Genomic DNA, 122,912 nt, shown 5'->3' with positions numbered 1-122,912 from the left:
AATTAGGGCTTTAAATGTTTAGCTCAGTGTGGTGTTTTCCCCTTTTTGCAACAGCAATCCACTAGGCCTTGAGAAAGAACCTCCTTAATGAAGCTTAACGACCCATTCTCATTTCCTCCAATTGCCCTTTGTGTTGAGTTCTAGTGCATTGCTCCTATGAAAAGGTTTAAACCTTCATTTCAGTGTTAGATTATGTTTCACATTGTCTCATTTGTGTTGAGTTTGCCTTGTATACCATCGTTTTTTCATTCTGGTGGTTTGAAGATTTATGTGTTATGTAAATTGTAGGTGGCATGTCTTCTTTGGAGCTAATGGTTTATAAATTAGGAATCATCGCCATTGCATGGGATGTTCGGGTCTCTCGCCTTTCCCTTGGAAGCTCCCTTTGGTTTTATTCTTATGACAAATATTATCAAGGTTAGGCAACATCTTAATTGAAGACAAGTTGGCTCAATTGACGAGAACAGGAACCCAAGGGCATGTGTCATACAAAGGAATGGGTATCTTGATTGAATATTGCAAGTGGCACAATTTGCTACCTCTAGAGAAGAAATAATGTTGTGAACGACTAGTGTTTAAAGTAAAAATCCTGCATGGAGACCATTGAATGTCTCCAACATGCAACTATCTCAAGCACATGTTGTGAGAACTGAAAGGATAGCAAGTGCAACAACTTGTTACCGCTTGAAAAGAAATGATATTGCACTGTAATTGACTACTAAGTGTCGCAAGTGAAATTTCATGGAGATCTTGGGTTTACACATCCTCCTTTACTAGCCTATAGCTCCTACAAGTAATTTTTCACATGAAATAACCTCACTTCAAATGGTTTTCAATGTGGAACTCATTCCTTAATTGTACATTTTACATATTTCCATGTTATTCATTGTGAGCACATGATTTTTTAGGAGCTTGTTCTGCCTGGTGGTAATATAGGGGTATTGTTTGGTTGTATGTGAAGGGTGTCACTTATATGCGATAATCCTTAGTAGTAGCATTTATAACACGAGGTAACTAGGTTTAAAATCATGTCTCCAATTGTACATTTTACATATTTTCATGTGATTCGTTGCAAGCACAAAATTAAATAATGTCTCCAATTGTATATTTTACATATTTTCATGTGATTCGTTGCAAGCACATAATTTTTTAGCAGCTTGTTGTGCATGATGGTACTATAGTAGTATTGTTTGGTTGTATGTGTGTGGGGTGTCACTTATATGCGATAATCCTTAGTAGTAGGATGCTCCCAATCCTGCTTGGAGTGTTTTTCATTCTAATACCATGAAACTAGTTACGTTTAAAATCATGCCTCCATCTACTACTAAGTCTCGGCCACATTTTATTGTATTTGTTTCTCCTTATTTTCTTTCCTTTACATGCCTCTAGGGTCGAAACCTCTTCATTGTAAAATTCTTCTAGTCCATGCCATATCTGATGGACCTCATCTTCTCTTTTGTTGCTTGTATGACGAGCCTTGTTAGGACCTGTTAGTATACGTAATACTAATTCTCCTTAGTACACTAAGAACATTTAGTCTTAAGTTGGGCCATATATTGGCTACTCTTGTACTTTCTTCATTATCCATTTGCAAGTACACTCTGTGAGCTTCCTCACTCCATTCAATAGTGGTACTGGGGTAGAGTGCTTGATCCAGCCAGCCTCCCTTGCTTGCGCATCTGTCCCTCTGCCCAATGTCATTTCTACCCAGCTTGGCTCAAGTTGCAGCTCGCCCCCGACAGCTCCGGGTAGTCCGGCGACTGTATGTGTAGCAATTTTTGCTCCAACTCACCTTTGTATAGTCACCACCAGCACCTCCAACTCACGTCTACAGTCTCGCGACTGTTTCACTCAGATTTGGGGCTGCGTTTCAGCCAGTAGTTCTGCCAAAAACTGTCGAAACTGTCTATACCTTGCTCGTACAGCTCATAGTCCCTTCTAGAACATCCATACACTCAGATCCCTCCGTCCGTACAGAGTTAGCTAGCAGAATCTGCCCAAAACAGTCGAAACTGTTTGTACCCAGATTCCTCTGCCCGTACAAACTGTATGGACATCCATACAGTGCGTACGGACATTCATACAATGTGTAGACTTTATGGAATACTTGCCAGGAGCCAGTCCATACTGCAAATTTCCATTTTCTGTCAATTCCACTCTTCTGTACAACTTTACGGATTTTTTGAAGACTACTATTTCGCAGCTACTCGAGTTAGTTCCACATCTGCAGTTTCTATCTCTCAGTTGTAGTCCAATCAACTTACTTGATTTTGACTTTTGGGTTCAGTGATAGCACATTGTAGTTTCATTGGTCTGGTATATGTGACACTTCCAGATTTCCTGCATTTGCCCTCTTTTTGCTCAGGTGCCCTCTTCACAAATTTGGGGCTTTTGACACCTCTATAGCCTATTGCCTTTGGAGTACCTGGTAAGGCCTTGTTCATTTTTCACACATTTGGCTTGCCGAAAATTGGGGATTTTGCTCCCGTTGCTTTGAAAGCCTTTGTGCCATGGGGAGTCTCCTTTCCAAGTACTACAAGTAGGACTCGAGAGCAAATTTGTCCTTGGATTCCTGACGAGATTTTCCTTGGCTAGAGTGCTCTTGGACAAAGTTTTGAGTTTTCTTGGCTAGCGTTTTCTTGGATGGAATTTTGCAAGACATACTTTTGCAACCAGCTATTGTAGGCCAATCTTTGTACTCAGTCTTCATGGGCAAATTTTTGCATTTGGCTAAGATTTGAGTAAACATTTTGGGCAATCACTTTTGCATGCATTTGCTATCTTTTTTGCCTGACATTTTGCAGACAATTGTAGTCAGATTTTGTGGGCAGCAAGCTCATTTGCAGTGACAGCCTAGCGGCCTTGGCAATTGCATTTGTGCAGAGAATATTTCTTTATCTTGGGGATTTTGCAATGCCAAGAAATGTTTTTCTTGGAATGATTTTAGTTGAGGATAAGCTTGCGGGTACCAACTATCCCATGTGGTCGTACATGGTGCGCCACCTGTTGATTGCCAAAAACCTTTGGGGTATTGTTGTAGAAACTGTTGTGAGACTAGAGTCTCAAGTTAAGCATTATATTTGATGGGATACCTGTTGGTTGCCAAAAACCTTTGGGGTATTGTTGTAGAAACTGTTGTGAGACTAGAGTCTCAAGTTAAGGATTATATTTGATGGGATGGGAAGATGCACATGCACATGCCTTGATTGCCTTATTATTGAAGAGGTTTATTGTCCCCCATATTCGGTCTTGCAGGGCTGCATGGGATCAATTTGCATCTCTTTATCAGTTCAGGAATGAGGCTAGAGTTTCCTTTTAACGCAAGTAGTTAGATGGTAAGAGAGATGCAACTATTGTAGGAAGCATGGACATGACATTTCAGAGTGTAGAAAATGCATTGCTTTGGAGAAAACGAAGCAGAAGAAAGGACTTGCAGTTACAGATGCTCTTGTTGCAAGTGGGCAGAGCCATGAGGCAACAAATATTACTCATGATGAGTGGGAATTTGTATTTGTTGTCTCATGCCACTACAAACCTTTGAAGCATGTTCATGATGAGTGGGCATTTGTTGTCACATGCCACTACAATCCTTGTAAGCATGATGCAGCTTTATCTATGGTGGCTGATTTGATGTCTGGGTACTTTGATAGTGGCGCTAAGCACATTTCAATCCTTGGATGATGCACCTAAGGGGGTCATAGTTATATGTGCCAATATTAGAGGGATTGGTCAAGTGGAGGTCACTTTTAGTCTCAGGAGATGCAGCCACTCTTTTAGAAGGTTTATACGTTCCTAGTATAAAGAAAAATCTTCTCTCTATTTCATCCATTTCCACAAATGGCTATCGAGTCATTTTAAATAAAATTTATCGTTGTTCCATGTACTCTGACATGATAACAACATGCTACTTACTGGAACATTCAGTCTTGTATCATCTTGACTTAAATGCCAAAGGAGTTGTTATTGACGCAAATGCAGTAGCTGAATCTGTTATTTCTGATACACTTGCCTATGGCATGAGAGACTTGGACTTCTCAACTATGGAAGTTTGGTGAAAATGCATTCACGGGACATGGTAGTAGACCTTCTCAAATGCATGCACGTTAAAAGCGCATCTGTGAGGGCTACTTGTTGGGGACGATGCACAGGTTCTCCTTTCCCAAGGATGGGACTGTTGGTGCGTCTAGTAAGTTGCACTAGGTTCATAGTGATGTATGTGGACCGATGCATCCTCTTGCCATGGCTGAAAATGAAAGCAGACACAAGCTCCTAACCCTCCACACTAACAAGGGGAGTGAATACACATCTCGTGAATTTCTTGATTTTTTAGCAACCAAGGGCATCATACATCAATGCGCAATAGTCTTTGCCCAACGAGTTTTTGTTGGTTGCCAACTATCAGCTGAATAAAACACCCACACCGGCATTGAAATGATAATTTCCTATGAGGCATGGACCAGTCGTGAGTGCTTTCCTATATGAGAGTCTTTGCCTGTTGGCATATGCACATGTTCCTTCTCAATTGAGCCACAAATTGGAGGATAATCCAGTCAAGTGCATTTTAATTGGTACAGCTCACAAGTAAAGGCTATTCATTGTACTAGCCTAGCACTGGGAAGGTTATTGTTAGCAGAGATGTTGTTTTGCTAAGCATGTGGCTTTTACTTGGACGGACTGTAAAAATAGCCTTCTGTCAATGCCTCAGATGTATTTGATTCCTTGCTTCCTCTCTTTCAGTTTGGTATAGATTCATATCAACAATTGCAAGGTTCAAATCTCCCAGCTGCTAGTACTTCTTGATGTCTATGTTCAGCCTAATTTCCCTAAGCTTGATGATTATGCTATTGAGAAGGCAGTGCAGACGAAAGGGTTGTCATTAGATAGCACAAAGCAGTCCCTAGATGGCTGTAGGATACGCTTACGGATAGCAAGCAAGCTGAACCATTGGCTGCTAACTTTGAGGAAGCCTTTGCCCCCACGTCATGCATCACTACCATTCGGTGTGTCAGCCCAACCGGTTAGAAAGGCCTGCTTCAAGACATACGCCATCATGTTCACAGGGGCTGGGAAAACTCGTCCATCTGTTAACCGATCCAACCACCCCGACCGAGTACGCGTTTCGGTAACACTAGCAGGTCCGACTGTCGGAGTCACTCGGCCCAGACCTGCATCTGGCAAGCCTTTAAGGCGTAGTCACGAGGGCGGCCACTGTTCAATGCGGCAGTGCCCCTGGTTATTACGGTGCTGTCCGCACGGCCGTAGCCATTTCAGGATACTACAGTTAGTCCAAACCCCACAATACTTTACAGTGACCGTTGACGGGATGTAGACTTTATAAGGGGCACCTTGCCCCTCGTTGTAAGTTGTTGATTCCAGACTATTCTTCAAGTTCTGCATTTTGGCTTCCAACCTTGTCTTTGTTTGTTCTTGTCATGTTTCTTTTAGTATTGTATCTGATAGAACTTCACGTGATGACATCGTGCACGTATTTATTGCAAGCACCACCCTGTATCACATGGAGGGAGGTTGAGCATTCAAAGATTGCACAAGCCTGCTGCCTAAATCATAGGCGATGATTGAGAGATCAAGCTCTATAAGAGCATGTATACATTCTACGTAAAATATGAAAAACTGTGAACTCTATCTTTCGTATTCTGGTTTATGCTGTGAATTGTATCATTGGTATCAGAGCAAGGTTGCTCATCTATTCAGTCATGTCGTCCTCTACGTCTAGCTCCCTCCATCGCCTAGTTCCTGTCTTCGATGGAACAAGCTTTCATGCTTGGAAACGCATGATGATGTTATACCTCAAGGGTGAAGGATACTTCGCCATTGTGAGTGGAACTGAGTTGAAGCCTAACGCTAACGGAGAAGCCAAGTTGTGGCAGGCCAGAGAAGATAAAGCTTTAGCTGCAATTGGGCTAAGCTTGAAAAAGGAGATCATTCTGGAGGCTTCATGCGACACAAGCAAGATCCTCTGGGATTGGCTCATTCAGAGGTATGAGAAACACTCTGAGGTTGAAATATTGCATATATTTCATAAGCTTGATAATCTGCATTATGAAGATGGCAAGGATTTGCGTACCCACATACGCATGATGAAAGAACTCTTTAATCAGCTAGCTTGTTCAGGAGATGATTACAAAGTACCCCTTGAGCAACAGAAGCTCAAGTTGTATAAGTCACTTCCTAGTTCGTGGCATAATTTCAGAAGTTCCTTGATGACTAACAAGAATCTTAGCTGGGAGCAAACGGCAGATGCTCTCTATGAGGAAGAGACTATGAGGATCGATTTGGGTATTATAAAGACAGCCAATTCAAGCAACGATCATGCATTGATCTCTAACACAGTACCGAGAAGCAACGATCATGCAATGATCTCCCATACAGCACCGAGAACATCTATGAATCCCAGGCCCATGAGACGCAAGGGTAAGTGTCATTATTGCAACATAGATGGTCATTTTGAATTTGAATGCAGAAAGAAACTGGCAGATCTAGAGAAGGAGGTTAAAGAACTCAAATCTGGAGGTTTCAATCAATCTCATGAAAAGGCACGTATGCACAATGTACATACAAAGGAAGATCATCATTATGATATTCATCTTGTCAACAATCTCATTCTTGACTCCGGTGCTAATCAACATATGACTTTCCATTATGATTGGTTTGTTTCCTATAAACCATGCATGTTTCAACGCACAGTACAAATGGGAGATGACTCTGAACATGTGATCGTTGGAGTAGGTGATATACAGTTTCGACTTTCTACTGGTGATACATTTCGACTATCAGGAGTATTATATGTTCCCAACCTCAAGCGAGATCTGATCTCAATAGCACGGTTGACAGATATGGGCATGACAGTGGAGTTTACTGCAAATTCTTGCCTCATTCGTCAAGAAGAAAGTGGCAGCATCATTGCCAAAGGTATGAGAAGACAATCACTCTATTATCTTACAGAAGCAATTGAAATCAAGCATGTAGTTCTTATTGCCACTAGCAATAGCAATGCGGATCTCTGGCATAAACGCCTTGGGCATGCCAATTTCAGACTAATCAAGCAAGTCCATTCTGAAGGGCTGGTTGATGGTCTCAGCTTGGATAACAGTCCCACCATGAGCACTTGTGAAGCTTGCATCTTTGGCAAGCATCAGAGACGTTCTTTTCACCGCAGTGTACCTCGATCTAAGGAATTATTGGCATTAGTACACTCAGATCTCTGTGGGCCGATACCAGTAATGTCCAAGGGAGGAAGCCACTATTATATGACTTTCATTGATGATGCCAGTAGATGGACAGAGATATACTTCCTCAAGAAAAAGTCTGAAGCATTCCAATGTTTTCTTCAATACAAGAGCATGGCAGAATTACATACTGGAAACAAAATGAAAGTTTTTCGCTCTGATAATGGTGGAGAATATTTGAGCTCTGAATTTCAAAGTTTTTGCAAGCAATCTGGAATCAAACGTGAGTTGACGATACCTTATACGCCACAACTCAATGGATTGGCAGAAAGAAAGAATCAAACCACAAATAATTCAGCACGAACAATGCTTACTGAGAGTAGTCTTGATGCAAGCTTCTGGGCAGAAGCTGTCCATACTGCAGTTTACATACAAAATCGTCTTCCTTCAACATCTATGCCTCACTCTACTCCATATGAGTTATGGATGGGACATCGACCAAATGTATCATCTCTTAAAGTGTTTGGATGTCAGGCCTTTGCTAAGGTAATATCTCCACAAGTGTCCAAGTTTGATCCACGAAGTCGAAGGTGTATTTTTGTTGGATATCTTATTGATAGATGTGGGTACAAGCTATGGGATCCAATACAATCATGCATGATTCTCAGCACTGATGTGATTTTTTCAGAAGAAATTTTTCCTAGCACACTTAATGATCCTCATTCGACTTCCAGTTATGATTTTTTGGATAATACAACAGATCGACTTCTTCCTTCATCAGAAGATCTTGTTGATATACATGCTGTAATGAATTCTGAGGACTCCGTTACAATGGGAGATATGAGCACTTCGTCATCTTCTCAATTGTCATCTTCTACTCAGTCATCCGAAAACTCATTGCCATCAGCTTCTTCATCGCTTCCTCTCTCGGATTCCTCAAATGATGATGCGAATGCAGAATTTAATGATGTTTATCGTGAGCTGGAAGAGTCAGCATCAGAATCTGACCGACGAACTCTGCCACCTCGATCTCGAAGGCCCTCTGCAAAGATCATTGACAATGCAAGCAATTACTATGCAGCTGAATGTCCTTGGTTTCAAGCTCAAGTACATTACAGCATTGATAACATTGATAATGCACCCGATCCTGTCAATCATCAGGAAGCTCTTAATGGACCAGAATCTCATTGGTGGAAGCAAGCTATGGACGAGGAGTATGCATCTCTCATTCGAAATTCCACATGGGTCTTGACTGAATTACCTCATGATCGGAATGCCATTCCATGCAAATGGATATTCAAGAAAAAGTTTCATGCAGATGGATCTTTGTCCAAGTACAAAGCTCGGTTGGTTGCAAAGGGATATTCACAAGTGGCTGGTCTTGATTACTTTGAGACATTCTCCCCTGTAGTGAAGCTTACAACTATACGGATTCTACTCGCATATGCTGCTCAGACAAATCTCGACATCCATCAAATGGATGTCGACTGCATTCCTCCATGGAGAGCTACGTGAAGAAGTGTATATGCTCCAACCTCCAGCATATGAAAGTTCTACATCCCCACATCAAGTCTGTCGACTTCAGAAATCCATTTATGGACTCAAACAAGCGTCCTGGTCTTGGTTTGAAAAGATTGATTCTTTCTTGCATGGTCTAGGTTTTGTGTCTTCATCTGCAGATTCCAACCTCTATCTATTCAGACAGTCATCACACATGCTCTTCCTAGCTTTATATGTTGATGATATCATCTTGTTTAGCAATCATACCTTTACCATGTCACGAGTTAAGCAGCAGCTTCATTCTCACTTTGATATGGTTGACCTAGGAGAACTAGGATATTGCCTAGGAATGCAGATAAGTCGAGATCGTTCTAATGGTCGCATTCATTTGTCTCAAGGTAAATACATTCAAGATCTGTTATCTAAGTACCGAATGCTTGATTGCAATCCAGCTGTTATTCCCATGGATCCTAGTGCTCTTTCGCATTTGCACTCATCTTCACCTACATTGAATCCTTCAGTACCATTTCCTTATCGAAGTTTGGTCGGTAGTCTTCTCTATACTATGGTGTGCTGTAGGCCAGATATTGCCTTTGCTGTCATCACTCTCTCTCAATTCAATTCATCTCCTACCACTATTCACTGGCAACTCCTTAAACGTATCATCAGATATCTTCATGGCACACGCAGTTTTGGGCTTCTGTTTCAACGTCAGAGTTTATTTGATTTTGCTGCCTATTCCGATGCTAATTGAGAGCACAGGTAGATCCATTACAGGATGTTGTTTTTTGATTAATGGTACTGCTGTCAGCTGGATCAGCAAAGCTCAGAAGGTTGTTGCACTCTCCTCTACTGAAGCTGAGTATATTTCAGCTTCTACTGCTTCTCGTGAGATCTTGTGGATTAGACGACTGCTGGAAGACATCCTTGGTTCTCTATCTACTCCCACAATTTTGTGGTGTGATAATCAGAGCACTATTGCCCTTACCAAGAATCCAATTCTTCATTCAAGAACCAAGCATTTTGCTCTCTATTTTCATTATATTAGGGATCTTGTGAAGGACAATCTTCTTCAAGTTCAATATCTTCCCACAGCTAATATGCCAGCAGATGTATTAACCAAACCACTCCCTCGTCCACGATTTCAGATGTTGAGATCTCTTCTTGGATTGCATCCATCCTCTTCTGAAGGCATCACATAAACGAATCACATATAAGGTGGTGGTGCTTGAGGGGGGGGATGATAGAACTTCACGTGATGACATCGTGCACGTATTTATTGCAAGCACCACCCTGTATCACATGGAGGGAGGTTGAGCATTCAAAGATTGCACAAGCCTGCTGCCTAAATCATAGGCGATGATTGAGAGATCAAGCTCTATAAGAGCATGTATACATTCTACGTAAAATATGAAAAACTCTGAACTCTATATTTCGTATTCTGGTTTATGCTGTGAATTGTATCAGTATCAACCTGTGTGATTCAAGCAATCCGATTCGATTCTGTACCGATTAATGCGTGTATGTCTATCCCGGAACCTTGATATAGAAACCACGAACTATGTCGCTCATGATTTCGTCGAGTCAGTGGACTTCGAGGAAGCCAGTAGCAGTGCTCTCGGAGTTGACGAGCATTCTGAGGATTCTAGCTCTCTTCCCCGTGTTTTCCTGCAACCACGTCAGGTTGTATCCCCATTGCACCTCCGTACCCTTCGCCAATCGTCTTTCATCAGTTACCCGTCATGTTAACACTCGTCACCCAATGATGACGGTCAAGTGCCCCAAGTTCTCTGACTTCCCCGAAGAGGATGCCGATGTGCACATGATGTTGTTTGAAAGTGCGTGGTAGGCTAATATTCCAGTGGTGCAGCAAACAAGACCCGTCAAAATGGTGACATTCCTAGCTTCGCTCTGCAAAAGAGCTATGATTTGGACTGCGCAGTACGCCATCACCCTGTTCCCAGACTTTGATACCCTTCGTGCGGCCTTTCTACTTGGCTACCGCATAGAAAAGACAGCGGTCCAGGACGCATGGGCCACCGAGATCTGACATTGGACAACTACGTTGCCAAGTTTTGCGCCCTTGATAGTCGCCTACCACAAGCACAATGCCCCACCCCGAAAGTCTTAAATTCATACTTCTTGCATGAAAATTGAAACAAGCAATTGCCTCTTCAGATATGGCACCATTGAACTTCGACCAACTTGTCAAACGATGCTTGCCGTGCCGAACGAATGCTGATCCACACAAAGCATGAACCATCAACCCAACGAGCTAACCACAGCTGCGGTATAGACTCTAATGATAGTAGCAGAGAAGAGAGAGCCTGTGAACGTCATGAGAGCAGAAGATTTCTCAAGCCAGATCATTTGTTATTATTGTGATGTGCTTGGCCATTGAAAGAGCGAGTGCGAGCTGTTCAAGAGACACCAGGTCGAAAGAGCCGTGTTGCTTGCCCACATTCCCACGGCTGCGCCTGTGACACCACACATTCACAAAGTACATATTGTTGAGCTTGATGATCTGGAAGCTCCAACTGTTGACACTGGTGTCGTCACCATTGTGGTGACAAGGGCGATGAAGATTGTATCGGGTCCCGCATTGTAGTCTAGCCGACTAGACAAGAAAAGCGAGGAGCCAATAAATTGGCAAGAATAAGCAAATGCTCATGACACGGTGACGGAGTCCAGTGGGTCCAATGGCTGGTGTGAAGGTTCGGACGGAAACAATTTTGGAAGTGAACGATAAACTCCCCCAGATCGGGTTGAGTATGCCCCAAAAAGTGCCGAAAATTCCCAGTAAGGTTGAGCAAGTGTTGTTCGAGGATGAATTCGACATATGGAGTGTGTTGAAGGACATGCAAATCAATATGTCCGTAAACCGACAATTGGATCTGGTTCCAACTTTCGCCAGCTCGGTGTTCCGACCGATCCAGTGGTACCAGTTCAGCCAGTATACATCATAGGACCATCCATAACCAGTCCGATGGTCCGTGCGGCCTAAGCCAGATGGGATAATTATATCTTGGGAATGCAAGCTTTCATCTCTTCCTAATGTTTGAGTTGTACTTTGTAATGCTCCTTGTGAATGGAATCCCGCTTTATGACAATTCCACAACCAGAACCACCGATTTATGACGAGAATGTGGCAGAGATCACAGTGACGCTGAAGGGCCACGCAATTCTGGGTGCATTGCTCGATGGCGTTTCAGGAGTTGTCAGCACATGTCATTGGATATAATATTGACTAGGATTTTCTCCATATGGGAGCTAGCGCCATGTGCAGTAAGGATGGTGGATCAATGGCATGTACATCCGATGGGCCTCCTTCGCACTGTTCCGGTGAACCTCATATTTATGGTTGCCATTGTCATCCTTTGTTTGGAAAACATCAATAGTGCCTACCCCATATTGCTTACAACCGAACCACGATCCGGTAGGGCAAGAAAAAGGTAAATGTATCCATAAAAGCTTGGAGGCCGATTCACACACGTGTCCACCCACAAGTACTTGAAGAAGTCAACATGACGGAAGGACTTGATGATGACTAAGAGAAGGAATTACTTCGGAACAACCCTGATCTTGTGACTCTTCGAGGTGGATGTAGTCTCCATCCTTGACAAGTACCATTTTCCTCAGGATTAGTGCTAGACGATGATCTGCTAATCGAGGATGATCTGGACCCTTTACCGAAAGCAACCAACGATACCCTGGCCATATCCTACAGCTCATTTAGGCATAACAAGATTTTGAAAGGGAGATGCAACACTCGAAACGAGTGACGCCGCACACAAAGAATGACTAGTGGATGTCCACGTTAGCAATAGACTCAGTTCAGGGTTCCATATGAAACTAAAAGTGTTAACCGATCCAACCACTGCAATTGGGTAGTGTTCCGGTGACACCGATAGGTCTAACCATTGGAGTCACTTGATCCAAACCCACCTTTACGGTGCAGTCAAGAGGGCGGTCTTTGTTCAATACGGCAGCGCCCCTAGTTATTATAGTCGTTTCAAGATAGGGCAGTTAGTTCAAACCCCACGGCACCTTACGGTGGGTAGTAGACTTTATAAGGGGTACCTTGCCCCTCTTTGTAAGTTGTTGATTCCACACTTTTGAAATACAAGTGACCTTGCTCAATCAGACCCATCAATTGAGTCGTAGCACTCCACGAGTTGCTTTGAGCACTGTTTTCTTCAACTTCTCCATTTTGGCTTCCAACCTTGTCTTTATTTTTTTTACTTTTTTTTTCAAAGAAAGGAGCCTTCTATTAATGCTTGAAAGAAAACCTCATACAAAACGAAGGTGCTGAGTATGGAAAAAACTGAAAAAGGTTGAAAGAAGAAACCAGCCTATTCTAGAGAAACCTAGCTCACTGCCTAGGGAATCTCTAGTACAAGGGCTAACAGCCAAGTAGGGGGGCTATACAACCAGCGAATCCCTCACGGAGTGAATGTTTAAAAAACTCCTACAGGCCAAGCCTTGCACAAACGTACATGCCTCTCGATAGTCGCCCTAGAGCTTGGAGTCCCACGCTCCCAGGTGGACCGTAGAGTGTAAATGATATCATGCCAGATGACAACTAGGGTAGCCGAGGGTGGAACCGGGTGATCACCCATCACGAGACGACAACGAGCCACTTAAATGTTCCAAGCCGTGATGCTAGCTACCACCTCCCAAACACTGTCCTCCCTAGGAGAAGGAGGAGCTAGGCTGTCAAGAGGGACTGCCTCATGGAGTGCTATCCTCTGGATGCTCTGACCCTGTATCCAGTAGGCTGGGGAGATCTCATCAATCTGAAACGCTCTTTTGTCAACCAAGCCACCATCCTCTAGGTGTAATCTCTCTGAAGACTCTGCATACATGTCATGATCCTGAGGGCTCCCATCCAAATCCTCACTGTGCTATGACAGCTCCACAGGCAATGTGCGATAGTCTCTAGGACACCATCGGAGCAACAATGGCACTGCCCCTCCACTTGCATCTGTTCCAACCATGGTCCGATGGGCAAGCCTCCGTGGGTGGCTAGCCAGAAGAAGTATGAAATCTTCCTCGGTCACAAACTGGACCACAACCACGTCCAAAACCTGGAGTGAACATCCCGAGGTACTCTCTAGGTCACCCAATGCCTCTCCCTCGAGGGGGTCCACCTCGACGAGTCCACCATCTAAAGCCTCCTGCCAATCCATGTGGTGTAGGAAAAGAAGGGAACCTCATCCACCTGCTCGGCTAGGCCACCTCTGGAGGGCCAAAACCACTCTCCCAGATCCCATTGGACCTCCCTCAGGGGTCTACCCTCCCATAGCCAAAGGCGCCATCTAGGGGCGTCCTGCTCTGAGATATTGGGAGGGTCACTGTGCCACTCGTTCCCCAAACGTCCCACCACTATGATCATCTACCAGTGAATCCCATCAAGACTCCCATCCATCTTGGGGTCGCTTCTAGTGAGGGGCTGAAGGAGGCCTCCAGGTCCTACATGGAAGAAGCCGGGGTGCATGCTGTCGTGCTGCATCAATATCATCAAGGGAACACCAGTACGGGAAAACTACTCCAACCATTTGCTGTCTCTCCAAATGCGAAGTCCTTCCCACCAAGACTCAGGAATGGCTAAGTCAATCTCATCCATCCGCTGCCGTGCCCCTCGCAGATGCGCTAGGGCGTCAAGCCTCGCCTCTGCCTCCATGGGTAATCTACTCCAATGGCCAAAGGACCCTGCTGGACCACTGTGTCCCACTAAGCCCAACCAATGTGAGTCCACTGTCCTAGCATACGTCCCTCCTGATCTCTAATCTCTGGGTGCTACATGAGGGGCTGGCGCTCAAACTCCTCTCTACATCTGGACGGAGCACGAATGAGACCCCCTGCTAGTCTCTGCCAGACCCTGTGAAGGCTCCTCATGAAGAGGGAACCCTTCCCCATAGGGGGGGCCTCTGAGAAGATCCATCTATGTGAAGGCTGCCACTATCTCCAAGTGCGTGGGGTGTTCCTTAGAAGCCCTTGCTATAAGAGGAGCTTCCAAGGCTCTGCGGGGTGAGGCCACGAACCACCAACTTGCCCAAAAAGGCTCTGCTCTGCATCTCCGGATCAATGATACCCAAGCCTCCCAGTGCTTGTGGCATGATCACCGTCTGCCAAGCTACTCAAGCTCTAGTGTTCCTTGTACTGTCTGAACCTGCCCAAAGGAAGTTCCGTACCAACCGTTGGAGCTGCCCAATGCATCCTCTGTGAAAGCACCAACAGGAGGCGATATACTAGGCCGTGGCAAGAAGGACCTGGTTTACCACTAAGGCGCGACTTGCTAGGGAGAGTTTGGCCGAGCTCTAGTAGAGAAGCTTTCGCCGAACACTCTCAAGGACCGAGGCAATTTGTTGCTCTGCTGTAATGTCAATACCAACTTGGCATCCGAGGTATCTTTGCTGTCAGGCCCCGCGGTATCCATCTAAAGCCAAAGTCACTCATGGATCTCCTATGTCTCCTCAAGGCGTGTGAAGCTCTCTATGGATTTTGTCTAGTTGATCCGTGCACTCGAGGCCTCACAATAAATAGCCAGGGCACCCTGGCTCTCTCTAGACTCGCTGTGGTGCCCTCAACATACAAGGCTGTGTAGTTTGCAAACTTCGAGTCAAGTACCTCCTCCTTCTGTCTGATTGGGAGCCTCAGCACTGTGAGACCCGCCCCATCTATGATCTGAAGTAGTAGCCCAAAGCCTCTACCACAAACAGGAAGAAGAAGGGAGCGAGTGGGTAGCCCTAGCGGACCAAGCGAGAGAGAGGAAAGGCCTTGCCCGTGTGTCCTCCTATAAGCATTTGACTAGACCTCCCTACATATAGCGCTGAAACTCCTCCGACCCATCTGTCTGAGAAACCCAATCTCCGCATAGTGCTCTCCAGGAAGGACCACGCCACCTTGTAGTAGACCTTCTCAAAGTCCAAGAGACGGCCAGCGGCTGTGACTCCTCCTTGGACCAATCCACTGCCTCCCAAAATGTGAAGATGTTGTCCAAGATGCTACACTCCTGGACGAACTTAGTCTATGTGTCATGGATGATGTCGGTAAGATGGGGCCATAACCACAAACTCAAGACCTTGGCTATGTAGTATCAACTAGAGTGATCGGTCTCCATTGTCGGATGTTTGACCTATCTCCTCATTTCGGGATCAAACAAATCCACCCCCTGCTCAAGGATTGAGGGAGAAAGCCTGTGTCAAATATCTCCTAGCAAGCTAAATGGAAATGGGTGGAGATAATCTCCTAGAAGTTCTAGAAGAAGGCTAGAGTCAAGCCATCCTCACTCAGGCACTTCTGGGTCGGGAGAGCTTCCCAGAGCTGCTCATCTATGAAAGGCTCCTCAAGTCTGTTGCATAAATCCTACGAGACTACTATCAAAACGTGATCCCAGACTACATCCTGGGCCACAAGACCAGCTTGGGTCATCCTCTCCGTCAGGTCTAGAATCTCCTGCGGGTCAATGTGCACGATGCCCTGCAAATCTCGGAGACGCTGCAGCAACTGTGTGCTTGCCGATCGGGGCCGAGTGGTATGAAAGAACTGCTTCCTGCCATACCCACTAGGCCCAGGAGGAGTGGTAGGAGAACTCAGCCCACTGAATCTCCATGTCCTGAAGCTCCAGGTGAGCCCTCTTGAATTTGTTGCTAAGCCACTAAGAACCTGGGTCCTACTCCCTGAGCCACTCGATGGAGGCAAGGTCTCTCCTGAAAGCCCACTCACACTCCTGAAGGGTCCTCCTCCGCCTAAGGGCGTGAGCCTACAGCTCCTTGTTGCTCCTCTGAATCGCATCAGCCACCCATTCAGCCCAGCCCTCGCACGGTGTCATCTCTGACTACTCCCAAATCCCTGCCATGACCTGCTGGATCTCCTCGTCCTATAGGAGGTCCTCTGGAATGCGGACCCCCTTCTGGGGGAGACCCTTGTGGGCTAATCCAAGTGAAGTACTACTGGAGAGTGGTCTAACATCGTACCTGCCAGAATCTCGATAGAGTTGCCTCTGTGTAGTGCCTAGTCCCCAACAAAGTTTTGATCTAGTCTCTCAAGCAATCCATCATGTCTCCTCTGTCCAAAAGAGAAGAGGAGGCTGCCAGGTGTCCTACTGAAATCTGGCTCTCGCCATGGGTCTTTGCCACCACTGATCATGAAAATGAACTGCTCCCAGGTGCTACGCTCTGCTGTTGGCATCTCAGAGAAAGAGGCGCCACCCTGCTTGTCTTCCCCGAAATCCAAGTTGTTGAAGTCCTCTCCAACAATCCAGAGTCAACATCCGGAAGACACTCTGACAGCCTCCTCCAAAAGGCTGGGTAGTGTTGTCTGCACGCTGGGGCATACACGTTCAGGATCCCAATCTTGAACTCTCCCGTCCGAACTCCCATCCAAACTACCCGTCCTGGAATGAGCTCGCCTTGATCGTAAACCTCTGGAGCCAAAGACTGTGAGATTGAGATGCAGACCCCCCCACTCCGTCCTACTACAGGGGACCACTCCTTTGGACCTCTCCCTGGGAGAAGGTGATGGTGTCGTCTGATGTCTGCGGCTGAAAACATGTGCACTTGAATCAAAAGGATGCCCACTACCTGCCCTACCATTGCCCTCTGCAACTCTTGCTGGAGTATCAGGTACTGTGGCTGGCTACGAACATGGTCGTGGAGCCCCTGCACGTTCTAACTCACAATGGTCCAGCTCATGAGGATGGGGTTGTCGAGAACAAGGCTCTCCTGTGAGTGGGTGCGTGTTCCAGAAAGATTACCTTGTGTGAATTTGTTAGGGGTTTGGAGGGCGAATAGTCCGTGTCTGTGCGGCGACGTACTAGGGTGGATACCAGTTTGATACCGATCTTCCATGCCCACTTCGTCATGAAGGAGACCCTCACCCCGAATAGCTCCGCACACTTCTGGAGGGGCCAGAAGTATGCCTGCTCCACCTTTGCCTCCAGCGGCAATCTGATAACTCCTACCACCAAACCTCACACCGGCTCCTCACACGTGAAGCACAGCTGAAAGTTCACCTCCGCACCATGGGTGTGCCAAAGGTCCAGTCCCTTTGGCCCCATCCACTCATCCATCATGTGTGATATCTGATCTCCTATAATAGCATCGAACACCTCTAGGGACCACTTCTCCAACCTTGTGGAGGCAAACTCGAATCTCCAAATGGGGTGTGTCTGAGATCCCACTTCATTGATCAAACCCCCCTTTCGGGGCTGCAGGACCATGAGCGTTACCTCCAATGGTAGAGGATATGAGTTTAGAATCTCCAGAAGTCCTGCGGTAAGGGACGCCCAAGCTCGAGGTTGGGAGCTACTGACCGGGAGGACAAGCCCTGTTCCTCAGGATCTCTCCCTGAATGGACCGGCTGCTATGATGAGGACGCGGAAGGGGGCATCATCTTTCCCTTGCCTGCTAGGAGGGGTGTCAAGGCGGAAGAACCTGTTGCGAAGGTGGAGAGGGGGGCGGTAGGGGAGGGGGGGTATGGACGCGGGGGGCGGAGGGGGGGGTAGGTGGTGAGAGTGATTAGAGTAGGGGGGCTGGGGGGGGGGAGGGGCCGGGGGGAACCCTAGAGGGGGAGGGGGAGGGGGAGGTGGAGAGGAAGAGGAGGAGGGGCTTGGAGGGGGAGGGGGAGGGAGAGGGGAAGGGGGAGGAGGAGGGATAAGGATGACCTCATACCTCCCCTGCTGAGATTAGCCTCGCTGGGGTTCTAGATCCGCTCCTTCACAGTTGCTGTCAGGCTAACGTCCGCGGATTTCGCCAGCGTTGCATCTGGAGTGCATGGGGCATCAACTGTGGGAGGGACTTTGGGCTCTCAACCACCAGTTTGATCTTGGGGACTCATCTGCTACCACCGCTGTGGAGGAATCTGGCGGAGACTCGAGCATCGTGCCAAATGCCCGACCAATGGAGGGGAGGATGGCTCTGTACTCCTTTGGGAGCCCTGGGAAGCGAGGAACATGGTGTGTCCATGTCCTCCATTGTAAAGCCATGAAGCCATGGTACCACAGAAAGAGGTACACCAGATGCGAGCCAAGTAGGATGGGGCTCTGCTCCGCCAGTGTTAAGGCTGTATCGGGGGAGCTCAGCTAGATGAGGAAAACACCTCTCCCATAGATGGTGACCTGCTAAATGTGGTTGCCCTCTAGTGCTAAGCTCGCCTGGATCCACTCTCGCACCTGTCGCCTTGTGGGTGTGAGGCCCACAGTTCTGCCCACAATCGCCTTGTCTTGAAGAGATTGAAGTTCTTGCTGAACTTGTTTTTTGTTGGCTAGAGAAAGAAGGACTTTAACGGTTGTGGGATTCGAGGGTGCTACCATAGAGCCCCTTTGGCCAGACCAAAGGTCGCCATCAAGATCCTCTTCCTTCTGACAAACACGAATGCTCCTACTACTGGTGAAGAAAGGAGGGAAAGGGGGAGGTGGGGCAACGGGGAGGGGGGGAATGGACAATGCGGGTGGGCGGAGGTGAAGAAGGTGGAAGAAAGGGAGAAGCGGAGGGGGGGGGATAATGAAGAAGCAGCGGGGGGTTAGGAAGAGGGGGAAGGGGAAGAAAGCCTGAGGGGGCAGAGAGGAGGCGGGAGGGGGTGAAAAAAGGGGGGGAGGCGGGGGTGAAGGAGTGAAGGGGCGGGAGGGCGAAGAAGAGAAGGCGGGGGAGAGGAGGAGATGAGCAGGGAGCGAGGGCGGAAGGGGAGGTGAGTGGGGAAGCGGAGGGCGGAAGGGGAGGCAAGGCAAGAGAGGCATCGGGAGGGGAGCGGAGAGGCAGCTGATTATACCACCCACCTAGTGTCTATTCCACCTCCCCGGGTGACCACAACTGTGATGACTAGTGCAAGGCTGATCCCCAAGCTTAGTAACCCCATCAAGGCACTATTTAGACATCATCATGACGTCCGCCACCATTGCCAGGTCGGACAAGAATCAAGAGGCGTAGTTGCCATCACTATGCCTCCACTCACTTGGCCATACTAGTGGAGTTCCCCTGTCTTCCCCTAATCAAAAACGCTGAGGTGGCTCGCTACTGTGGCAAGTAGGACCTCACAAAATACCTGGGAATCTACCAGACAGAGCGTCTTGTCCAGGAGCTTGCACAGGCCAACAGCATGCTGCAATGGTAGGAGCAAGAGATGGCAGGACTATGATAGGATTTCAGCACCAAGGTCTCCTAGCTATCACAGGAGGTGGAAAGCCTCAAGCACACACAGTAGGAGGCCAAGGAGGAGCACGTTCGAATGATGGAAAGTCTTCGCCAGCAACATGCAGACATGATAACTCGAGTCCTGCTTTGGGATGCGCAGCTCCGCACCGCCTAGAACTAGATCAAAAGCGCAATCCCCATGGACGATGATACACTGACGGAGCAAATCTCTACACAAAGGCTCAACCACCACCAATTTTTGAAGCTTTTTAGAAAAAATTACACTTGGTACCTTTTGTTATGTGATTATGATGTCCCTGTACTATCGTACATTGCTATATTCAGCACAAATGAGCATGTGCAACCTTGATTTAGGGGCTTAGCACATGGGAAGAAATAGGATGGGAATGGGAAAAGGTGATCCCAAGTGGTCTCATGCATATTTCTATCCTATTACCATCCCACCATGTGCTAACAAAAAAAGAACTAGGGAGAGGATTAGGAGGAAGAGGACACATGGCATCATATCATGTGTTTAATAGGTGGGGACCTTGTGGGGACAAGGACACATGTCATCCTTCCATGTTTTTGAATCCCTAAAAAAGGGGAACCCATTTTGGCTGCCAGGTCTAGAGGCCATGGTTTAGGATGGGAGAAAAAGTGGCTACTCCCATTCTAAATCCATCCTAGACCACTTGGTGTAGGATGGGAGTAATGATGACAAAAAAATTCCCATCCTAAACCCATGCTACCCCATCCATGTGCTAAGGCCCTTAGCTTCTAGATATTTGTGTGACATTTCCAAGATATGAAAGATGATTTGTTGCCACATTCCATTGTTTGAGCATTTGAAGGCAAGCACTCGTCACGGCAGAGTAGGACCAGCAGTGGAGACAACACAACGAGCACCTACAACTCATCCTGGCATCCGGCTCAAACAGATGGCTGTCCTCAGGCAAGACAAGTCGGAGCTAGATGTCAATGCACCCGGTGCTTCCCCTCTCCAACCACAAGGGCAAATAGCCATAATCGGGTTCGCCGACCAGTCTTCTGCACACGGCCAAGAGACAATGCCTATGCCAGAAGCAGGCCGCCCTAAGGGAAAAGCCCCCCTAACGATAGAGCCTCCGCGAATGGATGGCCTTCTCCAACTTGCTCGATTGGCTGAAGAAGTAGAGTCCCTTGACTTTGGCGCCTGCAGGAAGACATCATGGCCTAGTCCCCTTGACGCCTGCAGGAAGACATCATGGCCCTGCAATGCAACTGGGAGGACGCCAAGGACCAACTCAAGGAAGTCAACCTGCATGTCAATCTCAAATGTAAGAGTTGGACGGAGCACGAGTATGAGCTCAAGCAACAGATCAAAAGATCAAACGCTCCAGTAAAGCGTAGAAGAAGAGAGCATAGATGCGGAGCCAAGGGAACCCGGATCCTCCAAGAGAGATATCGACACATGAGTTGCCTCTGGAGTCTGGCTAGCAAGAACCACAGAAGCGAGTGTAGCAGATTCCTCCCTCCAAGTCGGTTTCGTAGCAAGTGAAAAAGGAGCATAGTAGAATGGCAGCGATGGTCCGCATCGTGCGGCGAACAGACAACAACGACCTCCTGCTCGAGAAGCAACAACTCCAGCAGAACCTTAGCATTGCTTGGGAGCAATTGATATTCAATCGGTAGATTTTTTATGATGCCTACATCGGCATCCAGTGACTTGCTCAGTTGGTGGCCAACTCGTAGACTTTTGAACCCCCATGGTATCCGGTGCTCTCTAGATTCTCCTTTTGATACACACGTGCAATCGAGCCGCTCTTCCCCAGCTCGCGCCATCGCCTCCACGAGCAGCACCGAATCCTCTAGCTGTTGCGCCTTGCCAGTAGGTGCCTCCACCACATGATCAGCAGCCTGCTGCACCGGCAGCCCAACCAACTGCGGAGATTACTGGATGATACGCAGTCTTTGACGCAGCGGGTGTTGCAGTTTCTCCAGCTACATGTAGCTTATATTGTTCGCCCCGTTAAAGATTCAAGTGTTCTTGTTTCATCTTTGGATGCTAGCTTGAGTACTAGTTAGGGCCCCCTTAGGTTGCCTTGCTGCTCGGCAAGCTCCGGAGTAGTGCGAAGGAGCATGCCATGGTAGTGCAATGTGGAAACGGCCTTATAATAGTATGCAGGAATGGTGCGACGGAGCATCACCTTCTGAGTCATTAGGAGAACGATGAGAGGGCCTTCTTGAGAGGGTCTTCTTCTGAGTCATTAGGAGAACGATTATCTTAGTTTGAAGAACATGTGTTGGCTTGGGAAAGTGGATTGCCCTTTTCTTTGCCCAAATCGTCTCTTTGATTCACACTACTCTTCATTGGTGGCTTTGGCTTCACTTCTCGTTATTGAAACCCTTCGTTCAAAAGGTTCACATCATTGTGGGAAGGGGTTTCTATGCTAGGAGTGTGTTTTGTTATGACATTGAATTATATTCAGTAGACCTATAATAGTGTGTGGACCTTGTAGTCCTAATCATTTCAGTTTTTTTCATATTTTTGTGAAGGAACTTTTTTGAGCATCTTATTTGTTGCTTTGTCTTGACGATTAGTATGTTTTCAATTTATTATGGTAGATTAGGAGTTCCTTAATCATGATTTCAATCACCACTTTATGAATTGAATCCCTTGTCTGACATGATGATTGGTTGCAGCTACTTCCACATCAACGTCTTTGATTTTTGATTGTTTGACACGATGTGCTAATGCATTCTAAGATTCTTTCAAGGTGTTATGCTTTGATGGCACAAACATTTGTGATGTTCAGCATAAGTCAACATAGCACACAACCTCGACATGTTCTTTTGCTTGATCAATCGCATGCTCCTTATGTCATAGCGCCATTGCTTTCATCAAGCAAGAGTAAACTTACAATCATTGGAGAATAAATAGTTGCAGCATCACCTTATCTAGTAGCTAGAGAAATTTTGCAATCATCTATGACTCCCAATACCCACACAAGAAGTACAACCTCTAATCTATCATAAGGAAGGTCTATAGGATGAGAAAAGAAAATACAAAAGAAGGCAACATATAGAAAAATGCCTCCTTTGGTCCTAGTCAAGCAAGATGCAACACCAACAATGCTTCTAATGGTCGATGACAATTAACAAATGATGGCGTGCAACAAAACAAACCAAGACAAAAGTCTGTCAATCTGTTTCAAGCCTTGTACCCAAAAAGAATAGAAGATTGCTCTAGATTCGCATGTGCTTGTTGTGGCACTCTCACTTTCTAAATGTTATAATGAAGTACTTCTTGGTCCAGAACAAATTAACAACTCATAGCATGCCATTGAACCATAAAGTACTGTGCTCTTTGTGCTTAAAATAATCGTGCAAGAACAAGCTCATTGTTTTTTGTTCTAAGAACATGTCCCTTTTGCCAACATGCACATTCAAATGCATGCTAAATGCAATTGAGGCTCAATTGGTCTCAATTAGAATACCTTTCATAAAAACTGTGAACTATCTATCCTTTGATGGACAGTGTAGGCTATGAGGTAGTGTCATTAACTTTTTTGTCGATGTTGACAGTGCACAACAAGTTCTTCCTTGCTCGTTGAGTGATAATGCAACAGTTATGGGTGCATCAAAAGAAGACTTCGATGCATGCACAATTACATGAGCGACCTTGTGTAGCTAACTTTGACACTCCATGCTTTTAAGGAATTGTTACAAAGTCCAATGCACAAAGAAAACAATGTGAGGTTGGACCCACTTTGGTCATAGCACATAGCAATGTCGCAGGCATCACTAGACACACAACATCTCGAAGAACTACAACATTAGGAATATGACCCGAAGATGAGCTACCAACTGATAGTCTATGGTATGGCATTTACAGCAGCCAACAAGTTATTGACTTTGAAGACAAGACAATTGTGCTTGCTCCTTCTGATAGACTCTCACCCCTCAGTATTGACAAATTTTGTGAAGATCTTGCATTTACCACTCTGATTTTTGGGCACAAAAGTGTGCACAACATACCAGAACACACCCCCTACCAAGATGTTGCAAGATGGGAGATCACAAACAAAGACAATTGATTTGCTCTATCCATAGAGAATTTTTTTTCAAGACAATGAAAACATTAGTTCGCGAAGTCCTGTCATCAAGTTGGGTCTGCAAGACAAAATAACAATTGAAAGGCGAACCCTAGAAGCCAAAGATGCTTTGGCTGACACAAACATCGAAAAACTCTTGCAGTCAAACATTGGTTTCTATGACTTCATGTGCCTCTAAACGTCATCAAACTACAAGACAAGCTGAAAAGGAATCTTTTCGCCATGGTTAGACAATTAGGGCCACCTTCTTTGTTTGTTACATTCTTAGCAATAGAGAAACTCTGGGAGCCTTTACTAAAGTGCTTATTGAAGTTTGTTCCACATTTGTTGTTCTTGTTTGTTGTGTTAGTCCAAATATGGTCAAGGGTTGATCTATGGATTGTGGTGGGCATGTTAATGAGTTGTTGCATGTTGTGATGACACATGACTTCATGCAATTGTGACATGCCTGGGATTGTCTTGCGCCTAAAATGCAAGTTTGAGTGCTTGGTACTATTGAGTAGTTTTGTGCTTGCCCTTGGTGATTTGTATACCTTAAGAATTGCGTGGTTAAGGATTCAAATATCATTAGCAAGCACTCAATGCCTTCGATGAAGTTGCATCATGTGGTACTAAGTTGAAGCTCTTTTTTGTAATATATGGCGAGGCCTTATCCTTAGTTGCCTGAAATGTAGGTGAACTCAAGATGATTCATTAGTTTCTTAGAGGAAAGTATTATTGCTACTAGGATGCTTTTGCTTGAGAGTATGTTTAGCCAATGGAAGTGGAATGACCTTGTATTTAGCGACTACAATGTCGTTGCATGGGCGAAGTCAATTTGATCTAGTTTCCCAATGCATGTGGATCAAAGGCGGGTTGTTCCTTCAAGAACTATTGGGTCCACTTTAATTCGAGTGTGTTGAGGATAAAAGCGGAGTGGGGTCATGGACTCAAGAGACTGCTATGTAAATAAGGCCATTCGACTTGATGTTGATGGGTTCGAAAGCTAAGGAATCCATAAATAGCCCTTGTGCTCTGCGAATTGTTTGTGCTGCGGCTAGTTGAATATGGAACTGGGTGTGTGTTCTGGTGTTGAGGTGATTTTTACCTAAGTGGAATTCTTTGATATTTGTTGGCTTGCCCCTAGGGTAGGACTTAGTAGAGGCTTGGGGTTGAAAGGGAAAAATGTCCCTCAAATTTTGATGAAAATTCAATAAAATAGATTTTTTTTTTGGCATCCATTGATTGGAAGAGCATGTGAGAATCCCCTGAAATTCTCCACCTTTCTCTCTCTCTCTCTCTCTTCTTCATCCCAATCCTCCACTTTTTGCTCCCTCCTCTCTCTCTCTCTCTCTCTCTCTCTTCATCTTCTTCTCCTTCTCTCTCTCCCCCGTCTTCTTCTCTTTCTCTCTCTTCCCCTCTTAACTTCCAATTCATCCCCTTTTCCGCTCACCATCTAGGGCAGGCCACATGAATGAAATTCACCTTGTTAAGATTGGGATCCATGTGGGCACAATTTCTTGATCATAGAGGAATGTGTTTGTTGTGCAAGTTGCTGCGCCTGTTTTAGCATTGTAAAATTCAATCCATACGGCAACACTATAATGAGACAGGGAGGCCTTATGAATAAAGTTCATCTTGTAATCGGAATGGTTGGGGGGGGCTGGAAAGTGCCAAGAATCCAAGAGTGGTTGGCGGTTGTCGCTAGCCAGGTTTCGGGTACGTTCCAGCCCGAAACCCCTGACTCCGAATTATTCCCCACATGGAGGGCTAGAGCGAGGCGGGTGACATGGCACGGCACATCCATGACATGGCAAAAATAATTGCCACATGGCGGAGCTGACTCGCCAAGTAGTGACGTGGAGGTGGAAATCTACGTGGCGCACCACCTCATTTTCTTTTCTTCACGACTTTTCGATCGTCTACGAAGCTTCAGCATTTTCTTTCTGCCTCGAGGTCGCATCTTCATCGCCATGGTAAGTGATCCCTTCACAATCCTTTCAAGGGAATTAGATATAGAACCTCACGATCGTTTGGGGTGCCATTTCAATTTGCTCCGCCTCTTCCCCAGTTTCCCGTCCAATGCTGCCAAAATGTGACAAGCCAGTTAACTTTGTTATCAGCGTTCTCCGTTCCTCTACAATCTACATTAGTGAATGAAGCTGTGCAATGAGCCGTGCAGTCTCTTGCGATCCTTCCATTGCATATGTTTTGTGTCATTTGTTGGAAATTTTTGTAGATTCATCTGCTGCGATTAATTGCACATAGGATTCATATTGAAAGTCGATTTTGATATGTCACAAAGTTTTCACAAACCTCATAAAAGATTGATAATAAAATTTGGCACCTGCACTTTATATATGAGTGTTGAAACACTGTTTTTTCCCTTTCTTTATCAAGCATATGTTTCTTGAAATAATGTTGATGCTCTGTTTACAGATCCATTTTGTATTGCTGATCAGCCGGCAAGGCAAAGTGCGTCTAACCAAGTGGTACTCTCCATACACCCAGAAGGAGAGGAATAAGGTATGACATACACAACATTTCCCGGTATGTACTGGAGCTTTTTAAAGCAGCCCTATATAGATCTCTGTGAGTCCTATGGGCAGTTGGTAGCCCTTGATAACCATATATGGAGCGTAATTCCAGGTGCTTATTCATAAATACGCACTAATGCTGCTTCTGTAGGTGATACGAGAGCTTAGCGGATTGATTCTATCAAGGGGCCCAAAGCTTTGCAACTTTGTGGAATGGCAAGGTTTCAAGGTTGTATATAAACGGTAAGGGTTAGGCCGCTGTTCGGAAACCTTATCCTTTTCAGAAGTCAAGTGTGGCAGGCCTAAGTGTATTTCATGCTGTTTTAACTTCTTCATTTTGTGTTCTTCAAATGGAGAGGCCTACTTACCACTGACCACTGCGACTAGGTGTGTTTCTTGGCTAGTAAAAGGGGAAATTGCAGCGGCACTGTTATCTCTAGAAAGATTGACAGATTTTAATGAATCTATGAGTTCTAAAGTCAAAGATGCATAATCTACAGCTGAATTTAAATTTGTCTCCCGCTCAAACCTCGCTCAGATGGCATAATTGGCATATCTGTTCCTCCGTGTTTATCTAATCGCTGTGCGGCCTAGAGGTCTTCCAGTCTCAATTGGAAGCTGGGGGGGGGAGGGGGGGAGATGCTACTGCCCAAGGCAAATGTGTGGAGCATGTGATGGTTTCTGAGGGATCTTGGTTGCATGATATGGCCATTGGGACTCCCCAAAGATGGGTGAGTCCATTTTGTCATTTCTAGCAGCAAGAGAACCTCTTTGAACAATGGTTCATATTATGTTTGGAAAGCTTTGTGGCCCCTGGCCTATCCAGACCGTACTGAAATGTAATATCCTCGATCATGAGGCCAACAGTCCCAAACCATGCATCTACTGGGCATACCAATAACCAGATCTCCCCTCCGTGTGCAGATCATGTGAGGAATCAAGTGACAGCCAAGCAAGCTGGGATCTTCTTGAAGTGGAGCTCCCTCTATATATCGCTCTTTGCAAAAGATTGTCATCCAGGAAATTACATTTACCTTATGGGGGTGGCAGCAAAATCTTCTAAACTCACCTGATGTGGCACTGAGTGCGTACTTTTAAGAAGCCTAGAGAACACAAGAACCTGGAGCTCTCAAATTGTGACGAACCTGTGACTTCATCCTGGTTGAAACATTGCCTCTCCAAATAGATAAGGCTTCATATCCCTTACCCAACGACATGCTCTCAGCTGAACTCCTGCTCATTGGAGGCCTCTGAAACTCCTATCTAAACGTAGGTATAAAATGTGACTATCTCTACCACTTTCCATCAAAGGAGAAGAGAAAACCTTTCAATCCTGCATAGGAGGTGTTTAAAACCATTCAGACTTGGACAAGCTCAGTGAGAGTTTTTGTTGCAAGGACTTGCCTCCTTGCTCATCAAAAGCCATGCCTGCCCAACTGCATTTATGCAGGACAGCAGGGCTGCTGAGAAGACTTTGTAAGTACATCATTTTTTGCAACAAAACGGCGATTTCAGAATCAAGAGCATGGGCAGGAACTTACCTGACGTGTAACGATTCTACTTGTGCGTGTTGTTGCAGATGCCTGCCTTGGCTGTACTTTGGCCTTTGAAGCAAGTTCAGGTTAAGGGCGGTGGGCTAATCTTTTGGCTGGCACCACTGCTTCTTTGTCTGGAATTTGGAAAGTGACATTATGCAGTTGACTCTTTCATATAATTATTTTATATCTAAGATGACAGGTTCAACTTGGCAAAGATACAATACGATCCATACTATAGGTATGGAAAAAGAGGTAAGGCAAGAGTTTCAACAAACAGTGCTAAGAGGGATCTGCACATGCCAGTTCAGAAGGGTACACATAGCCTAGCCTAGCTGCCGCATGAGAGCCATCAGTGTCAGTAGGCCAGTTACAGTGTGGGAATCTTTGTATGTTGTCTGGAGGATCCGTCGGTTGCTTGAGGATATAGGATATGTTACGTCCATGACTGGACTAACAAGGGTCTAGGCTTAACTAAAGCCAAGACGAAACTAACCTGGGATTTAGGATTAGATCTAAGGTTAGAGTGAGGTCTAACCGGGGTTTAGGAATAACCTAGGGTTGTGACCAGAGCTAGCATGGATGATGTCTAGATCCTTTGAATTGAGCTGGCTTGCTAAAGGTGTGGCATAGCTGAGCTAAACTTGGCAGAGCGTGGCTGCAAAGTAAAGTATCATTAACATGGGTCCAAGAAGTGCGCTCCTCTGGACGTAGACCTGCTGGCCTGGGAGCAACAGCTAGAGGAAGGGGCATGCGGTAATGGGACACATGTCTGGTCTTCAAGGTTCCCTAGCTCTCTACGGTCGTCTAGACCTCAAGCTCGGGAGTGGCTCAACTTACTGAGCCTACAGTTGGGAGGTGAGCTGCTATGTCCAACCCTTATGGGGTTGTTTACGGGTGCATCCCGTGGTTTGTTTGGACTCTAGCTTGAAGTTGTACCCTACCATAGTTTTATGTTTATTAGACGTGGTTTGGGGTTGTTTCAGAATATGATATTTGCCGACAGTGGCTATGGTGAGGGCTGGTGTCGTCGAGAAGGGAAGTCAGAGTGATAGGACACTATTGGTGCTCAACCTGGTTAGCTTGTCTTAGCCCCTTTCTCCTTCTCTGTGGTCTCTAACAGGTAGCTTGTCACCTAGCAAGTGCCAATCACTCCAAGGGTCTGCCTCCCCAAGTCAGAGTAAGGGGATATCTGCAGTTTGCATGTGTGGTCAACGCGAGGGCGAGTTTGTCCTGTCATGTCCCCTGCGGCCCCGTTTGGTCCAGATCTCCTATGTGGAAGAAGTCTTTGATTTGGTCTCGGTTTTGCACTCAAAGGAGTCGATTTGTATGTCATTGGGCCTCGAGTAAGAAGGTTGCCATGCGCCAGTGATCAAAATGGGCCAAAAAATCTGAGTGTCCAAATCTGCTCTTGAATAGGCATCGGTGCCATCCATTCATTTCATAGTACACAAGGCATCTGAATGCAAAGTGCTCCTGTGACTCAACCTCTTGCATGTCGCATAAAGTGCCCGTCTCAACACGTAGTTGGTGAGAGGACAGTTGGAATTGCCTAATCGAGATCCTCAAGGCATGTGGGAGTATAGCTAAGGGGATCGATAAAACCCTTCTCCAAGATTTGCAAGTGTAGAAAGGTCTTGTACGGGGGAAGCTGTAGGAGCTCTCCTCTCTCATGACATGGTTCACCTCGTGATAGGGGTGTAGAATGGACGGGGCATCACGGTTATACTTTGTATCGGGCATGAGGCCTAAGAGTCTCTTTCACTAAGCTAAGCTCACCTTGGCCGAGTGCAAAGTGTGGAAATGCTAACCGAAAGAGAAAGAGAGAAAGAAACTAAAGCATAATGAGATAGACATGAACAGTGGGTTTATGCTAAGCTACTATCTTCCTTCTTTATGCTTTGGTCTTGGTAATTTCCCGATACCCTTTTACAACTGTTTTTCCTCAATGAACAGGGATGAGGCTACATTTTGAGTTCCATTGAGGGGACAGAGCTGATGGCTGAAGGCTGTGTGTGAGCTGAGGTTAACTGAGGGGAGTCTTTGCCATGGAAGGGAGAAGCTGCTATGGAGACTATTCAGACCAATCTCAAGGCTGATGTATTGCTAGAAAGGTCTATGTAAGGCAGCTGGAGCTTTTGTTGGTTACATTATTGTCCCGATTGTCCTTTTTCCTCCACTACTAGAAGGAGATAGGGAGAGAACACTATCACCTCCTCCCAAAGAGGATAATGTAGATGAGAGTTACACACATATTGAGTGTGATAATCCACATTAAGAATTACCTTCATCTCTCCTTCAAGAATCTCTTGATAGGGAGTTTTCCTTTAGAAACGAAGGGAGAAATGAGTCCATCCAAGAGCAAGGCGCTGAGTTTACGCCTTTGACTCAAAATCCCATACACATGGATTATAATCCAAGTGCAAGAGGGAGAGAGGAGTCCGCCGTTGATAAGCTGGTTTCTCAGCTTAGCCATATGATTGAAGATTCCATTATGACAAAATTAGGGACTTATTTCTTGGGGTCTAGCCCATGTGCAAGCCTAAAAACTCATGCCCTTGTGACATACCCCTCTCTTGAGAAATGGCAAACAACCTCGATTGCATCCAAGTACAATACCTATAGAAAGTGAACTAATAGCAAAGGCATCTACTGCCATCACAAGCATGCGTCAACATAAAATTCCAAACTGTGTTGCATATATGATTCTCAGAACCTAGGATAGCAAACCATAAACACTGCAACAACTCTCTCATAGTGACTAGTACACTGATCATAGAAGTCCGAAGGTAGATATTGTGTCAGCAAGCAGTACCTCGGGTGAAACATACAATGTCACCAAGCGACTTGTAGACATCAAGTTTGTTTGTACTAAAACGGAGGAGGTACTACCGCCCCCTTGAGCATCAGGCAATGCTCCAGACCTACGCTCTGCTGAGCCTGAAGGAGCCACAACCAACGTTGGCTCAAGCTGAAAAGCTTCCAGGTAAAGTTGCAACCACTGGGGTGTATCTGCTAGATCACCTTTTCCAGCCACTTCGTATGCAATGATAAATAATTCCAAAACTTCACCAGATAGTGATGGGAAACTTTACCTTTGACTTTCCTTTCCTTATGTGCCACTATATACAATGGAACTCGGATCTCATCCAGCTCCTCAACCTCTAGTTGCATCTCATAAGGCATATCCTCTAGAACATCTCCATGGAAAGGTTTGAGAAGACACATTTCAAGCATTATGAATCCTCCAAAGATCTAGTAGCTTCAATAAGTAAGCTACATCAGTGACATTCTGACATATGATGCAAATTCCTTACAAGGGCATCCATCCCTTGTCACAAAGCTGGCTAAAGAAAGGCTCAATTGCTTTCACTAAAGTGTCAGTACATCGATGCCTTAACGCTAGGCCTAAACTGCTTGTAACACTTACGTATTTGTTTAAAAATTTTGATCTTTGCTGCCTTGTCACTTATGTAAACTTGTATATGTGTCCCCCTTTGCTGGATATTCCAGACAGCATCTGGATCCCATACTACTTGTGGGATCTTCTCTTTGACGTAGTCGATTTCGTCTTCTATGTATATCCTTGTGACTTGGCAGCCATCTGGTACCCCCACACGTAAGATCAGCTTGTTAGCCTCTTTGGTTTCCTGCTCTTTCACTTAATTGTAGAGGTCAGCTTTGTTGACTTTGCTGTTCACATCTGCTGTCATCTCTTGTTTCATGGATTTTACTCGAGTGGAGAGAGAGAGAGAGAGAGAGAGAGAGAGAGAGAGAGAGAGAGTAATGTCCTCGCGAGGCCTCACGGCCTATGGGACAAAGTACACCAAGAGAAAGCCTCAATGGGCTGAAGCCAGGCGCGCTAGGGCCCTTGGTAAGTGCTATGCTAAGCTAAAGAGCCCAAGCAAAAACTCAAATGCCAACTGAAAGCTGAAATTCAAAAGCCGAAACCTGGCACTGTGGTGGCTCTCCAGTGGGATGTGAAGATTTCCTGGATCTGCGTCTGTCGAGCTGTCTTGTGCAGTGGCGGAGGACTGGTCTCCTTAGTCTCAGGATCTGATGGGCCATGTCAAGGCTCAAGAGTGACGCCTCGTCTCTGGCGGTCTCGTCTAAGGAGAGCTGAGATAGGCTGGACCTTGATCATGTGTGCTATGGTCCCTCTCCGTGTCCTGTGTTCTCTTTGCGTCCCTCATTCGGCAAGTAGAAGGAAGGAGGAGGGAGAGTAGATAGGATTAGATGTCACATCAAAAGTAGTACAATGAGTGGGGGATGTGGACTTATATAGTCCCTCCACATTTCCCTCTAACTCCCACTAGGGTACCTCTAAATTAGCCCCTTTTGTCCCCTTCCATTACAGTACAATGAGTGTGGGATGTGGACTTATATAGTCCCTCCTATTTCCCTCTAACTCCCACTAGGGTACCACTAAATTAGGCCCCTTTCCCCCTTTCATTACAGCCATCCCTTCCCATAGAAAATTTCCCTCAAAACTACATGTTACGGCTGTCACACAACGGTGCTGAGACAGCAAAATGATGCTGAGAAAGATAGGGGTACTCTTGGACAATGCTCTTTGGGTGTCATGATTGTTGATCCTCAGGTAGTCCTTTCCATTTGATGAGGCACTCAGTGTATACCTTGTTGCGATGTACTCTAGCAGCAAACATATCAGCAAAATCTGAGAGCAGCTGCTGCATTTCCATATCCTTCACTTGGGGATATGAGTCAATGGCACATTCAATGCATAAATGGCACTGCTTTCTTGAGTTCTCAGGCCAATTGCCTCACCGAGATGGTCCGCAATTTTGGGGATGTCAAAACCTTGCAATACCACTATTTTTCCCTTATGTGCAAAGTCAACTCTCACCCCATGGTCTATCTCTGTGGGGCAACAAGCCCCACCTTCTGCAAGGTCTTGGTGTTGATGAAACTGTGTGTGCTCCCACTATCCACAAGCATACCTTTGCTTGTCCTTTTCCTTCACGTGCACCAATTCATGTTTCTCTCCTTGTCCTTTTCCTTCACTTTTATCAAGCTTGGAAGCTAGTCCTTCTCCTTCTTTCAAGCCTTCATCTTCCCTTCAAGTTCCTTTACTTCCTGAATCCTTAATTTAATCCATTGCATATGACTTGTCTTATAAGTCATTTTGAACTTGATCAAAGATGTATCTTTCAAGTTTTTGTAATATTTTCATTAATGATAATATAAGCATGTATAATATATATACTTTATTAACCTTGAAAACCGAGCCTCCATTTCCAATGTTTTTTCCGGTGGCGAAACTCCGAAACACCATTTCCCTCCGTTCTTCGTATCACGTTTTTGAAACTCCTAGGAACTATGAAGGGGAAGTAGTCTTCTAGCTTTGTGAGCCATTCTTCCAGCTCATTGGGATTGCACGTGTCCCTTTCAAATGTGTGCACAATAAGCTTATCCTTGACATCTTTTGCTGCATAATCCCGGCTCTAGCCACCCTGACGCTTAAAGGTCAAATGGTGGAATGGCATCTTACCATCAACCTCGGGTTGCTATCCATAGCCAACACTCTGATGAAATGTAGAGGCACCCATCTAAAGCACGGGTTGTGTATGGATGTAAGTAATCATCTGCGGCGCAATGGGAGCATGAACAGCCAGCTGCGGTTTCCCGCCAAATGCATCTCGATCAAGGATTTGCATACCAAAAGGCTGAGGGGCGGATTGCCCTCTTTCGCACTACTTTGGATGGTCATGCGGACAAAAACTCCACGCATGCTGGCTGGTGTGGTGAAAAGACTAATTGTGCCTCCTAGGAGCATCCATCGAATGCACACTAGTGGGTTGGCCCAAGATAGATGCAAAGGTGCAGAGAGCTCCAAAATGTAGGATGGCCTCATGTTCGATAAGAGGGTCGGGGTGCAAAGAATTCGTCCTCAACGCCAAGATAATCCCAAACATGGGAGAAGGCTGCTCCAACTGAAACGGTATGAAGGTTGAAATCCCTTGGTGCGACAAACATCTGCTAACATGGTTTCGGGAATGCATCCTGGCTGGCCGACTGATCCCCATGCTGGGGTATAGGCCATAGTTACTAGGGAATGGCGTTCCGACATGGAATGTCTGGAACGCCGTTCCAGGAAGAAGTCCGTTCTAGGAACGCCGTTTCAGGAAGAAGTCCAGATCCAGAACGGCCCCGGAACGTCCCCAATTTTATTTATTTTTGCTCTTTGAAAGTTTCAAGTTACATGTAGAGTATCTTTCTGAAAGGAGACACCTGTGGATCTAGGCCTCAAAAAGTGTGGTCTCATTTGTGTACACTAGTCCATGTAGTCCCTACATGGAGATGGAAAACTTCCTTTAGAAAGTCACAACCTGGTTTGTGTTCAAGCCTTGGCTTTGTGACTTGTATACTACATTTTGGTGAGAAATTTCCTGTTGTAGTTGTGTAGGGGTTTTGCTCTAACTATATGGTATTGATCCAGTAAACATAGTACTTGATCGGCATGTTTCATGTCTGGATGAGGCGGTTGGCATTTTTGGTTGGCATGCTTCTAGTCCCTATTTTTTCCTTCACGGCAATTTCAAAAGAAAAAAAACTTTTCGAGGGCCTGAGTCTTCCCAATAGACTAGATGTTAAGCTACCTTTTTGCTTTTTAAAGTTTGCCTTGCTTTTGATCGGCAAGTGCTTAGTTTTGGCGTGTCTGATGTCAATGTGTTTCTGCAGGTATGCTAGCCTATATTTTTGTATGTGCACTGATGCGGAAGATAATGAACTCGAATGCCTTGAGATCATCCATCACTTTGTCGAAATTCTTGATCGCTACTTTGGCAATGTCAGTTTGAGTGCCTATTTTGATATTTAAATAAACTTTTTTTGTTGCAGCTTTTTTGAATCCAAAAAAAAAAATCAAACATGTGAACTACTCTTTGCAGGTTTGTGAATTGGATCTAATTTTTAATTTCCACAAGGTGAGAACTTTTTATCTTAGCTCTTGAGTGCTTTTGACTATGTGTTCTACTACCATGCAAGCATGCTCTTGTAGTCCTCGTCCTCAAATGTGCAACATTCAATTCTGTAGGCTTCCTTTCATCCCCTTCGCCCTTGGAGGGTCAATGACGTGATTTTTTCTTCTGTTTTTCAGGCTTATTATATTTTGGATGAGGTATTGATTGCTGGAGAATTGCAAGAAAGTAGTAAAAAGTCAGTAGCACGGGTAATTGCAGCTCAGGTAAAGTTTTAAACTTTGAATTTTCCTCATAGAGGTTTTGGTGTTAAGATGTTTGAAGCATGACTTATTGATTTCAGCAAATGACATTAGACATATTCATATTTTCTAAGGCAGTGGCCAATGTTATGTAATAAGTGGCTAGGGGCACTTTTTGTTTTATTAAGGTTTTTGTCCCCTAATCTCAGTTAGAGGTTGAGTTTGTGGGTGGGTTAGTCACCACACATGTTTTGACCCTAGTTACTGTCCATCCTAGGGTTTTGGCTCTATGACCAGCCTAGTCTCGTACTTCATTCTTGTTGCTGCAATTTCAGTTGAGCGTTCTTCAGCTTCATCCTCTTGTATTGTCTTGCTTCCATTTCCAACATTTGGTATTAGAGCTGGTTCCCCTTGCTCCCTGGCACCTATGGAGCATTTCTGTCGCACAAACCTTGCATTTCATTGTGAAGAAAGTCTGTAGAAATTTCATTTTTCAGCAGCCACCTTCATTTTTCACCTCAAGAGAGCTCCAGGAGCTTCTCCTAGGGTAGGTGACTGCTCCTACAGGGATTTTGCTTGTTCCAGGTGCGGTTTTGTGCTGGTCGAGGTGTTTTTGGGCTGTTTTGATCACCTGCAAGGCTCTCTAGTATTGGCAACTGATTTGCAGCAGATTTCGACTGTTTTTGGAGCTGTTTTGGAGAATGCCCTCTTTACACACTGAAAATTACCACCTGCTGCATTTCGTCTGTTTGTGGAGTCTTCAAGAGCTGTTTTGGAGTTGTTTGTTTAACTGGCGAAATTGTTTTGGCTGTTTTCAAGTGATCTCTGCAGATTTCAACCCATTTTTTTGCATTCTTCAGCTCCTGTTGCAACCGCCTCACTTATGGAAGAGATTTGCTACAAGGCTCCTTTGTTCTGGAGGAGATAGAGCTGTTTCTTCAGTGGTTGAACCGCTTTCTGGAAGCTTTTGTGCAGATTTGAAGCTGCACCAGTAGTTTTGAGGCCATTTTCAGCCCAGTTTTGACCTCAGCCTGCTGGTTGGCCATCTGTGAGCAGATAATTGGTGCTGGTCTGTAATTTCTTGAGCTCTGTTGGTTATTTTTGTCACTTTCAGAAGAAGCTTTGTTGCTATTTTTGCTTGAGCTAGTACAGCTCTGTACCTTGCTGTTCCAAATTTAAGTAGCATCCTAGACAATATCTTCACGTTCTGGGAGGCAGTAGATTGGTCTAGGGAGGAGGCACAGCCGCTGGCCGTCCTTCTCTTGGACTTTGAGAAGGCCTACGACAAGGTGGAGTGGTCTTTCCTGGAGGGCACTATGAGGAGATTGGGCTTCTTAGACAGATGGGTAAGAGGAGTTTCAACGCTTTACGCAGGGAGCTCTAGTCAAATGCTTATCGAAGGGCACGCAGGCGAGGCCTTTCCTCTCTCTCGCCCGGTCCGCCAGGGCTGCCCACTAGCTCCCTTCCTCTTCTTATTTGTAGTGGAGGCTCTGGGCTACTATTTGAGATCACAGGTGGTGGGTCTCACAGGGTTGAGGCTCCCAATCAGACAGGAGGAGGAGCTCCTTGACTCGGAGTTTGCAGATGACACGGCCTTGTATGTTGAGGACACCACAGCGAGTCTAGAGAGAGTCAGAGGAGCCCTGGCTATATACTGTGAGGCGTCGGGGGCACGGATTAATTGGACGAAATCCATAGGCTTCTTCACGGGCTTTGAGGAGACACAAGAGATCTGTGAGTGGGGGAGTGACTTTGGTTTCAGATGGATACTGCGGGGCCAGACAGCGAGATACCTCGGATGCCAAGTGGGTATTGACATCACAGCAGAGCAGTAGATTGTCCCGGTCCTTGCTCCGGTCCTTGAGAGTGTTCGGCGCAAGCTTCTCTATTGGAGCTCGGTCAAACTCTCCCTCGCAGGTTGCGCCTTAGTGGAAAACCAAGTCCTTCTTGCTACAGCCTGGTATATAGCCTCCTGCTAGTGCTTTCACAGAGGATGCATTCGGTAGCTCCGACGGTTGGTACGGAACTTCCTCTGGGTAGGTTCAGATGGCACGAGGAACACTAGGGCCTGAGTAGCTTGGCAGACGGTGATCATGCCGCAGGCACTGGGAGGCTTGGGTATCATTGATCCGGAGATGCAGAGCAGGGCCCTTCTGGGCAAGTTGGTGGCTCGTGGCCTCATCCAAGGTGCAGAGCCTTGGAAGCTCCTCTTACAGCGAGGGCTTCTGAGGAACACCCCACGCACTGGGGGGCAGTTGCAGCCTTTACATAGATGGATCTTCTCAGAGGCCCCCCTCACGGGGAAGGGCTCCCCCCTGATGAGGAGTCTTCACAGGGTTTGGCAGAGACTAGCAGGGGGTCTCATCCGTGCTCCGCCCAGATGCAGAGAGGAGTTTGAGCGCTAGCTCCTTATGTGGCACCCAGAGGTCAGAGATTAGGAGGGACGTATGCTCGGGCTGCGGACTCACATTGGTTGGGCACAGTAGGACAGTGGTCCAGCAGGGTCTTTTGGTCGTTGGAGCAGACTACCTATGGAGGCAGAGGCGAGGCTTGACGCCCTAGCGCATCTGCGAGGGGCAGGGCAGCAGATGGGCGAGATTGACTTAGCCATTCCTGAGTCTTGGTGGGAAGGACTTCACATTTAGAGAGACAGTAGATGGTTGGGGCAGTTTTCCCGTACTGGTGTTCCCTTGAGGATATTGATGCAGCGCGGCAGCATGCACCCCGGCTTCTTCCGTGTAGGACCTGGAGGCCTACTTCAGCCCCTCATTGGGAGCGACCCTGAGATGGATGGGAGTCTTGATGGGATACACTGGCATATGATCAGAGTGGTAGGACGCTTGGGGAAGGAGTGGCACATTGACCCTCCCAGTATATCAAAGCAGGATGCCTCTAGATGGCCCCTTTGCTTATGGGAGGGTAGACCCCTGAGGGAGGTCCAGTGGGATCCGGGGGAGTGGTTTTGGCCCTCCAGGGGCGGCCTAGTTGAGACGGTGGATGAGGTGCCCTTCTTTTCCTACACCACACGGATTGGCAGGAGACTTCAGATGGACTCATCGAGGTGGACCCCTTTGAGGGAGAGACACTGGGTGACCCAAAGAGTGCCCTGGGATGTTCGCTCCATGTTTTGGACGCAGTTGTGGTCCAGCTTGCGGCCGAGGAAGATCTCATACTTCTTCTGACTAGCAGCCCACAGAGGATTGCCCATCGGCCCGTGGTTGGAGCAGATGCGAGTGGAGGGACAATGCCATTGTTGCTCCGATGGTGTCCTGGAGACTATCCTACACTGCCTATGGAGCTGTCATAGCACAGCAAGGAGCTGGATGAGAGCCCTCAGTATCATGACACGTATACAGAGTTTGCACACAGACTACACCTGGGGGATTGTGGCTTGGTTGACAGAGGGAGGACATGCATGTTGGGGTAAAGGCACATTGCCACCCCTTTATTAAAGTTAAGACATCTATGACTGTCTTAAGACAGTCATAGGATAAAACCTAATCCTAATAAAACTAATGAGTTTTGTCGTGTGGCTCATCACTTCACACCCGCACATTTGGAGTCCTCTCTTTTTCTCACTCTCTCCCTCTTGCTCTTCTTCCCCCTTCGGGCCCTTCAACTGGTATCAGAGCCTACCTCTCCTACTCTCCCTACTCCACTCCCTACCCTAGCCTAACCACCCCCTCAACGAACTCCTCAACCTAGCATCTGCAGCAGGGCCAGGCGGCGCTGAACAGCACCAGCAGCTGCAACAGCAGCTGCTAGCCGCTACAGCTGCGAGCAGGCAGGGCGGCAGCGCATCGAGCAGGCAGGGCGGCGGCGCATCGCGCAGGGCAGGGCGGCGCAGCAGCGCGCCAGCATCGCGCAGGCGCAGGCTCCTTTTGCGCGGTACATCTGTACGGCCGTACATCCGTACGTTGTCCGTACATCCGTACATCCGTACGGACGGCCCTGTGCCGTACAGTACAGACTACCGTACTGTACGCTGACAGGCCCTTCAACTGAGCAGGGAGCTACTTTCGATTTTTGCAGCAGGGAGGTACATTTTTTTTTTTCGGGATCTGTGTCAGAGGATACTTTTCTCCTTGGATCTGGCTTTTGCACAGGTACAGCAAGTACGAAAGTACAACAGGTACATTTTTGTTTGGGGAAGAAAGAGAGGAGAAAGATCACTCTGCTCTTCATTCCTCTTGATTCAGGATCATCTTTCAGTTCACAAAACTGTGTTTTCTTGAAAGTACAGCAAGTACCTTCATTTACCTCGTGCTTGAGGAAAAGAGAACCATAGTGTGTGGTTGATTGCACAGTTATTTTGTTCTGGGAAGGTAATGCCTTGATTTTGCAAGAGGACATATGCTTTTACTGGGTTTGAATCTCAGTTTACAGGTGAGCAGATCATAGGGCTTTTGCCCGGCAGGTGATGCTTTGTATGCCTTGAGGCAGTGTGGTGCCAGAGAGCACACATTTGTCTTGATTTCCGCAGTGTCGAGGTGACATTTTCTTGCAGGTCACATTTCTTGTGCAAAACTCAGAGAACCTCAGTTGAGCCACGCTTGGCCAGGGCGCATCGAGTTTACTCGGTCCCTAACTGTCCATCGTTGACAGTGCTCAAAAGGTTCCTCATTGAGTGTTTGTACGTTGGGATCTGTGTATGTTATTTTTACACAGGACAGTATATGCATTACACTGTTGGTTGATTTTGTCAGAGAGACTTTCATATTGCATACTACCTCAGTGTTGAGGTGTTTTTCACTTGGTTCAGGTGTCAGATCAAGGGGCTTTTGCCGAGATTTTGTTTGATAGCACTTGGGTCACCGACAGAGATCTTCAGATGCATTTTATCCCCTTGGCAGAAGGGTGATTGCTTGGGATTTATCCCATTTTCTGTTGCAGGTTTTGTGACAGGCTGAAGTGTCATTTTTTTTTTGGGTGTTTGCCAAGTGGTTTATGCATATTAACTCAGTGCAATACCTCATCTGAGGTGGGAGAAGTGATCAGTACAGCCAGTACAGCAGTGTTTACAGCAGTGTTTGTGCCTTGTCAGCTGATTATGCACTGTTAAGCACTTGTTGAGCAGCTGCAGCATTCTGAAATTACTGTTTATGCCTCTTTGAGCACGGTACAGTGTGTCAGAAGGTACAGTATTTGCAGGGTCATTTACTGTTTTGCTGCAGATTTTCCTGACAGTAAAAAACAGCACTATTGTGAGTGCTCCTGGCTCTTAATAGAGCAGGTTTTTTCTGAGAAATCAGAATTTTTATTCAGTCTTTTTACTTCCAGTGAGTCAGATACTTTCCTTATCTGATATGGCATCAGGGGGAAGTGATTCTTCAATTCTGAACATAAAGAAACTGGAAGGAGCACACAATTATGCATTATGGGCAGAACAGTGCTTGAATGTACTTCTATTAAAGAAGATTTCTAAGCCCATAAGGGTGAAGGGTGTCAAGCCATCTGACATGGCAGCTGATGACTGGGAAGAGCTTGATTTGTCCGCAAGGGCAGCTATCATGCTCACTATTTCTGACACTCTTGTGTTCAATGTTCAGGCTGAAAAGACCTCTTATGGTCTATGGCAAAGGCTAGAAGAATTGTATGCCCAAAAGAGCTCAGCCAGTAAGGTTTATTGGTTGAAGAAGCTGGTTGATCTTCGCATGAAGGAAGGTACAGCTATGACCTCACACTTGAGTGAGTTCAATGCCATCTTTACACAGCTGATTGCACAGGGATTGAATCTTGATGAGGAGTTCAAGGCTACTTTCTTGCTGTGTACCCTCCCTGAGAGTTGGGACACTTTCAAGACCACCCTGTCAAATTCGAATGTCACTCTTATTTATGCTGATGTAGAGAGCTCTCTCCTTATGGAGGAAATGAGCAGGAAGAATAATGCGAGCAGCAAGTCTTCAAATGCCTTGCAGGTACAGGATAGAGGCAGGACTCAGCAGAAGGGGAGATCTGCTAGTAAGTCCAAATCCCGCAGTCAGTCCCGTGGCAAAAAGGATATTGAATGCTTTTATTGTGGCAAGAAGGGACATGTGAAGTCTAAGTGCTTCAAGTTCATACAGGATCAGAAAGCCAAGAAGGCTGAAACAAAGGATGCAGGCAATGGAAGCAAAGGCAAAGGCAAGGCCAAGGCAGATGACTTGGATGCCGTGAATGTTGCAGCAGAGGACAGTGACAGTGACATACATGATGTTTTATGCTCTTCTGCTGTAATAGCACATGCCTTGGTTATTGATGGCCATGACATGCACACCTGGCTCTTGGATTCAGGTGCTTCTTTTCATGTTACTCCTCATAGGGAGTGGTTTACTTCCTACACAGGTACTCATGGAGTTGTTCATCTTGGGAACAACTATGCATGTCAGATTGCAGGGATTGGCAGTATACAGATAGTATTTCCTGATGGACGCATATTCATGCTTGATGGTGTCCGCCATGTGCCGCAAATCAAGAAAAATCTGATTAGCACTGGCTTATTGGATGACAGTGGTTACCACACCACATTTGGGGATTCCAAATGGGTGAAAACTGATGGCCAGGCTGTAGTGGCTGAGGGTTTTAAGAGTGATACCTTGTACCCTCTTTATGTTTCCAGTGTGGGTAATCATGTTGTTGCCATAACCGAGCTGCCAAAGGTTTCATTGTGGCATAGCCGGTTGGGACACATGTCTGTTAAAGGAATGCAAGAACTGTCACGTTTGGGTTATCTGCCGTCTCTTTCTTTTTCAGATTTGCCTACTTGTGATCATTGCATATTTGGCAAGCATTCTGTGACTCCTCATAAGAGGAGAACTCCCCAGAATAGAGCACCACTTGATCTAGTGCACACTGATTTGTGTGAGATGCCACAGTTATCACTAGGGGGTGCAAAATATTTTATTACTTTCATTGATGATGCCACACGCAAAGTGTGGGTCTATTTCTTGAAGCATAAGGGCGATGCCTTAGATGCTTTCAAGAAGTTTGTCGCTCAGGTTGAGAATCGGACAGGTCGCAGGCTGAAATGCCTCAGATCCGATAATGGGGGTGAGTATGTGTCACATGCTTTTGTGCAGTTTTGCCAAGCTAAGGGCATCAAACAGGAACTCACAGCTCCTCATAATGCATCTCAAAATGGTGCAAGTGAGCGGATGAATCGAACTATTCAGGAGAAGGTTCGATGTATGTTGTCTTATGCTGCATTACCCCATGGCTTTTGGGCGGAAGCCGTGCAAACAGCAGTTCACATTATTAACAGGTCGCCAAACAAGGCTTTGGAGTTGAAAGTGCCAGAGGAGGTGTGGTCTGGCAAGCCACCTTCATATAAGCACTTACGTGTATTTGGCTGCGAGTGCTTTGCTCATGTACGCAAAGAACTGCGCACCAAACTGGATCCAAAGTCTATCAGATGCATCTTTATGGGTTATGGTGACGAAGGTGAAATGGGGTACAGGTTATGGGATCCCGTTAAAGGGAAGATTATACGCAGCAATGATGTCATCTTTAAAGAGGATAGTGTACACAAGGAACCCGTGCAACTTGTGGAATACAGGAGGGTTATTTATGATGATGTTGGACAGCAAAGAATGCCCATTTATATGCAGCAGCAGGCTGCTGCAGATAACCCTGTTCAAGAGGGTATACAGGCTGAAAATCAGCCAGATAATTTTGCCAATGATGCACCACTAGATATGCCAGCAGATGGGGCTGTAGAACAGCCAGATATGGTGGTACAGCCACCCGTCATGCATGAAGAACAGGCTGGACAGCAGCCTAATCCGGAACATTTTGTTAGGAGGAGCACCCGTGTACAACGGCCTCCTGCCAGGTTTGTTCCAGGAGCCAATAATGTGGCTGATTGTATCATGCTGACAGATTGTGGTGAGCCTTCCAGCTTCAAGGAAGCTATGGAAAGAACAGAGAAAAAGAAGTGGGAGAAAGCCATGCAGTCAGAAATGGACTCCCTACTTCAAAATGATACATGGGACTTGGTGCAGTTACCTGCAGGCAGAAAGGTTTTGCCATGCAAGTGGGTTTACAAAATCAAAGTGGATTCAAATGCTTTACCGAGGTATAAGGCCAGATTGGTTGCCAAGGGATTTAAGCAGGAGAAGGGCATTGACTTTGATGAGATCTTTTCCCCTGTAGTCAAGATGACTACTTTGAGAGCAGTGTTAGCTCTTGTTGCTCATGACGACATGGATTTATGTCAGATGGATGTGAAGACAGCTTTTCTTCACGGAGATCTCCATGATGAGATCTATATGAGTCAGCCAGAGGGATATGCTGTTAAAGGGAAAGAGCAGCTTGTGTGTAAGCTCAAGAGGAGCTTGTATGGACTCAAGCAGGCGCCAAGAGAATGGTACAAGAAGTTTGATGCCTTCATGCAGTCCCAAGGGTATCATAGGTGTGAAACCGATCATTGCTTGTACACCAAACGGGCAAAGGATGGCAGTTTGATGCTACTCATTCTATATGTGGATGACATGCTTATTGCCAGTAAATCTCAGCATGAGATTAGTGCTTTGAAGAAACAACTGCATAAGTCTTTTGACATGAAAGACTTGGGTGATGCAAATCATATTCTTGGCATGCGGATTACTCGTGACAGGTCCAAGGGACTTTTGTTTCTGTCACAGAAAGAGTACATTGACAAAGTACTGCAGCGCTTTAAAATGGAGGGGGGGAAGTCTATTAGTACCCCGTTGCCTCCACATTTAAAACTCAGTAGTAAGGACAGCCCCAGATCAGATGATGATAAGGCTGAAACGGCCAAGGTTCCGTATGCATCTGCAGTTGGATCTTTGATGTATGCCATGGTTGCCACTCGTCCGGATATTGCTTTTGCGGTGGGAGTCATCAGCAGGTATATGGCAAATCCAGGCAAGAGGCACTGGGAAGCAGTGAAAGGTGTCTTGAGGTATCTCAAGGGTACCAAAGACTTGTGCATATGCTATGGTAGGCAGGATGCATTGGTGCATGGTTTTACAGATTCAGACTATGCAGGGAATGCAGATAACCGGAAGTCTACTACCGGTTATATTTTCACATTTGCAGGAGGTGCTATATCATGGGTGTCTCGGTTGCAGAAATGCATTGCAGTGTCAACTACTGAAGCCGAATATGTTGCAGCCACTGAGGCTTGCAAGGAAGCAATATGGCTTACTCGGCTGGTGGGAGACTTGGGCATTACAGGAGATATGCCGGTTTTGCATTGTGATAGTCAGAGTGCTATCATGTTGGCAAAAAATCCGGTCTTTCATCAGAAGACCAAGCACATAGATGTGAAATATCATTTCATCAGGGAGGTACTGGAAGACAAGCGACTTGAGCTTGTGAAAGTGCATACTGATGATAATCCTGCAGATTTGCTCACTAAGAGCTTGCCTACTGAGCGGTTTGCACATTGCCGCCACATCATGGGATTAGGATAAGACCATTCTTATTTTATGGTCCTGTATACAGTAACTGTATATTGCTGTAATTTTTATTCTTTTCTCCCCTTTAGGCACATTGGCCTTTAGGTGGGAGGTTGTTGGGGTAAAGGCACATTGCCACCCCTTTATTAAAGTTAAGACATCTATGACTGTCTTAAGACAGTCATAGGATAAAACCTAATCCTAATAAAACTAATGAGTTTTGTGGTGTGGCTCATCACTTCACACCCGCACATTTGGAGTCCTCTCTTTTTCTCTCTCTCTCCCTCTTGCTCTTCTTCCCCCTTCGGGCCCTTCAATGCATTCCAGATCGATGAGATCTCCCGAGCCTACCGGATACAGGGTCAGAGCATTCAGTGGATTGCACTCCACGAGGCAGTCCCCCTTGACACCCTAGCTCCTCCTTCTCCTAGGGAGGACAGTGTTTAGGAGGTGGTAGCCAGCATCACGGCTTGGAACATTTGGGTGGCTCGTTGCAGTCTTGTGATGGGAGAGCACCTGGTTCCACCCTCGGCTACCTTAGTTGCCATTTGGCAAGATATCATCTACACTCTACGGTCCACGTGGGAGCGTGGGACTCCAGGCTCCAGGGCGACTATTGAGAGGCGTGCTTGTTTCGGCAAGGCTTGGCCTGCAGGTGTTTTCTACATCTTCACTCCGCGAGGGATTCACTGGCTGTATAGGCCTGCCACTTGGCTGTTAGCCCTAGTTCCAGAGATCCCCTAGGCAGTGAGCTGGGTTTCTCTGGAACAGGCCGGTTTCTTTCTTTCAGTCTTTTCCGTTTTTTTTTCCATACTCAGCACCTTCGAGGCTGTTGTCTTGTATGAAATCTTTCAAGCATTAATAGAAGGTTCCTTTCTTTGAAAAAAAGAAAAAAGAAAAAGATAGTTGTAGAGAAAATTGCTGGTAGCTACTCCTCAAGCACAGCTCTCCTCTCGGAAAGAAGCAATTTCTGCAGGAAGGGTGGAACAAAGATACACTAATGTAAGAATCCTCCTCCGCCAGACAAAACCCGAAGAACAAAGCCGGATTTCATAGCGCTACAAAAGAAGCTAGCAACAGCTCAAATTTTAGGCCAACTCCCACAAATTCCTGGACTCATCTAGGTGTATGAACTCCCACAAATTCACGATTCTTGCCACAAGGCTCAGAACCCATCACCACCTCACGAAACAATCAGTCCCCCAAGTTTTGACGAATTGAAAAGATAAGATGAGCTGCACAGGTGATCATTTGAGAAGGAAGACATCGTCAAGTGGAGGTCTGGGGGATAGAAAGGACGAGATGATGGTGATCAAGGGTTGCCCACGCTGCTTGATGTATGTGCTTGTGGCGGCTATTTTGCAGCGTTCAATGACTCGTAGAAATATTGGAAGAGCCTAAGGTACACGAATGGTTGAAACTTGAAGGCAACAATTGATTGGCGCAAACAAAGAGAGCAGTGTCGAAGGAAATGAGGTCTTTGATCAGCGAAATAAGGTCCTTGAGTTTACCAGCCTCACTGGGAAGAAGGATTCTCCAATTATAACCTACTTAGCTCCCTATGGTTCGATGCCTACTTGGTTAAATGATTCAGTATGTCGTCTTTACTTTGGGTCCCCAAAATCCCTTGTAGAGATGCTCGTGATTTCATCCCTATGAAGCGCCAAAGATGGTGCATCAGAGAATTCTAAATATTGGCGATAGGGATTGTGGAGACTCCAGAGCCGAACTGCTGTTGTGGGTAGAAGCTGTTTGCAGACTCGCGAGAAACTATTTGTGCTGTGAAGACTAAAGGCTAAAGCTCTTTCTATAGTTTTGAAAAAACTTAAGGTTGTTCTACAGAACTGTGCAGCAAAGATGGGCTGTTGGCCAGCCTCAGAGGCAGAACGTCATAAAACTGTAGGTGACTGCACAGAGAGTAGGAGGCTACTAAGGCTACAGAGTAGAGAGGCTGATCTTGAATTTACATGGACCCTCTAAAGAGAAATCGTCTAGCTAAGGGGCGGCTGTAATTTAAGCTTTTCCCTCCATGGGCCATGGTCTTGTGCAGGATGCTAATCGCACAAAAGCTGCCAGAGAGATGTCTGATGAGACCACTCAGAGAGACTCCTGAGGTCAATCTCTTGGAGACCACCTCCCCTCATGGAGCATACCAGTGATTTGATACCACTGTTACGAAAACTGAAATTAGACATGTTGACAAATTCATTATTTACCAAAACCATAGAAACCAAGAAGAGGGAAACAAGGAAGAAAGAAGAGAGAGCGACGCTTCATGGGGTCCAGTCTACCCCCTCTAGATGGTGGCTCTTGCTTCCCATCTAGAGTATTTATAATTGCATATCCCAAATGCAAAGAGCCAAAAAATAGGACATCCAAAAGCATCCCTTATCCACAATTGGAGGGATTGCTCAATATAGCTTCACTAGCTCAAAATATCACAAGGCTTAATATGCCCTCATCCACAATTAATAGCCCACGGCTTAGTATTCATTATTTTTACAACATCGGCTCTTGGCCATATAATTTAAGCTTTCCCTCCATGGGCCATGGTCTTGTGCAGGATGCTAATCGCACAAAGCTGCCAGAGAGATGTCTGATGAGACCACTCAGAGAGACTCCTGAGGTCAATCTCTTGGAGACCATCTCCCCTCATGGAGCATACCAGTGCTCTGATACCACTGTTACGAAAACTGAAATTAGACATGCTGACAAATTCATTATTTACCAAAACCATAGAAACCAAGAAGAGGGAAACAAGGAAGAAAGAAGAGAGAGCGACGCTTCATGGGGTGCAGTTTGTCCCCTCTAGATGGTAGCTCTTGCTTCCTATCTAGAGTATTTATAAGTGCATATTCCAAACGCAAAGAGCCAAAAAATAGTACATCCAAAAGCATCCCTTGTCCACAATTGGAGGGATTGCTCAATATAGCTTCACTAGCTCAAAATATCACAAGGCTTAATATGCCCTCATCCACAATTAAAAGCCCATGGCTTAGTAATCATTATTTCACAACATCGGCTCTTGGCCATATACCATGCACGGTGCGACACCTTGATTGTTACCCTCGCACTAACTCCATGCCTCATCATTAGTTCCATCACCTGTACTCAAGCCGCCAATTACATTAGTTGTTAACGATCAATTGAGCGAATCACCGAATCAATCGATTCGAATATAATTGCGCTCAAAGTACAATAATCAAACATAACACCAACAACACTAGCGACATTCATATTAACATGGAATCACCCATAATACCGATCATCTAGAATGGCAAATCATAGGCTAGTTAGGCGTCCCCAACTCAGAGCTGTAGTTTATTCTTACTGGTATATTTTGACATAAATATAAGGGGAACGCTTGCTGTAGCCATATGCTTGCAACAGCGGATCTGTAGGGCAATGTGTGGAAGCATAGGGCTGCCCTGTAGGTTCGCAGATGACCAGACCAAGGCCATCTGGCCGACCTAAACTAGGCTGATTAGGTCCATATGGCTGACCTAAACTAGGCTGACTAGGTCCATATGCACCCCGGGCCCCTAAATGGTTTGTCAGCACCTGGTCTGGGCTATTGTAGCTCCCATAGGACTTAAAATGCCTCCACTGCTTGTCCATTAGATGGGCTTTGCAGAGCATGGGTGTGAAGTTCCTTTGTTGCCCATATGGTTTCTGGACTGGTCCAGATCTGCTGTCCACATGGCAGCCATACATGCTGCCTACTTGGCCGAAAAGTACTGCGATCTGACCATGTGACTTGCTCATCTTCTGCTCCCCCTGGCAGTCCTTTCATGTCCTATGATGAGCAACTCTTGTGGCACACCAAATTCTGACATTTTGCAGGTGTCAAAGTGTGAAGTCCTTCCCAATGTAGGGGTTCACAAGTGGGGCATTGACCAATCTTTTCCAACACCCTGTTATTAGTACACCCATTGTCGAGTGAGATGCTCAATCTGCACTAGCAACCAACTAAAAATCCACAGAAGCATGTTAGGCGCAACTAATACATGCCCACCTTTTTACCAACTAGCACCATCGATCTTCACTCTCGTGGGGTCATGCACAAACTCTCCTTCCTCCACTTTGGTTGCAAATATTTGATGCTAGAGCTTAAGAATCCTCGCTGAATCATTCACCTCGTGCAGATCCTTCGAGATGTCCATGCCTCCAACACAGTGTCCGCTAAGAATTACTTTATTTGAGGTAGTTCCAGTAATCATAATCAGCACTTTGGGATCTTTGTCCTCCTATGCTTCCACCTTAACCGGGTCTAAAGGTGTAACCATCTTACACATGGAGTTCATTTTGCCCTCGGGCTTCTTAATATGGCTTCCAGTCTTCACCTTCCACAACAGGTAATCGCTCCCTTTCAAGTTGCCCTCCTTCCCAAAGTTGGGAATAAGCATCTACAATCAATACTTGACAAATGACACACCTGTGGAAGTCAGAGTCACCTTCTTTCTTATGATAGTCCTCCTCAAGTTTTTGGAGTAGATCGCTTTACCGTTCCTTAAACATTGTATTGAAATAGGTGCCCCAACATACGAAAAAACCATAAAAGTCTCGCGCGGGGCGTGGGTGGTATAAAAGGGACAAAAATTAAGTAAGGTTGATTCGTACGCCAATGTTTCGCCACGTGTCCCCGTTCCAGATTGTTCTACTCTCTCGTCTCCCTCTGTCAACCTCCCAATCTAAGGCTACGAAAATTTTTTCTCAAAAATTAGGAGTGCGATGCAGTTGATCCGACATGAAGATTCTGTGTAGTTCGTTCTGTATAGATTTCTGAATTCCGGAGGGTGAATAGAGGGTGATTAGACGTGGTCCTGAAGGCTAGCCTTTTTCATCTGTGTGATTTTTCCCTCACCCAAAAGGAGATGGATTTATATTATTTTTTGTCTGCATACATAACATGTGAATACGAAATTTACATACATATATTTGATGCATGTGGCATGCACAAATTATACTTTTGGGTTCTTACCATGTATTTCACACTTGTAAGTGGTTTCTCAGGAAGTTCAGGCATGTTCTGATTGTGTTATGAGCATAAACCCGATCTTTTTGTTCATATATATAGAAGCTGACTTCTCAGAGCAATATGTGTTGGACATTTTTGTTTTGAAAGAAGGATATTGTTTGGTTGTAAACCATTATTATTGTATTGGACTTTGGTTTACTGTCTTGATATGGAGGTAATAAACTAAGTTCAAGTTACAAAATTGCAGGATACACTGGTTGAAACTGCCAAGGAGCAAGCTAATTCGCTCTCCAACATCATAGCCCAAGCCACGAAGTAGCAGAATTATTGAAGAAAAGACTAGCATAAATGAAGTTTTAGATGAGCTGAGTCAAGTTCTTACCGTCCTGCTGTAATATAGGGCAAGCTTTTATATTGATACACTTGCTTTAATGTAAATGCAAAAATAATTCCTTGGTTGTGCTAATTTTTTTGTAAGGGGCTTAAAATGAAAACTATTTGATCTGTGTTCAGGCAGGCTTATTCATTGCATATATTTCGCATATAAAAGATCTGCATATATATGTCCAATCACATAAGCTACAGCATAGGGCATGTAGCTTGCATGCTTATCTTTAAATATCTTGCCTTATTGGGTGGCATAAATTTGTAAATGAAATGCATTCTTTTTTTTTTTGACGCTTATGTTCCATTTACAGCTATGTATGTGCTCAATGGTTTGCTTGGCAAATTTGTATATGGTTTGTATTGAGTTTCAGCAGGTTTTACTCAAGTAACAAGCTGACAATTATTGCATTAGAAAGCTGCATTTTAATGAGAGGCTATAGAGAGAAGGACTAGTCCTTGATACATGTTTTGGCTAGAAATAGAAAATCCTTAATATATGTTTTGGTTAGAGATAGAAAATCCTTGATACATGTTTTTGTCTAGAAATGGAAAATATAAATGTTTTGTCTAGAGATAGAAAGTCCTTGATATATGTTTTGGCAAGAGTAAGGAATGCATAAATATATGATAATGGAAAGCATTCCACTCCTTGGTTAGTGTGGTCACTCCACACTTGTGTTCTTGTGCACTCTTTTAGTAGATTCACATCTACATTCAATATTGTACTTTTTAGTTTGTTCATTTCGTTTTTGTACTACCTTGGATGAGATACCATTGTAACACATAGGTCTCACAAGCCAATTTGGTCTTTTGAAGACGGTAAATGTTTCCCCTCTCCCGGTCTTTCACAAACTCCAAACAAAGTGCTAGCTGTTTGACACTCATATATGCCACATCAGCTATGTATGGGGCAGCCTTCTATGGGCCAGACCTCGGAAAGATACATGGAGGACATAGAGATACTACAAGTGATGATGCTCTCATGCATGGTTAGGAGTAAGCATTAGACATGCAAAGTCCGAGTCATAGGTGCAACCTTTCTTATTGTCACATATATACGACATGTCTACTCTCTTGACAAAGATTGCCTCTCATGCTTGGCATTGGAACCTTCCATGCAGCTACACCAAGAAAGAGAGGGAATAGATCAAACGGAATGGACTAATGTCTTCCATTGTTGTATTCTTGTGCACTCTCAATTTTAGCATCTGTGCTTCCTCATCACTATCAATGCATGGTCTAACCCTACAACTCCTAAATCTATCCTTGCAACCCTTAACTCCTAAATCTACCCTTGCAACCCTTAACTCCTCCACCTACAATCTAACCTTGCAACTCTTAACGCTTAAATTACACTTCTCAGCCCCTAGCTCCCTTGATCTATGGATGGAGAAAAGCTCTCCTCCTCAATTTTTGAACCGTACCTTCTCTTCTTCAACCCAAGGCGAAAAACTTCACCAACCATAAATCTTCTTCAAGAAAGCTAATGCGAGAACTACTTTTCATACTTCAAGCCTAACTTAAACATCGAATCATGGTTGATAGGCTCATTCATTTATATAGACATGCTATTGTAATTTGCACTCATTCTAGGTGATTGTTGTTTCCAAACTGCTAGGCATGAGATGGAAAGCAAGTGCTATGCACGTTGCAACGAATGGATGAAGTGTTAAATGGAAGACAAATTGATTCGAATGAAGCTGATAGTTGAATAGAAGCACTCAAGAGTTGAACGAAATAGTCTTTGTATTACAAAAGTCTTTTGTGCCATGGTAGTATAACCGGCTCTTCTATTGAACCCACACACCCTTATATGCATTCCCTTTTGACAAGGTGTGGCAGGTATTGATGACTTCTCGCCATGATGCCATCACTTGGAATTGTGTGCCCTAGCAAGAACTTTGAGAACACTGAGAATACACATTTGTATGGATTGAGGGAGATTTGGATCTTTTGACATTTTTGAAACCTGTTTTGCAGGCATTCTAAGTGTGTGCGCCTCATAGTGTAGATAGAAAGTTATCTAGGAATATTGTTGAGAATTCATCGATGTATTCCTAAAAGGTTTCCACCATGAAGCGTTGTAATGTGGCTGGTGCATTCTTCAACCCGAATGGCATTGTTGAAGTATGCTCCCCATTCGATCATAGAGGTAGAATTTTTCTCTTGACCTTCTTGAACAAATGTGATTTGGTTGTACCCACTCTATCCATCCATGAATGAATATATCGGATGCCCCTTTACCGTGTCTAGGATGTGGTTCATGAATGGCAAAAGGAATGGATCTTTCATTGTTTGTTTGTTGAGCTTTTGTAGTCTACACAAACTCTTAATTTGCTTTTTTAATTGGCACAAGTTGGTTCACTAGAATAAGTTTTACTACTTTTTCTTTGCATTGGTAAAATCTATAAAAGAAAGGCCCTTGGCCTCCCAGATTCATTCAAGTTTGTACTCACACTAATGCTCTTTCATGAGCCAGTTGTACAAAGATTATTCTATTGCAATAAAGACCTTCGGGGGGTCCAACCCTTATTTCAAGGCCTTAGTGTGGTGTGTTGTATCCTCTCTTTCTCTCGGACCCCTCTTTCTATTGCTGCGATTCACTTCTACTCCTCCCAGGTTGAGTCATGATTCATTCCAACATCATATCTTCGACTCTCTAATCCGTACAAGTGCTCGGAAAGAGTCCAACTGCAGTGATCCAATTCCCATCCCTTCTGGAGGATTGTCTACTTGTTGAAATTAGGGTTTCCAGCCCTACCTTGTGCCTAGAGATGCTGCGAATTGAATCCAAAGCACCCAGACCTACTGCAAATTGATTCCAAGGAGCCTAGCACTGTTGCGATTTGGTCTAAGTGTGCCCAGGATCCTCTACAAGCTATTCCAGGGAGTAGAGCCATATTGCGATTTGTTCCAGAAGTTGTTTTGTGTGTTAATGTCTGTAGATACACTCAGAGAAGTTTCCCTTCCAGTACTTATAATGTCCTTCATTCTTGGCAAATCCATGCCCCTTTCACTTGGTGTTGACTGCTTCTTCTTTGACTTTCACAAGCTGGACTAGAGAGTTTTGAAATGATTGCTTCTTCCAAGGGCTCTGTATTCCCTCGGCTTCTTTGGCTGCAACTCCATCTTTGAATCTGAATAAAAAGGAAGCAATAAATCACATGGCCAATATTTGGGCATATCACACTCATTGACTTCTCATTCATGAGAGGTGTCTTCCTGAAACAAGTTCAAGAAAACAGTTCACTTTTCTCCTAGTATTGCCATACAAGGGTTAGATCTTCATAAGGCAAACTTTATCAGCATAAAGAACATACTTAGCCTTAATAAAATTGTTTCTTGGAATCTTTCCATATCCTCTTTTCTTTGAGAATCCTCTCAAATCTTTCTAAATGAAGTGGTAATCTCCATACCGATGATACTCATGCTGGTCAGACATAAACTTGGAGGGTTCTCAAACTTTCCAAAAGGACATATAACTAATAGATGAACTGTAAAATTCTTCGCTTTGGCCATAATAATCCATGAGAAACCATAAGAGTTCTTGTATAAAACAAATCCCACTGGAAACTATTGAATAATAGAATCCTGAAGGAAATACTAGGTCAATAGTGACCATAAAATACTGCCATATTGAGGTCTCGGACTTGAGTCTTGAGCATGTCATGCTCCATAACAAGAAAAAAACAAAACTGAATATCATAACTGAAACTCCTTTGGAACTGAGATAGTATAACTTGAAACTGAAATACTTGGTCAATAATGACCACATGGAATTCCGCCATAAAGGATCGGATACTTGATCAACTGAGATAATATAACTTGAAACTGAAATACTTGGTCAATAATGACCACATGGAATTCCACCATAAAGGATTGGATACTTGATCATCTCATCATCCATAAGAACATAACTGATGATCATGACTTGTTATCATAACTCAATTCCCTAATTGAAGATCATAAAATCAGGCGCATGACCATCAACTTGCCAACTTTGAACATACTATCCTCAAATAGGGTTTGATCTTGAATCTATCATGAATCTAACTCTTCAATTCATAAAATATATACAAGTAGTCTCTAACACTTCTCCTCTTTGGCATAAGTTGCTCAAAACCATAAACTAGATGTAATAACTTTGAGATTCTTTTGGCATGGTACTATGTGTACAAAAGTTTGATGAGACCAAATAAATAGTCCATAGCCTTGACCACATAAGTCACAAAAAACTGGTTTCATAATAGATAATATATCACTTGTGTACAATAACTTGGAATCCTCCAAAACTATAACTCAGAATAACTAGCTTGTCCCATCAAGGAATACTTTAGGACCACATATGTATGTATAAGAAATCTTGTGTGGTTGGCTTTTGATTCCTGAAACAATACACTTCTTTCCTCGTAATAAGATACAAGGGTTAGATCTTTAAATTAAAATAAGGCAAGCTTAATAAACATGAAAGAAATACTTATCTTTAGATGTCCCATAACATCTCTAAAGCCACTTTTTCCAAGGACAACAAGCTTCAACTAAGAAGTGGTTATCTCTTGCTTTTGCCACTCCAGCCAATAGTTCTCTATAGGAATCCTCATCCTAGGACCTTCTCCTCTTCATCTTGCAATCTTGCTTAGGCGCTTCTACTTGTGAGGGCTAAGAGGCCACATCCATGATGAGAAAAACAAAATAGCAACTTTTGCTCTTCGTTGCTTTTTGCTGCTTTTATTGCTAGGCTTTTCATGCCGCTTTGGAGAAAATAAGGTCGCATATCGCACAAAAAGCGGTTGCTTTTTGTGAAAAGCGGGTGTTTTTTTAAAGAGAAGCAGATGCTTTTCGTGAAAAGCAAGTGCTTTTTTCTGCAAGAATTTTGAGCAAGAGATTGGAAGCACACATCACCAAGGATAACGACAGGATGAAACGTCTTTCCCACTTGATAGATTACAGAGAAGAGAAGAAACTAGCCCCAAGAGATAGGGTGATAGAGAGAGAACAAACGTCTCGCCAAGACAAATTTATGCCTCCTGAAAGATGCACCTCAACTCCTAGTGCCGAGCCTCCAAACAAGAGTGCCCTACCTTCTTGGATGTGTATTAGTTCACAAACAGAAGTGCCCCACCTTCTCAAGCAAGAATCATGTCACAGTCAGTGCGCCTCACCCTTGAGCACTTGAACTGATACAAAAACAGGTGTGCCTCACCTTGATTCACTGCTGCATGCTAAACTTGGACTTTTTCCACCAAGGAAAGTGGAAATCCTATGCTTTGATACCATTGTAACCAAACCTTAAGATACTTGAAAATACTTTAGTAATAAAATCATCAAGAGCTTTGTTATTCCAAGGAATTTGGACCAATATGATCGAGAATGGCACCAAATCGAAAGGACTCAGGTGGGTTGATCATAGCAAGAGGATTATTGCATAGTAGTGGCATGGAAAATGCATGGATGGAATAATCAATCTAGAATCAGAAAGAAGGGCCTATGGTTAACCAAAGCTCTTAAAGAGCAAGAAACGCCAAGAAAAAAAAAGGGCCTATGGTTGCCCAGTGCTCTTAAAGAGCAAGAAACGCCAAGAAAAAGAAGAGTCTATGGCTGCTCAGTGCTCTTAAAGAGCAAGAAATGCCAAAGAAAAGCAAGAATCTCCACCTGAAAAGCAAGTTTTTAAGATGTAGAAAGAGGGGCGTGTGGCTGCCTAGTACCCTGGAAGGCCAGTCAACCAAAAGGAGCAGAGAATGCCACAAGACTGATCAATGATCGGAAGTTACCAGATTCCAAGATCCACTTTAGGTAGAAGAGATGGAGGAGACTCTCCGACAAGAACAGACTATGTACCACACAAAGAAGAAAAGTACCCACAGGAAAGTTTATCTGCAGATATCTTGCCAGGTACCTGAACTATTAGGCAATTGATGCCAAGAGAGGAGGTATCCCCAAGTTTTACAACTATATCAAGAAGCTTTTTAGTTGAGAAATACTAATTACAAGCTGAGGGGATGTCACCAATTGGTATTTCTCCCAAGAAATAAAGAAGAGTCTTTATCAGATTGACTATGGTAAAAGAAAACTGACTTTGGTTCACTAGAATAAGTTTTACTACTTTTGATTTGCAGAACTGTGGGGATTCCCACAAGGGACTAGGATTAGTCCAAGACCTAGGAATGCCTGCATTTTGCAAACCTTTAACGAGTTAAAGTGTTGGAATTTGTTTGTGCCATGTGTAGGACCTAAGAGAGTGCAAAAAGGACCCAAGAGTGGGGAGAAAAGTATAAAAAGCAAGTCCCACAAGGCTCAAAAAGTAAAGGCAAAGGGGTTGCCTCATTAAAAAGAGGGTCCACAAGATTAAAAGGCACCTAAAAGCTCCAAAGCACCAGATTTAAAAGGGAAAATACTAAAAGCTTGGCTTTTTGTAAAAGTAGCTTTTAGAAAGTAGGCCCTAGCTTTTTGCTAGGCCTAGTCTATAAAAGAAGGCCCTTGGCCTCCCAGATTCATTCACAATTGTACTCATACTAATGCTCTTTCATGAGCCAGTTGTACAAAGATTATTCTATTGTAATAAAGACCTTTTGGGCCCTAGTGTGGTGTGTTGTATTCTCTCTTTCTCCCAGACCCCTCTTTCTATTGCTGCGATTCACTTCTACTCCTCCCAGGTTGAGTTGTGATTCATTCCAGCATCATATCTTTGACTCTCTGATATCCCTGATCAGATGAACTTTCAATATCACTCATCCAACTCAAAAAGGGAAAGTATATAAATGCCCTATTATAGGGCCACGTAGCAGTACCCATGTGGCACCAAGTCGGGTATGGGGGGTCCCAAGCCCCGCCCCCTAGCCATGCAAAGAGGCTCCCTCTCCTCCCAAAAATCCTCAAGAGGTATGAGAGAGAGAGGGAAAATGAGGCCTTTATATCCAAGGCCCCTCACACATTTGATTATGGGATTAGTCCCAGACACTTCTCCACATGTTAAATGCATGCGAGACCCTTCATTAATCGACAAGGGGGTTTGCCCATATTCCAATACCCCGCATGGGCCAAGCACCTACTAAAAACAAGCATTGACCAAATTAAAGGCCCAGTGCATACAACCAAGGGTGCCCTTGGACAAACTGCATGGGGTAGGTCAAATCAAAGACCTCCCAAAGTGCCTTCAAAGTCCATGTTACTCCACAACATCCAATAAAGCCACTAGTGCAAGCAACCATTGTTGAAAATCATGCCACACTAAACTTCGCATGTAGATCGTGACACCTCTGTATGCTGTTGCACTTAATGTCTGCGTGACACCTCTGCATGCTGTTGCACTTAATGTCTACCACAAAATCGCGGTGCCTCTACAACGCATAGTCCACAGTAGTTGCATCATTGCCACGTGTCATGCATGCACCAACAATGATGCGCAATCCACATAATCTTCCTGCTTTGATACTACTATAGGGCCACACATTAGTCACCACATGGCACCAAGAGTGCACCGGGTACAGGGGTTCCTAAGCCCCACCCCCTAGCCATGCAAAGAGCCCCTCTCTACTCCCAAAAAATCCTGGGAGGGATGAGAGAGAGAGAGGGAAAATGAGGCCTTTATATCTAAGGCCCCTCAATACACACATTTGATTATGGGATTAGTCCCACACAATTGTCCACATGTCAAATGTGTGCAAAACTCTTCATCAATCCAGTTGGCCCCTATTCCAACAATATTCTAGCCATAAGCAAACTCTCTATGGAGCAACATGAGTTATTGAGCTACAAGAACCACATTATCAACCTCACCAAAGAGTTCAAGGGAGACACTTGAGAGGACACTTATAAAGCCAAGTTGGAGGTTCCAATTTTATGGCCTCACACAAGGCAAGAAAAAATTCTTGTAGCAGATGAAATAGGGCATCCAAAGTCAAAGATGAGGGATTTGGTGTCCCCCATTTTGCCCACATCTAGCATAGAACATTCCCTAGCAGGATGACCAAAATGCTAGCTATAGATAGCTGCTAACATGTGAATTTGTTTGCTTAGACATCCATGTAGTCTATCTATGTTGTGGACTCCACAAGGGCAGTATGCCTTTTCCAAAACACCTAATGAAAGTGTTTGTTCATTGCTAGATGGACTCGATATGTTCCCAAACCCATATATAGAATTCTCATTACTTAGTTGGTAGTTCATTGGATGAATATGAACTAGAATGTGATGGCATGATGCAATAATTGCTCAAGGACTTTCACTTTGTATTGGAGAAAATGGGATGTTCCATTCATTACCTCATTTTTTCTCAAGGAACTATAAATAACTTCTAGATGCACTCAACATACCCTTGGTTTTTCCTCATTCACATCCACTCACAACCCATATGATTATCAATCACAACAGCTAACTTCCTACTCATACCAATAGTTGAGTCCTTAGTACATCATTTGATACCTCAAGGTACTCCTCTCAAATCGAGTTCCATTCTAACATGTCCAATTGTCATATCATACATTCTTGCATTCTCATGTATATCTTATACTTGCATTTAAACATATATAAAATACTTTACTTTCTCATAGCAAAACACCGTGAAAAAAAGGGTATATATTACATTTTATTATGAAAAAGCCTCATGATCAAGAAAAAGAGAGACATTTACTTACCCATCAAACTCTTCCCCCATCTTTTCAAGAGAGAGATTTCCCACTACTACAACTCTACCTAGCATGACTTAGTTAAAGTCTCATCTTTTAGGTAAAGGCTTCAGAGGTAGATTGTCATATTTTATTTCCTTAATTAAGATCTTCCTTTTCCATTTCTCGTCTAAGTTCTATAAGAGTAGCATAAATGAGATCCCATAATTCTCCACTATGAAAAGAAAATTGGAACACTCCCTCCACACTCTATAGCTATCACTTGGCCTTTTAAATCCTTTATAGTTGTGGAAACCCTTGTCTCATTTGGCAAAGACATATGGAACTCTCGTAATGTTAGATCAATTCTCTTTGACAATTATAAACAAACTTGGTATGAAACATAGTCCTTTTATCCTCAACATTGACTTTATGATAGTCAGTGACATTGTTGTGGTCAAAGGCCAACAACTTTGCCTCCTTATCACTCAAACTTGCATACATAGTACAATTACAATGATTGCATGCTCGGAAACTGTGCACATCCCATACCATGGAGGGGGGTTTGTACGCTATCTCATGGGATATTCATAGATGCCACTTATACCTTGGTATGAGCCTTGTAGGCCTAGTTATAGTCAGTTAGGACTATTGGTATAGTTAGTTTATGTACCATCTAGTTCACTTAGGACACTTAGTCCAGTTAGGGCAGTTAGCCCTAGGGTTTTGTTATGTTGGCTCTCCCTTGAGCCTCCACACTTCAATTTTGGAGCAATCTATTACAGCATCTCGTTTTTCTCCATTGTGCTTCCATTTTTTAGCTTTCATTACTTCCAACACCCAACACTTCTCAAGTGCTATGTTTCGGATCATCAATCGAAATGGGAGAAATGTTTCATAAAGTATCTCCTAAAGCATCTTTCTATTCATCAACATGTGCAGTAGTTCAGTAAGAAGAAAGGATATGTTTTAGTTGAAGCATTCCTACTCCAAGTGCTATAATCTTGAGAAGTAAACCCATGTCAGATTCATTGTAATATTTAGTATAGATCTCAAATAGCCTGCTAGCCACAGCCTAGAACTTGTCTTTAATACTTGCCTATATTTTGTTGTCCATGCTGGACTAGTTCTTCCTACATATCTTGCAACTCTTGATTGGAGATACAAATAATGTCAAACTCACCATAGATGCATTAATCATTCCATCATCAATTGTTTTAATTTGGAGAGGGCATTTAACTATTCAGTGAGAAAAATAGTTGTTGTTTATGGTTCTATGTTTTTCTCTACAAGAATATCCACACTATGAACAAATTCATCTTGGATTTCTTTAAACCAAGATTGTATCAAGGTATAGGATTTTGATGTGTTGTTAATTTTGTGGCTACCTCATTAACCTAGCAACCATGCTACTCTGTTGTAGTGGCTAGAGTGTGTTGTAGTTATTGTACCTATTCTTGTAGTTGATTGATGGTCTAGTTTTGCTATTGCATTTTCTTCCTACTGCTTTTTGTTTTTACCTTTTTATGTAATTATTGTTCAACAAAACTACTTAATGTATCCAAGGCATTGGGGACATTCTTCATTATCAACTCCTCCATCTCATCTTTGGATCGCTTTGTTCATATTTCTAGAGGAGATGTTGCTTTGCAAAAGAGGGGTTTTAAAATTCAACTTTAGAAAAAAACTACTTAGTTCATAAGTAAAGAGGGGTGTTTTTATTGGGGTGAACTTTTAGTCGAGGGGTTTTTCCAATACCCCTTGAACCCACGAGATACATAGGGTTTCTTAGTGGTGCACCCCCCAGGAGGTACCTCCTTGTTGGTCTCTTTGAGTTTTTTAAATTTGTTCTTTGACTCTGAGTCTGATCATTCTAGTCAATTGAATGCTTCTTGTCTTCCTTTTGTAGTAATGTATCTGTTCTTTTGGAACTACTGATGACCATAAGATGAGTAGTATGGCTTTCCTCTACTTGAATGCATGCAGAAGAGTCACAATAAGTAACCTCTAGGATAGTTCTAGGACAAGTCAAATAGTTTAGAAATCTACCTAGAAATGTGGCTTTGGATAATCTCTAAAACCTTCATCTATATAACACTCTCTCTTTGAGGAATATTATAGTTTATTTTTGCTCAAGCTTGGAATTCTCTCTCTCTCTCTCTCTATACAAGAGATTGAGTCAGAGGAGCATTTCATCTTCAAGTGTCTAGTATACTATCAGATCTGTGGTCACTCCTAATTCCTCTTTAGAGACAACTTCAAGCTACATTTCTGCTTCCTCGCCTTTTCAAACTAGAGATGCTTAGCTGTTTTCATCCTTGAGAACTTATACATTGAGAGAGCTTACTCAAATCATAGAGATAGGGACAAGGTGCATTGGCAAACTCCTTTTAGAGCATGATCACAGAGTTCTTCCAGGTAGAATGCATAGGTTACCACCAATGAGTCCAAGATCCAGTGACACATCATACTCGACAGAGGATGGACACACATATTACACTTGGAGACATCCCCTCCATGTTTAGAATAGGGATATGACCGAATGGGGTCACTATAGCCTTGGTATGACATAGAGCTTTTGCCAGGAGATGACATTAGGTAGCGCCCACGACTGACAGTTAATTACCAACCCCCACAGTGACCCGCAATTACTCACCTACCAGTTACCAGGGATACTTCCAAAATTCCATTTTTCCTCCCTATTCACATCTCCTACTTTAACCTCCCAGAAAACACAGGTGCAATTTTTATGTTTTGAAGGATATCAAGCTTCAGACCCCTTTGAAATCTTGGCCCTATCATAAGTGACTACATCAGCAACACACTTTGTAAATAGCTCCATCTGGCTTCAATTATTTGTGTGTCAATGTTCTCTTCACCAAATCATGTTCTCCCTTGCCGTTTCCTGATGCTAAGAAAAATGGCTCATTTCTAACCCAGTCAAACTAGCATATCTAGCCTTGAGCTGTTGTGAAGCAGCGCTATCTGACCACACCTAATGTTGTTTAATTACCATAACTTGTTCCTTCAACCATTGCAAGTGTAACATGAAACAATGTTGCCTCTCGTGTAGCTAGACATTTTGAGGTCCACATTCATGTTGAGGGGGAAGAGGGAGCACTCAGGAAGGGATAAGAGACACTGTATATGGTGGAGCAAAAGCTACTCCAGCTTATTCCTCTATCATATATATATGAGTATACATGGGCACTGTACAAGTGGGTGGGCACACTGCCCTTTACCCCAACAACCTCCCACTTAAAGGCAGTGTGCCTTTAAGGGAGTATAGTACACATATAATACAATAAGCCATAGGCTGAAAAACAAGATGACCAGACCGTCATCCTATGCCCATCGGCACTTTACAATGTGCAAAGTGCATAGAGGAATAAGCTGGAGTAGCTTTTGCTCCACCATATACGGTGTCTCTTATCCCTTCTTGAGTGCTCCCTCTTCCCCCACAACTGGTATCAGAGCCAAGGAGAGCTTGGTGAGAGCATGGTGAGAGCTTGGTGAGTGTGGCTAGCAAGGTTAGAGAGGAGCAACCCGGTGGGAGCTTCATCGATCGAATTGGAACTGTAGTGAAGGCGAAGAAGCGAACGATCTAATAGAGAGCTCTTGCAAGAACTAAAGCAAGCTTGGGCTTGGTAGCTCATAAGAAGAAGGGGAAGGTCTGATAGAGAGCTCTTGCAAGAACCTTGAGCTACCTCTGTGATGGTAGATCAAAACAACATATCAGCAAACTGGTCCGATCTACCGGATTGCTGGCTGTGGGCTCCAGATTGGTGTTGACGGGATTGCTGGTTGTGCTCTTGATCGTGATGACCGTGCTTACTTGGGTCTTCACTTCCACTAATGTACAAACATCTGTGAAATCCATCACTGCTCAATTCCATCACGAATTGACGAATTGCTGAGCTATCCATGGAAGAAGAAAGCTACTTCGAAGATTGCTACTACAAGAATTGTTGCCTACGAAAGAAAGGGGACATTTGTTGCAAAGAAAGGATGCTGTTGTAAGTTGCTGCTCAACATCCTCGACAGATGGCAGCAATAAATCATCGCTAGGAGCTGTGCCAGAATGAGATTGTCCCTCAACGCTGCTTGCTATGGGATTCGATTTATCCTACACGGCTGAAGGCTTATCATCTACGAGGGTTAGTTACAAATCGTCTTCAAGGTGGAGATTGACACTACCATGATCGATTTGTAATTTGTTTTGAGCCTGATGCAGTGCAAGGGTGTTAGGACTAGCAATAGCAAGTGGCTTATCCCACGACCTGCACTTGAAATAGATTTAAAGTCTGAGGCAAGGGCTGATGGAGCCGTGGACACTGGGGAGGTACCCTTGAGAGGATGGCAAGAAACAGGCTTGGGTGAGCAAGGTCGTAGAGATTGTAGTTCTATGTGGAGTGCTTGTAGGAGTCACTTGTATGGCAGAGCAGTAAGGAGCTGGCCATCAGAGGCTGTAGTTGTCACCCGACACGGAGGCCCTTGATCAGATGCTTGAAAGTTCACACATGCTTTGACAGTGGTACATGCCTGGTTGAGATGCATTGACAGTTCATTGGATGCATGGTTATTTGCCTATGTTGGATACATATACGGTGGTATGGTGATGTATTGAGATCCTGTCAGATTAGCATTGTTTGGAGCTGTTTCAGGGCTGGTTTGTCAGCATTTTGGGGCTGATTTGTTACCGTATTTGGGGCTGATTTTATGGCATTGTGTTTGCCATTGGTCAGGACATTACAATTGCTACTGTTGCTGGTTTTTATGACAAAATAGTCATTTTCAGGACTGAATATCTCTTTCTTGGTGCGAAATTGCGCTTTGTGCCAAACTGGAAAGTTGTAGTTCACAGAACATACTACAACTTTTATTTTGGAAGCAATTTGATCCAGTATAAGCTGTAGGAGTTACAGCCTCTGCAAAACCACAAAAAGTTGCAGTCTACTGTCTATTTGTGACCAATATGCAGAAAGCTATTTTTCAGGTGAGAATATCTGAGATCCACAAGGATTTGGATCTTGATGTTAACTGACAAGTTGTAGATCTTTCTACAAGCTACAACTTTGTAGTTTACAGCTTTGGCATCCGGTCTTTCGGTGAAAAGATATCAATGTTCAAAAATAAGGATAGCATGTTATCTTGCCCAAAGTGGATGTGATTTCTCTTGCACAACAGAATCACAAAAAGTGATTGGGATCTCACTTCAGTCCAAGGGCATTATTGGCATTTTGGCAAGTCAATTTGGCACATTTGGCAAGTGGTGAATGCTCGATTTTGTTGCCAAAGGATTGCACACTTGAGGTGATGCATTGGTGATGCAGTAAATGCCATTTTCGATGCATTATGGATTTGCATTGGTGGATGCCGCACTGATATTTATGGATAGTTGAGTTGGGCTCCTATTGCCATTGGTTGAGTAGGCATTTCTCATTTGGTTCAGTGCATTTCTTACTTGGATTGCCAGGCATTGGCAGGTTACTGGGCTGCATATATTATTGTTTATGCCTCTTTATGGCTGAGTGCTTTTGAGCATTAGATCAACCAATTTATTTGGAGACCTGATTGGTCTGGACAACACTATATTTTTTGGTCATTTGGGTTGCCTATTGCACTATACTGCTCTTTGGTTGTGACCTATTGTGCCACAAATATGGCATCTACAGCTGGTAGTGCCCTCTTTGATATTGAGAGGTTGGATGGATCAAACTTTCAGTATTGGAAAGAGCAGATTTATGATGTGTTAGTGCAGAAGAGGCAGCATAAGCCCATTCAATGCAAAGGTGTCAAGCCTAATAGCATTAAACAGAGTGATTGGGATGACATGGATGAGCAAGCATGCTCTATCATTCAGTCATCACTCTCGAAGTCAGTCTACTTGCAGGTACGGAATGGTGTACAGGGTGTAGACTACCATGCATATGAGTTCTATACTCATATATGCCGGATGTATGACCATGATAGTGTTATGTTACAGCATGATGGGCTGAAATGTCCTGATGGGCTGAAATACAGCCTTGATATGCACTCCAAAGGTCGATCAATTGGTAGAAATAGGTCATGTTCAAGGGGGAATTCCAAGAGCAAGTCTAGCTCTCGGACTTGTGTTAGATGCTTCTATTGTGAAAAGTATGGCCACATGAAAAAGTACTGCTGGAAATGGCTAAGAAAATGCAAGAAGAAGAGCAAGGTTAAGAATGACCAGAAGAAGGAGAAGAAACATGTTGAGCTTCAAGGCGTGGATGCCAAGGTTTCCATTGATAGTAGCAATGATGAAGGCATTCTTTTATCTATGTCTGACACCTCCTTCTTGGCCACTGATGTACCCATTCTTGGTGATTGGATGTTAGATCCATGTGCTTCATGTCATATGACCCCTCATAGGTCATGGTTCAGTGCATATCAGGAATGCATTGTGGAGAGTGGTTTGATGGGCATTGATCATTCTATGGATGTCTATGGTTATGGGGATATCCACCTTGTTATGCCTAGTGGCTCTATTCTTGTTCTACAGAGGGTTAGACATATACCAAGACTTGCTACGAGTAAGATCAGTATTGGACAGTTGGTTGAGGCAGGTTATCATGTCTCTTTGGGTGATCATGCGTGGAAGATTGCTAGAGGCAATCTGGTTATGGCTAGGGGATCACAGGTTGGATTCTCTTATGCATTGCATGTATCAAGTGTCCAGGATAAGATGCTTATGATTAGTAAGCAGCTATCAGTTAGTTTATGGTATGCCAGACTTGGACATATGTCTACTGTAGGTATGGAAGCCCTTACAACATTGAGATACATGTTGAGAGTTGTGGTGCCATGAGCACATGTAGAGCAAAGGTATGAGCAAAGGGTAAGCTGCCACATGGCATGGAGGAGATATCCCACATGTGAGCAAGCAAAATGGATGTAAGTACCCTCACCTATAAAAGGGAGGTTCATTTGAAGTAATATCAATCAAGCACTTTGCACTATCTCAAGATTCTCTTTATGAGTCCAAGCTAATCTATCTTGGAACCTAATTGACTTAAGATACATGTCATGAGCACTCTCTTCATCATGTTTCCACACAAGTTTCATCCACCTTAGAGCGCTCCATAGATCCTGAGGCACACATGTTTTGTCATGGTATCAGAGCTTAGGTCTAGTCTTCTAGATTAGTTGTAGGCATGTCTTAGGAGCTCATGTTTTTTTCTCCTAGGTTAGTTTTAGTTGTAGAAGGAGAGTTCTTATGAAACTTCCGTCTTCCCATTCTGAAAGAGAGCAATTCCTTCATAATCTTCTGTGAGAGAGAGAGAGATAGAGAGTTCCTTTTAAAGATCTATTTTGTGAGATAGATCTCTGAGGAGATTTTTGAGCCTCAGAGGGTGTCCCAGCAAATAGACAATCATGAAGGCAGCATGAGTAGAAGCAATAGAAGAGCAGCGGGCTACAAAAGCAAGCTCCCACGACTGAGCCAAGTAGAGTTTGAGAGTTGAGCAAGAAAGCTTGCAGGGAAGCATGGGCTTGTGGAGAATGCAAGAATAGCCACAAGTCCATAAAGACACACATGCAAAACAAGGCTTGACTGGGAACAACTAAATAGAAGAAGCCTCAAACAACGATGGACAAGAAGATCTGAAGCACTGAAGTAGAAAGATCCGAATGATAGCAGCGACCACGCAGTAGAAGTGCCTCCACAACCAAGCATACTGAAGCTACATAGCCGCGGTCATCCAATGAATGCCCTGGCTCGAACAAGCTCCTACGACATAGCTCTACCTCAAAGCAGCCTCCCGCTAGCTGACAATTCCAATCAGACGATGCCACAGCGACCAAGATCGTGAAAGCCAACAGTGGCTCTATCATTACCTCCCCAAATTTTGAACTCAGGACTGGCTTCCCTACGTGTGTAGCGAGTAGGCGAAGCTGTTAAGCTACCAATATCCTCATCCTTGTTTTCAGAGTTCAAGCTAGGACTCTCTAGTAGCAGGTGCTGTCCGCCAGAAGATAGCCTACGACCATCGGAATTGTACGTCGACAGACTGTTGCGAGTCTTTTGGGTAGCGCATCCAGCCGAAGAGAGAGCACGGTGATGATGGACATGTAGCATCTCCATCAAAGAGCTTCTCCACAGCTTTCAACCACAAGCTTCAACGTCAACGAGCTGGCTCAGCAACCTCTACACAGAGGGGTCTCCAATGACAATCAGCCATCCAGACGAGCAAAATGACTTGCAAGGGACCCCTAAGCTCCTCTCCAACGAGCATGCGCTCAGCCCAAGTTCTCCGTTGCCATGCCCACGCCTCCGACATCGATGCAGAGAAGCAAGATTTTCTTCTTCTCTAAGGTTCACCACATTTTGACACATGGCAGATAAGTTTTGACCTGGGTTAGCTCCAAGCAACCATGGGTTAATTGGTTTGGTCAGTGCTCTAGTTTATGCCACGTGGCAGATAAGGTTTGGTGTGGTTAAATTAAACCATGGTTAAGGCACATGGTTAGGGGTAGGATTAGTTAAGTGCCACCTAAGCACAGAGCCCCTTGTTAAGCACAGTATGGAATTCAACATGTGAATCCCTGTGCCACATCATCAAAGGCCCTTCTTCTTCACAAAAGCATCAACAAGCTATAACTTGCAATCCAAGAAGAATTTGCACACGCTCCAAAAAGGAAAAGTGATCGTCTTTTCAAGCTCCACACGCCTGTCATGTCAAAATAATTGTATGCAATTAGACTATGCAATTAGACACTGCCAATATTGAAAGAAATCAATTGGTAAGACCTTTGCAACAAATGACAAATCAAAGCATGTATGCACACTTCGTTGTCATAAGTATGCCAAAAGCACAAGTGCATGAGATGACCATAGCAGAAAGCATGGCATCCACACACAAAGCATCAAGGCACATGGAAGAACAAAGCATCATGCATGAAGCTACACCAAGCAAAGAAGAGAATGCCATTGTCATCAAGCTATGAGCCAAAAGGTGACATCAATGGAATGTATTGAAAAGCAACCTTGCCTATGTTTTGTAATCAAGCCTGACCACCTGAGAGTAGCTATGAAAGCACCCAGGGGAGGTATTGACATGTAAAAACCACACTTGACCACCTTAAGTAGCAATGCATGCACTAAGGGGAGGTGATGGATTTGTAACTCACATCTGACCACCTTGCAGTAGCCAAAGGATTATGGCACCAAGGGGAGGTGTTGAGAGTTGTGGTGCCATGAGCACATGTAGAGCAAAGGTATGAGCAAAGGGTAAGCTGCCACATGGCATGGAGGAGATATCCCACATGTGAGCAAGCAAAATGGATGTAAGTACCCTCACCTATAAAAGGGAGGTTCATTTGAAGTAATATCAATCAAGCACTTTGCACTATCTCAAGATTCTCTTTATGAGTCCAAGCTAATCTATCTTGGAACCTAATTGACTTGAGATACATGTCATGAGCACTCTCTTCATCATGTTTCCACACAGGTTTCATCCACCTTAGAGCGCTCCATAGATCCTGAGGCACACATGTTTTGTCAATACATTCCTATTATGGATGTCTCTCAAATTTTATGTCATGATTGTGATGATGGTCAGCAGTCAGGATCCTCTTTTGTGAGGAAGACAGTCAGTGAGAGGTATGTTGAGCCATTGCAGTTGGTTCATAGTGTAGTTTGTGGGCCTATGCCTACCGTTTCACTGGGTGGCGCCTCTTACTTTGTGACATTTATTGATGCTGCTACAAAGTACATATGGGTATATCCGATTCGGCAGAAGCATGATGTATATGATACATTTCAGCGCTTCTTGGGTAATGCTGAAAATCAGTCAGGAAAGAAGCTATTGAGCTTGATGACTGATGGTGATGTAGAGTTTACCTCTTCTAGATTTCAGCATCTATGTGATACACTTGGTATCAGGAGGGTGTTGACCACTCCTCCTCTTTTTGCTCATGATGCCTTGGCAGAAGGCATAAATCAGATTCTATTGGACAGGATTGGTAGCATGCTCCGATATGCAGGTCTTACCGAATGCTATTGGTATTGGGCTGAGGCATGTAAGCTAGCTGCATACTTGCTTAACAGGTCACCCAGGAGATCTTTGAATGGTAGAGTGCCATTTGACTTCTTGATAGGCAAGGCACCATGTTATGAGCATTTACGTGTGTTTGGATGTGAGGCTTATGCTCATGGTTCCCGATCGAGGAGGTGTATCTTCCTTGGATACAGTGAGTCCAGTAGGGACTACAGGTTATGGGATTCTTCAACTAGAGAGTTGATACGCAGCCATAATGTCTATTTCAGAGAGGATGCTATGTTTAGATAGCCCAGGACTACGAATAGCAGGAGAGTGGTGTTCCAGGAGGGTGTAAGTGCACTGATACGTCCGAATTCTTTGCAGGGGCAGCCCATATCCCTTGGAGTGGGAGGTTTTTCCCACGGTGAGTAGGTTATAAAGTTGGGACAGCCATGATTACTTCCTGATTTTAATCAGAGACGGTCAGATGTCTTGAGTATTCCACAGGTATAATTATACTCCTATGAAGATTGTTGATGCATCTTCTATGGACAGTTACAGTTTACTCCCAGGATGCGGAGTGCCTCTAGCAGATGAGGATGAGGCTATGCATGGTGAGGAGGATACCTTGGCTAATGATGCCCGGTATGATCCATTGGCTGGTTATGCCAGGATAGATGTGGTTTCTGCAGTTATTGACTCGAGTCATATTGCGCATGGGTAGGAATCATTGATATGTTTGCTTCGTAAGTGCCTCCATGGCCAGAAGCAATCCCCTCGAGCTTGGCTTCATAGGTTTGATACCGTTATGAGAGCTCAAGATGTGATGCGCTGTGAGACAGGTTATGGTCTCAGTATTCAGGAGGTTGCTATCCTTCTGAGGTTACTTGCCATATGGTTCCTTATGGACAGGGATGCTTTGCAGTGGGAGCTGCATGGTCTTGATGATGTTTGTCAGATACTTGGTTGTTTCAGTATAGAGAGGGGGAAGTTACTGAGTACTCCATTGCCTGTATTGGCTCCATACTTGAAACACAGCAAGTTTGATGATCATAGATCAATTGAGCAGCAAGTTATGGTTGATATGGCAGCCATAGTACTTCATGCATCCATGACTGTGTTGAGACTTGGTTCTCACATGTTTGCCATTGGGGCTACACTTCCGGTTCTTGCTTCCGTTGCAGTGGGAGTTGGTAGCATGATTATGGAAAATTTTGGCAGTAGGGAAGCGGTTGTGGACATCAGGTCCTTATGCTTCCAGGAGCAGCATGCAGGTGATGTAGGTTGGGTAGACTAGCAGAGGTCTATTGTAGGCCATGTGCTTATGGTCACAAGTGGTACAGAGACATTTTTTTTGCACAGTGACAGTTCGGGTGCTATGGACTTAGCACAGGAGCACATGGTGGTGAGAGTTCACTCTCCCAGTGAGATCTAGCGTGAGATCTTGGTTGACAGGCATCTACAACTTGTCATTTTCTATCCTGCAAACCTAATGTCTGCTAGCAGCTTATCCTCTATGCACTTTGTACATTGTGAAATGTCGATGGGCATAGGATGACGGTCTGGTCATCTTGTTTTTTAGCCTATGGCTTATTGTATTATATGTGTACTATACTCCCTTAAAGGCACACTGCCTTTAAGTGGGAGGTTGTTGGGGTAAAGGGCAGTGTGCCCACCCACTTGTACAGTGCCCATGTATACTCATATATATATGATAGAGGAATAAGCTGGAGTAGCTTTTGCTCCACCATATACGGTGTCTCTTATCCCTTCCTAAGTGCTCCCTCTTCCCCCTCAATTTATTGGTCTTCCCTTTAGTCTCTCCTCAATAGATGAGATTGAATTCCGCTTCCCCTTTTGTGATAGTAGCCGAGACAGTCGTTGAGATCCATCTAGATTAGATGTCCCTTGTAAGAAATAATTTCTAGCTCCAAAAACAAAACAAAGAGAGCCATTGAATAAACTTGGACATGAACACATACCTGATAACACTTATTGACATCTTGTGCTTGCTTTGACAACTATTATTTCATTCTCTTCAATGGGAATATCAGGTCCATAGATTTGAGCATTTCTATGTCCACCATCATGCTTAGGTGAAGGAGTAGGAGATACATCCAAGGTGGCAAAAGAGGTTCCACCACTAGTACAAGATACATCCAATGTAGCAAAGGAAGCGCCCTTGGAACTATGAGAAGAAGAAATTGAGATAGACGTAGTATCGAACAAACCTCCCATGCAGAACTTTGGAAAGCTTCAAAGGGGACGCCCCAAAAGTGCCATGCAATAAGGAAAGGTGGAAATTATATGCGTGACCATGAAAAACTAAAGCGCACAACCATGGCACCCATTAAAGGTTAGCGCCTTGCATGCAAATAATGATATGTGGACTAATCCTAGTCATTGTGGGCATCCCCACCAAGCAAACATGTGAACAAAACATAGAACTAATTCTTAGTTGACCGAGGTCAACCCTCTTGGTCATAATTAAGGGGCTTGACCATCAGTCATAGCGCCTTAATTATGGCCAAGTCTCTCCAACCAAAGTTGGTGCACCTTGGTTAACGAGGTTAACCCTCTTGGCATGAGCCAAGTTTCATTGACCAAAGTCAGTACTCTCTAACCGAAGTCAGCGCTTTGGTTCCTTGGTTAACCGCAGTTAATCATCTTGGTCGAAGCCAGATTTTCCTAATCGGAGTTAGGCTTACTTAATCGAGGTTAGGTATCTTTGACCTAAGTCAATACTTTGACGAAATAAATGTAACTCTTTGAACATAATTAAATGAAGAAGTGAATAATTATGATCAATTGATGGTCAACTTGAACTTTGACTTTGGAGTATTTACGGTAGAAGATACTGGAGATACACCTGTAGACTCCGAGATTGCCGTTAATACTTTTGCCACCACCGAGACCCTCGCTACATCAGAGACTTCCACTGATGTTGTAGTAGTCACCGCAGTTGTTGATGCAGTACTCTACTCAAGCTGCTCCATCCACCACTGTGTAAGGGAACCTCCCACCACCGGAGTACTACTTAGGTTCACCACTGTAGTAGACACTGGAGTCACCGTCACCCACTCTACCATGACTATTGATGCCATTAGTGTAGACACAGCAATTTGCATCATTGCCACCCCACTAGTGGAAACGCCTTCCACACCACCAGTATGTACAGGAGTTGAAGGTGCAAGGGGAGATACCACCCCTTGGCTAAGGTGAGGCGTCTTCCGTCGTCGTTTCATAGCCACTCCACCGCACCTGGTTCTTTATCGAGGCTCTGCCTAAAATGATTGTTGCACAAACACTTTGCATTGTATAAGGCATCTGACTTCAGTCAAGGGATGTGCGTGTGTGGTTTGCACAATCCACCGTGAGTGCCATGTGTTATTGCATAACCATGCGGGTTAGCAGCAGTGACCTACAGGGGTGTGTGAGGGTAGGTTAGCTGCAAGGGTTGATGGTTTGGAACTCCAAGCGGTTGTAGTCTTCAACGACTGCTTCTCTAATCATTAGACAGTTTTGTACACCTGTTATTTTAGAGGTTGGAATGGGTTACACGAAACTTTGGGTTAGGTACATAGAGTTAGCAAGTGTACACAAATATTTTAAGCCTTACTTTAACGAATATGTGATTAATGCAAATGTTCAAGTGAGCACGATGCTTGGTTAGTACCTCCACCCTTTTAGCTTGTTTTGTATCTGGTTTCTTATAGTCTCATAGACCTATCGGTCTTTCAAACACTTTAATAAAATCTCTGTGTGTGTGTGTGTGTGTCTCTCTCTCTCTCTCTCTGTCTCTCTCTCTGTCTCTCTCTCCCTCCCTCCCCCTCTCACTCCCCCCCCCCTCTCTCTCTCTCTCTCTCTCTCTCTCTCTTTTGGAGTAAGATTATGTTTCTTGTATCTCTCACATTTTTGCTCATTTTTTCATAGAAATATGTCTTGTCTATTTCTGCCCTTGCTTGATCTATTCTATGCACTTGACACTTCCTTGCAATTATTTTGCATTATTTTTAGAAATCGTGCATTGTCATAGATTACTTTGCCTCTTCAAAAACAGAGTTGATGTGAGAGGGAAAGAGTGTCCTATCTAGCTTCATTTGTGAAGTTTGAATTTTAAAGAGGTTGCAAAAAAAAAGTTTGGAAAACCTATTAGGACCATGTCTTTAATGGTGGATCTCTTTTAGAAAAAGACAATTTGGAGCTATGAGTGGCTTGTTGTAGATCGTGTAAACAATGCCCCTTTATAGTTTCAAATCATGCAATCCCTTGGATTCTATAAGTACTCATGGAACTTCAGCTAATGGGATATAATATGGTGCATAGCATTTAGATTATTCAAATTGATGAGGATAAATTATGTTTCCAACATTACTTCAAAATACCATAGTGAGACAATAAATGTGTATACACCATGACTAGAACCAAAAAAGGAATTAAAAATGAAAAAGAAATTTCTTTAAAAATTAATTTTCCTAAATGAACTAATCAAAGAAAAACTTCTATAGGTGCGTTGGTTCGAATGAATGCCAATATAGATGGTTTTCCACCATGCTCTTGATAAAAGGGAATATATATAAGGGAGTGAATGAGAGATAGATAGGCCATCTTATTGCTATTGCGCGTAATGGGTGTGTTGGATTCAATCAAATATCCGATAATACCACCACTACATAGAACACTTATATAATAACTCTTGATTACTTCATTCAATTGTCTTCTCTCTTTCCATTCACTCCAATTTTACTTAAACTTATATTTGGCACGTCATCCATTCGTTATTATAACCCATGCAACACTCACTTTCCATTTCATGCTTGGAAATCTAGAAGTAAAAATCTACCTCCCAACACCCAATATGAATGTAAATCACCATAGCATGGCCAAATTAATGGATCATCTATTGACCACATTTCAATGTTAAAATTTGGTGATCCTACTTGGGAATGAAGTGGTATAAACTGGATAAGATAATGCAATGATGAGAGTAGTGCAAACCAATTCACAATGAATGTCAAGATGAAAGGTTGGAAGAGCTCATCTTTGCAACAAAGATATTGATAGAACAGAGACAAATGGATAGTGGGATTGCAAGCTCAAGGTAGTGGAATCTAGACTACGAATGAAGAAGAGGCTTAAACCAAGGGAAGTGGGAAAATTGAGCACTTTGAGATCAGATATGATACCAAACAAGAGAGGAAAAAGGGAAAGGTAAAAGAATTGAATCTCTACCTCTTGAGAAGATTCAATGAATTTTTGAAAAGAATCAAGAGGTGGATCCTCAATGACCTCTCGAAGGAAATCAAGTCTAAGTTTAGAAGTGCAAGCCATAATCGATATGTTTAAAAGCCCGCCGCATAGTCCACAAAGAGATACCATAGCAATTAGGGAACCAAATGTAAGGATAAAATTTCAAAAATATATGGGACAAAACGGTGAAATCTTTGACCCCATGGATAATATTTTCTATGAATGGAAAAAATATTGCAAGTCAATACAACAAAAAGTACTTGATGTACTTCCGAGTCCCATTCATAGACAAAGCCATTGAATGGCTTCATTAATATCTAGATGGTCACTTCACCACATAGGATAAATTTAAGGAAGCTAGCACAATGCATATGAGAAGGGTTGTGACTATGTGAATGTATAGAGTGGACTTTAAATCAAACTCAACTTAGTTTTTAGCTTTATTTCAACGCAATGCATATGAGGGAATTTGTGACTATGTGAATGTATAGAGTGAACTTTAAACCAAACAAGCATGCTTCTTATGTAGGAATGAAAAAGGACGTTACCTCTCTCTTTCAAGAGTCCAGGAACCTGACCTTAGAATTGGTCCCATCTAGTCCCATTTCCATGTGGGCATAGGGGCCAAGAACCAATCCCTTGGCCAAGTACTGGATGGGGATTAAGAAAAGGGATAGACATATATCTTCATCATTACCATGTGGCACATTTGAACCTCATGTGAATGGTTATGGAAAAGTCTATCTCTCTAGCACTTAGTTCTCAACTTTATTTCAATGCAATGCATATGAGGGGGGTTGTGACTATGTGAATGTATAGTGTGAACTTTAAATCAAACTCAACATAATTTTCAACTTTATTTCAATGTAATGCATATGAGAGGGGTTGCGACTTTCTGAATGCATGGAGTGGAGTTTAAATCAAACAGCCATGCTTATTATGAAAGTAACCAAGAACCTGACCTTAGAAGTGGTCCCGTCGTTACCTCTCTCTTTGAAAGACTCCAAGAACCTGACCTTAGAAGTGGTCCTATCTAGTCCCATCGCCTTGTGAGTACAGGGGCCAGGAACCAATTCCTTAGCCAAGGATTGGGTGGGGCTTAAGAGAAGGGATAGAGGTCTATGTTCACTAGTTCCATGTGGCACATTTGAATCTCATGTGAATGCTTATGAAAAATTCTTTGTAGCACTTTGTTTTCAATTTTATTTCAACGCAATGCATATGAGGGGGGTTGTGACTATGTGAATGTATAAAGTGGACTTTAAATCAACTTTGAATCAAAGTCAACTTATTTTTAAGCTTTATTTCAATGCAATGCATATAAGAGGGGTTGTGAATATGTGAATGCACAGAGTCGACTTTAAATCAAATAGGCATACTTCTTATATAGGAAAAAAAAAAAGCCATTACCTTTCTCTTCTTTGTTAAAGGGTTATTCCAGAGATTTACATTTTATGCAATATCAAATGGGTTCATGTTCGAATAGATAAAACCTCCACATTATTATCATTCTAACAAACATAAGATGTTAACACTAGATTGTACTTGATTGCACAAGTCTTCTTTTGGTGCTTAATTTTATAGATTTGGCCAAATTTTTAAAAATTACATTTAATATGTATATTCATTATATAAAACTTTGGCAAATTTTCATGGAATTTATGTATAATTTTGTAATCTTAAAAGCTAAACCTAGCTCTCTTTTAAACTTTAGTTTCAAATTGTGGCGAATATACTGAGCTTTTATTTTTATAAGAGCATATTAACTTTCACAAACTTTCGCTTATTAACGAAACTAACACAAAAAAATCACCCCTACCTCCTAGGTATAGTATGAAAGCAGTGGAGATTGTAGCGAATATACTAAGCTTTTTATTTTATAAGAGCATATTAACTTTCACAAACTTTCTCTTATTAACGAAACTAACACGAAAAAATCATCCCTGCCTCCTAGGTATAGTATGAAAGCAGTGGAGATTGTGGCGAATATTTTGAGCTTTTTATTTTATAAGAGCATATTAACTTTCACAAACTTTCGCTTATTAATGAAACTAACACGAAAAAGTCATCCCTGCCTCCTAGGTGTAGTATGAAAGCAATGGAGAGAGATCCATATTTCATGTCCATAGTTATTACTTTTAAAGAGAGTGCCCATCGTGCATCCCCAAGGGCATGATTGATAAAGGGTAATAACTTCCTATGTATAGTATGAAAGCATTAGAGAGAGATTCATAGTTCATGTTCAGATTTATTCTTAAAGAGAGTGTTGGCACAAGGGAAGAACAAATATATACCTTCGTAAGACTAGAATATATCTAATTGTACAAAATTAGATTTTGTGTTGTTCTACAGTCCAAATTCTACAATGAAAATAAAAGAGAAAACGAAAGAGAAGAAAAATAAGGTAACAAGAAAGTTTTGAAAAACAAAAGGTAGACATACTTAGCAAGCAAAGCAACACTTATGTCATCATCAATGCCTACGCATTAGCAGCTATACTAAGTTTCTAAAGACTCTTGGAGTCTCTTGGGCAAATCCAGTACTTACTAAAAAAAATCAAATAAACAAAAGAGAAAGATAACAATAAACAATGAAGAAAGGAAGAAGGTGACGAAGCAAAAATAAACAAACAAATCAAGAAAAAAAATCGACCAAAAAACAAGAATAGAATGGAATCTCTCTCTCTCATGTAGGAATGAAAGAAAGAATTTACAGAATGAAAGATTTATTTAAAACATTAAAAAAAAACTAAATGAACCTCTTACACTTATGTACCGCTTCTTACAATTCCAAGATGAGAGTAAGGGAAGAACAATTTCATTAGAATAATTTAGAATGTTTTGAATGCACTGTCATAGAGCAAGATACTTGTAGCCTGTGTCGTAAAGAGCAAAAAAGTAACAAGCAATTCCAAGATAAAAAAGGTGAATTTTATTCAACAGGCCTGCCCTGTTGGATTTGAATCTATTATGTAGACAATGGAAAAGTCTAACCAATAAGCGATTCTTGTCCAAATTTTTGGTTTTCGGAGTGTTTATTTGTACAAATGTGGTCTAAAGTCAAACCATATACTGTTGTTGGTTCATTAGTGAGATGTGTCATATTTTTCTGGTGCATAAATTCTTTAAGTTGTGAAAGGTTATTTGTTTTTACCTCGCAAGGCCTATCCATGGATTCATTGGTGTTTGACCCGAAGAACATTAAAACCCATGGTTTAGTGTATACATCTTTCTCAATAGTACGCAACCCAGAAAACCTCTACTTGGTCAACAAATTGCAGTCAAAACAAATTAAAGTTGACAACAAAGTACTGCAAGAAATCGAAAGATTGTAGCAAACAAGCACATGGGAAATCAACCAAACAAACGATGAAGACCACTTTCACATCTTATCTCTAAACACTTACTCACTGACAGCAGACAAGCAAGACATTATCGCATGTAAAGGCATTACTTCGGCAAATGTCATATGCTTCCAAGAAACTAGAATGGAAGGCAAAAAAAAAGTGCAAATTCCTCATTATAAGAGCATCGCACACGAAGATGGGATGGGAATTGCAACATATTATGTGGAATCGACAAAAATTAATAAAATATACTACAACAAACAACATGGAACACAATCACTACTCACGACAATTCAAATTACAAAAAACAAAAAAATCTCCATTGTTAATGTATATAAGCCACCAAAAACAAACACAACAAACTTAATAAAAAACTTACAAGAAACTTATGAACAAATAGAAGAAGGCAGTGTACAGTTCTTCCGGAAGCAGGCTGAATCGGGAATTGGGTTCTTGTTACGGCGTTCAGTTGGTTTTTACCGGCTTGGAACTCTCTTTGTATCGGCATTATGGGTGTCCAAGTTGTATTTGTTGTTGCTTCGTATAGTTTTTTGTTTTTCTGCCTTGTCCTCCATTCGGTGTTGTCATCTTGGAAATTTATCCATAGAACTGGGGGTGTTGCTTCTAATTTTGAGCCCATAAAGAATCCCTCTGCACCATTTACTAGTCCGTCGCATATGTCCAAGTTTCTTGAGCATATCTCAATAATCATTCCAAACTTTAGTTTTAATTCGTAGTGTAGGCCCGCTGTTAGCTTAGGATCCTTTGGTATTTTGATTGATCTTCTGCACGTTCTTTTCTTTTGCTCTGTTGCCTTTATTACATGTTCTTCCCCGTGTAGTATTTTGAACACCTCGTCGTTATGTTTGTCTTTTAGAGCATTTGTGTAGAAGAGGTGAGGTACAAGTTCCTTTCGAGGAGGTTGTCCATGGTAGAGGTTGTCCATCATTGTAATGTCTTCTTCATTATGACACCCCACTCTGATTTTGTAAAGGATGTCCAAGTAATGCCCATGCAGAATTTAGGGACTTGGCATATCCTTCTTTGCTTTGTGCACGTGCTGCAGTAGTCTTGCAAGAACAAATGGTTGGTACAATGGTACTGTTAAGTCGGTGCAACTTGCTTGCAAAAGAGAGTACACCACAACTCGCGCATGCGTACCGTGGACTGTCCTTGACTTTCAGCTCATACAGCTGCTGCTCAGTCAACTGGGTTGTTCTTTTCTTTGCTGTCAATCTTGGTTTTCTTTTTCGTTTGCCGCGTTTGTTGTCACAGCTGTGATTTGGCACACAGGTTTCGTTGGCTCCGTCGTGTATCCTTTGCTCACTGGCTGTCATGCAAGGGTCCAACCTGCGTCGCTTGTTGCGAACTCGGTAAATCTTCTTCACAACTTCTAAGACTCTGAACCTGTCTTTTGTCACAAAAGCTGTGGCAATGTCTTTCGCTGTAGATGTCAGTGCACTGCTTGAGAGAAGAAGTTGCAATCCAAGGTCATCCTCCTTATTCCACGCCCTGTACTTCCTTTTTGTTGTTGCTGGGAATTGCGGCATGATGCACGGCGGCTGTGCTGTCTCATCCAGCATTAATACATTCGCTTTAAGATGTGTAGTTTTCCCAATGTTCATCAGCGTTCTCACTACTTTGCCATCGAAGAGCATGACTGTGAAGGCCTGCTTCACCTGTACAGACAAGCGGTTCATGCAGTCAAATAGCAAGAGTCTGGAAGAAGCCCCTGTCTGAACAAACAATAAGATGATGCCTTGTGTGATTTGACAATCGTGGGGTGAATGAGCATTTCTGGCTAGGAGGTACCATGGTGATCGATGGAGCATTTTAGAATTTCTTATGGAGGTCCAAAGTGAGTCTACCAACTGTTTGTGCGATAAGAGGAAGAAGTGAAATGAAAATGTCTGTGTTTCCTGGGTTTGCTTCTATGAAGGCCTGGGTCCTCGTTGTGTCAAATCCAGTGATTTGTTTCATGAATCCATATGCATGTTTTCTGTAAAGTTGAGATTCCTGTGATTGCAGTAGATTTTTTATGTTGCGAACAGCACAAACTCTGTGAACACAGCAGATTTCGCGAGGGTAATGTGAAAGGCTATCACTGAAGTATGTACATCTAAAATATGTGGCTGTAAATATGATTTGGAAAATCCCATTACGAAATATCCAGTCTGATAACATTGAGTAGGTTAACACATCCACAGTACGAACACATTCCTTCCAAGGTGATTTGGGATCTCATGAGCAGTTTTTGTGTTTCAGCTGTGAATTTTCTGATCTGTTACAAGGAATGTGGACTTTCAAGTTTAATTGAAATGAAAATTTCCAAGATTAATCACACGCAAGAACATGACACGCTTAAAGTATAACGAGCGCCACCTTTTGGAGATAAAGGAAAATGTTGCCACGAAATGGAATGACTCTGCAAAGAGTATAATGCTTTTGAAAGTGCTTAGAGATTCTCAATGTTAAAGGAACACATTGACAACAATTGATTTCAGCCTTGTTTGTTTCGAAAGCTTCAAAGATAAATTCAATGTTGTTATGTATGACAATTAGAAATGCAAAAACTCTTCAAAGATTTCAGAATAATTTCTGCAAACATCTTCAATTATACACCATTCTCTATTGTAGATAGCATTAAAGAAATACCAAAATCATTTCAAGTACAGTCTTGGAATCTGAAAATTTCTTCCATTTCAAGAGTTTTGAGGTGACAGAAATAAACAACTACAACGCCAAACCAAAATGGGGACTGAGCCCTCGCTTTCTACATAATCTCAATGGAAGCCAAAATGACAGAGGTGTGTACTGTAGAAGTAGTAAACAAAAAACCAACAATCCAAATCCATTTACTGTAATGCTGTCCAGCAGAAACAACTAAAGCAGCAACTATAGGTAAGTCATAATGTGAGCAAGCCAAAATGGGAGGCTAGTCATGTGCCTTCCCGGTGTGGAAACTGTGCATTAAAAAATAGCATCCTAAAGTGGTGAATTCACTGTGGGTCAAACGTGATGATATGCCCGAAACTGTTAATGGTGGATTCTCTGGTAGGTTTTAGCTCCAACAGCATCCAACGAACACGCACAATGCTGTCGTTGTGGAGTACAGTGAACGGAGTTTGTAGAGAGAGCACAGTGTCAACATGTGCACCTATAATCTGAACAGAGACATAGCTACCATCCTGAAGCAAAATCCTTCCTTTGAGAGATGGCACTGGGATTACTGCGTGTGTAGCTTCGCAAGTGAAGCAGAATGGTCGAGACGAATCTCTACTGACCCGTGTACCAGAACAAATAGAGCAGCAGTACTCCAGAAGGTGTCCATTTAATCCAGTAAAGTGTAGGATGCCGTGTACCTGCACCAAAGTTTGTAAATATCATATAGAACATTCTGTATTACTGTCCTGCAACACATAAAGGATATGTTGTTACCTTGCGTCCAGATCCTAATCCAGAAACTTGGTTGATGAAGACCTGCTTCAACTCTTCCCTTTGCGCACCCTCCGGAACATCTGCAAGAATTGTGAAGTCAAAAACATATAAACAGCCATGTGCACGCATGAATGAAACATTCCTCAAAGTATACATAACAATGCCATTCTCATGGAACTCCTGAATTAGTTGTGCTTGAATATTTCTTCCTTCATTGACAAATGTCAACTGTCGCAAATACAAATATCAGTGGCTGTTGTTTGTTAAAACAATACAAACGACTGCTCATGCTAGATTCAACTTACCACAACACGGTCCTCATTGCGAGGCCCATCAGCGATAATGACCTTGGTTGATAGAAATGGTGTTGAGAGCACTTTGGGGGATGTGGTAGATGTTCCCACCATCACTAGGAATCTTGTATCAGTGGGTCAAATGGCTTACCAAGATTACCAAGTGAGATTTAATAAATTTGGATGCTTTGTGGAGGAGTTTTACAATGGTAGAGTTGGAAAAGTGGTTGCAAGAGGCCATAAGAGAGCAAGCCTATTTACTTTTGATGCAGGAACACCTTCTTTACAGCGAGGTATGTTTGCACAAAGTGGCCACAAACAAGATCAAGATGCTGAATTATGACATAAAAGGCTTCTGTATGTTTGCACAAAGTGGCCACAAACAAGATCAAGATGCTGAATTATGACATAAAAGGCTTCGCCATATCAATTATATAAGGTTGAAGGAGATGTAAACAAAAAATCTTGTGAAAGGGTTGCCTATTTTCAGACAGTTGGATTTCAGCCATGTATGCCTAGTGTGTTCGTTTGTCAAGAAAACACACTTGCCATTTCCAAAGAGGGGGAGAATGAGTAAATGTCTTTTGGAAATAGTGCTTTCTAATATTTGGGGCCTATGGATGATGTAACCCAAGGAGGAGCACGATATTACATTACCGTTATAGATTATTTTAGTTGCATGATATGGTTATACTTTTTGAAAGCAAAGAGTGGTGCTTTCAAAGTGTTTTGCCGATACAAAAGAATGGTTTTGAGAAGGACCTTGGGTGTCAAATAAAATTATTTCACATGGATAATGGTGCAGAGTACATCTGTTATGAGTTTGATGGGTTCTTGTATAGTCAAAGCATAAAGAGATGGGTTACATGTAGGTACATTTCACAGCAAAACGCTGTTGCAGAAAGTAAGAATAGAGTGATTGGATTTATGTCTACAGCCATGATGGATGAAATACATATGCCATTGACTTATTGGGCTGAAGCAATGCACACAGTGGTGCACATAATGAATAAGACTCCTACGGATGCCATACATGGGATGACACCCTATAAGAACCTTTATGCGTACAAGCTAACTTTGGCATATATGAAAGTGTATGTGCATGTGCTCAATGAGGTAAGAAAGAAAATGGAGCCAAGAGCCTTATAAAATGTGGTTTTTGGAATACCCTGCAAGTCAAGTGTATGAGAACCGGGATGCCAAATTTAGTGAGCAAGAATCTTGGTATCAGCCCAAAGCAATTATGGTTGAGGATGATTACATGCCTAAGTTTGAGAAAACAAAATTACAGCAAGCTATAACTTCAAGTATGGATTTGACAAGCCCATCTCAGCTTGAAGAAAGTGTTGATAATGTGAGCCCTTGGAGTGAAAGACTAAGGAGTATGCATGTTGACAAAGGGAAGCAAAATGTTGAGGTTGATGAGAGCATTACGGATGCAAGTTGTGATGAAGGGAGTCATTTATAGCTTGTCAAAGTTTAAGATACCAAGCATGCTACAAAGTATGTTCCACCACATGCAAGAAAGCAAGTATCAAACTCAAAACCCCCCTTGAGGAGATCTGAAAGGGTTAGACATCCCGTGGATAGGTTGACACATAATGGTTATATGAGGATGCACTATGCATATGTGGTTAGTAAAGTGCAACATGTTGAGCCATCCATCATGTTTTGAAGAAGCTGTCAAAATTTCGGATTGGAGAGATGCTATGGATGAGGAGACGGATATCCACCTTGGAACAAAACAATACTTGGACTCTTGTTAAAGGTCCTAAAGGAAAAAAGGCTATTAGATGTAAATGGGTGTATAAATTTAAATGCAAATTATATGGGATTGTCGAAAGATACAAGGCAAGGTTAGTAGCAAAGGGTTATGCCCAAACATATGGTTTGGGTTACGATGAAACTTTCAGCTCAATAACAAAGATGAACACCATAAAGACGGTTATTGCATTGGCTGGCATGTTTGGCTGGAATTTATGGCAGATGGATGTTAAAAGTGCATTTCTATATGGTTCATTATAAGAGGAGGTATATATATGCCATAGCTTGATGAATATGTACGCCCTAAGTTTCCAATGCATGTGTGCAAGCTAAGAAAAGATTTATATTGGCTAAAACAAGCACCAAGGGCCGCGGTGTGACAAGATAAGTAAAACCTTGCTGAGATTAAATTTCAGAGGGTCCAAATCCAATTACTCCTTGTATGTGCCACAAGAGGAGTCCAAAATGGTGATCATAATCATATACCTTGATGACTTGATCACCCTAGGCAACTATGATGCAGGAATTTCAGCCATAAAGAAGTAATTGGCAAGGGAATTTGACATGAAAGACCTAGGACAGCTCATGTACTTTCTAGAGATTGAGGTAATTGATAGTCCTCATGGTATTTGGATGATTCAAAGGAAATTTGCCTTGGATATGCTGAAAAACTATGGACAGCATGCAACCCAAATGAAACTCCTCTTGTGCAAAATGCAAAGATGGTTGATGATGGCCATTACTTGCAAGATATGAGTTACAAAAGCTGGTTGAATCCTAAAAGTGACATCATAGTAATTTGAATGAAACATAAAGCAGATGTACGGAATGGCTCCATTGAGTTCATTGTTACTCACATTGCTATTTGACACAAAGCAGAATGGAGTGGGCAGCCGTGAGAACCTATCATTGCTTATGTGGGAGGATCAAATATAATACTCACAAAACTGTTAATGATCCGATTAGTTCTAGCAACGCATGAATTTCTCCTGTGAGCTAGTTATTGATCTGAAGATTAGTGAGTAGCTTCTACGACAGTTGTATAGAGTAAATAAACAATAACAATAATAGTCAAGGACGAGGCGGGCCTTTGGAGGCATAATTTGTAAGGCGAACCAATTCAAAACGACAAGATATTATGATTTTCGACAGCTCCTCCTGCTAGAAGTGCGGGTATCTCTTCGCTAAGGTCGTCGTCATATAGGTCAAGGGCGACAAGGTCCATCGATCGCGTGATTGATTCAGCTCCATCGGGTATTGATGCACTAAAAGCATTTCCCCACAGTCAATGGCACAAAGTATTGCTTGGCAGTCCAGCAGCACCAAGATCAACCATGTTTAGAAAGATGGTTAGAAGTCTAATATATCTCACCATCACTAGATCGGACTTGAGCTATGCATTAGGTGTGGTGAGCTAGCTACAAGAGTCATCTTGATGAAATGAGGAGAATACTTAGATATGTGAAAGCCATAATCAATGTTGGCTTGTTCTATGCAAAGGAAGGAGGAATATGGTTGCATGGGTATACACATGCAGATTGGGCTGGCTATATTGATGATAGGAGATCAACTAGTGGGTATGCATTCTCTCTTGGAAGTGGTGTGATTAGTTGGAACAGCAAAAAGCAACCCATAGTTGCATTGTCTAGCACGAAAGCTGAGTATAGAGGGGCTGCCATAGCATTATGTAAAGAAACTTGCCTAATATTACTCCTAGATGAGTTTGGTGAGGACTAAACACATAGAGGTCCACTATCACGATATCAAAGAGAAGTTGATAAGTGGAGAGATTGACATGAGGTATGTCAAGGTGGATGCACATGTTGTAGATATCTTTACCAAGTCATTGGGTAAAGATAACTTTTGTATTTTCAAAGAGTCTTTAAGTCTATGTGATGTACAAGAGATTGAGGGGAAGATTGTTGATGTATAGGTGATATATACATACAAGTTGTATGGGATATAGAGTTGCTTGGGTGGCATCTTTAAACTATGGGTATGAAAGGAAACAAGGGTGTAAGTAGTTTTACATTTCCTAAATAGCATGTACATGGGCATTGCTAGGTAGCATAAAAGCAGCTAACAAGTTTTTGTGTCAATTAAAAACTCAATCAGTTTAATGCCACATACCCATGACAGTTATCTTGAAGGCTGGATTGTGTATATTCAAATATTTTTGGACAATCATTTACTCTCACGTCCCACGTCTTCTTGTATAGTCCTCCCACTATCTCCAATAAACATGTCAAAAGCAACCACCTTCTTTCTTTCTTATGCCGAGACTAGATGTATACTAGAGCTTTCACTTGTTCAAAGTTCATTTACAAATTCATGAAATGGCTGAGCTTACACATGATTACTCTACTTGGGGCACTCGATGTGCATGATTCTTTTGAAACAGGGACTTTACACTGATGTGACAGACAATACCTCCCCATATTGAGTTCCATCCTGGGATTTGAGCCTTGTTTGTCATCCTGGTGTCTCCGAGAAGCGCGTGCCTCCAGCAATGAAAGAGGGAATACATCTAATAAGAAGGATGAAAGCATGCTCCGTTGGAGATCTTGTTGCTCAGATAGGAATCTTGTCTAGGATGGTTTGAAGTTCGTTTTGCTCTAGCCTTTGCTCTAGCCTATCTGTTGTTGAAAGGTTGTATCTTTTTCTTTCTCTAAGTTTATTGTCCTTGCAAAAAAATAAACATGAACATTATGCCTAACCTTCCAGGGTTGATATCGGAGGAGAACAGAGATGTGTTTCCAAGAGCGATGGAAATGTTTATGGAAGGAGGTATATATGTTATGTTTTGTGTCCTTAATGTGTTGCTTGATTTGATCATGAGCTCACTGTCATTATATTGTACGATTTGGAACAGAGGAGCATTCAAGCACATCTTGCTCTATGGGAGAACGACCTTCAATCACGTGCCATCATTAGGCAGTATGAGGCCCAAAGAAAGACATAATAACTAGAATGAAAGAAGCGCATGAGAGAGGATAATTTGATAGAGATAGAGGAATCCATAAAGCAACAAATCATCCTTGAAACGTTGATGTTTTTCAATGACAAAACCCAAAGCATGGAGAAGCAACTAAAGTATGAAATCTTCAATCAAATTCAACAACACCCTGCACTGATAGGATTATGAGATCAAATAGCTAGAGAGGAGGTAGAAGTGCAAGCATCACTAATAGCCAATGTGCACAGCACACTGGCTATCATAAAGTAGCTTGCAAACAAAGAAGAGTTGTTCCTAAAGAAATGTACATGGACCATGCTAATGAACTCTACTGAAGACATGCCCATTGCTAAGGTCGCAAGGATTCTGCAAGTTTTCAAGCATTCCTTGTACAAGGCAAGATTTAGTGTGGAAGCCCAAATGGATGATGGTAGTCGCTTATTCTCATTGGCGGATTGTTGGAAGCATCAATGTAGCGGTACAATAACAGACGACATAAAAGAAATTATTCAGTGTTTTTGGGAATTTGAGTTACGTGTTTCCCCCAACAAGAAGTATGTTTGTAGAAAGAGACCGAGGACAAAAAGTTACATCAAGCATCTAGTCCGTCTACTTGATGAGCCTTAGGTATGTTTTCTAAGCACTAGTTTGAGGTGTTATCTACAAGCTACTATATGAAGTCATTTGGTTACCTAGGAACAAATATTACCTAATGTTAGTATGCTAATTAGCACTTGTTCTATCATTGTTAGCATTCAATTTTAATGATAGTTGGCACCTAATTTATGATTGTTAGCCTTCAGTGTGATCATGATAGTTAGCACTTGTTTTATGATAGTGAACCTACAGTTTTATGATCATTAGCATTCACTTTTATGATAGTTAGCTCCTATTTTATGATAGTTAGCCCATTGTTTTATGATAGTTAGCCCATTGTTTTATGATAATTCCTAATGTCAGTATGCTAATTAGCACATGTTCTATCATTGTTAGCATTCACTTTTAATAATAGCTAGCACCTATTTTATGATAGGCAGAATTTAGCTTTAAAGATAGTTTGCATTATTTTGTGATTGTTAGCCTTCAGCTTTGTGATAGTTACTACTTGTGTCATGGTAGCTAGCACTCATTTGATGGTAGTTAGCCTTCACTGTGTTCATGATTTTTAGCACTTGTGTTATGGTAGTGAACTCATCAGTTTTATGACAGTTAGCATTCAGTTTCATGATAGTAAGCACATATTTTATTATCGTTAGCATTTCGTTTTATGATAGTTAGCTCCTATTTTATGATAGTTAGCATTTTGTTTTATGATAATTAGCCTAATGTTAGTATGCTAATACCTAGTCAATCATTGTTAGCATTCACTTTTAATTATAGTTAGAACCTATTTTATGATAGTCAGCATTCAGCTTTAAAGACAGTTTGCACCGATTTTATGATAGTTACCCTTCAGCTTTGTGATAGTTACTACATGTTTCATGATAGCAAGTACGTATTTTATGGTAGTTAGCCTTCACTATGTTTATGATTTTTAGCACTTGTTTTATGATAGTGAACCTATCAGTTTTATGAGAGCTAGCATTCAGTTTAATGATAGTAAGAACCTATTTTATGATCGTTAGCATTTAGTTTTATGATAGTTAGCTCCTATTTTATAATAGTTAGCACACTATTTTATGATTGTTAGCATTCAGCTTTATGATAGTTAGCTCCTATTTTTTGATAGTTAGCACACTTTTTTATGATAATTAACACCTCTTTGATAATAATTAGCACCTATTTTATGATAATTAGCACCTCTTTGTTGATAATAGTTAGCACATAGTTAATGATAGTTAGCAGCTATTTTATTAAATTAGCACTTGTTTTGGTCATTCGCTCCACCCTTGCAATCCACTTTGATGATGACAAAAGAAATTATTCCAGCCACTGTGGATATATTACCTAAACCTGACTTCATTGTTTCTACTGCCCAAGGAAAGTACAGTGCGATAGTAGTCTCAGGGAAGAAGGAAATGGTAGTCGTTGCATTTACGTGTAGAGAATAACTGGCAATTCCTCCCTCACCACTAGCTCTTGCAAGAACAATAGGTCCTTCTACTCATCGGTAAAAGGAATCTACCTACAGCAAATCCCTATATTGTTCTACAAAGGCATGTGGGACAACCAGAGTAATGGTATCACAGTTTCAGTGGTCGCTAAACAGCTCTACTGCATGTAGGATAGTTTGCATTGCGGGCTTTGTATGGCCCATACTTGGCTAACAGTTTTCCCTCAAAAGCAAATCTGTGGCGTATGAATTTACAGACCATGTCAATGCATAGGATGGGCAAGGAATCTCCCCCCCCCCCGACAAAGTTCTCTCTCAAAGGGACAATCACACGCACATTGTACTCGCTACCATGCAAAGGTGGCACACTACTACGCTTATCTCGTAATGAGGCATTGGAATCATCTTCATACTCCCTCTTAATTGATGATTGTCTTGATGTTGGAAATGCACATAGGAAGGATCAATAACAAAACTTATATGCGGTCAACTTTCATTACCACACCAAGTAACATAATATATAATCCAACCATCTGAAAGTAGTTTAAATTAAAGAAAAATTTATGCCCACAAAAAAAGGGTGGTAGGCAACATGGTTGCTATCCACAATTGCTAATCGTAAGGGGTCCACACAGCTTTAAAACTTCAGCAATGTCTACTTCAATCAGGATCAATTCAAATACATAATCTTATAGAAAATGAGATACAAGTTAAGTGATTGACACTCTTCACAATCTCTGCCAGCAGTAGTCACTCACAATGCCAACAACATATTACATTATATTCCACGAAAAGAGAAATACAAAACACTGCTACTGCCTGCAAGTTCTGTTTGTTGTACTGCTTGAACACATTTGATTACAAAAATAACTAACAAAAGTGTTCATTTGCAAATGTATACATGACTAAGATCTATTGCTACTGACACGTACATCCCTATAGCAAAATCTGCGGCAGTACATTCACAAGATTTGTAGAAAATGCCCATGACACATACTAGATAGAAAGTGTCCAAGAACATCCACCATAATTTGTGCAGTATGTGCACAAACGAGGGTTGAACCTAAAAAAATATCCTGCAATGAAATACCCACAGCACTGACATACCGTCAATAGTTGCAAATGCATACCTAGGAACACCCAATATTCAAAATCAGACTTACCTTCTTCATATGCGTACTTTGCTGTAGCATGAAAAGCTCTTTTAAGAGATTTTTTGCCATTGTTCCCAACCGCAGGTTCCTTCATTCCCTTTGCTTGAGGTGCATCATGAGAGCAACCTACATGACCTTCTACCAAACCATGCGCTGAACCACCAACGGTATCTCTTAAGGTTGAAGACTGTTTCAATGCCTTGCCTCGCACTGCATTACCAGAAAAACCAACATGACCTTCCTACAAAATACCTCTTGGAACAACCACAAGAGGGCCTATAAGAGAGAAACCCACAATCATTATAGAGTGAGACATAGGAGTTCTTGGAGCAGAGAAATAGAGGATCTCTTAACTCTCACAGTCATAGCAAAGAAGACGACCAGTCTTGCCAAAAAAAAAAAAAAAGAGAATCATAGGCTAGGAGAACACTAGGGTGCAGCAAAGTAAGATTCAAATATAATTCTGGAATGGAATTAAATTAAACTCGCTAAGACTAGTACGATTAGGAACTATGAGCGAGAAAGCATGCTCAAAAAGAAGAGTCGGACGCACGTTTGCCTTTAACAATAGAGTTTGATTTGATCGTTTGTTGAAGACCTTGAAAGTTGTTTCTGCCATTAAGAAATCAGATTCACCTACCTCCTCCTTGATATTCACCACAAACACATTCGATATTTTGTTCGATCCTATATCATCAACGTCCTTTTCGGTCACTCCTTCACCTATCATGCACAATAAAAATGTTGAGATATCAAGCTCCACTTGTGATATGCCAGGGTGACCGTTGTGCATTTATGTCACCAACTTGTTAGCTGCAGATGCGGTTGGTACACCGCCCATGAATAATAGCTGGATGACAAATATCTTTATGTACTCTAGTTAGTGGCTCAGTTAGTATGCCACCTTAGTTAGCTGAGTTTGGTTTGAGACCCACATATAGGGTTCACCTATTCTTTTATACTTAGAGTTCTTTTGGCTTTCACAACTAAGGAGAGAAAAACTATTTTCAGCCTCCACCTTTATGTATATTCCCCCATTGTGTATGTGAGAAAGCTGCAAGTGAGACTCCTTCCTTCTCTCCCAATCTCTTCACATGCTATCAGAGCTCGGTTCGTGGTAAGGAGCTCAAGAAAGAAAACCAAGTTCGCGGTGTCCTAGTAAGAGGATCAGTGTTGCTTTCCTATTTTTTTCAAGTTTGGGAGCAAATCTCTGCAGGTAGCACAGCCGGAAAGTGCAAGAGTGCATTGTCTTAGATTGGGACACCCTTCGCGGTGTGGTGAAAAGGCAGATACTTTGACAAAAATGTATAGCACAAATACGCAAGCCAGGAAAATGCAACTCAAGTAGGAGTTGATAATGTGCAGAGAGAAACTATGAGCATCAATGACAACCACATGAAGGTGAAGAAGATTGCAGATGCACTTACTTCTATTGGGTCGCCAGTGGAAGATGATGATTTAGTTTATGTGATCTTGAATGGTATAGGAAAGGATTATGCACAATTCCGGACATCCACTGCCGTCTGTGAGAATTTTCCTGATTTTGAGGAGTTGATTGCTCGTCTAATTTCTGAAGAGCAGAGAAATGGTGGTGCATCTTCTTCAAGAGGAACTTCAAAAGAAGCTGTCTTCTACTCAAATGCTAGAAGAGGTAGAGGCAGAGGTAGAGCAGGCCGATTTGGAGGCCATGGTAGAAATCAGAATATGCAACAAATTCAAGAAAACCAGTTCTATGGAGGAGGATGTGGTAACTTTAGAGGCAGAGGGAGCCAAAGAGGTCATGGTGGATGGTAGAGAGGCCAAAATGCAAACAGCAATGTTGAATGCTACTACTGTGGTAAAATCGGTCATATGGTTAAAGACTGCTATAAAAAGCAGAATGACATCATGATTGAAAAATTGCAGCAAGGCAATTATGCATCCTCTAGTAGCAGGGATGTTTTTATCGAAGCTATACTTATATATTAATATAAAATCTTGGCGAAAGTTTATTGAGCTAGTTCTTTTAGTTTCACAATATTTATAGAACATATTACAATTTAATATATTTTCTTTTGAATTTTAAAGAAAGAGTTGTAAATCCTAGCGAAACTTTAAATTTTTTCTCATAAAAGTTTCAAATCTTGGCGAATTTTTCAAACCTTTAGTTTTATTAGGGCATACAAACATTTGATACCAATATAAACGTTTCGCTTCTTAATGAAACTAATAGGAAAAAATCATATATATCTAGTAGACAGGGTGATGACAGAAATGAGCATCTGTTTATGGTGTAGCACATGACCAATTCTGTGACAAGTGCAGAAGAAAGCAATGATGTGTGGTATGTTGACTCAAGTGCATCAAACCACATGATAGGTCATGCAAAATGGATGCAGGATGCAAGGAAAATGGAAAGACCAGGATTTGTGGAGACTGGTGATGATACTGCACATCCTATTGCGTAGATTGGTAAAATTCCTTTGTTTATGCAGGATGGAAAAAAGAAATACCTGTCTGATGTATTTCATGTCCCAAATATCACCAAGAACCTAGTTTCTGTTTGATCAAATAGTTGAGTAGGGCTTGCAGGTCAGATTTAATCCTCATGGATGCTTTGTTGAGGATATAAAAAATAAAGGTCGCTTGATAGCAAAAGGGAAGAACAAGGGCACAATGTTTACGTTGGATGCGGACATGCTTGAATTGAGTGCAGCAATGTTTGCACATGGAACCGGTGTAGTTGCAGATATTGATATATGGCATAAACGCATTGGTCATGTTAATGTCAGCGACTTAAATTAATGCAGGCCCAAAATATTGTTGCAGGATTGCCTAAGTTCAAGGTTGGAGAAATGCATAGGGTATGTGAAGCCTGTCAATTTGGAAAACAGGCAAGGAAACCATTTCCTAGACATGTTCAAGAGAGTAAGAGGCCATTGGAATTAATCCACTCTTATGTGTGGACTACTAAAGCTGCATCTATTGGAGGCTGTCATTATTTTGTCACTTTTATTGATGACTACAGCAGAAAAGTTTGGGTGTATTTTATGAAAAAGAAAAGTGAAGTGTTTGGGTAAGAGTGCTCTCAACGGAAGCAAGAACGGAAGAGGGAGAGAGAGAGAGACAGAGAGCCACACAAGTTTTGGTGGGTGCAGAACACCCTAATCTTCTTTTTCATTCATTTATATATGTGTTTGAGTAATGTACATAACCGGGTTAAAGGCACAGTGACCTTTAACCCCACAACCTCCCACTTAAAGGACAATGTGCCTTTAAGGGAGAACAACCAGTGAGCATACTATCCAATGCCCATCAATACACGACAATACTCAAACCGCTGACTAGGTAGACTCTTCGTCACGATATCTGTAGGGTTATCATCTGTATGAACCTTGACAAGCTCTATGCGCTTGTCCTCAAGATGGTACCTGACCTCAATGTGTTTGGTCTTTGCATGAAAGACCGGATTCCGTGCTAACTGAATAGCACTCATGGAATCACTATGCAATGTCGGTACACCTGTATGAATCCCCAAATCTCCCACTAGCCGATCAAGCCATATAGCCTCCTTGCAACCCTCTGTGGCTGCAACATACTCAGCCTCTGTGATAGACAAAGCAACGCACTTCTATGCGCGAGACATCCACGACACTGCACCACCTGCAAAGTGAACACATAACCAGAAGTGGATCTCCTACTATCCACATGCCCTGCATAGTATGAATCTGTGTACCCAAGTACACGCATGTCTCCTCTACCAAAGCAGATGCACATCTTCTTGGTACCCTTCATGTACCTCATGATGCACTTAACTGCCTCCCAATGCCTCTTTCCTGGATTAGCCATATACCGGCTAACAACTCCCACTGCAAATGCAATGTCTGGTCTAGTAGCTATCATAGCATACATAAGACTCCCAACTGTTGATGCATAAGGAACCTTGGCCATCATGGCCCTTTCCTCATTTGATTTGGGACTATCTGTATGACTCAGTTTGACATATGGCGGCAATGGAGTACTCAATGCCTTCCCCCCCTCCATATTGAAACGTTGCAATACTTTTGCAACATACTCCTTCTGTGAAAGCCAAAGGATTTTTCTACTCCGATCACACGTGATGTGCATACCAAGAATATGACCAACAAGTCCCAAATCCTTCATATCAAAGGCCTCATGTAACTTGGCCTTTAATGCATCTAGCTCATAAGTATTCTTGCTAGCCAATAGCATATCATCCACATATAGGGCCAAGATTATCAGGCTTTTATCCTTAGCCCTTTTAGTGTAGAGGCAGTGATCAATTTCACTCCTTCTAAAACCCTGGGACCGAATGAAAGCATCAAACTTCTGATACCATTCTCTAGGCGCTTGCTTAAGACCATAGAGACTCTTCTTTAGCTTGCAAACTAAATGCTCTTTGCCCTTTTCTTCAAAGCCTTCCGGCTGCACCATGTAAATTTCCTCATGCAAATCCCCATGCAAGAAAGCTATCTTGACATCCATCTGCATAAGCTCCATATCCTCTGATGCCACTAGTCCAAGCATGCATCTAAGTGTGGTCATCTTCACAACCGGAGAAAATATCTCATCAAAGTCCACACCCTTCTCTTGCTTGAACCCTTTAGCGACCAAACGGGCCTTGTACCTAGGCACATCATCACCTGTGACCTTCATCTTGTAGACCCATTTACATGGCAATGCTTTCTTTCCATGTGGCAAAGAAACCAAGTCCCAAGTCTTATTCTTCATAAGTGAACTCATCTCTGATTGCATATAGCATACTCCCACTTGCATTGATTCTCGCGCATCATAGCCTCTCTGTAGCAAGAAGGCTCCTCGCAATCAGTAAGCATCACATAGTCTACCCCTGGAACAAACCTATTAGGCGGTCTATACACTCTAGATGATCTTCTCAAGGGCATTTCAGCTTGCTGTCCCACCTGCATAGCCACATTTGGCTCATCATTTCCACTAATAGATGATCCATCATCTACCCTTGATTGTATACCTGTAGGAGTACTTGGTGGTACCATTTCTTGCACATTTGGTGCATGGACAGCTTGCTGTCTATCAACATATGTAGGTGGATTCACATCCTGGAAAGTGATTCTCCTCATTTCCACATCCCTCATGGGTGCCTTATGCATCTTCTTCTCATTGAAGACTACATCATGGCTGCGTATGATCTTCTTTGCTTCTGGATCCCAGAGACGATAGCCCATATCTCCACTTTCACCATAACCCAGAAAGATGCATTTTCTAGACTTAGGATCTAGCTTCTTTCGAAGCTCTTTTGGCACATGTGCATATGCCTCACACCCAAATATATGCAAATGAGAGTAAGAGAGCTTCTTGCCACTCCATGCCTCTTCAGGAATACCACCATCCAAACTCTTACTAGGTGATCTATTGATCACATGCACTGCAGTCTTCATTGCCTCAGCCCAAAAACCACCAGAAAGACTTGCATTGGAAAGCAGGCATTGCAACCTTTCTTGAATGGTACAATTCATCTTTTCTGCAACTGGATTTTGTTCTGGAGTACGAGGGGATGTGAGCTCCCTCTTAATCCCACGTGTATCACAGAAATGCTGAAAGTCATGAGAGAGATACTCTCCACCATTGTCAGTCCGTAGGCATTTAAGCATTCTACCTGACTGATTCTCAACCAAGGCCAGCCATTTTTGAAATACCTGGAACACATCACTCTTCCGAGCTATAGCATAAGCCCACACTTTCCTTGTTGCATCATCAATGAATGTCACATAGTATTCAGCCCCGCCTAATGACCGTGTAGGCATGAGACCACATACGTCTGAATGCACCAAATCAAGCTTTTCAAACTCTTTCTTTCCCCTTCTTTTATGGGCTGATTTAGTATGCTTCCCATAGAGATAGTGCTCACAAATTTCAAAATCAGAGAAACTCAAATGCGGTACATAACCCAAACGACATAAGAGTTTCATTCCATTCTGGCTCATGTGCCCCAACCTGCAATGCTACAAAGAAGTTCTTGGCTGCTCGATTATTGCAACAACATGATCAAATACCCCTGATACATGTAAGGGATACAAAGTCCCACACTTGGCACCCCTGGCCAAAAGCATAGAGCCCTTTTAAATTTTCCAACTCTGAAAGCCAAAAGTGGTGTGAAAACCAGCATCATCTAGCTGACCCATTGAAATAAGACTCTTGGTCAACTTAGGCACATGTCTCACATGTTTCAAAATAAATGCAGACCCATTTGCAAAAGAAAACTTTATGTCACCTACTCCCACTATGTCACATGCATAGTCATTTCCAAGATGCACACAACATGTCTTTCCACTGTCATAAGTGGAGAACCATTCCCTATGGGGAGTAACGTGGAATGAAGCACCAGAATCCAAAATCCAATCTTGGGAATATGCATCATCTGAAGTGGTAAGCAAAACTGCAGATAAACTAGACATGAAGAGAACGTCATTGTCACTATCATGTGTGACTGCATTGATCTCCTCGATCTTCACTTTTCCTTTGTCTTCCCTTGGACTCTCTTCCTTTTGATTTGCATCCCAATTTGCATTCTTTTTCTTATCCTTTTGCTCTCTTTTCAGCTTGTAGCAATCCTTTTTCATATGGCCCTTCTTGCCACAGTGGTAACACTCAATGTTCCGTGCCCTGGATTTGCTACGAGACTTCCCTCTTTCTTTGGACTTCCCCCTGAATTGTGATCTGCCCCTTTGCACATTTAAGGCTGCATCTTGCTTGTTGCCGTCCATAGACTTCTGTCTAATCTCCTCGGCCAACAAGCTACCCATAACATCATCAAATTTTAGTACTCCACCAGGTGCAGAGTTATTGATAGCTGTACGGAAGGTATCCCATGAGGATGGCAATGAACATAAGAGAAATATTGCCTTAGTCTCCGCATCAAAATTCATCTTCTGAGCCTGAAGTTGGCTGAAAATAATGTTGAATTCATTCAAGTGAGAAGCAATGGAGACCCCTTCCTTCATCTGCAGCTCAAACAACCTCTTCATGAGGTAAACTTTATTAGAGGCAGTTTCCTTTTCATAAGTGGCACATAGTTTCTTCCACAAATCTTCCATAGTCTGCTCATTTACTACTATGAAATAAACTGACTTTGCAAGATGAAGTCTAATAGTAGATTTTGCTAATGCATCCAACTCATTCCAATCATCCTCAGACATATTTGTAGGCTTAGCTTCAATCCCTGCCAAGGGTTTAATCTGCTTCTTTTGAATAAGCACATCCCTTATTTGTTCTTTCCACAAAGAAAAGTTTATCCCATCAACCTTTTTAATGCTAAAAAACTCCTTTTCAGACATGGAAGAGGATGCCATGATGCAAATGAAGCAAAAATCCCAAATGCTAGTGCCTACAAGAGAGAATCACACCAAATACCAGGTGCACCCAAATGTGTATGCCACAATAGAGTGAAATATCATCAAAATTCATGTCTTAAAGCATCTGACTCATGTGCATATACTATGCATCCATATGAGCAAATCTGGCTCAAAAGAAAATGCCAACTGTAATGGCAATCTAAAATGCCAATAAGTGCCAAATGACTCAAGCATAAACACCGTCCACTGGCATATGCATTAATAATATCTCATCCAAGAGAGCATAGCACTATCAGTGCATCACCTGCAATGTGTCAAAGCTGTCCCTCAGCATAAAATAGCATCCATGTGCAAAGTGTCCATAAAAATAGCATCCCACAAGGTAATTTGGGCCTATCAGTGCATCTAATAAGGACCGCAATGCATCCAAATGGCCTATAAATCATCCACTGCAACCCAATGCACACCACGAATGAGCGCACAACTGCTCAAACTGCAACCAGAGTGATCTGCATAAGGTATGCTCAAGAAATCATAGTCCCACGGTAATGACCGCTACTGAAAATAGAACCTGAGATGCCTCAAAACATGGGCACCATTGCATAATCGGACTCAGTAAGAAAATCTGCAAATATCTCTCTTCTGTTGGAACTCCAAAATCCCAACCGATGAGTGAGAAATGGAAGTCAACACTTATCCACTGCCATGTGACATAAATCTAAGGTTTCAAAACCTTAGAATGAAAAATGCATAACAGAGAGACGAAATCAAATACATAGAGATCTATAACTCTGAAAATCCTCCACCGAATCGCGTAAGAACTGACAGGTAGGGGTTTTTGGGCGTCCGAAACGCAATGGGACAGACGGTTTTGGAAACTGTGGTCTCAATCACTGGGTCCAACACACGGACTGAAAAACGTTTTTGGAAACAGAGCTGTTTGTAAACTTCACCAGAGTGCGAATAATGAGCAACATAGAAGTTTTAGGACCTCCTGAGTCCACCGAAACTGACAGATCTGCAAATGGTTGCTCCAAACTTGAGTTCCAACACCCGGGCAAAAAAAAACGCAGAAACTGACACAGTGAGTCAGAAATCCAATGAAATGATCCCACATTCAAGATTGAAGGTGTTTCCAAGCTCCTGAAGTAAAGTGGACACCAAAAGCAAGCAATAGTTGCCTCTACAAGTCAATACGGAGTCTCTGTCATCGAACGGAACAGGGAAAACCTCAAAAAACGACTTTTTCTTTGAAAACACTTAACAGGCTCTCAAAACCACTTCGCAAAATCAAAGTGACTTTTCCAAAAGGTTCCTCCAAGGTCTCTGCACACTCGGATGCAAGTAAAGTCACCCACAAAGCTTCCCACAGAGCTTCTCCTTCCTCCCACAGAGCTGCTGAGCTTCTAAGCATTCACACACGCTCAGCTAGATCACCCGGGCTCTGATACCAGTTGAGAGTCCTCTCAACGGAAACAAGAACGGAAGAGGGAGAGATTGAGACAGAGAGCCACACAAGTTTTGGTGGGTACAGAACACCCTAATCTTCTTTTTCATTCATTTATATATGTGTTTGAGTATTGTACATAACTGGGGTAAAGGCACAGTGACCTTTAACCCCCACATTGGGCATGTCAAAGCTTTTAAAGCTATGGTTGAAAAAGAAACAGGCCTGTAAATAAAATGCCTAAGGTCAGATGGAGGGGGAAAGTACCTCTCAACTGAGTTTGCAAGTTTCCTGCAGGAGCATGGCATAAAGCAGCAATATTCATGCAGTCATACCCCACAACAAAATGGACTTGCAGAAAGGAAAAACAGGCATATTAGAGAGGTATCTTGTGCCATGCTCAATGAAAAAGTCGTGCCAGATTATTATTGGGCTGAAGCAATTGCTACAACAGTCTACATAATGAACAGGACTCCCACTGCATCAATACATGGCATGACGCCAGAGGAGAGGTATACTAGTAGGAAACCAGATATTTCTCATTTGAAAGTTTTTGGTTGCATTGCCTATGTTCATGTGCCAGATGAGTTGAGATCCAAGTTGGATCCAAAAGCTGAGAAGTGCATCTTTATTGGTTATTCTCTACAGCAGAAAGGGTATAGATGCTGTAACCCTTCTACTCGTAAGTTTACAGTGAGCAGAGATGTTTTTGATGAGATGTGCAGCTGGTATAAACCAGTAAATGTGATTGATGTAGATGCACAAAATGGTAATGCTGCACAGAATTCACAGCAGCAATCACAAAATATTAGTGAACCTGTAGTGTCCTCTAGCAATGGTTCACATACTTCACCATGGATAGGCAGATTGAGATCAGGAGGATCTCCTCAAAGCAATGTAGATAGTGGTATGTAAGTATCACGAAAAGGAAAAGAGAAAGTAGATCAGCCCATGGTTGATGTGAATGCAGGTCACTCTTATGTGGATGGTGAATCCAATGGCTCAGAACAGAGCCTTAATGATGAGTTGGGTATTCCTTCTATTGTTACACCTAGAGTAAGGAAGACAAGGGATGTTTTAAGAGCACCTGGTAGTGAGCCTACTTTACGTAGGTCTACCAGAGCTAGGTATCCTGTGGATAGGCTGAAATATGATGGATTTACAGCCATTCACTATGCCTATATGGTCAAAGTGATACATGAACCAGAACCCACTTCTTTTGAGCAAGCCATGGGAAAAGAAAAATGGGAGAAAGCCATGGATGAAGAAATGGATGCCTTGGAAGCAAATGCTACATGGGAATTGGTGCCTTTGCCTAAAGACAAGAATGTAATTGGCTGCAAGTGGGTTTATAAGATGAAGCACAATGCATATGGTTTTGTGAACAGATACAAGGCAAGATTAGTTGTCAAGGGGTATGCACAGACATATGGCATTGATTATGAAGAAACATTCAGTCCGATTGCAAGGATGGCAACCGTAAGAGCAGTCATTGCTATGGCTGCATCAAAGGGATGGTCTTTACATTAGATGGATGTAAAGAATGCCTTCTTGCATGGTGATTTGCAAGAAGAGGTCTATATGGAGCAGCCACCAGGTTATGTTCATGCTGTTCATCCTAAGTTTGTTTGCAGGTTGAAGAAAGCCTTGTATGGCTTGAAGCAAGCACCTAGAGCATGGTCTGATAAGATAGGACAGTATCTTGTCACTATTGGCTTTTAGATTTCCAAGATAAATTCCTCACTTTATGTGAGAAAAACAGAGAAAGGTATTATGCTGCTTGTCATTTATGTTGATGATTTGATCATCACAGGTGATAGTGATGAAGATATCCTTCATGTGAAAATGCTATTGAAGCAAAAGTTTGAGATGCAGGATTTGGGAGAGCTGCGTTATTTCTTGGGCATTTAGGTGATTAGATCCACAAGTGGGATATAGCTCTTGCAGAGGCAATATGGATTGGATATGCTGTCCAAATATGGGATGACAGGCTGTAAGCCTATTTCAGTTCCTTTGGAGCAGAATCTGAAGTTGAGCGTAGATGCAGGTGAGCTTCTGGAAGGCTCTACTATGTATAGATGCATAGTAGGAAGTTTGATTTATATGACTATTACCAAGCCAGATTTGAGCTATGCTGTTGGGTTGGTAAGTCAGTTTATGCAGGCTCCAAGAAAACCGCATTTGGATGCGGCTAGACGCATACTGAGGTATGTCAAGTCCACATTGCAATATGGACTATTTTATGAGACGTGGGTTTAGATACAGTTGCATGGATACACTGATGCTGATTAGGTTGATAGTATTTCTAATAGACGATCTACAAGTGGATATATGTTCTCTTTTGGGAGTGCTACAGTCACTTGGAGCAGCAAGAAACAACCTACAGTGGCCTTGTCGAGCACAGAGGCTAAGTACAGGGGTGTAGCAATGGCTGCATGTGAGGTAGCTTGGTTGCATAAGCTACTTTATGATATGTATCAGTCTACAGATGGGCCAGTTGTCATTTATTGTGACAACATGAGTAGTATACACTTGGCAAATAACCCAGTCTATTATGCTAGAACAAAGCACATTGAGGTGTATTATCACTATGTGCGGGAGAAGGTTCTAGTAGGTTTTATTGATCTAGTTTATGTCAGCACAGAGGATCAAGTAGCTGACATATTCACGAAGGCATTGGGCGCAGAGAAGGTGCGCAATTCAGAGACCTGCTTGGTGTGCATGATTTGGGATTGAGCTCGAGGGGGAGTGTTGAGATATCGAGCTCCACTCGTGATATGCCAAGGTGACTGTTGTGCATTTATGTCACCGAGTTGTTAGCTGCAGATGCGGTTGGTATACCGCCCATGAATAATAGCTGGATGACAGCTATCTTTATGTACTCTAGTTAGTGGCTCAGTTAGTATGCCACCTTAGTTAGCTGAGTTTGGTTTGAGATCCACATATAGGGTTCGAGTTCTTTTGGCTTTTACAACTAAGGAGAGGAAAACTGTTTTCAGCCTCCACCTTTGTGTATATTCCCCCATTGTGTATGTGAGAAAGCTGCAAGTGAGACTCCTTCCTTCTCTCCCAATCTCTTCACAAAAAATATGTTATTCTGATTTCAAAACTCCTCAGGATAACCTCGACAAAAATTCAATATCCGATGAAACTACCTTGCATCGGACAGTCAGAGTCGTCTACTTCCTCTTTCACTGTATCAACGTAAGTACTAGCGAACTGTTCCAGTTCTAGCAGATGCACTCGCAACACGTAAAGCACAACTTAGAAACACCGAACAAACGAAGGAAGGAAGGAATAGAAGCAACACTAGGATGCAGCAGAGTAAGATTCGAATATAATTCTAGAATTGAATTAAATTAAACGCGCTAAGACTAGTACGATTAGGAACTATGAGCGAGAAAGCGTGCTCAAGAAGAAGAGTCGGATGTACGTTTGCCTTTAACAGCAGAGTTTGATTCGATCATTTGTTGAAGACCTTGATTTGTTTCTACCATTAAGAAATTAGATTCAGCTACCTCCTCCTTGATATTCACCAAAGACATGTCTGATATCCTGTTCGATCCTATATCGTCAACGCCGTTTTCAGTCACTCCTTCACCTGTCACGCACAATAAAAATACGTTATTCTAATTTCAAAACTCCTCAAGGATAACCTCGACAAAAACGTAGTATCCAATGAAACTACCTTGCATTGAACAGTCAAATTCATCTACTTCCTCTTTCACCGTATCAACGTAAGTACTAGCAAACTGTTCCAGTTCTGACAGATGCACCCGCAACACGTAAAGCACAACTTAGAAACACCGAACAAACGAAGGAAGGAATAGAAGCAATAAAGAAAACCAAACTCATGAAACCAACAGAGCACAGATACCCCTTTCGAAGGTGTAATTTAAGCAATGGATCAGCGAGGCTCTAGGAAACTAAGGACAGCAGTGAACAAGAGGGAATGCTGCACCCAATATATCCTACACTCTTATAGGCTTCCTCACAACGCCGTGCTCCCAAGTCGAACCCGAGAAGGAATGTTACTTTGATCCTCTCGAGAATCCAAAGGGGCCTCAAGTCCCGTGACAGCATAGCCCACCCAATGAATACCAACGGAAATGCGAACAAAGCCATCACGCCACTCCGAAGAGCCATGCACAAGTGGTTTGCATTTCTGCCAGCACAGATCCACCAATTGATCGTAGCCAAACACCCATTGCCCTGTTCCGAAAAACTCCGAAGAGTTATGCAACCTTCTTTCGCAATCGTGCTAGCACAGGTACACCAATCGATCGTAGGCATAACACCACTTCCCCTTTGCCAACAAAATTCGAAAGGTGCCGTTTAGCCGGACGAGAAGAACCCAGCATCAAGTCGCATGGCGTTACCTGCAAATGGGAGTCCATAGCTGCCAAAGAACGTGGACGTTGGTCACCGAAAACAGCGCTAAACCGCCATAGCTAGAACACAGGAAGGCCTCCCCGACAAGCTTAGTTCGACGACGTCAGCGAGCCACACATGTCCAGGAAAGGTCGTGGACCTTGGACAATAATAGACGGCTGAGGTGCTGGAATTTCGCTGAGAACACATATTGCAATTTCGGGGAGGAGAAACTTCAGGGAGAAGCAGAAATTTCGAAGAGGAGAAGACGACATCCAAGACACACAAAACACGAAACAGGGCTTCCACTGTAAAATCCACACGCATGAGCCATGTGCCCCAACAAAAATTCCACCAATCAAGACAAAACACGTGCCATGAACCACGAAAACCGTATGCAACGCGGAATGCATGCGAGAAGACCGACACATGTAATATTTCTAAACGAGACGTGCCACATCAAATTTCCTTTCTTAAACGCAATCACCTTTTCTAAAGCCTTCCCTCCCCAAGGTAGGCCAAAAAAGTGTCCCACACACTTTGTTGCCACATGGCCCCTTCTATTTTGGTTCTCTCTCTCTCCCACAGATACACTTTCTTCTTTTAAGCTCTCTCTCTCTCTCTCTCTCTCTCACACACACACACACACACACAGTTTTGCAAATTATTTGAACTTTCCTATACACGGCTTCCATCACATGTGTTGCAAATTAATCATTTATTCATCTTGACAATTGAATTAATCATTTATTCATCTTGACAATTGTTTTCCTTTGACAGAACCAACTTGAAGGCAATGCTCACGAGTACTTGACCAACTTGAAGGCAATGCTCACGAGTACTTGTACTCACTTGTTAGCTGTTCATTTTTTCTTATTAATAGAAGCGGACATGTTTATTATTATTATTATTATAAAACGGAAGAACAATTCCATCAAGAAGAATTCAAATTGTATAAATAATGCAAGGTACTTGCGCCGTGTGCTTTCCGGAGAAAGAATATTAAGCTTTATAATCACCGTCCGTGGGAATCGAACCCACGACCACGTGGTTTAAAGCCACGTGCTCTACCAGCTGAGCTAGGACGGCTTATGCAATATCATATTAAACAGTAACAAAATATTTGCATTTCTTACTTATGCCTAATTATTGTCGTTCCTCACACGCGGATTTCCTCAGCGAATCCAACGACACCTAGCTCGGGTTAAAGCGCTAAACGGAGGTCCGAACCAAAAATGTCACAACAACGAAGGTTGCAACCGCTTTTTTATTGCAACTGTGTATCGCAGATAACCTTAGCAAAACTGCCATCTCCTTAGCTGTCCAGGTTTCCTCCATAGGCCAAACCTCTTCTATAATTTCATGGACTGTTTTGCCAAATATGATACTCGCTCTCCAATTCAAACTGAAGGCCACCTTCATATCCATGTCCAAGGTCTTCGAGAGTCACGTCATACGTACCCCTACTAAAAAGGATCTGGCCTTTGGATGGGGGCAGCCCCGTCATGTCTCTTTAAACAAAGGATTTTGCTTCATGTCCCCAGTGGGAAGCCTCAGGAAGGTGATGAGGCCGCGAGCCGCCTTTTCCAACGGCTTCCCGACCAGAAAAGGGTGACCTAGGCCCTTTCCTGGCCGTCCAAGGACTGAGGGAAGAGGTAACTTGATAACCAGGAAGGATTTTTACTGCACGAAGAGGATTTAAAGTTTTTTTTTTTTTTCCGGTAACGTGAAGTATGTATTAAAGGTAAAGTGGACTGTACAAAAAGAGAAGGCAGCCTCAGAAACAAAGGCAAACACCTCTAGTTCAAGCTTCCACCTATCACTCTAAAGCTTTCATTATCTTTCTCGCAAAACTGTACATCCTTTCTTATATCATCTAGTATAGCCGCAGCCAGCATTCTCCCAAGATGGGGTCTGTGATAGACTAACTCATTTCTCTGCTTCCAAATATGTTGAATCACGAACCCTCTAACCAGCTGTCAAAAATCATATAAGGGGTCAGAAAATCCACCCGTCTCCTAAGAGGGCCATTTTCCAGCTAACTTTGAGATGGATCTAAGCTCTGGCCAGACTGAGTTGTCTGCTTGCCAACCTCTTTGCTGAAGAAGCAATCCCAGAATAAGTGCGTATGGGTTTCCCTCCCTGACTCGCTAAGCACACAAGTAGAGCCAACATTGGGATTCCATTTGGCAATTCTTGCTCTCATAGGCATTTTCCCAACAATCACTCTCCAAAGGAGCAGATTCAGTTTGTATGAAGGGGTTGCCCCCCACGCCCTTCTAAACGTATTCCCCACACTGTCAGGCTATCATTGGGAGCCCGAAATTTCGATTGTCCTCTTGCAGTCATAGGAACTACCGTGGATGATCTCTCCTTGAAGTCTTTCAAAGTAACTTTAGTGAAGGGTTTCCCATTCGCCCAAAGGAAGCCCTTGAAGCCCACCTCTTCTTGAAGAATCTGGCTAGTTGGCCAGTCCTCTTTGATCCTACTTAGTAGGACAGCTAGCACCTCCTCTTCCCATGTAGTTAGCCCATATTTCTGCCTAATAATTTCAGTTTCCATCCATTTTTTTCCACCAGGGTCCCGAACTTGAAAGAAAGTTTGAAGTCCTTTCTTGAACATCCTGGCAGCTAGTCTTGGGTGACTCTTAAGAAACGGGGATCCACTGACAAACGGCCTTTCAGACAGCCACAATGATCTCCCAAGAGAAGCATCACCGTGTAGCGATCTCAATCCTCCCCACGTGGAGCCTTTCACCTTTGATTTCCACACTTGGACCAGTCTTGTGAGTAGCTCCGATAGAGGTATTTTGACTGCAAATTCAGATATAACCACATCTTGCCATGGATAGTCTACTCTTTTCGGAGCATTCAGACAAATGAGCGACCTTGAAATCACTGCCCACGACTGTTTGCTGCCTAGCTGCAGTAGCCATTTGCTGCACAACATATCATTCTTTTCCTTCATGGAAATCAGTCCTGCACCTCCGTTTTCCTTGGATATTGTCAATAACTCCCATTTCATGGGGTGCCACCTACCTTCCCACACGAAGTTTGATATGAGCCTATCCACCTTATTCAAATTGACCTTAGAAAAAGGCATAACCGAGAGAACATAAACCAGCATTGACTCGAGCATGTGTTTGGCAATGGTGATTCTACCAGCTAGGGATATAGACTTCCTATTCCATCTGTCAAACTTCTCCTTGATTTTTCCGATTGCCCAATCAAATTTATCTTTTAGAGAGACTCCAACTCTGAGAGGACAACCGAGGTACCTTATCACTTGCCCCTTAGGGACCCACTTGAACTGCTTGCCCATTCTGGGTTTTCATCCCACCCTAGCCATAGAGCTGTAGTTTTATCCTTATTTACTTTCGAATCAGATAGAGCAGCAAATTCACTGACTATCTCTAAAAATCTGCTTATGTTGCTTTCAGTTCCAACCAGAAAATTAGTATTGTCGTCTGCAAAAAATTGTGAACAGAACAGAGAATCATCTGGCAGCTTCATACGCCTTATGCTTCCACTATTGAGGTGCCTATCTATCTGTACCAGCAAAGGTTCTGTAGCAATGGCAAATAACAGAGGTGCCAGTGGGCAGCCTTGACGTATTGACCTTTCAGTTGAAACTTCTAATATTGATAGCCGTTTATTGAGACTGAGGCCCAAGCGTTTGTAAACAGCATGCTTACTATCCTGCAAAACCCTCTTCCAAAGCCGAGCACTTCCAAGCATCCAAGCACAAACTCCCAGCTCACTCTATCATATGCCTTCTCCGAGTCTAGATTGAGCATGACTATTTTCTCATTACTAACCAATGCATAGTCCCAGCAGTGCATTCAGTACCGCATTGTGGATATTTCTGCCTGTTACAAACCCAAACTGATGGGGGTGAATAAGACTTACAAGCAGGAATTTAACCCTATTTGCTAACAGCTTAGCTATAATCTTATACATCATGTTTAGCATTGTAAGCGGTCTCCATTGGCTCGGGCTTCGTCTATTGTGTCCCTTAGGGATCAGTTTGATCACACCAGTGTTCATTTTCCTGGGCATTCTACCCTTAGATCTGCACCAATTGATCAGCTTTACCATCTGACCCTTGAAGGTGTCCCAGTAGGCTTGAAAGAACTCAGCAGGAATTCCATCTGGTCCCAGAGTTCTCTCTTTCGCCAGTTGCATAACTGTAAACTTGACTTCGTTCTCAGAGAAGGGTCTCTGTAGCATAGTTGCTTCAAAGTCATGGGCCTTCCCAGGCATATCAGCCAGGAATGCTTTCATCCTGGTTCCATAATCTGCTGGTTTGTTAGGGGAAGAACCTGAGACCCTTAACAGGTGTTGCACAAACACTTTTGCGATTCCTTCGTCACTTGTGATCAGGTTGCCGTCATCAACTTTGATCATCGCTAAAGCCTCCCTTTGTCTCTTCTCTTTGACTGCTCTGAAGAAGTAGGTAGACGGCCATCTAAGCCTCGAATGGACACGTGCTGCTGCTAGTCTACGGTGCTCTTGCTCTCTCAAGAACAGGTCCGTGGCATCAAGTATCGTCGATAGATGAATGTCTCTTGGATTCTCTTGCAAAGCTTGTAGAAGTGCCCCTCTTGCCATGCTGGCATTAGCCTCTGCAAGTCTATTGCATCTTGCTCTATTTCTGCCATAGCTTTTTGCTGCTGTCACTACTGCCTGAATGCATCTGTTCCAATCCCCAACCGGGTGGGAGCTTGAGCCTGCAGCCTCTCTCCAAGCCGTGCAAATCAATTCATCAAACCCTTTCTTCCCTATATGGGACGAGTTCCACTTAAAAGGCATCGGCCCTCTGTTAGATGCTTTAGCCGCATGAAGATGAAAATAAATCACTAGCGGAAAATGATCAGAGGTGATTGAGTCTGTCAACACACGCCCATGCAACCTAGGCTTAATCCACCAGGCTCCCTGTGTGAAGTAAATCCTGTCTAGACGGGCCGCTCTCCAAGCTTCACCAACCTGCTTGTTGTGCCATGTGAAAACCTGAACATTCTTGGGATTGTCAAAGGTGACCCAGTCTACCAAGTCGCAACTCTTCTCCAAATGTTGCCAGGCATCCAATTCGCTTACTGAGATTTCAGCAGCTTCGTGGGAGCGGTCTTGCGAACAAAGGGCATTGTTCCAGTCGCCCAGGATTACCGCCTGCTTGTCTTCCACAATGTTTTTGAGCCTTCCCCAAAGATTTGCCCTTCCAGCCGAAGAGTTTGGGGCATAAACTTGCAGAACCAAAAACTTAGTATCGTGAATCCCGATCTCTGCAACTAGAAACTCACCTTCATCTCCATTGATAACAGAGAGGACCGACAGCTGCTCGCTGATCAGCAAGGCAGTCCCTCGCTTCCCCTCCTGTGGGCAGTTGCTAAGGCATCTATATCCATGCACCTGCTAAGATGATTTAAAGTTGATGCGAGCGAGGATTTGTTGTTTGCATTCGCCCTGGCAGACTGTGGATGTTGCTATTCATGGGCAGACTGTGGGTGTCTGTTGCTTGCACGGTCAAGCTGCGTGTGTAGCTGCTTTGCCTGCCTACCTTGCTAAGTTTTACACGGCACATCATCACCAAAGGACTGAAGCCTCCTCATGATCTGCTTGCGAATAGAATATGTAGAGTGGTGCAGAGGAATTGACGTGGCATGGCGGCGCGAACCTCATCATTCATTTCTGACACGTGTCGGAAGTCGCATTTGTCCATCAGTCACTTTCTTATTTTGGATTGCTGATGTGTCAGTTTCTGGTTGTGTTTCAGTTTTTCGATTTGGTTTTTACCTTGGTTTGATTATGTTTTAACCTTCATTTCGATCTCGAAATAGAAACATCAACCTTGTCCCTTGACGGAGCTAAAGCGAGGCATAATGCCTTACAACCCAACAACACGACAAATCAAAGTCCTTGAGACCATCCTCCGAAAGATGTGGGTTCCCATTCTCGGGATTGCAGTAAAGGTCCCACATACAAGAGAGAGACTAGGAATATACTGCATACTATAGATTGTGATAGAGGCTCTTGAGCACAACCAAGGTAAACTGGATGCTATGGACAAAGACTATATCATATCTCCCTTCTGGCAAGGCTCTGGCCAAGAAGAAACAACAAAAGATTAATCATGATAAGAGGGCCATTGATTTTTTATTTAAGGAAGGGGACTTGGTCCTGAAGACCTAGCACAAGCTATTTCCTCCAAGCTTCAACAAAAAATTTTGAAGCAAGAGTTTGATCTCCAAGTGCACACAAAGACTCTAGGAGATTAGAACTATGGCCTTATCAAAATCCTTGCTAGATGGTCATGACTGACTTGACAAATCCATCTGCACTGAGAGCTCATCCACCAAGCCAATGTCTTGAGGATTCGAGTAAAGCTAAGAATGACTCAGGGAGCTGGTAACGAACAACAAGTGGGGGAGGAGGTAACCCCTTCCTGCAAGTCACGTCATCATCACATGAAGGATGGATTTGTTAGGTCATGAATGACGTGACAAATCCATCTACACTGAGAGCCCATCATTAGAGCCTGTTGAACACCCAAGCCAATGCCTTCAGGATTCGACTAAGGCTAAGAATGAATGGACAGGGAGCAGGTAGTGAACGCAAGTGGGGTGGGAGGCAAGCCCTTGAATGGACAGGGAGCAGGTAGTGAACGCAAGTGGGGTGGGAGGCAAGCCCTTCTCGCAAGTCACGTCATCGTCACATCACATCAAATTCAAGATAGTTGTTGTGGTAGATGATAAGGGAAAGGTTCGGTGGATATGGCACCCTTTGCCTTTGCATGACTCTAAATCTCATCCTCTCATTTATTCTTTTTGCCAAACAAGGTTTCCAGATTTCCTTGGTAACATAACTTAAAGCTGATGTGGTTGATTAGAGAATTTGAGAAACTCATCCCAATAACACCAATGCTCCTTTTGTCTCATTGCTTCTGTAACTTTCATATCTGGGGTCAATGATTCATCATCCTAAACACTATTCCCCTTACTCCTTCACTAGAAAGAGGAGAGTCCGGGCCACAAGGTTGGTTATCAAATGTTCCAATGAAATTACACTCTTTTGTGCTACATTGTTTGTGACTAAGTTTTTCTTGTGTTCTTCTTTAGGAACTTCATGGAAGATGTGATGGGAAGAACATACGGGGATGATATTGACTGTTCATATGCTCTAGCTAGTTTATTGAAGTCAAGCGATGTCTTTGGGATACTAAGGGACCTAAGACACAGAGCTAATCGCTTGCGACTGGAGGCTGACATTTTATCTTATCTGAACATGCCACCATTATCTTGGTATAGATTTGCTATTTGTGTTTAGTGACAGCCACCTAGCTGTCTCTCTCTTTTTCCTTATCTCTTCATTGACAAATGCTATTATGTGTTACTACTCATGGATGATTTTCTATACATCTCAAGATGAAATTATTCATTTAGCTACTCCTTTGATTATAGCATGGCATTTCCAATGTCTTCCAACTCTCCAATGGTCCAGGAAGAGAATATCTCAAGCCATGGGTTTGCAACATGGCAAACCAAGGTTCAAATGCTTCTTATGCATCCATGTTATGTAAGTACCTTCTTTTCCTATCCTTCAATCCCAAAGGTGTTTCTTTCATCTTTTTCACTCACTCTTCTGCCTTCTCTCGTTCCTTCTCTACGGCTTGTTGAACTTGATTGTATATAGATCTTTCCAAGCCTTTTTTGGTTTCAGCTAGCTTACAGAATGACTCTTGTAATTTCTGTCACTCCAAGTCCAATGCATTTTGCTCCAAGTCCAATTCTTTGGCTTTATTATGAAAATCCTCATTCTTCCTTTGAAGACCTTGCATAGAGTTATCCATTGCAAAACAACAATGGTGCTATTTCCTAAATGTGCTAAAGGATACAAGGATCCTTCTACCCAAAGGTCAAGATGCCTCTTTCCTTGCGAATGAAGACTGTGGATTTTGGAAGCTCCCCTCAATCCTAGACTATGTGCGCTTGCATATTCAACCTCCAACTCTAAGTGAACCTGGTACTTGTTGGAGACGTCCTCAAATGGTGCCATGAGTAAAGAAGTGTAGAGAAGCAGGCTTGAAGGAACAACACGCAGGAAGGGTGAGGGTGAGGAGGAGGAGGGATGGGGGAGGGAGGACCAGTAGTTGAAGAGGAAGGAAGGGGGGTGGACCAGCAGGTGTGGAGGGTGAGGAGGAGTAGGCGTGGAGGAGGAGGGAGGAAGGAGCAGGAGGGAGGAGGAGCAGGCGTGGAGGAGGGAGGGGGAGGGGAGGAGGAGCAGGCATGGAGGAGGGAAGGAGGAGAAGGCATGGAGGAGGGAGGGAGGGGGAGGGGAGGAGGAGCAGGCGTGGAGGAGGGAGGGAGGGGGAGGAGGAGAAAGGAGGAGGGGGAGGAGGGAGTGAGGAGGGGGAGGGGGAGGGGAAGGAGGGAGTGAGGAGGGGGAGGGAGGGAGGGAATTCAAAATTTGAATTTGTTGGTTCCCACATAGGAGTAAGAGTTGTGTAAGAGGTGGGGTCACTTTTGGGCTTAACCCACCTAGGTGAGGGGGGGTTAGGACTTTTTGGGACCTACCTTGTCCCTTTCATTAGGACTAATCCATTTCTTAATCCATTCCTTATGAGGCTCTTTTGAGACCCCATTTCTCCCCTAATGAGAAAAGAAAAGCATCCTAAGTTCTCTTTCAAGAGAGTGAATGCCACCTTCCTTTCCCCCTTTTTATTTAAAGGCAACTCCACCATGTTGAAGTTGCCTCCAATAATCCACAAATCTACAACTAGGCCCCATAGATGTAGTTACGTGCACAAAAGGATGTGTTCCTCTCTATTATTGGGGAATAATAGAGAGGAACACATCCTTTTGTGCACGTAACTACATCTATGGGGCCTAGTTGTAGATTTGTGGATTATTGGGGAATAAAGGTTGAAAAGGCCAACCTTATGTCAACCAATATGAAGTGACTTTCTCAAAATTGGTGTCTTTCTTGACCACCAATCCATCTTCGTCTTCTTCTTGGCTATTTGATTCTTGCAATAGTATCTTTTTCTTCACCGAGTTTGTGGCCCCATTTTTGGAGTGCAATTGATTTGTGGAGCAATCTGCTGTACAATCTTAATTGGGTAGATGATCTCCATGTTGTATAGATTTGGTTTGTTGCTGAGGCCACTCAAGAAGCACAAGCACAATGTCGTTTGGTCGTTCACATTGTCCAACTAATTGGTTAGGACCCTCATTTCACACCACAAAGTTATACACAGATTTTCCTACCCATTGATTGAGTTCTTTGAGCTTCAACATGACATCCTCTCTATTGAATTGTGTTGGAACCTTTTTCCAAAGGAAAATTTCAACTCATTCCATGTGGTAAACTGGTCAGATCATTCAATTTCTTTGTCCATGAATGTGGTGGGGAAGTACATTAGGTATTATTTCTCCATATTGACTATGATACCACACTACTGTTTGCAAAAAAATGTGTAAATGACATCAGGTAATCACTCCCTCTTATCCCATTATTTTTGGAATTGCATTCTTATCTTTGGTTCTCTTGTCACTTTGGCATCTTTGGGTGGAATTAGTGGTGGGGTTGCCCCAAACATATCCATTGCAAACTATACTGCTACAATTGTATTTCACCCTTGTGAGAGCTATGACAATCCCCTTCCCAATTCTTCTTAGATCTCACTCCAATTTGCTTTAATTCATGGTTTTGGGCTCTCTTGGTTGTCCCTTCCTCCTCCCATGATTCAACATCATCTCTAGTGAACCACTTGGCCTACTTATTTCCTTTAGTTTGGGTTCTATCTTGGATCATCGTCTAGAGTTCTCTTGTTAGATCTTTGGTTCTAGCTATCTACTCATATCTTTTATTTGATACTTTGCCAACACGAGGCCAACACCACATCTTTTCATATGTTGTTTCCATCATTTAGTTGAGTCAATTCACACTGTTCCCACATCCAGCTTCTCTAGCACAAACCCCCAATAGGATTGCCAAAATGTTGATGCCCAAATCATTTTTCAATGTACTAGTGCTTGGATTATCCCATTGTGTTTTGCCCTTTTCTTTCGTGCTTGAATCATCCCATTGTGTTTTTCACTTTGCTTTCACTTTGGGTTTGTTAGGCATATTGTCATTTCCAGATGGCAAAGTGATGTTTTTCTTCATAACAAATGAGTGCAATTGGGTGTAGTGTAGATCAATGCATAGGGGTAAGGGAAAATAAGGAATTGGATTCTAGTTGGTGTCTAATGGTGTGCTAGTGATATACTAGTTGTATTCTAGCTCTAGCTCTATAGTGAGTGGGCATTTGGGTATAGTGTACATCGATGCATAGGGGTAAAAGGAAAGCATGTGCTCTAATTGGTGTGCTAGTGGCATGTTAGTCGTGTACTAGTTGTTTTCTAGTTCTAGCTCAAATCTGAGTGCGCAAATGGTGTAGTGTAGATAGATGCATAGTGCTAAGGGAAAGCATGTTGGGTGTTTTTGGAGCTAAGTAATATGAATAGGGTTCTAATTGTTGTGCTAGTGGTGTGCTGGTGCCTAGTTGTGTTCTAGGTCTAGCTCTAATATGAGTGTGGAAGGGGTTTTGGTTTGTCTTGTGTGAGTTTGAATGGTCACTTGACATTTGGGATGTGATTTAGTCAAGACTTTATCTGTGTGTGAAGTTACCTATGATGTCAGAGAATTTGACATCACCTATGATGTGTGTGTGGAAAGATAAGGCACTCCCTCCACCTATAAAATGAGGTTGAATGTGCTTCACTTTGAACACATCAATCACTACTTTGTCTCCACCTGACTCCATCATGTGATAATCATCCCCCCCCACTTCTCTCTCTCTCTCTCTCTCTCTCTCTCTCTCTCTCTCTCAATACTATTCTTAACATGGTATTAGAGCACTAAACTCCTCTCCATATTTGGCTCTCATGTTTGTTGCTAGATCTACCCTCATCTTCTTTCTAAATTGCCCTCTAAAATCCTTCTTCTACCACAAATCTACTGAATAAGGGGCTAGATAGATTTGCTTCTTCTTGGTCACCATTTCTTCATTGCTACAAATTTCTTGGTCACCATTTCTTCATTTCTCTACACAGCATTGCTACAAAATTTCCACCACAATTCAAAACTATCCCACCATTGCTTCAGCTGGGATCTACCTGCCCAAGAGTTACATCCCCTTCCTTCCTAGTCATTATCTCTGGAGATGCATTGTATCACTTTTGATGGAGTTTTGCTTTAGCTTAACACTAGTTTGGTAGAAGGACATAAAAATGTCCTAAGACACTTTTATGTCCTGTTAACTTAGCCAATTCCTAGAATTATTCAAAAGCATCCATAAGCTATTTTGGCATTTTGACTATTTGCCATAATGGCTTATATGCTGAAAAAAACTTGGAATTATTATGGATTGGTACTTGCACCTATTACTTTGAGTTTTACCAAAAGTTTTAAGGTCAACCTAACACCAAAATTTTAAACTGTTTTCTCTAATCATGAATGAGTGATACCAATTTTAAAAAGTTATATACGGAACACTCATATGTGAGATAATTCAAAACTATAAAAGCGAGGTTTAATATAAAACCTATTTTGGTAGTTGAAATTAGGAGCATATCATCTATTTTAGTTTTAGCCTTTACAGTGATGTAGTGACTTTCCTTATGATATAATATTGTTATAGTTAAGGTATGACACATTGTGGCTATTATGGGTATTATATAATGATGCTTCTTTATCAAACAATGTGCCAAAATCTAGATACTTCCATTAAACACAAAATTTCCAAATGGACTCATTACACTTACAGGTGAAAAAGGTACATAGATAGAAAGGCTCACAATGTGATGGTATGCTAGATTGAATGATGGAGGAAGCCGCATAACTTTTCCCATGTAGACATGTTGCAATTTTTTGAGCCATCATTTCTTCCCAAACTTGAACTTCAAGATGTGCCCCTTCCACTCATGCAAGATATCATCTCTCTTGCTCTTGGGAATCTTATGTGGACCTTTGGTCGATCCTTTCATCACTATCCAGTCATTCAAGCTGTAGGTGGAAGGGATCCACTCATCCAATACATTTGTGGTGTTGTGGAAGACACAAGAGGTCACAGCATTGCATGGTCTTATAGCCTTGCTCCTCACCATGCTTGCAGAGGTTGCAACAGAAAGAATGGGACTCCTACATAGGGCAATGTAGCTCCAATAGAGGCACAAAAGAGGGAGAAGGAGAGGGACGGAGCAGCACCAACAAAGGCACAGGAGAGAGAGAGAGGGAGAGAGAGAGGGGGGGGGAGGAGGTACACAGCAAATGGAAGAGAGAGAGAGAGAGAGAGAGAGAGAGAGAGAGAGAGAGGAGCTGCACAAGCAGGCCAGAGTAAGAGGGAGCAAAGAAAGAGGGGGAAGAGGGAAAATGCAAGCGAGGGCAGCCTCACAATTTAAAAATGGAGGGAATGGCAGGATGGACTAGAATAGTGGGAGGAAGAGGCCCTAGAAAGAGAAGGGGAGAAGAAAAATCCACCACAAGGGGCCTACCATCTCATTGAAGGAAGATTTGGGCTCATGTGGGGGAGGTGCACCTCGTAGGAGGGTCAAGCACGGGTTAAGGGGGGGGGGGGGATGATTTGGGTGGTCCCTAGTGTAAGGGGAACAACCAATAGGGGCTCTCTGCAAGCCTGCCCACCCTCCACCTCAACATACCATTGCCCCATACCTTCTAGCACTCTCATTGGTACACCTCAAATCCCTCTCTAATCCCTTGAAATTAGGAAACACTAATTGGAGGCTCTTTTGAGACCCCATTTCTCCCCTAATGAGTTTAGTGGTAGAGATTGTTGGATAGCTAATGCTTCTCATGCTCTGCCTCACTTACTCCTATTTTGTGGTCAAATAGGAGATGCCATGTTTCCATCCATGCACAGATTGAAAAATTTATGTTCATGATTGGGCATTAAATAGATGTGACTTTGTTTCCATTTCCCTTGGTGTTTCCTTCTTGGATCACTTTCTAATGGTTTTGATGGTTATTGAGCCTTGTTTGAGAGTCCATTCTACTGATATTAGGATTCTAGATGCTTTATATGTAGAGGAGGGCCTTACACTGGCATTGTTTTGTAGATTTAAGTTTCTCATATGCAAGGCAAGGTTCCTTCTCCTTCACATGTGGCACTAGCCCTCTTTGGTATTTGTAATTTTTATCACTCTATTGCCAGTACCAAGAGACATGAGATTTTCATATGAGAGGTTGGCCATTAGTAGCAATTAGGAGTCCTACGAATGGAAGAGTAGAAGCAACCTACAAAATGTTGGGTTCACGAGTGCCTTGTTGTAACAACAAGTGATCATTAGCAAGTTCTTTTGGATCAAAGAGCAAAACCAAGGCATCCCAAAATCATTCAAAGGCATGCTACCAAAATCGTCCCAAAATTAGCACTTACACTATAGACGTAGCATGAACCGTATATATGTATAAGGCATTGGCTACCTTCAAGTGACCAATATGCTACTTCAAAAAATATATCGGCTCCCTAGTATGATGGATAGTTATATGGAGACCACCCTCTCTATTGTGAATTCACACAATGTAGATGACATATCAAAATTACAAAATAGTAAATTTTGTACTTGTTATAGAAACCACTTTGTGTCACTTATTTGATTCAATCTATGCCTTCAAATATGATATTTGGTGCTATAGCAAGATAATATATTCTCCAAATTAATTTTAGAAACAAAAAATGCTCAATTGGACTTCCCAATCATGAGGAAAGGTCAATTTGTCTCACTTCTTTGAGTTAATTTATGCCTTCTAATATGATATTTGGTGCTAGAACAAGTAATATATTCTCCAAATAAATTTCAAAAACAAATAATGCTCAAATTGGACCACTTAATCTTGAGAAAAGAGCACTTTAAGTGTTTGGACTGTGTAAACACTTTGTGCAAAATTTCCAACCTACTAATGAGTGATTAAAGCCACCATTTATGACTCCTTCAAGATTGCTATAGTGCTCCAAATCTTGAGCAGATGCCCAACTACTGTTCAAAGCTTTGAGAAATCTCAAACAAGCTCCCATATGCATGAAAAGAGTTCTCAAACAAGTGTACCTCAGATTTTTTCATTGCAATCCTATATAAGCAACCTGTAGTAAAGACAACTTACTAATCCACCTCATTAGATCCTAGTTTTGGAACATTCTAAGGTTGGAGTATCACAAAACTCTTCTTGTAGCATGACAAACTCAACAATGTCCCATTTTTGCAGTAGATATAATAGGATATTGGGAGGCTGCTGCTTAAAGCTTCTATAGTGAAAATAAACTATTGTTGAAGAAGAGAAAGTGTCTTTAGCTTCACAATGCTCTTCAAAGAAACTGTTATGCAGCACATAGCATGAAATGTCTCCACCAAGAATGGTTGTTATGTGGATGTGGATGCGGATCTAAGAGCTCAAGGCAACATAAATGAGAATCTTTGAAGGAGTATACCCTCTCACTAGGATGAAGCTATAGCTCCAAAAAGGAAAAACACTTGATTTTTTGTGCTCTACAGGCTTGTCACACACGCGCACATTTCCATGCAAATATCACACACTTTTGAGTCTTGTAGATAAATCCACTTCTTGCATGCATATAAGCCTTTACATCGACGCATCTAACCTAGCACCTAAAATGAACAAAGAAAATGATTTATTTGATGTTTTTTCATCGCTCGACAATTGGTCTAGATCTAGATTAAAGTAGCATAGTTCATACTTAGAGGAGAGAACTCCAAAGTAGCCAATTGATATGCATATCATTTGATCAATCAGAATGTGCAAGATGTCATGCTAGGACGACTCAACACAGTAAAGACATCAAAAGAAGCATGGGATATGTTTACAGCTCTTTATGAGTCCAAGAACACATCTAGGATTCTCACATTGAGAAACCAAATAAACCAGAGTTTCTGCAACAGTAATGAAACTTGTGATGCTTACATACTCAGGATCAAGGATTACAACAATCAACTCATAGCAATAGGAGAGACCATGAATTCTGCATAAATGGTTTAAGTCATCCTGAATGGACTAGGAGATGGATACAAGAATCTAGTCTAAAGTATTGGCATTCAATGGCAAATAACAACATTGGAAGAGCTACAGTCAATGTTACTTATTAGTGAAGAACTAAGGACTCAAGCCATTCATGCACACAAAGGTTTTCCAATGACCAAGCATTCATAGCTTCAGATAGAAGCAAAGGTAGAGGCAGAGACAGAGGTAGAACATTTCAATGAAATGGTCATCATCAACAACAAAGTCAAAATCAGCATCAACATCATCCTCAGCAGAATCAGCATCAGCAACCAAGAGGAAATCATCCCAACAGAGGAAGATTCCAAGTAAGAGGGAATGCATCCATTAACGTGTCAAACATTCAGTGCAACTACTATCACAAGTTTGGACACTATGAAAGAGATTGCCACAAGAAGCAATACGACCAAGGACGTCAATCCAGTAGCAATTGAGGGAATTTACGAGGAAGACGAAATCATCGCGGTGGACATTCAAGTCACATTCATTATGCCAATGAACATGAGAACATGTTTCTTGCAAGTAAGGATATGCAAAAGATTGAAACAATGTATCTTGACATAGATTGCAATTCAAAAGGGGAATACAGTTATCAAGTCGATCAAGTATATCACGATCCTTGGTACATTGACAATGGTGCATCATTTCATATGACAAAAAATTATGAATTTTTTTATAGAGATGAAACTATTAGAAGGGCAAAAGAACGTTATCTACACTATAGATAACACACCGAAACCAGTTCAAGGGAAAGGCATTGTCCCTATGAACAATTTCACTGGCACAAAAGGATCGGAGAAAGATGTACTCTATGTTTTGAAGCTCAGCAAGAACCTCTTTTCAATTGGTAAAATGATGGAACACAACTATTGAGTCATCTTTGATGGAGATGAATGCATGATCAAAGATAAATCTAGAGGATATCAACTACTACTAGGAAAAGCAATCAACGAATGACACTTGTTTAGAATGCCAACTTCACTTCTAGATTTACATGCCATATCAGCTCAATCGCAAAACAAATGCCACTTTTTGGAGTGTGGCACAAGAGATATGGACACGTCAATTTCAAAAGATTGATGCAGCTAAAAAATAAGAATATGGCAATTGGTATTCCAAAACTTTAGTTTCTAGGAAAATTTTGCGAAGCATATTGCTTCGGTAAAAAAAGTGAACCAACTTTGGTAGAAGCACCTCTCAAGAACGGGGTATTATTGATTTTATTCATAAAAATGTATGGGGTTATGCACAGACCCACATCATCAAAGGTTCACTTTACTACTTTGACTTTCATCGATGACTACAGCAAATATTGTTGGGTCTACTTTCTGAAAGAGTCTGAAGTCTTTTCTAGATTTCAAGAATTCAAAGCCATGGTTGAGAACTAGATAGGCAGAAAGATCAAAGCCATGGTTGAGAACCAGATAGGCAAAAAGATCAAAGTCATGAGATCAGACAAAGGAGATGAATACATGCCTTCAGCATTCATGAACTTTTACAGAAGTAATGGCATTCAAAGACAATTCACTTGTGTAGATACTCCTCAATAGAATGCAAGAGCTGAAAGGAAGAACGGTACTTTAGTAGACAGTGCTAGAACTATGCTTAGTGAGAAGCATCTTCCGAATCAGTATTGGGCAGAAGCAATTGCCACTACAAACTACTTAATTAGCTTTCGACCAAACCAATTTAGGGTATGACAAGTTATGAAGCATTCACTAGACATAAGCCACGCATTGGGCATCTCCGTATATTTGGTTTCATAGCATATGCCCACATACATGACGATCATCACATAAAATTGGATGTGAACTCATGTAAATGCATCATGTTTGGCTACAGTGAAGAGAGAAAAGCATACAAGTTATATGGTCCCATCAATCGCAAGTCATTATCTTCGAAGATGTAATCTTTGATGAGGAATCATAATGGAAAATCTCAAATACATAGGAGATAGATACATAGAAAAGGTTGATGAAGAAGATCAAGAATTGCTAGAGACACCCCGAGAAGAGCAGCAACTCAGACGGTCTACTAGAGAAAGCAAACCACTAGCCAAATTGACATATGCTCAGAAAGGAAAAACATTTAGGTTGAAACTACCAATTATGCTCTTATGACTACCATCATGGCTATAGAAGAGCAAATGTACTTTGAAGATGCAGTTGACAAGCCAGAATGGCAAACTGCTATAATGAAGAAATGGAAGCTTTGTACAAGAACAATACTTGGGAATCATGCATGGATGATTTTTTCAAGTTAGTTTCATTAAGAAGCTAAACTTTTACATTGCCATTGAAAGTCGTATGCCCTAATAAAAATAAAAGTGTGAAACATTTGCCAGGATTTAAAACTTTTATGCAAAAAATTTTGAAGTTTTGCCAGGATCTACACTTTTCCCTTCAAAATTCAAAAGAAAATTTTAAAAAAAGTACTACATTCTACAAATATTATGAAAGTAAAAAAATGAGCTTGAAAACTTTCGCCAAGATTTTATATTAATATATAAGCATAGCTTTGATAAAAACATCCCTGGTTCTATCATGTGACCTTCCACCAGGAAAGAAGGCCATAGCAAACAAATGGGTTTACAAAGTGAAGTACAATCTAGATGGAAGAATTAAAAGATACAAAGCTAGACTAGTTGCAAAGGATTTGCACAGCAATATGGTCAATACTATGATGAGACTTATGCTCCAGTAGTAGAAAAGATGGATCCCATATGGTTCAGTAGCAATATGATCAAGACTATGATGAGACTAATGCTCCAGTAGAAAAGATGGATTCCAGTAGCATATGGAATGTGTACCAACTAGATGTCAAGAATGCTTTTCTCAATTGTTACCTAGACAAGGAATTCTACATGCAACAACCAGCAGGTTATGTTGAACTAGGAAAAGAGAATCAAGTTTGCCATTTCAAAAGAAGTCTCTACGACTTAATAAAGCAAGCACCCAAAAGTTGGTACAGTAGAATTGAAAAGTATTTTGCTAATATGAGATACATGAAATCCAATATAGATAAACTCTCCACTACAAAGTTTAAGGGGAAGACATCACTATTGCACTTGTGTATGTAGATGATTTGATTGTGATAGGAAGTAATGATAGCTTCATCAAGAAGTTAAAACAAAACTTATCTACAGAATTCGACATGAAAGATATTGGACTTATGCACTATTGTCTTGGAATTAAGTTCTAGAGAGACTCAAATAGCACCTTTATGAGTCAACTAAAATATGTTGATAGTCTCCTGAAGAAGTTTCATATGGAAGATTGCCATATATTTGTTATGTAGTAAGCTCATTAGCATAGTTTATGGAAAAATTCAAAACAGTCTCACTGGAATGTAGCCAAAAGAGTCTTGAGATACATGAGAGGTAGAAGACGGTTTGGAATAGAATACAGAGGAAGTCATCCAAGGTTGCATGGATACTATGATCGCGACTATGCAAGAGATCATAAGACCATGAGATTTACAAAAGAATATGCATTTTTCCTTGGTTAAGGTGCTATCTCATGGTTTTCAAATAAACAGCCGATCATTTCTTTATCTTCAATAGAAGCAGAATATAGGGCACTCACAATAGGTGCATGTGAGGCTATATGGCTCAGAAGACTATTGTTAGAAACAAATTACTTTGATGAATCAAATCCAACAACAATATACTGTGATAACCAATTGGCTCAAGCATTGGCCAAGAATCCATTATATCACTTGAGGACAAAGCACATTGATGTCAGAGAGCACTTCATCAAAGAAAGAGTGTTACTTGGTGACATCACACTGTAGCATTGTGATAATAGCAAAGAGAATGTTGCAGATATCTTTGCCAAACCACTTGGCCAAGAGTTTTTCGAGAAGCACCGACAAGATCTTGGTTTGACAGAGAGGAAGGATGTTCCCATTAAAGGCATGTGATGGAATGTATTGCTCAGTCCTTCTTTGATTCCCCAGAATCATCATCTTGAGGGAAGGCTGGCTTCATGATGTTGATCTTGAGGGAAGGTGTTGAGGAACCATCTCAACATCATACATTCAATATGTTCATAGCACTAACCCAATAGAGTGCTATAAAGGAAAGTGTTAGAAATTCTAATCTTAACCCTAAAAGGGTTTGTATATATTCTACATTTTCAACTAAATCTAGCATACAGTTAGTCATTTGTGGTGAGATCTCTAGCTGTGCCCTCTCTCCTCATCTCCACTCTTCTCCTCTCCTCTCTCCATATTTTGTTCAAGGTCATCTTGTCACATTCTTTTTGTAGCATGTCTATGTGCTTCTTACACATTCATATGACTAGTTTCACTTCCATTTTTGCTAACACCACTCTGGTAGTTGGTGGTGCAAGGTCATATTGTCACATTATTTTTGTAGCATGTCTAGGTGATTTTTGCACAACTGGCATTCAAAAAATAACATACCATGTTGGTGTTCTCTAGTCTATCTCCTTGATGGGGCCTTTTTGCCTCCCTTTCCACTTGACATACCTTTGTGTTCCTCTTGTGCTTCTTAAAACTAGCACTCCGGTTGTGTGGCTGTGGCACTACACTTCTCCATTTTCTAGAACAGTATTCCCATTTCTATCAAAATCTTTTTTAGCTTCACCTTCTCAAAATTAGTATCCTTTTAAAACACCATATCATCATCTTCCTCTTCTTTTCTATCCACACCTCATGAAAGTTTCCTTCATTATCTTAGCTTTGTTGATGATCCCTTTATTGATCAAAATTGCTTTGTGAAAAACTTCATCGTACATATTCATCATGTCTTCATTGTATAGGTGATTTCCATTTTGCACAACTCTGCATTACTGGTAATGCTACTAATAACCATAGACACAATTTCATTTCTTTGTCATCTCATCTTACACATTGTTTAGTTGGTTGGTCAGCAGCCTCGTTTTAGTGCCACAAAGTTGTACACCAATTCACACTGAACTTGCATAAAGGGATGGAAAGCATCACATAACATGTATAATAACATGGGAATAGTAATAGAACATAGAAATCTGTCTGTCTCTCTCTCTCTCTCTCACCTTCCCATTGAAATAAATTATTAGTTTTTCTTGTCATTGTTATTGTGCTCTGACTCTCTCTCTCTCTCTCTCCATCACATACCATAGAAATAAATTATTAGTCATCTTTGTTAATGTTATTGCACTATGATATTCTCTTAGTCTCTCCCCATGTCATTGACGTCTCTTCCAAACACATGATTATATTAAGCTAAGGATTGGTATGAATCATGTCCATATCTTGAAAATAAACCACTCCAAAAAATTTTTTTAACTTAAGTTGAAAAAAAAACTTCAGACATGAACGATTGTGGAATAGACTAGAAATTGAAACTTAAGAGAACTTGTATTTCATACTTGTATTTCTTAAGATATTAGACTATGGAGTGTTGCATAGATACGAAAGTCACAACTTCACATCTCAAAAACTCTCCTTGAATTACATCATGATTTTCTATTATCATTCACACATAGCATGGATCTTATTTTCGTTAAGAAGCTAAACTTTTACATTGGTGTTGAAAGTTTGTATGCCCTAATAAAAATAAACATTTGAAATATTCGCCACATGATTTGAAAATTTTATGCAAAAAATTTTAAAGTTTCGCCATGATTTACATTTTTCACCTCAAAATTTAAAGGAAAATATATAAAAGTGTATTACATCCTATCAATATTTTGAAACTAAGAAAATGGGCTTGATAAACTTTTGCCAAGATTTTATATTAATATATAAATATAGCTTTGATAAAAAAATCCATGACACATAGTCATGGGTATGTCCATTCATGAGATAGCACCATAGCCACCTCTATCATTGAGAGCATAGGTTGATGGATGAACATTTGGTCATTTTTATGGACACCCATGATCACTCTTAGAAGAACAAACTAGATATGT

At 42.6% G+C, this 122,912-nt stretch overlaps 1 protein-coding gene and 1 long non-coding RNA gene across 2 annotated transcripts; one reads left to right on the top strand and one right to left on the bottom strand.

The window, feature by feature from the left end:
* Positions 1 to 25,745: 25,745 nt before the first annotated feature.
* On the top strand, positions 25,746 to 50,060 carry LOC147884066 (AP-1 complex subunit sigma-1). The gene is made up of 7 exons (XM_087398493.1): positions 25,746 to 25,871; positions 26,335 to 26,421; positions 26,584 to 26,675; positions 34,670 to 34,778; positions 34,879 to 34,914; positions 35,088 to 35,174; positions 49,777 to 50,060. Exons 1-7 carry the CDS (start codon positions 25,869 to 25,871, stop codon positions 49,846 to 49,848), a joined length of 486 nt encoding a protein of 161 aa, XP_087254619.1. The 5' UTR covers positions 25,746 to 25,868; the 3' UTR covers positions 49,849 to 50,060.
* Positions 50,061 to 80,322: 30,262 nt separating this feature from the next.
* LOC147884065 (uncharacterized) lies at positions 80,323 to 88,874 on the bottom strand. Its single transcript, XR_015543648.1, has 2 exons — positions 88,784 to 88,874; positions 80,323 to 80,478 (listed from the first exon to the last, which is right to left on the bottom strand). It is a non-coding gene; the product is annotated as an uncharacterized LOC147884065 (long non-coding RNA).
* Between the last annotated feature and the right edge of the window lie 34,038 nt (positions 88,875 to 122,912).

Source organism: Dipteris shenzhenensis, chromosome 27 (assembly GCF_047967505.1).
Source record: "Dipteris shenzhenensis isolate YYH24624 ecotype China chromosome 27, Dip_SZ_1.0, whole genome shotgun sequence".
NCBI lineage: Eukaryota > Viridiplantae > Streptophyta > Polypodiopsida > Gleicheniales > Dipteridaceae > Dipteris > Dipteris shenzhenensis.
The sequence above is the reverse complement of the archived record's forward strand: the minus strand, read 5'-3'. Positions and strand labels throughout refer to the sequence as shown.

Excerpts from the sequence above, each read along its gene's own strand:
- LOC147884066 (XM_087398493.1), top strand. Across the intron at positions 26,422-26,583 it reads CCCAGAAGGAGAGGAATAAG|GTGATACGAGAGCTTAGCGG; the intron begins GTATGACATACA and ends CTGCTTCTGTAG. Across the intron at positions 26,676-34,669 it reads TTCAAGGTTGTATATAAACG|GTATGCTAGCCTATATTTTT; the intron begins GTAAGGGTTAGG and ends GTGTTTCTGCAG.